General features: G+C 41.7%; 1 long non-coding RNA gene across 3 annotated transcripts; it reads right to left on the bottom strand.

Moving 5' to 3' along the window:
• Positions 1–10,749: 10,749 nt before the first annotated feature.
• On the bottom strand, positions 10,750–55,950 carry LOC140915235 (uncharacterized). 3 transcript variants are annotated; one of them, XR_012160106.2, is made up of 3 exons: positions 55,779–55,950; positions 54,079–54,182; positions 10,750–11,408 (listed from the first exon to the last, which is right to left on the bottom strand). It is a non-coding gene; the product is annotated as an uncharacterized LOC140915235 (long non-coding RNA). The 3 variants fall into 3 exon arrangements; XR_012160105.2 differs by lacking the exon at positions 10,750–11,408 and adding an exon at positions 23,677–24,046; XR_012160107.2 differs by lacking the exon at positions 10,750–11,408 and adding an exon at positions 42,963–43,056.
• Between the last annotated feature and the right edge of the window lie 51,359 nt (positions 55,951–107,309).

The raw sequence follows: 107,309 nt of genomic DNA, 5'->3' as shown, positions 1-107,309 counted from the left end.
TCACACTGCGCCCCCCCTCCCCACTTTGCAATAACCAAGGTATTGATTTAAACCAGACTATTATCTTCCAAGCCAAGCTAATATTTTCTTGCACTGGGGTGTGTTTGATGGAAGGGGGACAGAACTGTGAGCTCTGAAAGGGTTGTAGGGTGATATATGATTTGTTAGAACCACAGTGCAAAGGCAAGTCATTAAAATATTTGACAGTGAATAGGCATCCTTCAAACAAAGACTTTTTTTTTTTTAAAGCTGCCAGTGCCATAGGCTTTAGCACTGGGAAATGCTAGAGAGGTGGGGTCTCATAGGTCTTGAATCAGGCAGAAATGTGTTGGGTCAGTTTATCACAGTGGACAGAGATCAAATATATTAGAAGGGCAAGGGTCTAAAAACATGATTCCCTTGTAATTGTTTTGTTGGAGGGTGGGGGAAGCCCCAGTGCAAGATAGTAGAATAAACATGACATTTTGACATGAAACTGCAGGATCTTCCTTAACACCCTCAACAAGGAGTTCATTCCTGCTCTTTCTTTTGCAGCGATTTAAACACAAAAGCCCCTTTGTCCAGATGAAAGTCAAAGTGGATTTCATACACCTGTGTTTTCAGTTTCCTCACTTCACCCTTTTGCCCTGCTGTTTCCCATTTCCTAATTGGGGTCTAGCTCTAAGCTGCTGAAAAACACAGACAAAATGGGAAGTCCAGTCAAAGAGCAGGATCTAGTTACCTTGTTGTGTTTGGAAATAAAACAGGCATTTCAGCAGTGAAGAAAAATAACTGATCAGGGCTGAATGGTCTCCCTATTACATGTTCAAATGTATCTCCTGAAAAGTTTAAAAACAGCTAACTGATGGCTTGTGGGCAGCTGTTTCTAAACTTTTCACGAGATACATCTGAACATTTTTAAATTCATCTGGAATAGAAAAGGTATGGGAGAAAATCTGGACACACCTAAAAATCCTGTTACTTATAAAGCCCCCTCAAAGAGGCATTTTCAGACTAGAATGGCATAAGGATATTGTGTTTCAAGCTCATATGATGAAGGGTGGGCACACACACAGAGTCTGGGAAATGAGTTTACAAAGGCACTTTTCAAATCCATATGCAGGGAGCTTCCACCACAGGATCAGGAAATGGTGGGGCACTTTTAATGTTTCAGGGCTAAATTGACTTTGCAACATGGCTTGCGCATGGGGCGGCATGTAGCTGTGTCACCGCATAAGCGGCACAGAGAGATACAGCTCCCTCCCTGCTTCCCCCTTGCTGTAGAGGACTTGAGAGGTGGCTTGATGTGACAGTTCCCAGCAGCAGCCATGGTTGTGAGGCACCTCGCTATGACCTGCACTTAGTGTGAGGAAGCCTTGTCTGTGCCTGCCATGGGCCAGCTCCCTGACTCTACCTGCACCAGGTAACACAAGCACTCCCTCTAGGCATTACAGGCCCCACTGTTACTCTGCAGGTTCGCAATAGGCACGCTCCAGCTCTCAAGCCCTCCGAGTGTCTCCCTGGAGGGTCCAGTCCCTCTTCCACTGGACACAATATTCACAGATTCGGTGTTGCCACAGACACAGGACCGAATCCCAGCTTACCAGTTATACCTCAGACTACTGCTCCGTTTAACATACAGCCCTCAGATAGTGAAAATAAGTAAAAGTTTATTTAACAACGTACAGAGTCAAGTGATAGCAAGTAGACGTGTTGCAAACAAATGATTCCTTATCAAACAAAATAACACATAACACACATTCTAGAACCTAGACTTACTTTCACATCTTACAGAGCAATGCTTACCCAAGTGTTTTCAGCATTTTACAGCCAGGCTTGGCTGTGGTCTTCCATTCATGAGCCAAATCACCCTGCCAACTTGCCTCCTCGGTGAAGATCCAGGGTGTCTGCTTGCACCCACAGAAAGATCAGAACAATTGTTGTCCTTATTCATGAACAGGAAGTCCCTTGCTGGTTGTTTTTTCCTGTATACTCCTTTCTTGTAGATTTCACAATCTCCTAATCAGCATCTGGCTCAGTGTGCAAATAGACATACATTGTGAGACACACAATATACAATGACCAGACAGAGATAGGTATGTGTTATTCCCAGCCTGAAAGAAACTTGTCTGAGACCTCTCCTCCTGGTTACCTGCTGTAAGAACATTATTTTCAGTATAGATATGTAACCTTTCTGCCCATCAGAGTTGGCAGCAACAAGGGCTGGGTTCAGTATCTAGGGGTTCCATTCCAATAACACAATGCAAAACCGGCAAGAGCTCCCACCCAGTGACTGGGACAAATACACACCACCCTTGCTGGGCACCTTTAAGAGGCAATACTTCCCCTCTCGCAAGCACAGAGTCTGAGTGTAGCAAAAGCCTTTTAATAACAGAAAGAAACAATGTGGCATTATGTTGGGGAAACACCACCAACAGGATTCATAACACAACCCATGAGCCAAAGCCCACCCCAAGCAAATTGGGCCATGTCCCTTCCCTTTGGCTCTTGAGACCAGTAACCCAAAAGTCCTCCAAAGTCCCAAAAGTCCAACAACCCAAAAGTCTCTGTCCTTGGTCAGTGCCAGAGCTTGGCCAGAGTTTGAAAGTTTATTTACAGAGTTCTACCTCCCAACCTGGGTGGAAAGGGGGGGGGGTTAAAGGGGCACCTTACATGGTCCAAAGCCGACTGCCCAACCTCTCCGTGGGGCTCTGCTCTGCCAGTGATCCCACGAGCTGCTCCCGCCATCCCACGAACTGCTCCGCAATATATCTTCAGCCCCCCCCCCACTACTTAACACAACACTCAGTGATTTTAGCTCTTTAGTGATTTCAGCTTGTAGTAAGGAAGCCCCAGTGCTTATACACAATATTCAGGGGTATACCACTGGCCCAAAGTGAATTCAGCTCAATACCCTGTAACTAGACTCATAGTAGAATCAAAACTATCTCTGATATTCCACCACGGAGAGAGGATGAGAAGGTACAATTGGCATGTAATGCCCTCATCAGGGCCCATACCACCAAATATTAATACCCATCCCCAGCATCTCTCAATTCACTGGCTTTTGGAACCCATGACCCTTTCCTAGCGAGTGCTGCTTAGTTGATGGTGAGTCCCTCCATCATAACGAAAGGCCAAATACAGTTCCACTGTCCTTGATTCACATAATCAGGATAATAACAGTTTATTCTTCCTGCCCCAGTAACAGAGAAACTGGGGCTCCTATAGCAGCCAAAGTGACGATCTAGGCGGGGTGGATGTGCCTATGCAAATGAGATCAGCCCCTGAAGTTCTTTTCCATAACCCACCATGACTCGCCACTAGATGTCAGGGTAGAGCTCATCCTGATTCTGCTTACAGACATATAACTGCTTAAATGTCAGCTGGATGTACATTTCACAATTATGATGACCAGTGGGATACTGCATGGATGGCAGGTGAACCCCCCTTTTTGGGGATGTTAGCCCCGTGGCCCGGCCCCTTACATCCAAGCCCCCCCTCCACCCGCCCACCAGAGTCCCAAGGTCCACCCTGCCCGCTGGAGCTGAGCCCCCGCTGGTTTCAGGGAAGAAGGTGAGCAAGGGTAGGGCCTCAGGATGTATCGTGGGTGAGGCCACAGCCTGGGTTAGGGGAGGCTTAGCCTCCCCTGGCCTATGATACCCACTGCCAATGGACCACTGGCTCAGAGACTTCACATGCCAACCTTTAGTGAATTACTATACATATATCTGACCAAGAGTAAAATTTTATGCACCCACTGTGTCCTCTGCCAGTTGACACTGAGAGGTTTATGGGTCACACTTGATCACTGTGGATAGATGCATACACATGACAAAGATATCTGAGAGGGAGGGGCTTTTCAGTCTTGTTGACAAAAACCATTTCAAAATCCACCAGCTGGAAGGTGAAGTTAGGCAAATTCAACCTTAAAATAAGATGCAATTTCCTAGCAGTGAGGTTAATCAAACACGGGGACAGTTTACCAGGGGAGTTGGTGGACTCACCACCACTTGGAGTCTTTAAAGTGAAATTAGATATTTTTCTAAAACAGTGGTTCTCAAACTTTTCCAGTCACACCCTCTGCCCCCTTCCCAGTAACAATCTGTCCATGCCCTTCCCCCTTCGACCCATTACTGCACAGCCAAGGCTTCCTTGGCAGTGGAGCTTGAGCTGAAGGTAGAGCTGGGGGTGGAATTGGGGGTGGCGGGATGAGTTGCAAGCTGGGGGTGGAGCTGGTCTGGGCGCAGAGAGGGAATGAAGGAAGAGCTGGTCTGGGGGTGGAGAGGGGGTGAGAGCGGAGCTGGCCCTGGAGGCAGAGCAGGACTGGGGGGCTGCATGGGATCGGAGGTGGAGCTGGTTTGAGGGAGGAGCAGAGCTGGAAGCTTGTCGCTACCTCCCTGCCTACAGGGGAGGCTGGCTGTGCCCTCACCGACTGCCCCCCAAATGTTCCATGTTATTGGGCTCAGTATAGGGGTACTGGGTAAAATTTAATGGCGTATGGTATACAGGACGTCACATTAGATCTAATGATCCCTTCTGCCCTTAGCCTCTCTCAAACTATGAAAAGGACAGAGGTAATAATTTGCTGCTAACCTACACCAGCAGCATGTTACAGCATCCCTCATGCTAGTTCAATTGCATTGGCCAGTGCAATGGTAGAGACAGACCCAAAGTGCCACTCAATTCCCTGCACGTCCCCAGTCACCTGTTCTGAGGGGGGAAAAGGCAAATGGGCATGCAGTACTCACTAACTCTTGGGCACTTGGGGCCAAAGGCTAGGAAGTTTGCACAGGAATGTAAGGAGGTGTTCTTACTTTCCTTTGCCACCTGCACAGACACACAGCTTAAATTAAAATATAACCTCTAATGAATATATTAGATGAGGTCAGAGGCCATATAGCTAAAGGCCACCACTTTTATGGTATCATTCAACTATCTGCAACATGAATTCCGACCAGGAAGTTAGTGTTTATTATAGCTAAGCACCATTCAGCATAAACTCCCACACATTTTATGTTATTCAGAGATTCCAAGGCCAGAAGTGACCACTGTGATCCTCTAATCTGCCGGCTATAGGACTTCCCCAGAATAATTCCTAGAGCAGTCATACTGCCAGTTTAGGTACCTGTGTTATCTTGTACACTCATCAAATAGGCACGACAGCTGAAAGGAAAAAAAATTAGAAAGATGGTGGTGTTAATGTTTTTAATTTGCATATCAATAAAAAGAGCATGTTGCAAATATGTTTAAAATTACTTTTTTCTTACAGCTATGTTGTTTTTATGATTTATTTACTATTTTTTTCTTTCTGTAGATTTAAACCATAATCAGGACACCCATATAGAAACCTAAGGTTTATTCCAATCTCTAACACTTTTGGTTAGCAACATGGGAAAGGAAAATAAAATCAGTTCTGAGGAACGTGTGGACACTCAAACTATGTCAGGGAAGGATTCCAAAGTAAGTTATCACTGGCTGCTTCTGAATAATAAGTCTGTGTGCTGTACTTGGTTATATGCTATGAAGAGACAAAATCTTTCTATGACTAAAGAGTGTTAAATCTTTGTGGCAATCATTTTCTGGAAATTGATGACAAATTGATGAAAGAGAATGGTGCTCAATTATCAGAAACAGAACAGCAAGAGATCCTGAGTTTCCTGTTGATTCACCTGCAGTTTTTATTGGAACAAAAGTATCCCTGCAGAGATGTCATCAAACTGCTGCTTCCTGAAGTGCATTCAGAGGTCAACTGAATTACAAAGACAGGAGCATGCAGTACACAGGGAAACCAGTTGCCAGCTGATAAATCAACAGTAAAAGGTTGAAATCGTCATAACTTTGTAATCAAACAGGATTCCTTTTTTCTTCTGACAAGATGCTGACGATTTAAGCTCTATTTCCTGTCTCCTTTAAGTACTTTTTCGGAAGGGTTTGAAGTTTATTTTAAGCTCTGAAGTTAAAGGGATAGAAAAGACGTATTAAGTTATCTAATCCATCCTTCTGGAGTGGGGGTCATGGTAGGATTTTTTTTTTCTTTTCATCACTCCGATGGTTTAAAATGTCTCAGGCAATATGCCTGTCTTGGGCCTGATTTTGCACTCTCTGGTAGGAGTATTGCAGGGTGTCATTCAATGGACTTTAACAGGTTTATTCCTGACTTCTGTTGCTTGCAGTAGTGGAACCAGCAGAGCCTGGTGAAAAAGAAAACAGGAATGCTGCCAGAGGGAATGTGGCATTTCTGATAGCCTTAATGCTTCAGGTGAGAATGCTATGTTATCACCGCACCTTCCTTCAACTCTGTACACCTCCTCCTGGGGTTTACCTCAACTAGCTATATTGAGGTATAAAACTACAGTGCCTTGTCTCCGCTTGGATTTTACTTCCAGATAACCATCTTGACGGAGCAATCTCAATACAAAACACCTTTTTTATGCAATACAGACATACCCACATCAAGCAGATAGAATGAGAGAAAGAGGACTGTGGGGGTGGGGCTCAGCTGCACCCTGTACTAGGCTCAGCCCTTCTTCTCAGGTGAAGGGAAAAAGGCCATGTCTACACTGCATACCTTACAGTGGCACAGCTGTAAGGTCTCCCATAAAGCCGCCCTTTGCCAGCAGGAGAGAGCTCTCCTGTTGACAAAATAAAACCACCTGCAATGAGCGGCGGTAGCTTCGTTGGCGAAAGAGCATCTCCCACTGACAAAGCGCTGTTCACATCTTTTCGTCGGTAAAACTTTTGTCGGTCAGTGGGGTGGGGTGTTTTTTCACACCCCGATGGACAAAAGTTTTACTGATAAAAGTGCAGTGTAGACATAGCCTTGGTCTGGGGTCTTGTAATAGACGACTGTGACTGAGAGTCAGGCTTGCTGCAAGGTAAAGCAGCCTGAGTTCAGGGAGCAGGCTAGAGAGAAGAAGGCAACAAAGAGGCCCTCAGGTAGATGTCCTGCAGGGAGCAGGCTTGGAAGGCTGGAATCCAGTCTGTTGGAGAACGGCATCAGCAGAAGTGACCAGAAAGACTCTCCCTGGCTTCCAGGCAGAGAGCATGGGGAATGAAACCAGGCAGGAGTGAGACTTGCAGAAGATCCTGGGTTCATATGTGAAAATTATGTTGAACTGTTTTATTTGAAGAAACCAAAACTCAAAATGCCCGAAGAAAAGGCATTGAAATCCTGAAGCTTTTAGGAGTGTAGTTTGATACACTAGTGAGTGAGCGGATCCACTGGCTCACAGAGATAGCCTTATCATCAATGGGCAGCTAATATGCTACTGGCATCCCAGATTGTTCATCCATGTTTGCCTGAGGTGTAATGGAGCTCCACAAATCTTTCCCTTCTTTGGAAAATAAGAGTGAGAATTTAGCCCAGAGACAGAGATTTTCATGTACAAGGGCTATACATAGTCACAAAGGCTACACATGTAATTACAAATGTGCTCTTATAACATGTGGGTGAGAATTCCATTACTTTTTCAGTGATATGGCTCTGTCTGTACAACCTGTACTGTCCTTTGTCCCAGTAAAAATAAAGTTTATGAGCTGCAAATCAAGGAGATGACACTGTGGTGAAAGGGCTTACTTCACACCATGCTTGTGTCTTGAGCAAGAGAATTTTATATTACCACATTCTTGGGCAATTTTATTCATTTGTATGAACACAAAGGACTCACTGGAGTAGAAAATACCTCTCCAGAGCTGTTTTTGCTTTTACTCCCTGAACATGGTATTGAAAATATAAAGAAATTCTGATTTTGGTTGAAATACTTTCGAGAATGCTCTAATTTCACAGATTCTGAATCAGAGCAAAGCAACCAAATAAAAACGAGCTTGAAAAATGGTGGGAAGAAAAGAATGTGAAACAAGAACAACAATTAAACCAGGTAGCTCCTCTCCTGTCGATTACCAGTTAAACAAAACCAGCCCAGAGTGCTTGTCAATATTCCCTGTATTTATCTGTGAAGAGATATATTACTGCAACAAGAAGAGAAAAATGCTGCAGCTGCTTCTCTGAGAGATATTTTGTGGCAGCATATTTTGACTTTTTTTCAATGGCCACCGTCTAGTGAGTCATAGAGTTTATGGACAAAAATAGAGCCGATAATTTGGATTAAAAATAAAACAGTAATGCATGTTATAGACATAGCTTTTGTGTTACAGAGTTTCCTAATTTGGCTATTTTTGAATATGGGGATCTTTTTTCCAGAGCCTTACACAAGTGAGCAGCCTCACTGAAGGATTTCTCACTAGAACAAGGCTTTTTCCTTCAAAATCATATATTAGCTCTCTAGGGGTATGTCTACACTACGAAATTAGGTCGAATTTATAGAAGACGGTTTTGTAGAAAGCGGTTTTATACAGTCGATTGTGTGTGTCCCCACACAAATGCTCTAAGTGCATGTAGTCGGTGGAGTGTGTCCACAGTACCGAGGCAACCATCGACTTCCGGAGCGTTGCACTGTGGGTGGCTATCCCACAGTTCCCGCAGTCTCCGCCGCCCATTTGAATTCTGGGTAGAAATCCCAGTGCCTGATGGGGCTAAAACATTGTTGCGGGTGGTTCTGGGTACATATCGTCAGGCCCCCGTTCCCTCCTTCCCTCCGTGAAAGCAAGGGCAGACAATCGTTTTGCACCTTTTTTCTTGAGTTACCTGTGCAGACACCATACCACAGCAAGCATGGAGCCCGCTCAGCTAACCATCACCGTATGTCTCCTGGGTGTTGGCAGATGTGGTACTGCATTGCTACACAGCAGCAAATTGCCTTTTGGCAGCAGACAGTGCAGTATGACTGGTAGCCGTCATTGACGTAGTCCTGGGTGCTCTTTTAATCGGATGCCTGGGCAAACATGGGAGTGACTCAGCCAGGTCATTTCCCTTGTTTTGTCTCGTGGCAATTCAGTCCTACCGGCAGTGCGCTGTCTTTTAACCTCCAGCCAGCAGAAGATGATGGCCAGCAGTCATACTGCATCGTCTTCTGCCGAGCACCCAGGAGATGATGATGGCTAGCGGTCGTACTGCACAGTCTGCTGCCAGCAAGATGTATAAAGATAGATGAAGTGGCTCAAAACAAGAAATAGACCAGATTTGTTTTGTATTCATTTTCTCCTCCCTCCCTCCTTCCCTCTTTGAAATCAACGGCCTGCTAAACCAAGTTTTGAGTTCTATCCTTGAGGTTTTGAGTTCTATCCTTGAGGGGGCCATTCAGTTTCTCGCAAAGCCACCCCCTTTGTTGATTTTAATTCCCTGTAAGCCAACCCTGTAAGCCATGTTGTCAGTCGCCCCTCCCTCTGTCAGGGCAACGGCAGACAATCGTTCTGCGCCTTTTTTCTGCGCAGAGGCCATACCACGGCAAGCATGGAGCCCGCTCAGATCACTTTGGCAATTAGGAGCACATTAAACACCACACGCATTATCCAGCAGTATATGCAGCACCAGAACCTGGCAACGCGATACTGGGCGAGTAGGCGACGTCAGCATGGTGACGTGAGTGATGAGGACATGGACACAGACTTCTCTCAAAGTACGGGCCCTGGCAATGTGGGCATCATGGTGCTAATGGGGCAGGTTCATGCGGTAGAACACGTTTCTGGGCTCGGGAAACAAGCACAGACTGGTGGGACCGCATAGTGTTGCAGGTCTGGGACGATTCCCAGTGGTTGTGAAACTTTCGCATGCGTAAGGGCACTTTCATGGAACTTTGTGACTTGCTTTCCCCTGCCCTGAAGCGCATGAATATCAAGATGAGAGCAGCCCTCACAGTTGAGAAGTGAGTGGCAATAGCCCTGTGGAAGCTTGCAACACCAGACAGCTACTGGTCAGTTGGGAATCAATTTGGAGTGGGCAAATCTACTGTGGGGGCTGCTGTGATGCAAGTAGCCAACGCAATCAAAGATCTGCTGCTATCAAGGGTAGTGACCCTGGGAAATGTGCAGGTCATAGTGGATGGCTTTGCCGCAATGGGATTCCCTAACTGTGGTGGGGCCATAGACGGAACCTATATCCCTATCTTGGCACCGGAGCACCAAGCCAGCGAGTACATAAACCGCAAGGGATACTTTTCAATAGTGCTGCAAGCTCTGGTGGATCACAAGGGACGTTTCACCAACATCAACGTGGGATGGTTGGAAAAGGTGCATGATGCTCGCATCTTCAGGAACTCTGGTCTGTTTCAAAAGCTGCAAGAAGGGACTTTATTCCCAGACCAGAAAATAACCGTTGGGGACGTTGAAATGCTAGTAGTTATCCTTGGGGACCCAGCCTACCCCTTAATGCCATGGCTCATGAAGCCGTACACAAGCAGCCTGGACAGTAGTCAGGAGCTGTTCAACTACAGGCTGAGCAAGTGCAGAATGGTGATAGAATGTGCATTTGGACGTTTAAAGGCGCGCTGGCGCAGTTTACTAACTCGCTTAGACCTCAGCGAAACCAATATTCCCACTGTTATTACTGCTTGCTGTGCGCTCCACAATATCTGTGAGAGTAAGGGGAAGACGTTTATGGCGGGGTGGGAGGTTGAGGCAAATCGCCTGGCCGCTGGTTACGCGCAGCCATACACCAGGGCGATTAGAAGAGCACAGGAGGTCACGGTGCGCATCAGAGAAGCTTTGAAAACCAGTTTCATGACTGGACAGGCTACGGTGTGAAAGTTCTGTTTGTTTCTCCTTGATGAAACCCACCGCCCCTTGGTTCACTCTACTTCCCTGTAAGCTAACCACCCTCCCCTCCTCCCTTCGATGACCGCTTGCAGAGGAATAAAGTCATTGTTGCTTCACATTCATGCATTCTTTATTCATTCATCACACAACTAGGGGGATAACTACCAGAGTAGAGCAGGAGGGGTGGTGGAGGAGAGAAGCACCAGGAAGGGTGGTGGAGGAGGGAAGGACAAGGCCACACAGCACTTTAAAAGTTTAAAACTTTAAAACTTATTGATTGCCAGACTTCTGTTGCTTGGGCAATCCTCTGGGGTGGAGTGGCCGGAGGCCCCCCCACCGCGTTCTTGGGCATCTGGGTGAGGAGGCTATGGAACTTGGGGAGGAGGGCGGTTGGTTACACAGGGGCTGCAGCAGCGGTCTGTGCTCCTGCTGCCTTTTCTGCAGCTCAACCATACGCTGGAGCATATTGGTTTGATCCTCCAGCAGCCTCGGCATTGAATCCTGCCTCCTCTCATCGTGCTGCTGCCACCTTTCAGCTTCAGCCCTCTCTTCAGCTCGCCATTTACTCTCTTCAGCCCACCACCTCTCTTCCCGGTCATATTGTGCTTTCCTGCACTCTGACATTGTCTGCCTCCACGCATTCGTCTGTGCTTTGTCAGTGTGGGAGGATAGCATGAGCTCAGAGAACATTTAATCACGAGTGTGTTTTTTTTGCCTTCTAATCTTCACTAGCCTCTGGGAAGGAGAAGATCCTGTGATCATTGAAACACATGCAGCTGGTGGAGAAAAAAAAAGAGGCAGTGGTATTTAAAAAGACATTTTCAAGAACAATGGCTACACTACAATGGTTTCACGGTAAACCTTGCTGTTAACATTACATACACAGCACAAGTGCTTTCGTTTCAAGGTCGCATTTTGCCTCCCCCCACCACGTGGCTAGCCCCCCCCATGGCTAACAGAGGGGAACATTTCTGTTCAGCCACAGGCAAACAGCCCAGCTGGAATGGGCACCTCTGAATGTCCCCTTAAGAAAAGCACCCTATTTCAATCAGGTGACCATGAATGATATCACTCTCCTGAGGATAACACAGAGAGATAAAGAACCGATGTTGTTTGAATGCCAGCAAACATACACTGCAATGCTTTGTTGTACAATGATTCCCGAGTACGTGCTACTAGCCTGGTGTGGTAAAGTGGGTGGAATAAGGCTGGTACCTGGTGTGGTACCATGGTGGGTGGAATAAGGCTGCCCTCCCCAGAAACCTTTTGCAAAGGCTTTGGGAGTGCATCCAGGAGAGCTGCAAATGCCAGGGCAAATTAATCATTAAACATGCTTGCTTTTAAACCATGTATAGTATTTTAAAAGGTACACTCACCAGAGGTCCCTTCTCTGCCTGGCAGATCCGGGAGGCAGCCTTGGGTGGGTTCGGGGGGGACTGCCTCCAGGTCCAGGATGAGAAACAGTTCCTGGCTGTCGGGAAAACCAATTTCTCTGCTTGCTTACTGTGAGCTATCTACAACCTCATCAGCATCATCTTTGTCCCCAAAACCTGCTTCCGTGTTGCCTCCATCTCCATTGAAGGAGTCAAACAACACGGCTGGGGTAGTGGTGACGGAACCCCCTAAAATTGCATGGAGCTCATCATAGAAGCGGCATGTTTGGGGCTCTGACCCGGAGCGGCCATTTGCCTCTCTGGTTTTCTGGTAGGCTTGCCTCAGCTCCTTAAGTTTCACGTGGCACTGCTTCGGGTCCCTGTTATGGCCTTTGTCCTTCATGCCCTGGGAGATTTTGACAAAGGTTTTGGCATTTTGAAAACTGGAACGGAGTTCTGATAGCACGGATTCCTCTCCCCATACAGCGATCAGATCCCGTACCTCCCATTTGGTCCATGCTGGAGCTCTTTTGCAATTCTGGGACTCCATCATGGTCACCTCTGCTGATGAGCTCTGGACAGCGTGGCAAGCTGCAGGTGACCATGCAAACAGGAAATTGAAATTCAAAAGTTTGCGGGCCTTTTCCTGTCTACCTGGCCAGTGCTCCTGGAGGCCAATACTGTCTAGTTGCATCCACAGTACCCAAATTCGACCTGGCAAGGCCAATTTAAGCGCTAATCCACTTGTCAAAGGTGGATTAAGGAAATCGATTTTAAGAGCCCTTTAAGTCGAAAAAAAAGGGCTTCATCGTGTGGACAGGTGCAGGTTTACATCGATTTAACGCTGCTAAATTTGACCTAAACTCCTACTGTAGACCAGGGCTAGGTCTCAGGATTCTGTAACTATTTTATCTTTGCACTCAAAATAGCCACCTCGCAGCTATGAAAAAAAATGACCTTTTTTCCATTTTAGCCATATAGAAGATTGTGCCCTCTTTCTGTGAGCACAGATCCACACATGCTGCTTGAGAGCTCCAGACTAGATTACTGCAATGTATTCTCACCTGCTTCAGACCACAAGCTTCAGTTGGCTCAACACAAAGCAGTACACCTTCAGGGTAAGAGAAATCACCTAGACCACATCATCCTGGTGCTCTAGTCTCTGCACTAGCTGCTTATCCCATTCTGGATCTGCTCCACAGTCATGGTTCTAATCCTACAGTCCTCAACAGGCTAGGACTCAGTTCCCTCACAAACTGCATTTCTCTCGGCAACACCTATGATTGACTCATATGCTGTGTCCAATTGCCCCCATGGGAAATTGTTAGTAGGCAGAAGCAGGATGTTCACTGTTTTACTGTGAAATTCTCTACCCCGTCAGATCAAGATGAGCCCAAGTCTTGTCACCTTCTTAATGCAGTGTATACTCATGTATTCCTTCAGCAGAGAGTGGTGCGAGCAGAATAGTCTGCCACTATATCGCCTGACATTCAATCTCCGAGAATGGAACCCCTGACAAAGTAGTATGACCTGGGAGAGAATCTAGTTTTTTTGCAGATTGAAAGGTTGCTACCGTACATTATATACATGGCACTGAAATACCAGGGTGAGATGTGCATGGTAGAAATGCATGGATACAGAGGTAACAATAAACACTTTTAAAGAACATCATAATTTACATAACGATAAGTAAACTAGGGACAACCTTAACTAACAGCTACTCGTAACCTCAGGTGTGTTCATTTGGTTAACTTTGTGTTTGCAAAGATGTGCAGTTTAGAAATCAATAGTTGTCTTTTGACTTTCCTAAAATCCAAGCTAAAAACCAGTGAAAAATCTTGGAGGAATACATATTTGACCTCAACATTTCTACTCACAGATTGTATCCTTAATTGAAAAACAGAGGAACTCACAAAAAGGCATCCTTCAAAATACCCTAGAAACACACAATAAAAAAAAAGAAAAGAAAAAAAGAGGCAGGAACTCATTAACTCACCCCCTGATATAAGCAAAATATGAAATGCATCTCACTGTCAGTTATTTATGGAGACAATTCTAATTTTAATGAACAGGTAAATGTTTTCCCAGTGATTTTGTTTTTGCTACTTAGAGCAGATAACTTCAGACACCTCTTTTATTGATTACACCGTATGTAATCATACATAATGTTTGGAATTCTTCCCTTCTTGATGAGGAAGAGGTTCCATTTCAGTTGGTATTATTGTACTCCGATAATTCCTTTTTAAAATGGTTGTCATATTGCCCCAATTATTCATGTGTTCAGGTCCATTGTTTGTTGACAGTAGGTGTCCTGCTTTTTTCTTAAAATTAATGATGCATTGAATAAGCACTAGTATTTATTTAAACCGTCATTTACTGTAGCAATAAATATCAATCAACTTCTAAAAGAAGAAATGTGCCGTTGTTAGAAATATAAGCAAATTCTGTGTTATCTTCAGCTGTCTTACCTCTGCATGGACATGAGAAAAATATTGTTTACATGTTGTGATATTTCAGTAGGCATACAGTCCAGGGTCTCATGAGAGCTGTCTAGCTTAACAGCTTGCAGAAAAGATCAAGAAAACAATTATGGATTTTAAAATAAGTATTTGTATCCTCAGAGTTTAGCATTAGCTCATAAAATAATCTTGAAAGTTTTAAACATGGATCACTTAAAAATGAAAAGCATCTGGTTGATATAAAATTCATTTCTGTCCAGTGGCAAATAAGATTACAAATGTAATCTGTAAAATGTAATGTTTCAGTTATTTGCTGACATGGGAATCGGAGTAAAACCCCAATTTAAAAGGGTGTCTATTCAAGGCTGAGATTTTGCACAGCTGAAACTTTTGTTGGCATAACATCACTGGTTAGGGATGCGATTTTTTAAATAACATTTTTGTATCGTCAAAAGCCATAGTGTAGATGTAATTACATTTGTAAAAAAGTGCATTTGCCAGTATAGCTTATTTCATTTAGGGAACGGTAAAACTATGTCTACACTAGGAGGGCTTGCTGGAATATCTAAACTGATTTCTGAGTTCTCTTAGCTAATTGCTATGTTCATTCCACTGGTGTGAGCTCAAAAAGCTCACTTAATGAGCAAAGTCTCAGACACAGCTGAGAACACCTTTTCATACTTTTGTTCTACCTCAGGGCTGTTTTGAGCCTGTGCAAACATCTCCCCTTTTATTGTCTTTTAGGTGTGGATACAAGTTTACTTCAGAGAAGCCAATAGAAACTTTAGAGTAAATTATATGTGTTTGAGAAGTATAGAACTGTGACGTGTAGTGACATCATCTCCTTCAATAGCTCTAAAGGAACACATAAATAATGAGCACTCTAAACTTTATGTAATTGTGTTCTCTTTATGCATAAGTTTACATGTGGATTTGGACAGAAAAGCAACTGCACAGAAAAAATAACTTGGTATTTAACTTCATATTTATTTCCCAGTAATGTCTTCCCAAGCCACTTTGTGAGTCAAAATAATATAAAAATAAATATTAATTAATAATACTTTGCACTTAGCACTTTATCTTAAAACCATTTGCAAGCTGAAATAAATTAAGCCTCACAACACCCATTTGATGTATGTAAATATCATTATCCTCACTTTGCATATGGGGAAGTTGAGGCACAGAGAGGTGAAGGGACTTAACCATGGTAGCAAAGGAAGTATGTGTCAAAGCTAGGAGTAGAACACAGATCTCTGGGCTCCCAACTAAGTGTTGTAGTCACAAGATCATCTTGCTCACTTGGAAGATTTTTGTAACTCCCAGCACTGCAAGCTCAACGTAATAACTATTAAATAAGCCCATGTGTTGTACCAATAAAATAAAAACCAGCAGGATCTTATTAAAGGGAAAAAGGCAAAATACCACATTTATTGTGAATACAGAAAGAATCATAGTAAGCAGTTAGTTATAGCTATAACATTCCATTCAATCTCATATTTATTCACACATTCATTCATACAAACACACACCCACACACATACACACCCACACACACAGGTTCTGCAAGGTTGTTATCATAGTTACCAGCCTTAGAGTTGCTCATGCCAAGTCACTGGCCAGGTGGCCTGGACATGAGGAGGGAGCAGGGCCTTGTCAGATGCTCATCTGATGCTCCTGGAAGTTGGTTTGCAGAATCAGACCCCCAAAGTTCTCACTTTTTAGAGTCTATTTTTATAGGAATTTCTTCCTATGCCAGTCTATGGGAATTGCTTCATCATGCTGTTGCTGAATCAATCAGCAGATAGCACATTCCTGACGGCTCCAAGATGTTATCTTGTTCTTTGGTTCTCCCATTCTTGAGGCTGTTGGGTGGATTCCAGTCTGCCCTCCGGGGGGTCCTCTGGTTATTTCTACTTGACGCCTTCTTCAGCCGATGGACACTGGATTCTTAGGCTGGCACCTCCCTGATCATTCAGTTATTATCCACACCAAGCATCCATCCACATACATCCTCTATCTCTATTTTAATCACAATTGTTAATACAACAAAAGGGTGGGGAGTCTCTGGGTGCTGTTTCTGTTGTTAGAGTATTGCTTTGAGTCTCTCTCTGTGTGAACTGCTTTGAGAACAGACTCTGTCTTAGAATGTACTAACACAATTAGCAGCTTGCAAGTTTCACACATAGAGGGAGAGAAACAGTACCAAAAACCAAGAGACCTCTTAATTAGTAATACCCTGGAATTTAAACTCTGGGGAATCAAACTCATTTGTGATTTTAATACAGAACTTCTTTAATATGATCCAACATATGTACCAAAAATGCAGTCTAGCAAAATGTAGCTGGAGATTCCATGATGCAGACTGGAACACAGAGCACTTTTCTGTAACTTTCTGTTTCCTCTTTAAATTTAACATTGGTGAAAATTTGGGGTTTCTTGGCTATCTAAGCAGTTTTAACTCAGAGTACCTACGTTTGGGGCCCAATCCTCAACACCCCTGCGTTGCTTGCTGCAAACTGCATCACAACAGAATGATGCAGAGAAGAAGAATCCTCTGAGCCTATGCATGCTGCAGAACCAGGGCATCCATATAGCCAGTGCATAGCTTGCTTCTGCTGAGTCAGAAGAAATAGAAATAAATGACCTACTGGTACGGTTTGGTCGTGCAGAACCACACTGCATATGTGATGAGGAACCCATTTGACCTATGCTAATTGGTGGGTAACAAGCCTTTTTTCCCTCTCTTCCCTTTCTGTGACGGCCCACTATGAAAATCACTTCTGTGGGCCCTGGAGAACGTCAAGTTCCTGTGTGAGGGTCTTCTGCATATTCACCCTCCCCCTTTATAGTGATAAGCTGTTGTTTCAGGATTTGGCCATAGGGAATAGCAGATAAGTGCAGGAGTAACAAAGTGTCACATTCACAATTTATTTTTTTTATCTAGCACAATCACTTTGCACCACGGTTATGGAGATGATATTATTCAGAGTCTCAGCACTGAAGAGCTTACATATAAATTAGGTAAGTACAGACAATGAACATAAAAAAAAACAAAGAAGGGGCCAGGGTTAAAATAAATGTGAGTCCTGGTAGGTTGTGAGTGAATCTTGCATGCTCTGAGATTTTTGAGTGGGTTCTGAGGTAGGGCTAGGGAGGAAAAGAAAGTAGAACACAGGGAAACAATGGAGAGCAAGGCAAAAAGAAGAAGGTATTGAATAGGAAACTGAAGGAGAGGAGTAGAGGATATCGGTACAGAGGAAATGAGGTTTTGTTCTAACCATTTGGAGCAATGTGAAAAATGAAGGAAACGAGAGTGGGAGAAGGCAACAAAATGCGGAACTAGAAGGGTAGGCAGACTGTCATTAATGAGTTAAAGTCCTTACCATTGGCTCATCTCAAGGGATTGGAAGGGCCACTTTACAAAAACATTTATTTGAACATTTTGATATTTTCCAGTGAAAACCTTCACATTTTTTTTCATGTTTTTGTTGTTGTTTTTCCAACCAGCTCTGCTTATAAACTTATAAACTGCTTGTGTTGTTGTTGTGCCTCCAAAAGCCAGTGAAATAGCAAAAAGATGTTAAATTCACTTTTGGAACCCACCTTCAACATTGAGGAGCAAGGAGAAAAACCTCAGATGGACATCCTCAATTCACACCATAACAGCTTGCCCTCTTGCTCCCCTATTTATTCAGAGCTAGACTTGTAAGGATATTTAGGCACCTACAGATGCATACAGGTGCCTGGTGGGATTTTCAGAAGCTCTACCTGCATCTGTAGGTATCTACATATCTTTTCAAATCTGGGGATAGATTAAAGAGTGAAATTAAGGACTGTGTTTCAGCCCGGATTTTTATCTGTAATGCTGAGTTTCCTTGCTTTTGTCATTTCAAAGTAGATCCTTCATGTTCCTTTGACATAGCTTAGGATTTTTGCTAGTGATTTAGTAGGTATGTGTCACCTAGCTCTATACCAAACTCTTTGCCAGAAATCTGCCATACAAACCTCTCTGTTGTTAATGGATATTCTGTGCATTTATCTCTATTCATCCATTAGTTTCACATTAATCTTGTTTATTACCTTGTTGTTACTTGTTGCCAGCTCATTCATCTAGCAGAGGCTCCCACTCAGAGGTTGTCTGCTCATTTGATTTAGAGTGCTGGAACTCTTTACCCCAGTCACTTGAAAATATGCCCTTCTCTTGGCTCGGTGCAGCGCTGAGAAGCTCATAGTATGGATCCACATCAGGGTGGAGGGATTATTAGAGCATAGCCTTGTTAACAGAGAGTCAGAATGGGAGGTAGGCATATTTGAAAGTGACACTTCATAACAAAAGCCTTAATGTTCTTAATCAAGCTATCAATCTACAGCAATATGGAGATACTGAACACCAGGGTCTGATTTTCTCAATATACTCTCCCTAGTCTCAAACCTGTTCCCCAGAGAGGCGAGAATCTTGAATGAAGGCAGAATTGGCACATGGCTTTTCCTGAACAAGCGGCGGACTGGCTTTGAGAACCACTCATAGTACTGAAATGGCATTGTCTCAATCAGTCTAAATGCAGGGATGCTGTGAAACTGTTAATTGTCAATAGCACACATTTAACAGATATGTGATTCCCTTCATCCTGATTGTTTCATGCTGAATTATTTGTATAATTATTTCTAAGTAGCCATAGAGTATGTTGATACCTGTGCTCTGATTGGCAGAGGGCAAATATTAGTCAGACAGCCAGCATTTCATATATTTTTAGGAAACTTAAAGTAATTTTATGAATATTTTCTGCTCCTCTTCCTGAAGAACACCTCATCCACATGGCCACAACAAGAACATAAGACCATAGGATTAGAAGGGACCTCCTCGGTCATCGAGTCTAGTCTAGTCTGCTCTCAGAGGCAACCCTGTCACATTAGCAAACATGTATGAGGATCAGGGTGATGGTGGTCATGCCTCGTGGTCAGAGTCAGAAACTGGAGCCAGGGGTCAGAGCTGGAGACAGAATCCGGAGTCAAGTTTAGCATTGAACTGGAGTGAGGGGTAGAATGGTGGAGCAGGCACCTGGAGAGAGGCAAGAAAGCAGAATCTGGGCTAAGGAGATGTTACAGGGCACTATTAGTAGCACCCTGGTTACTGATGTTGATGAAGAAGGCTGCAGGCTCAGCTATTAAACACTCTCTGTTGGGAGATTATGGGGCCCTGGGTGGGCCCTGGGTGGTAATCCCTGGGCTAACAGTGTAACTGGGAGGATATAAGTGGAAAGAACAGGAAGTAAGGGGTTCTCAGAAAGTGAGTTCAGAGGATGAGCCTTGGCTGAGGAGTGAAGACTGCAGGGAAGCCTCTCTTTGCTGTAAGCCTGCATTACACTGGGATAATTTGTAAGAAAATAATAATTTCACACCTTGGTGAAAGGATAACAGCCTGATGTGTGTTTGTGACCATGAGACCCACTGAACTGGTCCGGCAGTGATGTACACTGGGTAGCAGGGGAGCTGTCTTGTGATTGGAGGCAGGAACCGGCTGGGGGGCAGAGCTCACGAGTCAGCCAAGTACACAAGGTCCAAAGTAGCAGCTAGCCAGGGAATCACTTAGTTACTCAGATAACTTCCTGTGCCTCCTTCTGGCTTGAGTGGTGTGTCTGAGCCAATTGGTAGGGACAGAGTCTCCCCTAGTCAGGAGCTTTGTGGTAAGAGCTTTTTGTGAGCTAGGGCTCTGTTAGCCCCCTTCTCCATGGTTTCCTGTAATCTGGTGACTGAGGCTGTGGTACAAGTACTGTCTAGGGATTCCCAGGCCTGTGTTCAAGGCCTGCAATCCCTCATAACATGGTAAATGAACATTCTGCCTCAGTTAACCCCAGATGTTTAATGATCTTTAGTTGAAGAAAGGGCTTCTTTTTAGCCAGAGTAGATAGATCCAGGACCAAGGAAGTGCAGCGGTTAGATATTAACAAGACTAGGATTAGTGGTTACAGGGTTTGGAGGGGATCAGAAATTGTAGTGACCATATATTTTTTGGACCTATGGTTGGTGAGTTCTGAGGAAAGTAGTCAAAGCCACAAACAGAGGAAGTTAACAGGAGAGTTTTGGAGGCAGTAGTGCAGATTCTGTGCTTGGAGGTAGCGGGACTAGGTGAATGGTGTGTTTGGTCTGTCTGAGTTGTTTGGTTGACTGTTTGTGTGTTCTCTGTGTCCAGGCTGTGTGGCTGGGTCACAGGCCCCTGAGTAAGCAGGGTGCCTTGCTAAAGGCCATGAGGCTCTAACCGTAGGAGCATTGGTCAGCTCAGCTTTTCAAAGTCTCTGAATGGTTACTCACTCCCTGAGGTGAGGTGCAGAACTGAGCTAAGCTATGCAGGGAAGGCTTAGTATAAAAAGTCACTTGTTATGTGAACTTGAGAGCCACAAACAGGTGGCTAGCAGGAGCATTTCAGAGGGAGTTCAGACAGGGAGTGTGAGAAGCTTTCCTTCTAGGTTCAGCACTATGTGTGATACCAAGATGGCTGGCAATGGAACAATGTTGGTGACCTGGGATGAATGTGCCATGTTCTATTTTTCTGCCTGAAGACTCAAGGGATTTTGTGTGCATGAAGTGCAAGGTGGTGGCCGAGTGAGAGGAAGAGATTCTTAGTAGACATGCTACTGAGAATCAGAAATACTGAGGAGTTCCTACTTTGGGAAACACCAGATTCAAGGAAGAATGGAAAAGGAGTACTTGTGGCACCTTAGAGAAGTACTCCTTTTCTTTTTGCGAATACAGACTAACACGGCTGTTACTCTGAAAGGAAGAATGGGGAACTAGCCACTAAGGAGCTGGAGAGAGAGGAAGTCAGAAAGGAGATCTGGTAGTTCAGAACCACCAGAGACAATAGGTCAAGGAGGCATTCTACTCAGCGGGAGACAGACGGTGGTGGGCAGGCTGTGGCCAACAGAGAGAAGAAGAACAGAAGGAATTCCACACATCTAGAAGTTTAAAATCAATACCAGATCCTTACCTTGGAAACTTTGGCAGATACCTCTCAAAATCCAGCAGGTTCAAGGGAACAGAGAGATGTATGAGGCACACATCTGGATGGCAGCATGTAAGAAACAAGTAAGAAAATCAAATTTGCCTTCCAAGAGTTGTCCAACCAGCCAAGAAAGACAGATGTTGGAGATTCAATACTCAGAAGAATCAAAAAGAACATTCTGCAAGGGATAGGCAGACAACAGGGCAGCGTGCTGCCTTTCTGGAAGCAAGACACAAGATGTCACATTAAGTTTGGATAGGCTTCTGAAGTCGATGAGCAAGGATCCATTGGTGATGGGTCAAATGGGCAATACTGAGACAGCATTGTAGGCTATCTCCCAGATAGTAGATGACTTCAGGGAACTTGGAAGTGTGCTGAAAAAGAAGAATGTCCAAGTGATCTTATCAGAGGTCCTACCTGTCCATGAGCAATGGAAGACAGAAGATTCTGGAAGTGAATTGTTGGATACATATGTAGTGTTTTAGAGTAGAGGGTTTGGGTTTTGTGGAAAATTGGTCCACCTTCTATGGAGAGATAGAGCTGTATAGTTTGGATGGCCTCCATCTAAGCAGAAGAAGGACCAATCTTCTCAGGGACAGGCTTGCTAGAGCAGCTGGGAGGGGTTAAACCAATAGCAAAAGTGGAGGGTAAAAAGAGGGAAGATATGAGCACTCAGCACAAAATCAATATGTTGAGAATAAAATTAAACAACCAAAGGTTATGAAGAGAAGACATTCTTGAATTGCGTATACAGCAATGTTAGGAGTCTGGGAAACAAACAAGAGGAATTAGAATTGCTCATTTATGGGCTAAATTCAGTCTAGCTGGCATTACTGAAATGTGGTGGGATGATTCACATAAAATCAATGGTTATAATCTATTTAGGAAGGCTCAAGTGGGCAAAAGTGGAGTGGGAATGGGTCTCTGTCAAAAAATGGCATTACCTGTTTCTGAATCACTGATACCACAGAAGAAAATGATCTTGAATGCTTATGGATCAGTGTCCTAACAGATAAAGCACAAGATGGGGTATTAGTTGGAATCTGCTACAGACCATCAGATCACACTGGGAAACAGGTTGACTGTCCTCTTACACACCTGTCTATAATGTGTAGGGGAAAAACATGCATGTGATCATGGGGGACTTCAATTTGAGTGACATGTGCTGGAGGTCTCATGCTGCCAGTCTGAAAATATCCTTAGAATTTCTAAGCATTATAGATTACAATTTCCTAACTAACTCAAAAAGTTTTGCAGCCAATACAGGGAAATTCTTTATTAGTCCTTGTCCTCACAGATAAAGAGGAACTGATCACAGAACTAAAAAATAATGGTTGCTTAGATACAAGTGACCATGACTTTATCAGATTTATAATGTGCAAACAGAATAAAGTCCAGACCAGTAGTACATATGCTTCATTCTTCGACAGGGCCAATTTCACAAAGCTGAAAAAAATTAATGAGCCAAATGAGCTGAGAGAAAGAAATCAATCAGAAAAATGCGAATGATAATTGGAAATCATTAAAGAATAACTCACAAGATGCCCCAAAAGCCACAATTGAGGAAGAGGCAGTGCTGGTTAAAAAACCAACCTGGTTTAGAGGGGAATTGAGGGCAACTATCTATCTAAAACAAGTGGAAGAAAGGGAAAGTTGATAGTAATGAATATAAATCAGAAGCTAGAAATTGAATAAAATTGATAAGGGAGGCAAAGGGACAGAAGGAAAGATTTGTGGCTAGCAGAGTTAAGGACAATACGAAGGAGTTTGTTAAATATATTAGGAACAAAAAGAATCCTTACAATGGTATTGGTCCATTAGTACATGGAAATGGTAGAATTATCAGTAATAATGCAGAAAAGGCAGCCATGTTCAATAAATATTTTTTATTCTGTGTTTGGGGGGAAAACAGATGATATAGTCTCATCAGCTGACAATAACTCTCTTTCCATTCTATTAATATCTCTGAAGGCTACTAATCAGAAGCTACTAAAGTTAGACATTTTTTAAACCAGCTGGTTTAAATAACTTGCATCCAAGAGTTTTAAAAGAGCTGTCTGAAGAATTCAGTGGGCCACTAATAATGTTGATTTTGAATAAGTCTTGGAGCACTTCAGAAGTTCCAGAAGACTGGAAGAAAGCTAATGTGCCAATTTAAAAAAAGGGTAAATGGAATGACGCAGGTAATTATAGGACTGTCAGCCTCACACTGATCCCAGGAAAGATAATGGAACAACTAATACGGGATACAATTAATAAAGAATTAAAGGATGAAAATAGAGCCTGCCAAATTAACTTGATATTTTTTTTTAATGAGATTAGAAACTTAGTTGATAAAGATAACTGTGTAGTTGTAATACACTTAGACTTCTGTAAGGTATTTGACTTGGTACCTTTTGATTAAAAAACTAGAACAATATAAAATTAACACGGTATACATTAAATGAATTAAAAACTGGCTAATTTTTAGGTCTCAAATGTAATAGTAAGCAGGGAATCATCATCCAATGGGTGTGTTTCTCGTGGTGTCCTGCAGAGATCAGTTCTTGACCCAACGTGATTTAACATTTTCAGTCAATGACCTGGAATAAAATATGAAATGATCACTGATATAGTTTGCAGGGGACACAAAAATTGGGTGAGTGGTAAATAATGAAGAGGACAGGTCACTGAATCAGAGCAATCTGGATTGCTTGGTAATCTGGATATAAGCAAACAATATGTGTTTTAATACAGTTCAATGTAAATGTATACATCCAGGAACAAAGAATGTAGGCCTTACTTACAGACTCTATCCTGGGAAGCAGTGACTCTGAAAAAGATTTGGGAGTCCAGTGTGATGGTGTCCAAAAGAGCATATATGATCCCTGGATGCATAAACAGGAGTGACTGGCTAGAAGCACTCCTATAACTCAGCTGGGAGTAATTTACATGCTAGAGGCTGTGTGTGTGAATAAGGCCAGGAGTGGTTGCTCTCACAGTGAAGCAGTGTGAAAGGCACCCCGGTTTGGAGAGTTGAGAGGACACAGCTGTTCAACCATCCTGATTGTACCCTGGGGAATGTCACACATAGTGCACGTGGAAATCAAATCTAGGCAAAGGAATTACCTTATACTTATTACCAAATATATGCTGTATATAGTTACAATCCACACAAATCTTGTTTATTGCCCCCTTAGTGAATTAGACATCAAAACCACTGTAACAACTGGGGAAACAAAATTATTCACAAAGTACTGTGAAAATTAACCTAGTGTTTAATATTCACGTTAGTAGGTATGTAGTATACACAGCTCCAAACCATTCACTGGCATACACTGAAGTAAAGGGACATCTGTTTACTGTACTTTGAAGTGTTATTAAAACCTATAATGCAGTCTCAAGCAATGTGAAACCATCAAACAGAGAAGTGCCTGCATTCAGGTGCTTATTGTCTGAAGGAAAGATTTTGAAGGATTCTTAAATTAAGGAACAGATATTTCTGGGTACTTAAGGGTAATGGGTGGCCCTGTGTATAATTATCACTCTAGGAATTGTATAAGAAAAATTACTCAGCCTTTAAATGAATTTTAGTTGTTTTCATTAAGTTCATTGGGTTTGGATCAGAATTCCAAGGAGCGAAACAAATCCGGAAAGTGACATCTAATCTTCAGGAAATTCTTGGGTTAGTAAATGAAATAAAGTGTGATGGGGAAGAGGGTAACATTTCAAACCAAGAAATATGTGCTCTGAAAGAAATGTCCAGATCTAAAACTGGAATTGACTACTGGCAGTCTATGCCATGCTCAAATATGGAAGCCGGTAGTGGGAAAAGAGAAGATGTGATGCTTTGTATTAATGTGACTATGTGCGTAAATACATAAAATGTCATGGGACATCAGATAAAGATGAGTAGGGTCTGACGCCATTGCAGAACGGATACTAAAAGAATACATGGTTTGTTCTGACACAACAACCTCTAGGATTGTATCATACTACCCATATAGTAACTAAATTGTAAGCAATACTCCAAATCTTGACATCATTGACTCACTCTTATTTGAAAAAATAATTTTAAATAACAGAAATAATAAGTTTAAAAGGTGAATTAATTGTGTTACATCTGTGAAAGTCAGAAAATTTTTTTGAGGTTCCACCACCTCAAACTTAGCTAAAGTTCCCTCAGACCTCCTACCCAAACCTCACTCCTGCCAACTAGCTTTGAAATTTTAAATCTGGGCGTGAAAACTTATTCCATCCAAAGCTGAAATAAAAATTTGCCTAAACACCTGCAAACCAAAACCACAGAGTTTTGCATAGCTCTGTTATTGAACTATTTAAAGGATTAATAAGAATAACACCTAGATCTTAAATAGTGCTTTTTTCATTCCTAGATCTTAAAGTACTTTACAGATGGGGAAACCGAGGCACAGGGCAGTGATGTGACGTGACCATAGCGACAAAGATGGTCAGTAGCAGATCCAGGAATAAAAACTTAAGTCTCTTGATATGTAGTCTAGTATTTTATCCATTGGATCAGGCTTCTTTCCGATATTAAAAAAATAGGTCATTTATTTCCATTGGAACAGATCCTGAGGTGCTTTTTCTCTTTACAGACTTCAATGAGGGTTAAAGACAAAGCAAGATCCAGGAGGATCTCAGGAATTGTCCCTGATCTCGGTAGCTCATGGAAAGATGCAGTCATTCTCCTCATCCTTGGAGAATATTGTAACAGGTCTGTGAGATCTGTCATATTTCTAATTGCTATCTTATGAGACCTATAAAACTTTGCAGACTAGGGGGGAAAAAGTTGGTGTGTATATTAGAAAAATCCCTAGGCAGCTCTAACTTGTGTTCTGGCCTGATCTGCAGTTTTATGTGACTATGTCCTCTAAGCAGTCAATAAAAACAATGTTTGCTATGGTAACTGCTCCCTTCCTCACTTAGAGAGACATAATACACAATTTTAAAGGACACTCGTGCCAATTAATACTGTCAACTTTTACAGATGCAGTTAATTTAACCCCTTTAAAATACTGCATGTTCCATTAGCCCTGATGTTCTTCATCACAGAAAAGATGCATGAATGGTCTTATCCTTCTAACTGTCTTTGGCTACAATAAACAGTGGACGTTTTTCAGAGAGGGTACTTCCTGAAGTGATATAATCCAGGGGACAGCTTCCTGGACTTTGATGTCAGTAACCAGATAAAGTCAGTAACCACTCATGTTCAGAAGTAGCTACAACTCATAATCCTGAATCAAAAGACAAAAATGTTTCTTTCCCTCAGCTGCGACATGGAACATACCGTATCTGCTGACTAGAGCTCTGTGTGTCTGCATAACTCATTGCTGTGGAGAGAGTCATCAGGATGATGTACTGAAATACAGCCATCTCTATTATGGTATACCATGCATGTTTTTAAAAGCTATTTTTAAAATTAATACTGCCCTATAATGCTGATAAAGTGGAAGGTATTTATAATTTGCTTCACTCTCTCCCTGTTTTCTAAATCCACATTAAGTGGCTTTTCATTTGAATAAAATACATTTTTAAAAAGATCTGATGCTTGGAAATGTATTAATATTGTATTCACACTACAAAACTGTAATTATTTAACATGTACATCATTTTAAATGTTACACAAAGGCTATTGTACTTTATCCCATTAATTCATACCTAAATATTTCATGTTAAATCTTCCTTTGCTTACCACAGGATGAACACTAAAGCTTGTCTTATTGGTGGTTTTCTTTCTTGCTGGAGGGCAAGACTTTGTTAATTGTAAGCATATGGTTTAAAACAACCAGATTTCTTGGAACCAGATCTCAGGAGGAATAATTCAGTCCTTCATTTTGTGAGATAGGTAAACTGAGTTCCATATATTACCAGGTGGGGTTGTCTTAAAACCAGATTCCAATCTGCTCTGCATGGACATTAAAATCTAAAATTGAACAATTACACATTTTAAACAACCCAAAACTCAGGTTTGTGCACAGCAACAGCATTTACACATGCAAATCAAGTGTGTAGCTCCATATATTGGGTGCACAGACGTCTAAGAATGCTTTCTGTGAACAAAGATCATTTGGTACACACAAATTTTGAGTTTCTGTGTATGAAACTTGGGTACCCAAAGGTATGAACCTATTTGCACAGATGTGCAAATTTAAGGACCACCATAAAAATTAGGCACTCTAGATCCTATGATGCTTTTGTAATAGTCGGGGTCTGCCTTTTGCCAAAATGTCCCACTCCCATGTTGTGAACCAGTTGTCTGTATTGACTTTACCTTTTTGGTTATTTTTTAAGTTTGGATTTGTCGGTATTGATCTGGCCCCAAGAGTGTCAATAGTTTTCTGGTAATAATTGCTTCTCTTTTTGTAATCTGTTTTATGGTGCATCTCCCAATTTGTATAATTCTGTCTTGTGTCTCCACGTCTGTACTCTAGACTCTGCAGTGAGAACTATTGAACAGTGAGAATTATTAAGGTTATTACTTGGCACCAGTGAAGACAAGCTGCTATAGCAGCAAGGTAGTAGCAAATACCACTCAGTAGTAAGAAGCAGATACAAAACAGTGTGAAGCTGATAACTAATAGTAAGGGATTGGGCTGCACTACAAAAAATAATTTGGTGAAGACCAATATCCACTAGGTATTGGATAGGGAATGACTTCTAGCCATTTTCCAATATATACAGAAAAGCAGAGACCTTAATTACTTTGGGCCCAATTCTACAATGGCTACGTATTGAATAACACTGTCAGCACTCGGTGGAGTAGACCCATTGACCTTAGTTGGACTCTGCGTTAGTACATGCCACTCAGCATAAAGGTTACAGATCCAGACCCTGGAATTTACAGAGATGTATGTATGAGACATTTGATGTTTGATGTCATTCCTCATCAGAATGAATGGGTGTTAATTTTTTTTCAATAAAAGTATAACGTATAAAAATCTTTGTGGTGTGTTACTCAATGAGATGGGTTTGGACAAAATAAATCAACCCAAATCTTTGCTCCAAATGTTCTGTTATAAAGCTAAAAATATCAGTTTGCTTTTTTCCACATTTCCTGGTACTGGTAGGATGGGAAACAGACGCTCAAAAATACCAGCTGACATAGATACATATGCTGCCGGCATCAATTCAGCGTTGGCAGGGAGACGGACTGGATGATCTAATAGGCTTTTTCCATCTATTACTTCTATGTTTCTATGAAGCAGGAAATACCACAAAACTTGACATAAGAGGGCTGCTCTCAAGAGAATTTCAGCGCAATTTTTTGGTTCCATGAAGTTCTCCAGATATGTCTTCTAATTTTTGGATGGGTCTCTAGACAGAATCTCCATACCTTGGGCTCAGCTGTGCCTTTAAAGTGCTGGCCCACATTGGAGACATGCGCTATTTTTGGAGCTTCAAGATATGTGGGTACTGCTACATGCCTAAGAAGATGCAGCTGGCTGTCCCCTTTGAGGCCCAGATAGGAAAGGGCAAGTATCTTTTCCCATTCCATCCCCACTAGTGTGAAAGGATTGCAACTATGTTGGCTCATTGGCCAAGGTCCACAAAGGTGTTTAGGCTTCTAACTTCCATTGATTAAATACCTTTGTGGCTCTGGGCCTTTATGCTAGTCTCCATCTTAAAGTTCTGTGCAGGAACCAACCACATTCTAGCCCCTTTTGACTTTCACCTCGCAACTCCTTAGACTAATCTTCAACTGGTGAGAGAAATCTAATGATTATTTTCTCAATTGAGAATATTCCTAATTTGTCAGAGAAGGCTGGGGGACAAAAAACCCAAACCAAAAAAACAAGAAACAAAATACCCACCTCCAGACTGCTCACAGCTGAAAGGACAAAAATTGGTTGGTACAAAGGAAATAGTCAGACTCAAACATTGATTTTTTTCTGCTGTCAGAAACATATAATATATGCTACTTTATGCAGTCAGACAAAGACTGACATAAATATCTCTGAGAGAAACTATCAAAATTATTAATAGTGTTTTCCTAACCTCTTTAATGAGGATATATTCACTTTCAACTGGCGTGCCAGCGTGGGCATCCTTGACGGGTTTTTTTCTTCTTCCAAAGAGGTTTAATTGCGCTAGGTATAAATAGCCTATCAGTAAACATGGCTCTGTGAATCATGTCTAAAATATTTGCAAGCCCTCCACAATCACTGTGCTGGTGAAGAATGCACTCATTAGGCAGGTCCAGATGTATTCAGTGGTCCACTGAGAGTCTAATTCCTCCAGCAGATAAATCATTGGAATATTAATGCTGTTGTTTGCTGACAACTAGCATAAAAAGACTGAAGCAGCAGCTCCATGCACCATGGAGTGTGTGTCTATGTTAGAGCTGCGCAAATTCAGAAGGTTCCACCTGAGGAGGTCTTAGACAAGGGAATACAAGGAGTTTACATATTTATTTCATTCCTTTTATTTGTGGCTTATCTTTTAGGATCCCAGAAAGAAAAGGCTTTATAAAAGCTCTGCAAATAAAGCTTATGGAAAATAGGAGCAAATAGTGATTTTATTTTGGATTTTGTGCTTACTGGCAAAAGTTCTCAGCTAAGCATTTATATGGCAAATGTGCCTGTTCTTTAATCCTTTAAAAAAGGCTGCTCTACACCTGAAAACTCTTGTTCAGGAAAGTCACATTTCTCATGGGACCCAATGGACCACTCGGAGTATGCTTAGGCACATGTGGATATGCTTGCAGGAGTGGGCCCTGCAACAAGCTAGTCATGTATAGACAGATAAATAGATGCATATATCTATCTATCTATGAGAAAAGAAAAGGAGTACTTGTGGCACCTTAGAGACTAACCAATTTATTTGAGCATGAGCTTTCGTGAGCTACAGCTCACTTCATCAGATGTTTACCGTGGAAACTGCAGCAGACTTTATATACACACAGAAATCATGAAACAATACCTCCTCCCACCCCACTGTCCTGCTGGTAATAGCTTATCTAAAGTGATCAACAGGTGGGCCATTTCCAGCACAAATCCAGGTTTTCTCACCCTCCACCCCCCCACACAAATTCACTCTCCTGCTGGTGCTAGCCCATCCAAAGTGACAACTCTTTACATAATCAAGTCGGGCTATTTCCTGCATAGATCAAGGTTTTCTCACATCCCCCCCACCCCCATACACACACAAACTCACTCTCCTGCTGGTAATAGCTCATCTAAACTGACCATTCTCCAGGTTTAAATCCAAGTTAAACCAGAACATCTGGGGGGGGGGGGGGTAGGAAAAAGCAAGAGGAAACAGGCTACCTTGCATAATGACTTAGCCACTCCCAGTCTCTATTTAAGCCTAAATTAATAGTATCCAATTTGCAAATGAATTCCAATTCAGCAGTTTCTCGCTGGAGTCTGGATTTGAAGTTTTTTTGTTTTAAGATAGCGACCTTCATGTCTGTGATTGCGTGACCAGAGAGATTGAAGTGTTCTCCGACTGGTTTATGAATGTTATAATTCTTGACATCTGATTTGTGTCCATTTATTCTTTTACGTAGAGACTGTCCAGTTTGACCAATGTACATGGCAGAGGGGCATTGCTGGCACATGATGGCATAGATCACATTGGTGGATGTGCAGGTGAACGAGCCTCTGATAGTGTGGCTGATGTTATTAGGCCCTGTGATGGTGTCCCCTGAATAGATATGTGGGCACAATTGGCAACGGGCTTTGTTGCAAGGATAAGTTCCTGGGTTAGTGGTTCTGTTGTGTGGTATGTGGTTGTTGGTGAGTATTTGCTTCAGGTTGCGGGGCTGTCTGTAGGCAAGGACTGGCCTGTCTCCCAAGACTTGTGAGAGTGTTGGGTCATCCTTTAGGATAGGTTGTAGATCCTTAATAATGCGTTGGAGGGGTTTTAGTTGGGGGCTGAAGGTGACGGCTAGTGGCGTTCTGTTATTTTCTTTGTTAGGCCTGTCCTGTAGTAGGTAACTTCTGGGAACTCTTCTGGCTCTATCAATCTGTTTCTTTACTTCTGCAGGTGGGTATTGTAGTTGTAAGAAAGCTTGACAGAGATCTTGTAGGTGTTTGTCTCTGTCTGAGGGGTTGGAGCAAATGCGGTTGTATCGCAGAGCTTGGCTGTAGACGATGGATCGTGTGGTGTGGTCAGGGTGAAAGCTGGAGGCATGCAGGTAGGAATAGCGGTCAGTAGGTTTACGGTATCCCACTGAGAGTTACCAAAAGCAACTACAGCATTTGCTCAAGAAACTTCCTGAAAAAGCACAAGATCAAATCCGCACAGACACACCCCTGGAACCCCGACCTGGGATATTCTATCTACTACCCAAGATCCATAAACCTGGAAATCCTGGGCGCCCCATCATCTCAGGCATTGGCACCCTGACAGCAGGATTGTCTGGCTATGTAGACTCCCTCCTCAGGCCCTACGCTACCAGCACTCCCAGCTACCTTCGAGACACCACTGACTTCCTGAGGAAACTTCAATCCATCGGTGATCTTCCTGATAACACCATCCTGGCTACTATGGATGTAGAAGCCCTCTACACCAACATTCCACACAAAGATGGACTACAAGCCGTCAAGAACACTATCCCCGATAATGTCACGGCTAACCTGGTGGCTGAACTTTGTGACTTTGTCCTTACCCATAACTATTTCACATTTGGGGACAATGTATACCTTCAGATCAGCGGCACTGCTATGGGTACCCGCATGGCCCCACAGTATGCCAACATTTTTATGGCTGATTTAGAACAACGCTTCCTCAGCTCTCGTCCCCTAAAGCCCCTACTCTACTTGCGCTATATTGATGACATCTTCATCATCTGGACCCATGGAAAAGAAGCCCTTGAGGAATTCCACCATGATTTCAACAATTTCCATCCCACCACCAACCTCAGCCTGGTCCAGTCCACACAAGAGATCCACTTCCTGGACACTACAGTGCTAATAAACAATGGCCACATAAACACCACCCTATACCGTAAACCTACTGACCGCTATTCCTACCTGCATGCCTCCAGCTTTCACCCTGACCACACCACACGATCCATCGTCTACAGCCAAGCTCTGCGATACAACCACATTTGCTCCAACCCCTCAGACAGAGACAAACACCTACAAGATCTCTGTCAAGCTTTCTTACAACTACAATACCCACCTGCAGAAGTAAAGAAACAGATTGATAGAGCCAGAAGAGTTCCCAGAAGTTACCTACTACAGGACAGGCCTAACAAAGAAAATAACAGAACGCCACTAGCCGTCACCTTCAGCCCCCAACTAAAACCCCTCCAACGCATTATTAAGGATCTACAACCTATCCTAAAGGATGACCCAACACTCTCACAAGTCTTGGGAGACAGGCCAGTCCTTGCCTACAGACAGCCCCGCAACCTGAAGCAAATACTCACCAACAACCACATACCACACAACAGAACCACTAACCCAGGAACTTATCCTTGCAACAAAGCCCGTTGCCAATTGTGCCCACATATCTATTCAGGGGACACCATCACAGGGCCTAATAACATCAGCCACACTATCAGAGGCTCGTTCACCTGCACATCCACCAATGTGATCTATGCCATCATGTGCCAGCAATGCCCCTCTGCCATGTACATTGGTCAAACTGGACAGTCTCTACGTAAAAGAATAAATGGACACAAATCAGATGTCAAGAATTATAACATTCATAAACCAGTCGGAGAACACTTCAATCTCTCTGGTCACGCAATCACAGACATGAAGGTCGCTATCTTAAAACAAAAAAACTTCAAATCCAGACTCCAGCGAGAAACTGCTGAATTGGAATTCATTTGCAAATTGGATACTATTAATTTAGGCTTAAATAGAGACTGGGAGTGGCTAAGTCATTATGCAAGGTAGCCTGTTTCCTCTTGCTTTTTCCTACCCCCCCCCCCCCCAGATGTTCTGGTTTAACTTGGATTTAAACCTGGAGAATGGTCAGTTTAGATGAGCTATTACCAGCAGGAGAGTGAGTTTGTGTGTGTATGGGGGTGGGGGGGATGTGAGAAAACCTTGATCTATGCAGGAAATAGCCCGACTTGATTATGTAAAGAGTTGTCACTTTGGATGGGCTAGCACCAGCAGGAGAGTGAATTTGTGTGGGGGGGTGGAGGGTGAGAAAACCTGGATTTGTGCTGGAAATGGCCCACCTGTTGATCACTTTAGATAAGCTATTACCAGCAGGACAGTGGGGTGGGAGGAGGTATTGTTTCATGATTTCTGTGTGTATATAAAGTCTGCTGCAGTTTCCACGGTAAACATCTGATGAAGTGAGCTGTAGCTCACGAAAGCTCATGCTCAAATAAATTGGTTAGTCTCTAAGGTGCCACAAGTACTCCTTTTCTTTTTGCGAATACAGACTAACACGGCTGTTCCTCTGAAACCTATCTATGAGAAGTGATACAGAGTTAAAAGGTTTAGACTCAGAAGTAGACACTGAAATTAAAGGGTGTTCTGATGAGGGCATTTGTTTTGACTCTGAATAAAGATAGTGCCTAGCTACAAAGTGTGGATCAGATCTAGGTTTACATTCTATTCGGCATTCGTGAGGCCTCATCTGGAGTACTGTGTCCAGTTTTGGGCCCCACACTACAAGAAGGATGTGGAAAAATTGGAAAGAGTCCAGCAAAGGGCAACAAAAATAATTAGGGGTCTGGAGCACATGATTTATGAGGAGAGGCTGAGGGAACTGGGATTATTTAGTCTGCAGAAGAGAAGAATGAGGGGGGATTTGATAGCTGTTTTCAACTATCTGAAAGGGGGTTCTAAAGAGGAGGGATCTAGGCTGTTCTCAGTAGTAGCAGATGACAGAACAAGGAGTAATGGTCTTAGTTGCAGTGTTGGAGGTTTAAGTTAGATATTAGGAAAAACTTTTTCACCAGGAGAGTGGTGAAGCACTGGAATGGGTTACCTAGGGAGGTGGTGGAATGCCCTTCCTTAGAAGTTTTTAAAGGTCAGGCTTGACAAAGCCCTGGCTGGGATGATTTAGTTGGGGATTGGTCCTGCTTTGATCAGGGGGTTGGACTAGATGACCTCCTGAGGTCCCTTCCAACCCTGATATTCTAGGATTCTAAGATTCTACATGCTCCAGATTTGGGGTGTTGAGATTCAGGGTTTTGGTTTGGATCATCTCTAGTGATCTTAACTTAGAATTCACTGAGTAATAATTAATGTGCTTTGCATTCATAGATTATCTTTCATCTGAGGATCTCAAAGTGCGCAGTTGGTCTGTATTAAGCTGAATAGTGATCTTTTTAGATAGGTGGCATTATAACTATTTTTCAAAGGTTTGTAGAGTTTAAACGACTTGCCCAAGATCACACATCAATTCAATATAAAAAGATGGTAGAGCCCAGGAGTCATGACTCTTAGTCACTAGACTATATTTTCTTCTCCACATCAACAAAATGTAACAACATTTATTTTGTTCAGTGCCACCTGGAACATGAAAAGAACAATAAAAAAGAATAAGAATAAAAAAGAAAATACCATATGAGTTTAACTGACTTGTTCTGACCCTCTCACCATAATATCCTCTGCAATCTGAGATGAGATTCACTAGCCATTATTTTTAAAACTTCCAACCCATGGCAATGATGTGCATTATCACAACAGTGATAAATATATTTTATAAGGCTTTCCAACTGTGTTTCAGTGCAGTTCCACTAATACACCTGCCATTTCTAGCGCATTTGGTGAGGGACTGAATAGATTAAAGTTTCAAACCCATAATGTGAAATATGGCTGAGTTGCCTGTAAAGAATAGGTGTTTGGGGGGAGGGGGCGGATCATTTGATTGTGAGTATTTATTACTTGCACATCCCTATGCCATTGGTGGCACAGGAATTGTTCTGCTTTTTCATAGAACGCCAGAGGTATTTTGCTTGCAGTGGAAGCAAATAAGCATGGACGGTGTTTTTGACTATACATCTTCACAGTGTGAGCACTGTCACATTCAAGAAACTGCACAGTGGCATAAGAAGGGACTCTCAGGCTACAGATGTTTTCAGTTATCTCCACGGTGCTTCTCCAGTCGGTTTTATTTTGAAATCTGAAAGTGGGAGAGTTCTGTTGCGCAAGTCAAACAATGGACCTGTGAGTTCCTATTGAGCGCACTCATCAGCCCAATGGTGCTCTACGAACTTTCACATCCGATTGGTTGAGGTGCTTTACCATCTCTTTGCCAGCTCATGGACACATATTACAATAGGACACAATACAAAGAAGTGACATATTGGATAGCTTTATTTTGATAGGGTTACTGCTAAGTAAACTCTGAGAAGCCAGATATGAAGACAGTCCGTAATCTGAAGCAACATCTTAAATATTTATTTTTCACGTTTGATAGGTGAGGGTGGGGAACAGCAGTTACCCCTGAATCATAACTGTGGACCTGATAGAAAGTGATAGGATAAGTTGTAACTGAAACTGTGTGAAATATTCACACTGAAGCTCAAACTCATGTGAACTTGGCCTTGGATTTGAACATTGATCATTTACCAATCTCAGATTGCATTTGCAAAAGTTTGATGAATGTAGGCTGTGCTTGTTTGCACATCTGGGAAGCCAGAAACAACTCTCTCACCTTAGCAGGCTTCTCATGCTGCCCACAGTATTCACCCCCTTTCTCCAATATCCCCCAGGCATTCCCCTTCTTTTACCAGATGTCTTCAGGGGAGCTGGGACTTGCTGGAGGGGATACAGTGACTTGTTGGGAGCATAGAGTGGGAAGGCACTGGCAGAAGTGAAGCAACCTCAGGAAATTCTGGATCGAGGATCAAATCCTCAGTTAATGTAAATTGGTGTAGCTCCATTGAAATCAACAGAGTCATGTTGATCTGCACCATTTGCATCTGACCCTGAATCTCCAAGTGAAACTGCAAGGGTTGGTTTGCTTCCTGGTCATGTAAACCAGGGTTGGTTTCCTAATCCCTTTTTAAAATTGAACCCTAAAGAGCTTTGTACAGACCTAGTTATATGTGATATATGACTAACAACGAGCCCTAGGTATTATGAAATATTAGAGAAACAATGAGCTCATTGAACCTAGCAGGTATGATTTTGTTACTATTGCCACTAATTGGGTGCATCTGTTTGGACAGTCTCACATGTATATGGGATCTCCTGGGCTACTATTAATAATAATCAATAATATGTTATCCCAAAGACAAAACAACTCCTTTACATGGTACTCCACTGAAGGGCAGACAAAGCTGGGGAGGAGGGGAGGCAGTTAGTGAAACTGGGAAATTTTGGCCGAAGACATTACAACAAATCCTTACTGTTACGGAAACTGCCTCGGGATCATTAGGACTTGATTTGCACACTAAGTGTGCACTATTACACATGCAAAAATGTGCACACATCTATTCACTTAGAATGAAAATGCTTTCTAAACCATAAGAGTGGTATCACTTGTCTGACACTATAATAACACAATTGATTTAATCTCTTTCTGGTTATAGGGCCCGATCTTCAGTGCATGTAAATCTACATAGCTCCATTGACTTTGGTGGAGTTATGCTGATTTACATCAGCTAGGCATCTGGTCTGTTTTTCAACGTGAATTTTAAATAGACAGAGCTAGTGTGGGCAGCTTTGCGGACAACTCCAAACTGCATCATCTGTATACATCCATCTTAACCTGAAGGGACCACCTCCGAGTTTGAAAGAGTCCATTCCACCTACATGGCGCATTCGTCCCTTGTCCTTTCTGCTTAGACCGCCAACAAGGATTAGTGCAAATTGTAATAATGCCATCTGTGGTGTGCTCAAGTGTCCACTAAGAACCATTTAACAAATTTTTATCCTTTTAGCTAAGCTATTACAAGTCAGTATTTATGAAGTTTTCTATAAAACTGAGAAACTTGGGACCAGATTTGACAAGCTTCCTCAGACTGAGAACTCTCTTACTGCACAATGACTAATCCCGAAATCAGTGGAGCTGCTTGTGAAGTAATGTACACTTCAGCATGCGAGCAGGTGACAGAGCAGGACCCTTGGTCATCATCACTAGATCTCTTCCTCATTTTGCCTATTTAACGAACAGTTATCTTCCATTACAGTTTAAAGATGAAAACCACCTCCCACTTTGATGAATCTGACAATGATAGGCATCTAGGAGTACATTGTGCAGAGATGAGCAGTAATTCCTTAGCAGGACTCTGACTGAATGTAGAGATCTGAACCCGCACACAGTGCTTAGACAGTGTAGGAAGGTCAGTCATTGGATAGAAATATCAAAGAATGCACAAAGAATGCTTTAGAAAGCCCACATTCTCCGACACTGCATATGGGCCTGATTTTTGGGTTGTGAGGAGTAACTTACTCCACAGTTAGGACCACTGAAGTAAATGGAACTACTTGGTCCATAATGTACTCTTTATCTTGAGTAAAATGGTAAAATCTGGTCCTGAATCAGGATCAGGACATGCACATAGAGCTACTAAGAAAATATCATAGACTTAACAAAACCTGCGTCAAGTAAGGTAGCATCTGCCACCTAGAGAGTCCTGTGAGAAATGCAAGGAAACATATAAAATGGAAAAAGAATGAGGAGGACTTGTGGCACCTTAGAGACTAACAAATTTATTTGAGCATAAGCTTTCGTGAGCTACAGCTCACTGCATCGGATGCATGCGTTCTCTTTGCTGATACAGACTAACACGGCTACCACTCTGAAACATATAAAATGGACCAATTCACCCTTAGGCAAAGTTCTCCAAAATTCACACAGCAGGTCTCCATTCTGACACTCCCTGCCTGTGTATAACTGCAACTGACGTTTGCTGGCATTCGGCACAGAATAGTGATGAGATGCAGACCTGGGGTTGGGAGTATTTTGCCTTTAAAATGCGTAATCTCCTCTGCTCCATTAAAAATACACCAAAGAGTAGTTAGCTTTTGATATCCAAGGGAAGATACAAGGTTAAGATTGTAGGCAGAAAGCATTGGAATTAACCAGAGGAAAATCTTTCACTGCTGGTTCGATTCCCTGATGGAGCTGTGATAAGTAGAATTTATCTCCATTTATGGATCCATGGTTTAAAGAGTGTGCATTGTTTGTCTTTAAATAGTGTAATTCTTCATCAAAGGAATAGGTTTGCTTAGAGATTGTGCTCAAGGTCAGTAGGTTTTGATGAAATAATCTTTTAATTGTAGCATATTTGATTTGATTTGTCTATTCATTCATAGTATATGTGACCACACCACAGAGATTAAGTGATATGTAACCTCTGACTTCCCTCCAAGAGCTTTGGCATCAATAATATATCCAACTTTCATGCCGTGTTCTGACCTTGAGTCCATAACATTATATCTATCTGGTAGACACAATTTACCAATGGTTGCAGTACATTCACCATCACTGGAAATTTTAAAATCTAGACTGGACGTTTTAAAAATAATACGGTCTAGTTTAAACAGGAATTAATTCAGGGAAGCCCTATGACCAGTGGTATGCTGGAGGTCAGACTAGATGATCACCGTGATCCCTTCTGGCCTTAGAATCTATAAGGGATTAGGTGCATACTTTGCATTACAATACTATCTTCTTACTTTTGGACATACCAATACCATAAGCACTTCCTCTCTCTCCCTCCCCCCCCCCAGAGATGTATATATATTGAGTTCCACCACAAAAAGACCACCAGACCTATAGTACAAAGTTCATATCCACTGGTAAACGCTTTATTACTTTATGCGTGTAGATAGGTGTGAAGGGAGGGGGCGAAGGGATGAGGGCATGAGCTTGAAATATGTAGCAGTGCTTCAGATGATTAGGAGTGTAGTAGAAATTTAGTTACAAGTTCTCTTTCTCCAAAGGCAGTTCAGGTTTTACAGTGAACTTCCCCATTCTGCCATAAGAATAGTACTCTGACCTTAACCTCTGGACATGCCACTCACTCACTTGAGATCACATTAGCTCCATTCATTTTCGTGTTAGCTAGTGTCTGTACTACTAGTGTCTGGAACAAAAGCTGACAGCGTTGCAGCATAGCATTATGTGACTGAACTGAGAAATGCACTTTTGTCTACTGAGATGTGACCATCAGATTCATCTTAACTTCAGTGTAACTGATTCCCTTTCCCTCCAGAGATGCCATTCACGCAACGTGTACCCCTTCTCTGCCATCACTTCTAAATGCTGCCTTGGGTTTTCAGTAGTTTTAGATCTGGTGTTAGAAAAGTGATTCTGATTTAGTTTGTACCTCATTACTTTCTACCCTCTTGGACACAGCGGCTCTTTGTACCTTCTGCTGTCTGAATAAACTTGTGATTGGAAACCTACCTGTGGATCTGGCCCTAAAGCAACTCTGTGAGCTGGACAACAAAGGAAGGAGTTATACAGTTATGAGAACTGCACTGTGAACCTAAGTGCTATTGGTGAAATTCTGGCTCTCTTGAAGTCAATGGCAAAACTGCCAGTGATGTCAGTGGGGCCAGGATTTCACCCTGTGACTCAGGTTTGATATGTTGATAGAGAGAGAGCATCTGCCCAAAAAACAGTAATACCTGTTCTGAAGGGAAAAGGTTTGAAAAAAAGTTGGGTGATTTAATCACATCTTACAGTGATAATTTCTACTCCAGCAGTAGCTAGGGGGGCTATTAAAGTACAAGTGCTAAAATTAAACATTTTTAGATCTGTAGGGCCAGATAACTTGCACCCAGGAGTTTTAAAAGAATTGGCCAATGGTCTTTCAGATCCACTGATGTTGATTTTTAATAACTTTTGGGGAAGTTCAGAGGCCTGGGAAAAAAGCTAATGTTGTGCATTTAAAAAGCTTGGAAAGCCCTGATATGGGATGTGATCAAGTAAAGAGTTAAAGGACGGTAGCATAAATGTTACCAATCAGAATTGTTGTGGAAAATAAGTCTTCTCAAACAAACCTGATATTGCTATTTGATGAGATTGAAGTTTGATAAAGTCCACTGTGTAGACACAATAGATTTCTGTAAGGCATTTGACTCAGTACTATATGAAATTCTGATTAAAAATGTAGCAGTATACAAAATCAAATGTAGCACATATTAAATGGCTTTAAAACCGGATCTCATCATAGGGCGTGTTTCTAGTGGGGCCCCATAGGGCTTTGTTCTTGGGCCAGTGCTAATCAATATTTTATCAATGATTTAGAAGAAAATATAAAATAATTGATGGTAAAGTTTGCCAATGACACAAAAATTGGCGGAGTGGTAAGTAATGATTAGGATAGGTCAGCCAATTCAATCTGGCTGACCTAATCAACATTAATCATTTGGTAACCTGGGCTGTGGTGATTTGGGGAATCTGTCCTTGCACTGTTTATGAATTCTATCTGATAATGGGGGTTGTTTATGTGTGTCTGTGTCTGATTGGGGTTCTATTTTGAATGTCGGGTTTGTTTGCCTTCTCTGTTGTCCTTTTACCTCCTGGTTGGACTGGAATTCCCAAGGGTAGTTGCACAATAGACGGTATAGAAGCATCCTAGACAAAAGTCTGGCTCCTAACCCAGAGTATTGATTTATTAGGGAAGACATTGGTTTGGGAAGAAGTCACTTGGTAGGGTCTGTGCTCAGCTGTTGAGATCGACCAGGTAGCCACATGACAGAGCAGGTTACAAAAGGGCAGGAGCTGCTCTAGTCTTGGTCTTTGGCTATTTTCACCAGCTCAAGCTGAGGGAAGGAGGTAAGGGGATATACCCGAGACCAGAGGTATATCACTTGCAGTCCAAGGAAAGGGTGAGCTAAAGTGAGGGTCATTCCATTCAGGGGGGTTGTTGTTTTCTAAATGAATTGTGCTCTCTTGTGCTCATGTCTTATGTGAAAAGTGATCGGGTTAAAAACCTTTGGATAAACCTGTGTCTATTTGATTCTGCTCCCATGTGCGCATGAAGAGCGAAATTGTAAACCCAGAGTGCCCACATGACTGGAGTTCGGAGTTCTGGGGTGTTTAAGCTATGGGGATGTCAATGCTAATCTCAGTGGCTAGGCAGTTGGACTGTGGGGGCTCAACTCTCAGGAGGGGGTGTGAGTCAGAGGATCTGCACCCTGCAAGTGTGTGTTCCTAGAGACCCCAAGCTCAGGGAAGTGCCTGGACTTTGCTCAGGGTCAAGAGGTGTAAAGGACACTTGGGGCTCAGGGAAGTGGGCTGCAGCCACAATAGCCTGGGGAGCGTTTAGCCAGAGGGGGAGCTCTCTCAGGCCTATGTGTGTGGCATGAGCTCATTTGAATGGAATGTGTGGCAATGCAATGTCATACATCTGGGAATTAAGAATGTCAGTCACTCTTACAGAATGGGAGACAGTATCCCGGAAAGCAGTGACTCTGAAAAGGACTTAGTGGTCATGATAGACAATCAGCTGAACATGATCTCCCAGTGCAAACTGGTGGTTAATTCGGCTCCTGCTATTTTTGGATGTATAAACAGGGGAATATCAAGTAGGAGCAGGGAGGTGGTTTTACCTCTGCATACAGCATCGGTGAGCCTATTACTGAAAGACGGTGTCAACACGTCAAAACAAAAAAACAAAAACAAACAAACAAACAACAAAGGAAAGGGATCAGAAAATGATATGAGGTCTAGAACAGGGGCTCTCAACCTTTTTCTTTCTGAGCCCCTCCTCCCTGCAACATGCTATAAAAAGTCCATGGCCCACCCGTGCCACAACAACTGGTTTTCTGCATATAAAAGCCAGAACCGGTGTTGGGGGTAGCAAGCGGGGCTATTGCCTGGGACTCCACACCACAGGGGTCCCCGCAAAGCTAAGTTGCTCAGGCTTCAGCTTCAGCTCAGGTGGCAGGGCTTAAGACCCTGGGCTTCAGCCCTACACAGTGGGGCTTAGGCTTTCTGCCTTGGGCCCCAGCAAGGCTAACACTGGCCCTGCTTGGTGGACCCCCTGAAACCTGCTTGCAGCCCCCCAGGGAGCTCCAGACCCCTGGTTGAGAACCACTGGTGTAGAAAACCTGCCTTTCAGTGAAAGACTTAGATATTTCCTCTCCTTGTGACTCACTGTCTCCCTTCTGTGCCCCAGAGCAGAGTGGAATATATGGGCCACAATAATTTTTTGTTTTAGAAATTGAATATCTTATTTTGGTTTTTAACTAATTGGCTATATATAATTCTATAGATTTCATTATGAAAGGAGCCAAGGCTTACCCTAGGGATAAATCAATTCCAAACAACATGAATCAGAACCAGAACTCTCAAGTCTTCCCTTCTTCTCAGATCATCAGCATGACCCATATGGCACATGAAAATATTTATGCAATCCCATACTAAATTGCATGCATCTTTCCTTTGTTTGCCTCTGTCCAGGCTGGGTAAAGCTGCCAATAATTAAATTGTCACTTCTTAACAAATTACACCAGTTATGCTTGCATTTCATTTCACTGCAGATGTAACAATCAGCCCTTATTAACAATATCCCAAATGCTTCCTTTCTAATTGGAGTAAGGAATATCTTTACAAATGAGGTCATTCTGATCTGTTATATTTCATTAATTTTAATTAATTATACTTTGGCTGGGTTTGGCCCTCTGGATTGTGGAGATTGTGGAGGGTTGTTGCTCTGAAAAAATGTCAGAAAATGCTGATCTTCTGAGTTGTTTGTAGGATCTTTCTGAAAAAAATATATAAAAAGCCTGAGTAGCCAATGCTGGCAATTCCTCCACAGTGTGGTTCTGCAACCCTGGTCATGTACCTTAAGACCGTGTTTCTCAGCCTCTCCAGGCTGGTGATCCCTTATACAAGGGGGAAAAAAGCAACCCCCCCCTTCACATTTACTATACAAGTAGGAGTAAAAATATCTATCAATGCTAACAATGGAAAACATATATAATTTGCGTTTTGAGAGGTTGACAGAGAATACTTGATATTAAAGGGTAAGGGTGGAAGTGGAGAAGCGAGATTTTCTTTGTTTTACATTTTAATAAAATTTTCAATGCCTTGTGATGCCCCTTTTGCGAGCACCCCTGGATGGTTGTGACTCACCAGTAGAGAAACACTGGTCTAAGACACTCATGGGACATAAATGCAGGATAAAGGACGATTGCATTTTTCAAAGAAAAAAAGTGCTGGCTGAAAAATTTTGCCCAGTTCTCGTTGTATTTGATCCTTTATTCTGGGCTTGTTGCTATGAAAAAATTGTCAAATACCAAACTTTTCTCTTTGAGTATGAGATATGATTTACTTCCAGTTATTGACATAAAGCAGGAAGCATATATGGATGCATTAATTCTTTCAGTCCTTCCAGGAATGTAATGTTCTGCAGAGGCGCCATTTACAACCGTTAAGTGATAATGAGCAGTCTTTATCGGATTTCATTATACAGATCATCCAATGGCAGATGACTCATTTTACTTCTAAGCAATAACACCATGTTAGGAGCAGAGTTTTCAGGAACTTTTTAAAGCTCTGATTAAACTGAGGCACATTTGGGGTATTTCTCCGCAATGAATCCTACTATGTTAATCTTGGTTCATAAAGTTGTTCCCTTGGATCAGAAATGAACTAAAGATTATTTCGGATTTGAATCCCTGTGTGACAAAGTAAACAATAGCATGAAGGAGCATTTTAAGGGATGCGCAGCTGGGTGGGCACCAGAATTTAACTCCAAGGAGTACTTACTTCAGAGGTTGCAATTTATGTCTTAAGGTTTATCTACACAGTGCTGCAATGCACACTAATGGGATTTCTAAAGCACACCAACATATTGTGCCCTAACTGTCCCATGCAGATCCTATCAGCGTGCATTAGAAGTTCCCAAGTGCATGTTAAGGTAGTGCTGTGTGAAAGAGACAGTTTAGAAGCTTAATTTATTTATCAAGGTCTGAATGTTTCTTGAGGAATTGATAATTTACTACCCTGGTCAAAGCATTTATTGGCCTAAAGAGTTTGCTCCAGAGCAATTTTGATGGGAATCATGGACAGCAATATAACGCTGTACGTATTTCAGGTAAGAATATTGCAAATACAATGGTGATGTTTAAGGCCTTGCCAAATTCGTGGTCCATTTTGATCAATTTCATGGCCAGAAGGTTTTTAAATTAGTCAGTTGCACAACTGAAATTTTGTTTACAACTGAAATTTCACTGTGTTGTAACTGTGGGAGTCCCAACCCAAAAAGTACCCAGAAGTGGGTCTGATCTCCCCTCCCCCCTCAGAGCTGCCATGCAGGGGAAGGACAAGTTCTGTCTCTCCCCAGCACAGCAAGGACTCACAGCTAAGAGTTCCTGGCTGGGGTGCTCCCAGGAGCAGAAGGATATCCGACCCACCTCCACAAGTCTCCACCAGCTACAGGAACCTCCAGTGCTGGGCAGAGAGCTTTCTGCAGCAGCGGGGAGGCAGGCTCTCGGAGGTGGGTCTGATCTGCCCCTGAGAACGAGAGCCGCTGTGCAGAGTCAGGACTTGCATCTAGGAGCCCCCTGACTGGCATGCTCCCAGCAGCAAGGAGGAGATCAGATTTCATGGGGAAGGCTTATTTCATGTTCCATGACACGTTTTTCACAGCCAAAAAATTATTACAGCCCTAGTGATGTTATTTACCTGCCAGAGCAAGATTATAAAGATTTGAATGGTGATTGCTGTCCACAATTACCATCACCATTCATTGGAATTATGCATTAAATTCCAAGCTATCATTATGAATGGTTTGACTTGTAATTTCCTGGGACCATTTTCAGTATGAACTGTAATGCGCTGTAGATTGTAAAATGTATGGGCTGTATCATCAGCTTGTGTAAACTGGAATAGCTCCATTAAAGCCAAGGAATCTATTCCAATTTATATAAACTGAGTATCTACCCATCCTCATTACTCTTTCCAATTATTTTTATAACAAATAGATCTTCAGGCCTGGTCTTCACTAGAAAGTTAGGCTGACGTAATTTGCCTTGCATTGACTTAGTTGTGCATGTGTTTACACTCAAATTTGTCTCTGGCTGATGTAAACACCCTGTTACAGTGATACTGTAACTCCACATCCCCCAATGGCAGGCTCAAAATTAGTTGCCAGCCTATCTGCCTCCATGCCCCAGCTCTGCAGAAACTTCTCTCCCTTTGCCTCACAGATGTTATGGAACACATAGAAGTCAATGATAACAACGGGGTGTGACAAAGTTCCTGCTTTACCTTGATGGGTCTTGCGCTTATTAGTGGATTTGCTCACCTCGGAGTTTCATGGCAGCCCTCAGTTTGGCCGTTTTCATGAACCTACAGTCCAGGTCAACTCCTGTGTCTGATCAGGAGTTGGGAGGTTTGGGGGGAACCCGGGCCCGCCCTCTACTCCAGGTTCCAGCCCAGGGCCCTGTGGAATGCAGTTGTCTAGAGTGCCTCCTGGAACAGCTGTGAGACAGCTACAACTCCCTGGGCTACTTCCCCATGGCCTCCTCCCAACACCTTCTTTATCCTCACCATAGGAACTTCCTCCTGGTGTCTGATAATGCTTGTACCCCTCAGTCCTCTAACAGTATGCCTTCTCACTCTCAGCTCCTAGTGCCTCTTGCTCCCAGCTCCTCACACATGTGCCACAAGTCCTTTTTAAACTCAGGTGCCCTGATTAGCCAGCCTTAATTGATTCTAGCAGCTTCTTGATTGGCTGCAGGTGTTCTAATCAGCCTGTCTGCCTTAATTGTTTCCAGAAAGTTCCTGATTGTTCTGGAACCATTCCTGTTACCTTACCCAGGGAAAAGGGACCTACTCAACCTGGGGCTAATATATCTGCCTTCTATCACTCTCCTGTAGCTATCTGACCCGACCCTGTCACAGGGGATATTGCTTTCACGGAGGTCTAATCTAGTAAGTAAACTGCATGAGCAATGCTTTAAATGTCCAAAGGCAAATTCCACCACCATTCCGCACTTGCTCAGCCTACTGTTGAACCACTCCTTATTGCTGTCCAGGTAGCTGGTGTATGGCTTCATGAGCCATAGGAGCAAGGGGTAGGCTGGGACTCCCAGGATCACTACTGGCATTTCAACGTCATCAATGGTTATTTTGCGATCCGTAAAGAAAGTCCCTGATTGCAACTTCCTGAACAGACCTGTGTTCCTAAAGATGTGCTTGCCATGCACCTTTCCTGACCTCCCACGCTGATGTCGGTGAAACACTCCTTGTAATCCACCAGCATTTGCAACACCATTGAAAAAAAATCTCCTTTGGTGTATGTGCTCTTTGGCAAGGTGGTCTGGTGCCAAGATAGGGATATGTGTGCCATCTATTGCCCCCCTCCAGTTAGGGAACCCCATCATGGCAAAACCATCCACTATGTCCTGTACATTGCTACCCTTCTTAGCAGAAGTTGATTCATGGCGCTGGACGCTTGGATCACAACAGCTCCCACAGTGGATTTACCAACTCCAAATTGATTTTGCCCACTGACCAGAAGCAGTCTGGTGATGCGAGTTGTGATCGCTCTCTGGAAGCTTGCTTGTCCAGGGTCAGAGCAAGTCTCATTTTAGTGTTGCTGCACGTGAGGGCTGGAGAAAGCTCTGCACAAAGTGCCTGGAAAGTGGTGTTCCGCATTCAAAAGTTCTGCAGCCACTGCTTGTCGTCCTATAACTATATAACAATGCACTCCCACCAGTCAGTGCTTGTTCCCTGGGAGTGAGGGAAAAAACTGCATCCTGGGAGGTCAAAGCCATGTTCCCATTCCAGCCTGCAATGATGTTTTGGTCCCAAAAAGCATTGCAAGCCCTTCCCAAAACCCCTGCTGCTAGTTGCCCTATCGGATAGCAACCCACAGTGCACTGCTCTCTGCATTGATGCAAGTGCTGCGAGTGAAGACGCACTCTAACACAATGAGTGTGGTGTGGACATGCTCAACCAACTTAATTACTGCTGTGGCTAGATGTTGACTTAAATTAAGTCAACTTAACTTTGTAGTGTAGACATTAGTCTTCTGGAAGAGAGACCATTTAAGGGAGTTTATACTGTTGTAAGTTTCTAAAAGCATCAGAAAATATGGAGATACTTTGTAAAGGCTAGAAATCTTCCAAAGGGACACTTCAGTATTAGAGTAAACAAGGAATCTTAAAAAGTTATCTAAAGTGGTTACACAACTGAAAGCTCTGGAAACACAGCATAGGAACTTTGAAAAGACCACAAAGCTATGCCTGGCAAAGCAAGAGATCCAGAAAAATGATCAGATGTCCACCACTTGCTTAAATCACTGAAATTCTGAAAATAGTATCCCGTTGTCCCAAGCACAAAGGAAAATATTTCTTGGGTAAACCCTATGACACAAGAACGCTTTTCTCATAATAATCCATTCTTCAAAGAGCATTTTCCTCAAAACATGTTTTAAACTCCATAAAATATAATTCTCTATATATTAAACCTGTGGTCCTTTCCAAGTCAAAACTCCTATTGGAGCAACAATGGGAATTTTGACTGCGTAAGGACTGAAGGTGGCTCAGGAGATGGAAAAATATGAGCAACATTAGCTGAATACCGAAACCTATCCCTGCATATTTCTAGTCCACTCTTTAGAGAAAAATCTCCATCCTTTAAAAATAAGACCGCGTGAGAAATGTTCTTAGCTGTAATGTTTCAGCTGGAAACATGGATGGCTACTTATATTCTGATTTATGTCTTGCTCATCAGACTTAAGACATGTTCAGAGTTTCAGAAACCACTATAGATGCTTACAAATTTTATTAAATACAAGAAATTACTTGAATAAAGAGATATGTTTGAAATTTTACCCATCTACAAATGTTGGGAAATTCAGCTTTATTGTTTTCACCTAACTTGGACTCCTGTGTACCTGTCGTAATTTGCATTAGTCTGTAGTGTTACCTTTAATGCTATACATCCATGCACCCACCAACAATATATATGACAAATATGTGCAATGTGGCTATGGAGACCAGGACTTGAATAGAATGACTTTTGTGTTTATGTGACCTTCAAAAGATCATTTATGTCGCTGATATTTTTTCTGTGCACTCAGTTTCATTTTTTGTTTTTTCTTTTAAAGAAAAACAAGAATGTTCAGCTGTTGTAACTTGCTCCTAATGGCAGTCCACTAATTACAGCCGGCATCTCATGACCCAGGCTGAATACATCAGCTGGCTGGATTGGGAGCAGGACTTTTCTTGCCCTGGTGACATAGACTGGTATTGGATAGACCACTCACCAGGAGTCAGGCCATTGCCCCCATTCACAAGGGAAATCATGGGAAGAAATTTATGGACAAGGTGCAGTTATTAACCTGATGACATGTTGTTTCAGTCTGCAATACTCCAGATATATATGTTGGAGCATCTTATCTCTGTGCATTGTTATAAACTTAGGATCTGATCTTTCACATACAGAATGGAATAATAACACTCCACCTTCAGTGGGAGCAACATCAAACAAGTGCATGTGTAGTATTAATGTTAGAGGCTAATACTGTAACTTGGCAGCATTTTATACAACCTAGCAATACTATAATTATCTGTAACCAAGGTCTGCTCCTAAAGAGTCAACAAAATAAATGAAGTGTCTTAATAGGTCAGTAACTCATGCTCTTAATGATGAAATCCATGACATCTTTCAAGTTTTAAAAGCAAAAAAAAAAGAAGAGGCTATGTTTGTATTATAGAACACAAGAAGATACCCGGCATTTTGTTCACAATTCTGTTGCTTCAGAGAATTTTAACACACGTCCTAAAATATTTACGTTTGGGTTTAATGAAGCAGGGGATGTGTCAGCCTAAGGTTAGTTTTGTGATGGGGAAAATGATAAACACCTAAACAACTTGTTGCTAATATAAAACTGTCTTCTCAACACTAAGTATTGAACCATTAATGAAATTATATTTTGCTCTTCTATACTAATTCCATCCAAGGATATTACTCTGTTTTACAAACATCAGCGTATTTGGACTCTCAGGTAAGGTAGCTATTGGCATCATCATTTTGCAAATGGAGAAAGTGAGGCACAGAAGTATTAAGTGGAATCTCCTTCCTTAGAGGTTTTTAAGGTCAGGCTTGACAAAGCCCTGGCTGGGGTGATTTAGTTGGGGATTGGTCCTGCTTTGAGCAGGGAGCTGGACTAGATGACCTTCTGAGATCCCTTCCAACTCTGATATTCTATGATTCTAAGTAATTTAATCCCAAGATCTGTGGCAGAACCAGGAATAGAATATAAGACTTCTAGTGTCTTTGCCACCAGGCCATTCTTTTTCCATAGTATTAGATTATAATTAGGGCTGTCTGGAAAACAAGAATTCCATTTCACGAAACATTTTGAGGATTTAATATTTTTTAGTCGGCATCACAAAAAAAAAAACAAAACAAAATTATTCATGAAAAAACATAGAATCATAGAACTGGGGACCTCTCAAGGTCATCTAGTCCAGTCCCCTGCATTCAAGTCAGGACTAAGTATTATCTAGACCATCCCTGACAGATGTTTGTCTAACCTGCTCTTAAAAATCCCCAATGATGGAGACTCCATAATCTCTCTAGGCACTTTATTCCAGTGCTTAACCACTCTGACAGTTAGAAAGTTTTTCCTAATGTCCAACCTAAACCACCCTTGCTGCAATTTAAGCTCATTGCTTCTTGTCCTATCCTCAGAGGTTAAGAAGAACAACTTTTCTCCCTCCTCCTTGTAACAACCTTTTATGTACTTGAAAACTGTTATGTCCCCTCTCAGTCTTCTCTTCTCCAGACTAAACAAACCCAGTTTTTTCAATCTTCCCTCATAGGTCATGTTTTCTAGACTTTAATCATTTTTGTTGGTCTTCTCTGGACTTTCTCCAATTTGTCCACATCTTTCCCGAAATCTGGTGCCCAGAACTGGACACAATACTCCAGTTGAAGCCTAATCAGCACGGAGTAGAACGGAAGAATTACTTTTAGTTTCTTGCTTACACTACTCCTGGTAATACATCCCAGAATTATGTGTGCTTTTTTTGCAACAGCATTACACCATTGACTCATATTTAGCCTGTGATCCACTATGACCTCCAGATCCCTTTCCGCAGTACTCCTTCCTAGGCAGTCCTTTCCCATTTTGTATGTGTGCAACTGGTTGCTCCCTCCTAAGTGGAGTACTTTGCATTGGTCCTTATTGAATTTTATCCTATTTATTTCAGACCATTTCTCCAGTTTGTCCAGATCATTTTGAATTTTAATCCTATCCTCCAAAGCACTTGCAATCCCTCCCAGTGTGGTATCGTCCGCAAACTTTATAAGTGTACTCTCGATGCCATTATCTAAATCATTGATGAAAATATTGAACAGAACCAGAACCAGAACCGACCCCTGCAGGATCCCACTCGTTATGCCCTTCCAGCATGACTGTGAACCACTGATAACTACTTTCTGGGAATGATTTTCCAGCTAGTTATGTACCCATCTTATAGTAGCTCCACCTAGGCTCTATTTCCCTAGTTTATGAGAAGGTCATGAGAGATGAGACATGAGAGATCCCCCTGAGAACAGTTCACTGATTAGCCTACTCAGTGGGGATATGGGAGGTCTAGGTTCAAGTCCCTGCTCTGAATCAGGGCTATAGAGTCACGCTTTCTTGCTAGAGAGAGCGATTGACTGACTCTGTAGCCTGGTTGCTAGGGCACTCATCTGGGATGTGGGAGACCCAGGTTTAAGTCCCTACTCTAAATCAACCAGAGCCATGACTTGAACCAGGCTCTCTCACATACATGCACCAACCTCTGCCCTATTGGCTGTTCTGAAGTGAATCCATCTCTCTCCAGAAACTGAACCCTGGACCTGGGAGAACCTCCCAATGAAAATTTAATCAAAACTAATAGGTTTCCACAAAAACCATGTTTCAATTAATCAGCATTTTTCAATGAAAAAACACTTAATGGAAAAATTCCCGACCAGCTCTAGTCATAGAATTATCCATACCATGACATTTCTGGGGCTCTGTGCTGAGGACAGTTATAATCTATCAGTAATTAGATAGGAGATGTTGTCAGAAAAAAAAATCCATTAGGAGATGATAGTTATGGTATTTTGGGGAGGAGGGAACTGGAGTGAAATACCAGGGGGTTGATTTGTTGGAAAGTTGGCTTGTGAGCAAGAGCTATAAGTGCAGTTGAAATCTTTGTTCTCTCCTTGGAAAAAATGATCCATGGGGCCCATAAAGTCTTGTTCAAACTGCAGACTCAGCTTAGTTCTTCAGTGATGCAGAACATATACACTGGTGTGAAGATACCAAAAGCCAATATAAATAATACACTGCCCACATGTGATCTGTCAGAGTGCTGAACAAGACTAAGTGATGTCAGACTAAGGAGCTGAAAAACACCAGCAAACCATGAATATAGGATTGCAGGAACAGTCTTGGGCTACAAACAATCAGTTCTGGAGTAAAGTGCAAACCCAGACTTTTACAAATTGCAAGTTTGGGTTCAGTCCATTCTAGAGAAAGGGAGTTGTCATGATGTCAACAGATTGTTGACTTGTTCAGATCTGGATTTCTGGTGTGGGATTTCTAGCTATTCTCCTTTCCTTGCACATGCATAATGGATAAAAGGAGCTGCACACAAGCATGAAAGGCAGAATAGCCCCAATAAATACTGAAAAAGCGAAAGTCCATTTGTGAGAAATCATGCTGATAATATTTATTGTAAATGTCTATTTCCAGATGTTTCTGCTGTACTATACCTCTGGGACAAAAACATTCTCATTTCCATTCAACAGGTTCATTAATATATTCAAATAAATTTCTCTTATGCTCCAAAAGGCCAACATCTAAGTAGACAGCTCCATGGTTGAAGATATTTCCTCGTGATATACCTCAGTCTACATCATCAGGCTAAGTGTTATTGCATGAAGAACTTATTGTTAGAAGTGCAAGAGATGGTCTGATGGGCACCAGAGTCTTAAGACCATCAAAGGTTTTCTTGTGAGAATCAGTTTCAGATAGGGGCCAAGATTGGCTGATGGATGAGGCAGGAAAATAAAAAGAAAGAGGCTGAAGATGACTAAGTATTTATTGGTGTAAAATATTCTTTTAAAAGATGGAGAGGAGGAGGACAGTCTTGTAGTCAAAGCTATGGCCTTAGACCCAGGATTTCTGGATTCAATTCCTAGCTCTACCACAGGTTTCTAGTGTGACCTTGGGGAAGTCACTTAATCTCTGCATCCCAGTTCTCCATCTGTAAAGTGCAGGCCATAATATTTATTTCCTTCCACCTTTCATCAATCCTGTCTATTTAGATTGCAAGCTCTTCAGGGCAGTGGACTCTATTTACTAGTTCAGTGGTTCCCAAACTTGGAACGCCGCTTGTTCAGGGAAAGCCCCTGGCAGGCTGGGCTGGTTTGTTTACCTGCCGCTTCCACAGGCTCGGCCGAATGCGGCTCCCACTGGCTGTGGTTCGTTTCAAGTTTGGGAAACACTGTACTAGGGCACTGCAGCAATTAGCACAATGGGGTCCTGATTTGAGTGGGGCCTTTGATTATACTGAAATAAGCATAATGTAAGAAGTGGAGCTGATGAAAAGGAAACACTCAAATAATTGCTTGCTGCTTGTCCCCTGCCAGGCTTCTGGCTCTTCAAACTGATCCCTCTGAAGATAGCTGTTGGATCTTCACTGCCCCTTCAAGAGACATGTTCTGCTTCTCTCTCTTTTTATTTTGGTTTGAATGGAGAAGCTGATTGAGTGTAGGTATTGGAGCTTCCCAAATGGTCTATCTTTCTTTTCAGCTAGAGTGATGTAACACAGAGGGACAGACCTGGTGAAATGCAAAGCATGAGAGCATGAAGCATTGGCTGGAAAAAAGTAAAAGGAAGTTGCTATTCCTGACACTAAGCATATGTAAATGATAAAAGCTCCTACTTGTAAAGAGCATTTCCTAGTTGCTGAGGAAATTTAGAACTTGAAACATTTTTAAAAAACAAACAGTGCAAAGATACCAGTGTTGGAACAGTTTTACTAACAATCTTTGAAATGCAGAGATTTACTGTAGACTTTTTATATGTCACACACAAAAGTTAAATCCTATTGCTTAGTACCAGCCCATTCTAACTTTGTGCTTTTTTTTGCTCTTTAATTGCAAATTAATTATGATGGCTGTTTATTTCTTTGTGTTATTTTCTTTTGTCTTTCTTTTCTTTCCTCTTTTTGCTTTCTTGAAATGTGATTTTGCAGATAACGAACAAAATCAGCCAATAAAACACTCTGCAAACAAAATTAGCTTTCCAGAACAGCAATAGAAATGCTAACAGTACACACTGTAAAGAAAATGACTACCAAAAAAACCCCCAGTGACTGCAAAATCTCTCTCATCCTCTTTTACGCATTGAACTGTGAACTCTTCTGGATTGTCTTTGAAAAGTTGTTATAGATACAAGCAGTGGTTAGGCAGATAAGCAAAGGTATAACAAGTGATAATGTCTGGTCTGGCATTATAAGCCAAAGAAGGGTCAAATTTCAGTTCTGGTGTAACACCATTGATTTCAGTGGAGCTAAACCCAATTAGTTAGTTTGTAAGGCCTAAATCCAAAGGCCTTTAGGTGACTGACTACAATGTGGCGCTCAGATGCTATGGTGATGAGCACAGTAGAGATGCTTAGAGATGGACAGATTACCGCAGCTATGCTATCCAGGGGTATATTTGCTATGCTATCCATGGTTCAGTTCATCTTTTAGTAATGCTTTATATTGAATTTAAATACCTTTGTGGATCTGGCCTTAAGGTATTTTCAGCAGGGAACATCTTTTTGGTCTGTGTTTGTACAGTGCCTAGCACAGTGGTTCGTGGCTGGGGCTGTTGACACTACTGAAATACAAACAATAATTAATAATTATTCAATAATTGCTGCTTGATCTCGTAGCATTGACATAATTACAAGCTATTCCATTGACTCTGAGAGGAGCAGCCTTTCACCAGTGCTTAATTTGGCCAGCTGTCTTTGACCCTGATCATGAGAGGACCAAATAGTACCTTACGGTGCTGGGTTTTTGAGGGCTTGACCTTGCACCCATTAATGTCAATAGCAAAATTCTCAGTCATTCAGCATTAGTTCCTGACATAGTACGTAAGTTATATTAGAACAGAGCCTGATCCTGCACCTGCAACTTGGATTGTCCTCATTCATAAAAGTAATGCAAAATTGCAAAAGAAGATATTTCATGTGGTGATCCCAGTGGGAAGGCTTTCCAAAGATGATAATGACAAAACAATATGTTGAAAAAAAATTGGCAAAGATACAATGGGGCGTTCAGACATTATGGTGATGAGTGTAGTAGAAAAGCTCAGAGTCAGACCGATTACTATAGCTATATTATCCAGGGGTGTGTTTGAAATATCTGAATCTGGTTATGCTCATCCTTTTAGCAAAGCCCTGTATTAAGTTTATTATTAATAATAATTGTTATAATTAATTAGTAATAATGATAATCTATTAATAATTAATTCCGACAAAGACACATCTTCATGAAAACTGAAAAACAAACAAACAGGGTGTGAATAGGAATGTTACTGCCCAATCTTGCAAAGTATTGTGCAGTATCTATCTATCTATCTATCTATCTAACCCAGCAGTTCTCAAACTGTGGATCAGGACCCAAAGTGGGTCCCAACCACATTTTAATGGGGCCACCAGGGCTGGTGTTAGACTTGCTGGGGCCCAGGGCTGAAGGCTGAGCCCCACCACCCTGGTCCAAAGCTGAAGCCCGAGGGCTTCAACCTGGGTGGTGGGGCTCAGATTACTGGCCTCCCACCTGATGCTGAAGCCCTTGGATGGGGGGCCTTGGGTGGGCTCTGGCTTTGGTCCCCCCACCCTGGTATCACGTAGTAATTTCTGTTGTCAGAACGGGGGTGGCGGTGCAATGAAGTTTGAGAACCCCTGATTATCTATCTACTCTTATGAATATGGAACACTCACATAAATAAAGGTTTGCAGTATTGGGCCTACAACCTTTTTACTACATTGTTTATACAGTCCTCCTTTCGGCACGAGTGGCTCCCATTGACGTAAATGGGGTTCCAGCATGTCTATCCAAGAGCAGAATTTGATCCTTATTTTATTTGCTGTGAAAAATTAATTAAGGAAAACATTATACAGGTATTTAGATACACTCCCAGGTGTCTGAATGATTAGGCAGGTTTTTTAAATACATTAATGAATAGAAGAGGAGTCCTGGCACAGATGTCAGAAGAGCTCAACTGAAATGAAACAGAATTGAAATTTATCCACAAAATCAGGAGGAAGACATTTAACTTTAAAGCAGGTACATCACTTTTTTGATTTCATTCTTTTCACCTCCAGGGGAGGCGAAAAATCATCTTCTAAATCCACTGCTTAGGCATTGACACAGGCTATATCACCAGAGCATATGAACATCTCATAATCATTAGTGCATTTAGACTTACCCCTATGAGGTAGGGAACTATTATCTCCACTCGACAGTGAACTGAGGCACAGAGAGACCAAATTACTTGGGCAAAGTCAAATGAGAAATCTGTGGCAAAGCTGAGAATCATCCCTCCAATTTCCAAATATTAGGCTAGTGTCATAGCTGCAAGATCAGCATCCCACAGTAAGGCTGCTACAGAAAGGAATAGTAGCAAATGGAAAAATCCTCTATGAATTGAATTTTTAATTGGGTGATCCAATGCTGCATGACAGAACCCGATGAGTAATTCTTTGTGATGGATGATTTCCCACAGAGAGGATGAGAGGCTAAAGAACACCATGTAGGCTGAAGCAAGTACAAGGAGTTTCCTTTATTGAATATGTGTCAAAGCAAACTTTTGCTCAACTACCAAGAACAATGTGAGGAGAGAGAAGCCTGGAGATGTTGCTAGTGGAGAAATTCAAGTTATTTAAGTATACTTTTGTGATGCATAAGAACAACAGCATGTGACCAGCTTTATAGTGATGTCTTGATATGACAGTTCTGGAGAGAAGGAAAAAAGAATAGGAAATGTTATACAGAATGTAGAAATGACCTTGGGAGCAGAGACTGTTCTTGGAAATCAATGGAGCTGAAGTGATGACCAGCTGAAGATCTGGCCCAGAGGTCTTAAAGCTGAAATATAAAACCAGATCTTAATCAATTATTATTATTATTTATTATTTGTATTGTGGCAGCAACTAGGAGCCCCAGTTATGGATTAGAATCCCACTGTGCCAGACGCTGTACAAACACAGAACAAAAGAACTGTTCCTGCTCCAAACAACTTTGATCCCATTGCATCTGTACTAATGGACAGTCTCTTTAATCACACTGGAAGAATTTTCCCTGACCCTTCAATGTATTCTCCTTTACTGTTTTTTTTCCCATGCCTGTTCTACATTTCAGGTATTCCCTTTAATTATGTTGCACTGTACTATTTGCATAATATATTTGCTTTCCCCAACTGTTGGACTGCAAACTGAAAGATAAAGACAGCAAAACCTCTTCAAAACTTTCCTGACTATCTAGGCACAAAGATCCCTAGAGATTGTGCTTCTATTTTCTCTGATATCTCCTTTAACTGCCATTAATCTACTCACTTTTGGAATTGTGTATCATTTCTGGTCACCCACCAGGTGGCAGTGTGGTAAAACATTTAATTTAAAACATCTGTTTATATATTAACTAACTGTCAGCATAAGTGTACATGCTAAACTTAAGGGACCTTCAGGGTTAGGAAAATAGATTGGATTAATGGGAAGAGCATTGATCTGTAATGGAACTGAGTCAGTTTTAAATGATATTTTATACTCAGAATATTTATCTATTACTGCAGCTCTGAAAAGGACTCTTTAGGGCTAATTAAACCATATATTTTTGGATTATTTTAACTACAGGAGCTAATGAAGAACATAACTAGGGTAAACGTAGTACTTATTAATAAAATTATACCAATTGTCCATCCATAGTTAGGTTTGGGCCAACATTTTTAGTAGAAACTCTTACTATTCTGGATGATATAGCTAGGGTTGTGCAAACCTTGCATATTTATGGTCACAAGGCAGCGATGTAAGTGTGTGAGTAGTTAATACAAATCTTGCCTTTGGCTTTGATTTCTTGGGGTTCACACCATGGCATGAGTCCCTTTGAGCTCCAGATCAGCAGGAATTGCAGCTTTCCCAGAACTTTTAAGGATCAGGCCCATATTAAGTTGCTTTTTTATCATAAACATACTTTAAAAAACTCAGCACCATGAATAGTCACAAGAAGGATTAATTGTGAAATTCTTACGACGTCGTAACAGCATCATACTAAATAAATGGCAACGTGTTACATTTATGCAGTCCATCTCATGCCACATGATCCCTAAAGACTTTGCAGATGATATACCATGGCAGCTACTTGGTAGCTATAATACAAAACAGCATCCAATGCACGGCGTCAGTTACAAGCTACTTTTCATTTAAAAATGTAGTTTAACTTTATTTAAAAAAAAATAAAATAAAAAAATGGTTTAAAAATGCTCCAAATCAGAACATTTTATTTAGAAAATGTTGAAATGAAACTTTTCATTCAGCCTGAAACTATTTTTTTTCTCCTTTTCAGTTCACAAAAATTTCCAAATAACTGTTTTGCATTCAAACTGAAAGTCCGTTAATTGCACCGTTCTAACTGGGAGTGGAATTTGTTTTGGCTGTTGGGTCAATAAATTATGATGGAAAAAGTCTTCCTAATGACATATTCCCTCATTGACAACATTGTCTCCATCAGTGAGAGATGGATGCGGGTTCGGGGTGCTGGGCATGGGATGCACAATAGGCCACTGACCCATTTCTATTTTTGAAGCTGTCACTGTGATGTGGAACATATACTCAGAATATTTTTACCTGTGCACCTTATCTTAGTTTTTTTCTTTACTGGAGGAAGAAGGGCCAGGATGCTATTGATTTTTATTACATATTATTAATAGCTTTCTCAGATCGGTCTAGTGATCATCCCCCTAGAATCTGACCAGGTATTCTTAGGAGAGGTTCTTACAATAAACACGATCCCCATGGAGCTGGCTGGGACAGCGGTAGCAGGGTTGACACATTCTTCTTTAATTTGAATGTAGTTGATGAGGTGCCCGCAGAACCTATGAGGGGGGCTGGAGAGCTGCAGTGCCTATGACCGCCAACTGTCTGTTTCATGATTACACCACTTTTCATTGTGTTTGAGCTTGACAAGGCTTTGAGAACATTTTGTCCCAACCTGTATATGGCTAGGCTGGGGAGAGGAGAGTTCATCAAGATATCAAATGCACACAGGGGAGCATGGAAAATTGAAATAGAAAAGCTACGGGGGCAACCTAGGTGCAGTGGTTCAAAGCCACAAATACTGACTGGCTGGAGACCGGCTGATAAAGGTTTTCTCTTTTTACTGCCTGTGTCTTCTCTGCCTCTCCCTGTCTGAACACTTAACAAGAAGCATTTGACAGGTAATAAGATGGCTAGGCAGACAATTACCTATTCTATTCCAAGTATTGCCTGCCTGTTTGGTATAGCAAACCATTTGTTTGAGATTATTAGTCAGATTGTTTTCTGAGATAACTGTGCAGCATTACAACCCTGAGTAAATCATATAGTTCCCTAAAATAGGAATACCTTTGTAAATTAATTCCCCATCATCACTACAGGATGCTTGAGTCTTATTTGGATGCACGTGGTTTAACAGCATTTTGGTATTTTCCCATAACGTGCAAGATCAATCCTTTTTTCACCTCTTCCTAGAATCTGAGACACTGGAGCAGTTTTGACACATCCCCTAGGTTCAGGTATGAAAGAATCTCTGCCTATTCTTCTCTGATCCCTGTATCCTGTTTGAAAGTCCTGCCTTCCACTTCTGCATAAGAGAATGTCTCTAAAACTAGAGAGCCCTTCTGTGCTGCTCATTCCCCTGGACAAGATGGGACTGGCAGCTAGAGGCAGGATCATGTGCACACCAGACCACAGAGATCTGGAGGAAAAGAGAGTGAAGTGGATAAGTGGAGACCTCAGGGATCTCTACCCAGCTGCTGAGAACCCCTCTTTCTACACAAGTAACCCCCCCAAAACCAGCAGAATGGCCTCAGTTGCCCAGCTGACTTTAGCTATTCCCTGCAATCCTTTTGTGCAGGTCAAGTATGTAGAGAACAAATAATGCTGTTCTATAGCTTATAATTGACAGTTTAGACTAGGAAACATGCCATGTAGAATAGCTGTCCCCTGCCTCTAGCTTGTGGGTAGTGGGACTATATGCTGAAGGGGAGGGAGGTGATCCTATATAACTGTGAACAGGCTGTGCTGAGTCACGACTGGACTCACTGCCCTGTTACTCAAATCCCCACCAGTATACACTAATTGGGACCTGATTGAAAGACAGACAGTTGGCAGAGGGTGCCAATTAACTGAGTTGTGGTACAGCTGAGGAGCTAATTTGGTTGCAAGTGTGCCCCCAGTTGCTGGGACTATATAAACAGAAAGGAGGTTAGTGTTAGGGGGAGATTAGGGAGGTTGAAAGAAGCAGGGCTATCCAGTGCTGCACCATTTTCCATGAGCAAGTAAGAGAAGCTAGTTACTGATGGTAAACAACACCCTAGGTAGTGGCTTGCTGAAGGGCTGTAATAAAGTATAGTGATGGTTAAAAGCCCCTGGAGTTGTGGTGGTCAGGTACTGAGATTAGAAAAGACTCTCACCACCTGGTGACAAACTGGATCAACTATTTTTACCTTGCGTGGGGGTGATTTTTATCCTCTCTGAAACTGTAGCAAAAGTGTCCTAGTAAAGCAGGTAGGATGTGAAAGTTGAGGAAAAGAATAGTACTTGGTAGAGCTGAGCTAAGCAAGCAGCAGGCAAACCATTCAGAAATGTGATGGAGAACTTACCAAGTACTTTCTGTTTGAGAGTGGTGTGGTTGAGAGATTGATTCCAGAAAATAGAGATGACTAGGAGGGACAACGGAAAGACCACCTGAAGCTTGACTAGGAAGAGGTGGTGAGGAAACAAGAGGTGCATAAAGGTGTCAGAAAATGAAAAATAATGAACTATGAAACCATAACTGACCTTTTTCAGAACACTAACTTCTGTACCTCATCCAAAAGTCAAACTGGATTCAAACCAACACATTTTAGAGTTGAAAACACTTATTAAGTCATTCAGTCCTTCTCTTGTGATACTTTTGTATGAAGTACTATCCAAAGCCAATGGTTCTAGGCTGCTTGAAACCAGGTGAGGATCTGATTCATTAATGCGACCTCTTCAGCCTAGCATAATGTTTGTTTTTGAGACTTGAAATTCTAAATGGGTAACATGGAAAGTGAAGCAGATGACTTCCTTAACCACCCCCACAGTATTACCAGTTTATTAACCATTTCCAGGATCCTCTAACACTTTTCAATTGTTTTTCATACTTCCCACAGAAGAGCCATATCCTTGTACCAGAGCTGTGCATAGTATAAAATGTAAAGATATTATGCATGGACTGAATTTAGCTTTGACACTATTCCCCCTTTTTCTTATTTCAGAATGTTAGAGACCTTTCAGGAATCCTCTGAACGCAAATGCTGCTTCAATTACTTTGCCTTTGCTACTGACACATTCAAGACAAAAATAAAATTAATCTTCCTTGTGCCCTTTTACATCTTCTAGATTACAAATCTCCACAGTGCACTGATTTGGAGCGTGGGTAAGGAAAGCAGTATATTCTTTGTGTTGTCAGTGAAGAGGTACCTCATTACCCTTTTGGGGATTTTGCTGTGTGACTTTCCGGGGGGATATTTCCATTCTTGCTCATGCAGACTGTTCCAGCAGTAGCCTGAGAACATAAGCCTTAAATCCTGAAGAGTCCACTTCCCTAGTAAAAACATACAGTTCTGCTGTATTACTAATGATGTCACTTAGAGGGTGGGGCTTCATTTATTTTTTTCTCAACTCATAGCAGTTACCACTTGAGCATGCTCAAAAGCGGTTTTCCAATTACTTACAGCTGTATGTCCAAACGGTATACCCCTTCACTCACCAGCACAACCTAATCCAGGTCACATGTCAGGTTTCAACATTATTTCTGTATGTTATTTTATGTCACTGGTAAGCAAAATTAAATACAAAAAAATCTTACGGTCAAGTTCTGTGCAGATGTACATTGACGCAGCCCCTCTAAAGTCAACAGAGCTTATTCAAGGAGCATTTGGCCACTATAGTGTGTATATGTGTGCTCTATATGAGAAAGTGTGTATATGTGTGCTCTATATAATTCTTCCATATCTCAAAATGATTGAAAAGATTTTATTTAAACTTTCATATGAAATTCACCTATCGGTTGACTCCAAACATGAGAAGTCTGACCCCAAGGATAATTTTCTAGAAAGTTTACACCAACTGAAAAATCAGGATGATAATGGAATTCTGGACATCCTGCAAAATAATAAATAATACTATTTTATATTAATAATAAATATTATTTTATAATAATAAAACAGAGGTACAGGGAGAACTAAAAGAGCAGGGTGAAATCTAGCCTCAAAGAAATCCATGGCAAAATAGGGCCAGGGTTTCACCCCTGGTCTGTAGTTCATCTGCAAGAAATAAGAGGGTTTTACTTCCTCTTACAGGAATTATGTGGGCTCTTGAACTACCAGGACACTCTTACAATTTTATTTGTCTCCCCATCATGAATGACACTAGGAACCTTCTTGAACATCTAAGGCTCAGCTATCATTCTAATAATGCTTGAAATAAGCCCTAGCTGCTACTCCTCTCTCCTCACCCAGCTACATAGCATTTGTTACTGTTGCTCAAAGAGAGGAGGTTGAGATTATACAAATGCATGGGAAAAAACTGCATACATTAAGAAGTGTTTGAAAAATTCAAGGACAGCCCCTTGAACTGGCTAACACATTGAGTCCCTGACTCTGAGGGGCCTCACTGGTATAAACTAGGATTAAAATCTAGGCTCTGATGCCTCTCCTACTGCATAATATAGAGGGAAACTGATATAAATAAAGCTTAGTTGGGTGGTGATAAGACATAAGGCTAGTTAGAACAGTGCAGGAAACAGAGTCCACCCTTCTGTGAAGAGTGACAAGTTGTCAAGCATGGGTTACTGTAGACACTCTTCCAACTTGAATAAAAGGAGGAAAAGGGGAAGAAGATGCAGAGGTTAAGAATGCAGAGAAACCGGGAGGAAGGAGGAGAAGACATCTGGAAAAAAAAAAACCTGTTTGATGTGGAGGGTCGTTTATTTAAGGCTTCCATTGAACAAAGAAACTTTGCTGAGCAGGAAAAGGAAGAGGGAATACGAATCAATGTGTAGTGCACTGCAAGGCTATGACTACTGGAACATAGCAACCAGTGCAGCACAGCATCTTATTTATGCAGATTAGGGTTTCTCTCCAGGAGGGAAAAAAGGCTGAAGAAAGCTCATAGACTCATAGATATTAAGGTCAGAAGGGACCATTATGATCATCTAGTCTCACCTCCTGCACAATGCAGGCTACAGAATCTCACCCACCCACTCCTGCAATAAACCTCCCACCTATGCCTGAGCTATTGAAGTCCTCAGATTGTGGTTTAAAGACTTCAAGGTGCAGAGAATCCTCCAGCAAGTGACCCGTGCCCCATGCTACAGAGGAAGGTGAAAACCCCCCAGGGCCTCTTCCAATCTGCCCTGGATGAAAATTCCTTCCCAACCCCAAACATGGCGATCAGCTGAACCCTGAGCATGTGGGCAAGATTCACCAGCCAGATACCCAGGAAAGAATTCTCTGTGGTAACTCAGATCCCACCCCATCTAACATCCCATCACAGGCCATTTGGCCTATTTACCATGAATATTTAAAGATCAATTAATTGCCAAAACCATGTTATCCCATCATACCATCTCCTCCATAAAATTATCAAGTTTAATCTTGAAGCCAGATAGGTCTTTTGCCCCCACTGCTTCCCTTGGAAGGCTATTTCAGAACTTCACTCCTCTGATGATTAGAAACCTTCATCTAATTTCAAGTCTAAACTTCCAGATGGCCAGTTTATATCCATTTGTTCTTGTGTCCACATTGGTACTGAGCTTAAATAATTCCTCTCCTTCTCTGGTGTTTATCCCTCTGATATATTTATAGAGAGCAATCATATCTCCCCTCAACCTTCTTTTGGTTAGGCTAAACAAGCCAAGCTCCTTGAGTCTCCTTTCATAAGACAGGTTTTCCGTTCCTCGAATCATCCTAGTAGCCCTTCTCTGTACCAGTTCCAGTTTGAATTCATCATTCTTAAACATGGGAGACAAGAACTGCACACAGTATTCCAGATGAGGTCTCACCAGTGCCTTGTATAATGGTACTAACACCTCCTTATCTCTACTGGAAATACCTTGCCTGATGTATCCCAAGACCGCATTAGCTTTTTTCATGGCCATATCACATTGGCGGCTCATAGTCATCCTGTGGTCAACCAATATTCCAAGGTCCTTCTCCTTGTCCGTTACTTCTAATTGATGCGTCCCCAGCTTATAACTAAAATTCTTGTTATTAATCCCTAAATGCATAACCTTACACTTCTCACTATTAAATTTCATCCTATTACTATTACTCCAGTTTACAAGGTCATCCAGATCCTCAAGTATGATATCCCGGGCCTTCTCTAAATTGGCAATACCTCCCAGCTTTGTATCATCTGCAAACTTTATTAGCATACTCCCACTTTTTGTGCCGAGGTCAATCATAAAAAGATTAAATAAGATTGGTCCCAAAACCGATCCCTGAGGAACTTCATTGGTAACCTCCCTCCAGTCTGACAGTTCGCCTTTCAGTATGACCCGCTGTAGTCTCCCCTTTAACCAATTCCTTATCCACCTTTCCATTTTCATACTGATCCCCATCTTTTCCAATGTAACTAATAATTCTTCATGTGGCACAGTATCAAACGCCTTACTGAAATCTAGGTAAATTAGATCCACTGCGTTTCCTTTGTCTAAAAAATCTGTTACTTTCTCAAAGAAGGAGATCAGGTTGATTTGGCACGAGCTACCTTTTGTAAAACCATGTTGTATTTTGTCCCATTTACCATTGACCTCAATGTTCTTAACTATTTTCTCCTTCAAAATTTTTTCCAAGACCTTGCATACTATAGATGTCAAACTAACAGGCCTCTAGTTACCCGGATCACTTTTTTTCCCCTTTCTTAAAAATAAAGGAACTATGTTAGCAATTCTCCAGTCATACGGTACAACCCCTGAATTTACAGATTCATTAAAAAATTCTTGCTTATGGGCTTACAATTTCATGTGCCAATTCCCTTAATATTCTTGGATGAAGATTATCTGGGCCCCGCGATTTAGTCCCATTAAGCTGTTTGAGTTTCGCTTCTACCTCAGATATGGTAATATCTACCTCCATAGCCTCATTCCCATTTGTCATGCTACCATTATCCCTCAGATCCTCATTAGTCTCATTAAAGATGGAGGCAAAGTATTTGTTTAGATATTGGGCCATGCCTAGATTATCCTTAACCTCCACTCCATCCTCAGTGTTTAGCGGTCCCACTTCTTCTTTCTTTGTTTTCTTCTTATTTATATGACTATAGAGCCTTTTACTATTGGTTTTAATTCCCTTTGCAAGGTCCAACTCTACATGACTTTTAGCCTTTCTCACTTTATCCCTACATGTTCTGACCTCAATAAGGTAGCTTTCCTTGATGATCCATCCCATCTTCCACTCCCTGTATGCTTTCTGCTTTCTCTTAATCACCTCTCTGAGATGTTTGTTCATCCAGCTTGGTCTACAACTCCTGCCTATGAATTTTTCCCCTTTCTTGGGATGCAGGCTTCCGATAGCTTCTGCAGCTTTGACTTGAAGTAATCCCAGGCCTCCTCTGCCTTTAGATCCATAAGTTCTTCAGTCCAATCCACTTCCCTAACTAATTTCCTTAATTTTTGAAAAGCAGCCCTAGTTGCAGATTTATTTTTGTTAATCCTTCCGTTCAGTTTGAACTGAATTAGCTCATGATCACTTGAACCAAGGTTGCCCCCTACAACCATTTCTTCTATGAGGTCCTCACGACTCTCCAAAACCAAATCTAAAATGGCATCCCCTCTTGTCGGTTCAGCAACTACTTGATGAAGGAATCCATCAGCTATCGCATCTAGGAAAATCTGAACCCTATTATTATTACTAGCACTTGTCTTCCAGTCTCTATCTGGGAAGTTAAAGTCTCCTATGATCACGCAGTTTCCATTAGTATTTACTTCATTAAAAACATTAAAGAGGGCTCTATCCATATCCAAATTAGATCCCGTCAGTCTATATCACACCCCAAGCACTATCAGAGGGGAGGCTCTAGTAGTTTTCTTCCTCAATGTGATTTTTGCCCAGACGGACTCTGTCTTATCCAGTCCATCGCTTCTTATTTCTTTACCCCTCTGCCATGTACATTGGTCAAACTGGACAGTCTCTACGTAAAAGAATAAATGGACACAAATCAGATGTCAAGAATTATAACATTCATAAACCAGTCGGAGAACACTTCAATCTCTCTGGTCACGCGATTACAGACATGAAAGTTGCAATTCTTCAACAAAAAAACTTCAAATCCAGACTCCAGCGAGAAACTGCTGAATTGGAATTCATTTGCAAATTGGATACAATTAACTTAGGCTTGAATAGAGACTGGGAGTGGCTAACTCATTATGCAAGGTAACCTATTTCCCCTTGTTTTTTCCTAACCCCCACCCCCTCCTCAGACGTTCTTGTTAGACCCTGGATTTGTGCTGGAAATGGCCCAACTTGATTATCATACACATTGTTAGGAGAGTGATCACTTTAGATAAGCTATTGCCAGCAGGAGAGTGGGGTGGGAGGAGGTATTTCTTCATGCTTTGTGTGTATAAAAGATCTTCTACACTTTCCACAGTATGCAACCGATGCAGTGAGCTGTAGCTCACGAAAGCTTAGGCTCAAATAAATTGGTTAGTCTCTAAGGTGCCACAAGTCCTCCTTTTCTTTTTGAGAATACAGACTAACACGGCTGTTACTCTGAAACCTACCTCATCATTGATATACAATGCTACTCCACCACCTTTACCTTTATTTATTTCGGTCTTTCCTAAACAGCACATACCCCTCAATCCCTGTAGTCCAGTCATGGCTGCTATTCCACCATGTTTCTGTTCTCCCTAGAATATCTGGTTTCACTTCCTGCACCAGTAGCTCTAGTTCCTCCATTTTGTTACCCAGGCTCCTCACGTTGGTGAACAAACATCTTAATTTTTGCTTAATTTTTAAAATTTGGCCTCGCTCACATTCTTTACCCGATTAGGCACGGACATTCTACAGCCAGTATGACCTATTAGACTGGTATCCACACTGCTCTTACTCCTTATGTCCATTCTCCTACCCATGGCTGTATCCTGTCTTACTTTGTTTTCTTCCCTCTCAATGCTAAAATCCGGCGTAGAGATTACCTGGACATCTCCCAACCATCTCCCCCAGATTCCTAGTTTAAAACTCTCTTAATCAGCTGTGCCAGCCTCCATCCTAGAAGTCTATTTCCTTCCCTACTCAGATGAAGTCCATCCCGAGAGAACTGTCCTCTGTGCATGAATGCCTCCCAGTGGCCATATATCCCAAAGCCCTCCTTATAGCACCACTGCCTGAGCCATCTGTTGAGCATCATAATCTTGACACCTTTGTTGCCCTTCTCTAGGAACAGGCAGAATCCCACTGAAGATCACCTGAACCTCGATTTGCTTAAGCGTCTTCCCCAGCCTGGCATAGTCTCCCTTGATACGTTCCAGCGAGAATCTACTGGTATCAGTTGTTCTCACATGAAGGACAATCAGTGGATTCTTTCCTGATCCCTTTAGGATCCTTTTCAACCTCAGGTCCACATCCCGTGTCTTAGCACCTGGAAGACAGCACATCCTTCTATTCTCTGGATGAGCTCTGTTTACAGGCCTGTCTATTCTTCTCAGTAAGGAGTCCCCGAACACATAGACCTGCCTTTTCCTGGTGATGGTGCAATTCTCCGGTCTATCCCCTGTTCCCTCTGGCTACAAGTTCTTTCCATTCCTATTCTCCCTTGTAATCCTGTTCAACCCATCCTGTATACTCCTGGGGCTCATATTTGGTGTTGTCTCCATTGACTCTTCCCCTTTTCCTATAGGACTAGCCACTCTTCTCTTCAAGAAACATCCATCTTTGAATATCACAAGCACACAGAAAAGAACTACTGTGTCCCCAGTGTTACCTTCTCAACAGGGTCAAATTCTATGCCAGTTATGAGTCCACCCGTTAGAGCTAGCATATCTGTCAGAACTGCCATTGCAGGGGAACATGCTAGAGGCCTAAGAAAGAATTTAAAATGATTTGCCAGTACTGAGCTGCAGAGACAATGTGGACAGAGCCAATTTGGCAGCCTGCGGATGGATTCCTGACATTGTCATTGCAGGTGGGAGACAAACTATTCAGCATAAATGAAGGCGCAAGCCAGTCAGAACACATGACAGAAAAGTATTTTTCCAATGAACCTGTCATCTGCTCGAAGATGCTTATAGTAGTGCTTTTAAGTTCAAAGGAGGAAGAGCCATGGAAAGGGGGCACTGAAGAGTCTTAGTGTTTGCATTTGTTTTGTTCTATGGCTTCTAATATTTTGTTTAGCTCATAGCACTGGAAAAGGAGTGAGAGTTTATTCTACGCTTAGTCAACAGACCTGAGGGTTCTGGGATTCCAACCTTATCTGAACGGGTAATTAAAGCTGTACTCATATTTTGAATGTGCATGCCTTTAAAGAAAAAGCTAAAGGGATATTTTGGTAAACTGTAAGCAAAATGTCCATGGCCGAGAATTATACAGTTTCTGAAGGAGGAATATCTGTATTACTTCACTTCTGATATCATTTGTGTTCTGAAACATATGCTGGGAAATCTGCTCTGGGCTGTACATTCAGAGCAGGATTTGCTTCAGAGTATTTACTGGTGCAGTCCATCTGGAACGCCTTTCCTGGGGATATGATGGCACTCCTTATGGATATCTGGATTCATGAATTTCAAAGGAGCCTAAGGGTGCTAGTCAGACAAATAGTATTGAAATTCAGTAGGTGCCGGATGCCTCAAAGTCTGAATTCAAATACAGTTTGAACTTCCCTTTTCCTTTTATCTGCTTCTTTATTTAAAATATACCTGCTGCATTTGACCCAGAGGTTCGTGAAACCCTCTTGGGTCAGGGGGAATTTGTGACACTTCCATCTGTAACTGCTGTCACCTGAATTTGGTCTTGTCTGCTAGACTTTGGTTGGTTTGTATCCAGGGATATTTTTCATCTCCTGTCCCAGACTGACTTGTGCCATCCGCCAGAGGGACGCCTTTTGTTTTGGGCCTTGTCTCTGAGTTACCTGATGTGACCAGCGGATCTCAATTGTCAGCACATTGTGAATTTTAACATGCACACATCGATGATACATAGCTAGATTTTGCTTTAAAACCTTCTGTCCTGGAGGTGCTGTCTGACTGCCTGTCAGATATTTACAGCTGGATGAGCAGCACTTTTCAGCAGCTCAGTGTAGCAAAAGATGGAGGAAATTTTCATTGGCTTCATGGAAGCAATTAGTTGCATAAGCTCTTGATGCTAGGGGAGATTTTATGCATAAGCTCTTGATGCCAGTTGATTTTTGGACCCAGAAATGAATCAGGTTTATTCTGTCACCCAGATGAAATTTAGTTCATTAGCTCTTTCATCCACACGTAACTGCTGCTGCAGAGAAGGAACAATAGTGTAAGGCACACGCTGAGACTGGCCCCCTTTTAATTCGCTACTGGCTGAGTTTCCTGACTCAGAATAACATCATTATGGACAAGTGGCTGCATTATGAAAAAATGCACAATCCAAAAACACACAAGGTTTGTCTGCCCAACCATCTACCCATCTAGCTAAGATAGTTATAAGTATTCTGAATTTTTGTATCAAAAACAAGCATGACATTTTCTTTCTTCACCTTGCCCCATAAAATGACAGTGGTTCTCACGTATGTCAGGCCAGATTTGTTGGTATAAATCAGCATAGCTCTGCTGTCTTCAATTTACTCCTGCTGAAGGATCTTACACTTTGTTTAAATATTTTATTGTATATTATAGCACTACACTACAGCCAACCACTGGACATAAAAGAATAGCAACTAAACTGAATAATAAATATAATAAACATAATAAAAAGATGAACAGATGTGTCGGATGGATTACATCAATGAGAGCAATTGTGTGCGACGTCCATGTACCAGAGAATCTACGTAACTAAAGTCTTTGCTTGAATCGTCTCAGGAAAGGAAAGAGTTCATTCAAATGTTCAGGCAGCATCACTTGAGAAAGAAGATGAGACCATAAGAGACTGTTCTTCGAAGATGATTTGAACTATAGATGCACCCAAAGTTTGATGAAAGAAAGCCCTTGGATATTTTTCTCAGCAAAGATCTTCTCAGATGTGCAGAAGATTTATTAATTGATACTCAGCTGAGAAATAACTTTCGAGCATTTTCAAGAAAATTATTAAAAGAACATCAATTTCTGATTTGAATTGCTGATTAATATCATTTTGACAAAACCTATATTTTTAAAAACCAGCAGAAAAGAATTTAAGAACAACTGTTTACCTGCTATTTTCTGTTTAGTCAGTACATTTCGCAACTTTGGAAATTGGATTCTGATGTCCATTACGCCTGTATAAATCCACAGATGCTTGAGTTTTGCTAATTTATTATATAATATATTCAAAGACTGAGTTCCAGGTTAAAATCTGTGTTCTGAACATAACCAGACACTGGATCAAGGGCGTTCAGACTCTAAATCTGAATCCAGATCTATCCGTGTTGAACCAAAACCGGGGATCTAAACACAATCTCTTTTGGGGTGGGGGAAGTGGGTGAAAATTTTCATCTGAATAAAAAAGTTGTGGCTCAGATCCATATCTGGTATAGAAGCTATTCTACCTTCTTGGTCTTGGAAAAGTTTCACATATGTTATTAATAAAACAAACCATATACCATTCATTTACATTGTATTATAGAGCCTGATTCAAAGCCATTGCATTACAGGGCCTATTACCTATCACAGTTGGTAATAAAGAAAAACCTATGAATATACTTGGGCCCTGATACTGCAATGAGCTCCACACAGATAGACTCCTGCATCTACTTGGAAGTCACTGCAGGCTTGGACCCTTAGCTGCTAATGTTTTATTCAAGATAAAATGAACAGTAGAAATCATTTCCTTCTATAAGCAATAAAAAAAAGAAGATGTCAGATACAGAAGATTAGGGGAAGCAGCAGATTTAAGTAATGGATTAATGTAAATACATATACTGTTTGGATACAAGTTATAGCAATGATTTATTAATAATCAGCTCCTCCCACTTCATCTCTCTTTCATCAATAGTTCAGGCAGTAAGTATTTTCTTACTACTTTTTCATTTGTGAGTAACACAGTCCCTCAGTGTGGAGGGCCACTTACAAGGCTTAGGCACCGGAATGTCTTAACTAAACCCTCACAATGGAGCTGAAGCAGGACTTAAGTGGTACATTGGCTTCATGCTGGCCCTTTGCACAGGAGTGAATTTCACCACATATTGAAGATAAAAGAGAGGAACCCTCTAAGAATGCTCATTAAACTTTTTGTTCCTCCCTCCCAGGTGTCGTCTCTGTCACCACAATGACCCATTCTTCCTGGGTAAGGAAGAATGCCACTCTAGTGTCAGTTGCCAGGGAGTGACTGCAGAGCAATGCGGGGTATTCCCATCCCCCCTACTCTGCTTCCACAACTAGGGTCTTCAATTACAAGGTAGCATATCTGGGATTGGGGGCAGGGTGGAACTACTTGGCAGCTAAGTGGAACTCAGGTCTGCTGATTGTTATTTCCACCAGACTGCTACTGGAAATGGGGCCTCCTAATGTCTTTCAGAGCCACAGCAGCTGGTCAGCTGTCACTAATGGATCTAATTACAAAGTTTAGCAGCAGTAGGGAGGGGAAGAAAGCAGAAAGTGAGGAAGCAAGGCAAAATATGGTTGGGTTAAATGAAAAAAAAAAGGAATATGTGAACCCATTGCAAACACTTTAGGTATTTTTGTTTCTAATTGGTTCCCATGAGAGTGTTTTGCCACTGCGGTTCGGCCCTTACAGTGACAGCAAATATCTGACCTTGTCAGAAGCACTGTGGCTGGCTTCAGTTCTTTCTGCACTGACTGTGGAGCTGGGCAGTTTCTGTGAGTTCTCTCTATGAGACTAGGAATTTGGGAGTAGTTCCTACTAATTGGTACATTGTCCATGTGCCATCAGTTGAATTCCACAGGAGAAGCTTTTAAAATGTTTTGAAGAGAGAAAAAATAGACAGTGGTTTAGAGACTTGAACTGTGCTTATTTTCTAAATTAAATTTCCCTTTTCCTTTCCTTGATATGACAGCCCACAGAAACCTACCTAGCAAAACTTCCAGTCTTCTACTTAGACATATGCACACCTAAAAAGTACAAAAACTCTATTCTGTGTGAAGTGGAAAGAAAGGAGATATACCAGAGTATGCTGCCCGCTAATGATGGGCAGTGAGATGATACACAGTTACTATCTGGTTCCTGGTAGATAAGTGTTTAACCTCACCTGAGCTTTCTCTTCCACTTTACACAGGTGATCAGGAAAAGGGCTATTGACTGCATTTGTAGGAGGGACAGAGTAGGTAGGAAGTTTTTGTGGAGGAAGATTACTAGTTAAATGCAGCATCATATTATTGGGGTGGAACCTAAACTGGAGAATGAGTTTATTTTCTATTTCTTTGATTATGGAAGGATATTTTGCTTCCTTGTTATAAACATTATTCCTAGAGAAGAATACGTTGCTGAATGTTTCTATAATTTTTCTGTTGAGTTATTCCACCGGTTCCTGTGTTCTCCTGTTACAAAATTCATTTCAAACTCCTCAAGATTCAGGGGTACTTAGATTTGGCTTTTCTATGTGTTCCATTTCAGAGATAAACCCTATTTACAAACTTTGGATCTGGAGTCAGTTTCAGATACACCGTAAGCTTGGAGGTATTTGGCTCAGGGATTTGGTTTAGGGGCTCTTTCTAAATTATATATTCAAGCTTGCTTCTTGAGATGATGCACAGTCAGGCTAACATTTATTCCGTTCATGAGCTATTAAGTGGCCAGAAATTATAGAAAGATTGGCTATTGAAATATGCTTGATGAGGAATAACATTTCAAAACTATTCAAAAAATTCAGCAACTGCAGAGAACAATTGCTTGCTTACTAAATGTTTCTCATGTAGACCACCTTATTTCTCTTCTCTGCAATCTGTGCTGGGTGCTAATTGATTTCAGGGTGAATGTTAAAGTCATGGTTTGACCTAAAAAAATGTCCTAAATAGTTTAGACTCTGCCTCCTTCTATGGCATTCTCTGTGTCATATCATAGGAGCTGTGATGGACTCCTGAATTTACTTAGTGTATTAGACTTTAACACTGATGCTTCCACACTATAAAAAAGTAGTTTTCAGCTCCCTGAGGGCACTCATTGTCCATGTATGGTAAAATAGCATTATGGTCTCAGCGTGCAGAAGCTGTCACAAAGAGGCATTGAGAGAACAGCTGTGGTGTCACATCCTGGTCTGCAGGAGTGGGATTCCTCCCCTGAATACAAGTAGACCTTTTGAGTTGGCACTGCATGTTGTTTTCTGTCTGAAAATGGGGCATCAGTCAAATGGAGATGTAATAGGTTGATTTAATCTTTCATAGCTCTCCAAGCAAAGTTTGCAGTAATGGTATCTCATCAAAGCTCTGACAGAACAATGTGCAGTGGTACATACAAACTGGAGGCTGGTGTATAATTCAAGCAGCCTCTAATAATACAAGGGCCTGAAAATCTGTTATGCTATTGTAGAAATGTTATTAATGGGACTTGCCTCTCTCAGCTTTACTAACTACTATGGAAAGTTTCTGGAATATAAATGGACAGACTCACTAACTATCTCAGTTACTTAGACTTACTTGGAGAACCAGCTGATGCTGTAGGGATTTGGGCTTGGTCAAAGGGAGGTTTGGTGTGTAAAACAATGTTTGAGGTGGAAGATAGGGAAAATATTCCAGAGAATACTCAGAAGTCGGGAGATCAGAACCTGACAAATATAGGGAGTCTGAACCTGGTGAAACTACTCTAGAGCTATTTGAGAAGTTCCAGTTGTTTGGAAGTATAAAGTAACCAGGTGCATTATTAGGTAACAGTAATAAGGTTGCATCATCCTCTGAATGATCAAGTAGAAGTCTCCATCAGACAGAGCATTCAGACTTCATGGAACCCTGTGCTGTATCTCTGGTATGTTGTCACTCCAGGGAGGTAAAATACATGATGGGGTGAGGGTGGCAGTCTTCTCAGCATATTAGACATTTTACACTGAGGAGTTCTGACTGTGCACAACCCAAAGGAGCTGTGTTTGTGGATTATGGAACTTCAGGTGATGTGAAAAAGAAATATTGAACATATGGCATATGCTTATATTCAAAATGTAATTGAACATGTTTCCATTCCCTAGTTTAAGCATGCCTCATGGTTTATCTTGCTGAGAGAAGGAAAGGGTTTTGAACAATGCAGTTGGTCATAGTATTCATTAGATTAGTCATAACAATAATTACAGTAGATGACTAATAGCTACTAATCAGCTATGGCACAAATTATCTAAGTATTCACTGAAATACATTTTAATATATTTGTAATACAATGTAAAAATTCAAAATAGGATTGAAAATTCTTCTAGCTTGCATATTTTTAGAGCTATTCAAAGCTTCTTAGGGCATATGGAAATGACAAACATTCTTCAGAATACAAGAGTCTAATCAAGTATTTTAAGTTACTAAATGTAGGATGATGATTTTTTTCTGAATACAACACATTTTAACAACACAATCCAAGAAGAAGAGGTCCTTGTCTTGAGAATAAACATTCTGTCACAAAAAGTATTAGCAGCAGGTAATTCTGAGAAGATGAGGGGGCATATTATGGTTACAATGACAACCAAATAATTAATCAGCAATAATTATTATTCTTTTTATATTTAAACTAGGGATTTGGGAAATCCTAGTTTGCTATGAATGCTATATAAAGTTTTGAATGTGATCATATAAACATTATTTGAAAGACTCGGACTAGAAGCACATCTGCCTGGCTGAACCTCATAAGTTTGAGCCTTTTATCTGTCTGTGTCCCTAATTCACCTCTCTTCCTGTCCACTTCCATTATTCTGTCCTCTTCTTACCCTCAGCTTGTGGATATATTTAGATTCCATTCCAGTTCTTTCTCCTGAAGTCAAAACTAGCAAATTGTCATCTGGCTTTCAGTGGAATCTTGTGAGGTTTAGTTAGAAGTTCAGAGAGTGACAGGATCTCAAAGTCAAGGAGAGCCAACTGCAATTCATCCAGATGTCAGGACTCCCAAAAACTAAAGTCCAGTTCTTTTAATGATACAGGACCAACTAGTTTAGGGCCAAAGGTACAAGATACTGAGCACATCAATGCTTGGCACCTTTCAAGTGGTGCTCAGCATATCTAGAGTTGGGCTGCAATTTTGTACTTCTTTGTAATTTGCTTTAAAAAAATCACTCTGGAAAGTGACTGGATTCTGAAGTGCTCTGTTTGGAGAACGGGTAGAATATTGCACAACATGGATAAGGGCAGACAAAGTATTATCCACACTGTGACCTCAATATAACTCAACTCTGAGCTGGACAAGCATTTCTATAGGTGAAAGAGGCAGCCTTTCCAAGTCTTTAGGTCTTTCTGCTTAGACTGCCAGTAAGGGTCACAATTAGTGTTGAATGTGCACCAATTTCTCAGCTTAAAGCTTTATTCAAGGCTAATGTAAGTGATTGGAAAGACTCCCTTTGACCTCAACAGACTCGGGACAAGGCCCTTATTTTCAATAAGCCACCAAATGGTGACCACCTTCAGTTGCTACCAACTGAGACCTATCTAAACCAGGGATACAGATGGGATAGGGTGGGCATTCCATTGCCTGTCCCCTGGATCAGGCAGTCTGGAAAACAATAATTCTGTTTTATGAAGAACTTAGAAGTTTCAGAATTTGTTTTTTTCTGCATCAGAATGAAACAGAGTCCCTTTGAAATTTTTATGAAAAAAGCTGAGAGACAGAGAGAGAGAGAGAGAGAGAGAGAGCTTAGAATAGCTGATAGTCCAGTGGTTAGAATACTTTGTCACAATTTTTGACCCAAAATTCCATCCTGGACCTGATAAACTTTTCCCAATTAAAGTTTTGTCAAAATCAGTGTTTCCATGAAAAGTTTAATTTTCACTGAACTGGTATTTTCTGATAAAATTGTCGAAAAATTTCTGAGCTCTACCCCTGCACCATGCCAAGTTTATAATTTCAGCCCTTATTTTGTGCAGTATGATGATTGGCATCATAACTCAGTTTAATTACAGCTAATTTGCTTATGTAGTTCAACTACTAAAGATGGTTAAGTCCCAGGCAAACTGCAAAGAGCTACAAAAGAATCTCTCAGAACTGGGTGACTGGGAAACAAAATTGCAGATGAAATTCAATGTTGATAAATGCAAAGCAGTACACATTGGAAAACATAAACCCAAGTAAAATGATGGGGTCTAAATTGGCTGTTACCACTCAAGAAAGAGATCTTGGAGTCAATGTGGATAGTTCTCCGAAAACATCCACTCAATGTGCAGCAGCAGTCAAAAAAGAGAACAGGATGTTAGGAATCATTAAGAAAAGGATAGAGAATAACAGGATCCTGGGCTAGATGGACCTTTGGCCTGACCCAGTATGGCCGTTCTTATGTTCTTAACTTTTTTTTGAAAGACTTACACTTTTTCCCCATCAAGGACTTTGAAAGTAGAGCTTGTGGCCCTGCCAGTCTGGAAGTTCACATCTGTTCGGGAAAAATAAATAAATCTGAAAATCTGTGCTGGGGAAATGATTTTCAGAGAGACTTTAGTAAGTAATGGTCTTTATATGTCATACATGCAGTCATTTTTACATGGAAACATGGAACAATTTTTTTACTACTAAAGACTGTTTGCTTCAAATACAAAATTTTAGATTTACTTTAAAAATTGATGCTTCTTTCTGCCTTTATGTAAGAAACACCATTGCAATTAGAGAGATACTATCATAGGGGATCCTGCTAAAAAGAACAGACCTGTCTAATTTTTGCAACCATGAATTTGCTTTAAGAGAACCAGATTTCTGTCATCCTTAGGGTATTTTCTTTTCCCAGTATTTGCATAGATTTAATCTGATGAAGGCAGATCAATCAATTTTTCCTTGCCTTTGTAGTCATGTTACTTTGGTTGACGGGGCAGCCTTGCTAGTGATATTACTTATGTTGCTAGCTGAATTTCATTGTAGGAAGTTCCCCAAGCACTTCTAAAAAGGTGAAGAACTTTACTGATTCCTATCATTTATTTACTTTTTCTTTCCAGTATTGAAAGTTATTTCTAATGGCTTGAAAATGCAAATAGGCCAAGCTACACTGGAAAAAAGATGTGGCCTCATATAATGAGGCTACTAGAATAATTATTTATTTAATGTTTGCATTAAAGTAGTGCCAAGAAGCTCTAATCAAGAGCAGGACCCCATAGACCTAGGAACTGTACAAACACATAGACACAATGCCAGCCTCTCAAAAAGCTTACATTCTAACGAGACAAATGGGGGAGGGGAAATGGACGGACAGAGAAGGGATATGGTACGTGGCAGGTCAGTCGCCAAACTTGGAATAGAACCCACATTCCCAATTCCCAGTCCAGTGCCTATCATACAGTCATGGAGTTTAAAGCCAGAGGGGACCACTAGATCATCTACTCTGCTCTCCTGTATATCACAGGCCACCAACACCACCCAGCACCATTGGACCATACTGCCTATCCCATGGACTTCATCTCTGTCCATGTTATCAATTACCACCCTTTTTATTCATTTTTATTAGCATCTCTCACACACAGAGTAATTTTTAAAAGTTCAGTGTGAATACTTTATATATTTTAAAATTAAAAGCCCAGGGGACAAGACCCAACTTCGCCGTTAGTAGACACAAGTTCATTGACACTAGGAGTGAAATCTTGACCCATTTAAAGTCAATGGCAACATTCTTATGACTTCAACAGGGACTGTATTTCACCCCAGGGCTGAATATGTCCTGGGATACATTGTGAAAAACAGACCACTAGACATCCTCCACCACATGAGCTATAACACCAGGGCAAAGCAAACCAATCTGGTTAAAATGACACTCTGCACAGTTTGATTACTGGATTCACAGAGCACTTCCTCTCAGACTGGGGTAGCTATCGACATCATTGACATATTTTAGCCATTTGAATCACTCAGAATTACAGCTAGGATTTTCAAAGGTACATGCAGGAGTTAGGCACCCCACTCTTTTCAATGTTTTACATGATCCAACTGATTCAGAAGCTCCTAGAAAACAAACCCTCATCCCTCTACGAAGCAAGAATATTAGCCATAGACCTCTGCTAAAGAATGACTGCTGGCAACTTTCAATAAACTCCACATACAGCATCTATTTTTGTTTATTAATATTTTAAAACCTCCTAAATCCATAATCTATTTGGAATACAGCAACCAGCAAGCCATACAATTCTCCCATTATTTGTATAATTCAGCATTACTCATGTATCTTTATTTTAGTCTAGAATGCCCAGATGGTCTCTATGTATCTCAATAACATTGGTTAACATTTGTATCTTTTTTACATGGAAGACATATAAATATATCCCACATGGTATCCCAGCCATCTGGAAAAATACTGAACTAAGTGTATTTTAAATTCTTATAATTGTCAGGTTTTGCATTTAGAAAACTGTATCAATGTTCTCCTCTTAGTGCTGCATATGGTGTTTTATTGGATGAGGACTGTATGCTAAGCAAAAATACACTTAACTTATTAAATTCATTTCACCATAATCACATTATAAGTTTCCCCAGTCATTTCCCATCCCCCGTTCACAGTTTTTGCTGTTTGTAAGTTGGAACCGGGTGGGAAATACCCATCTCACATTGAATTCAGTACTGGTTAGAACTAGTGCCAGATATATTTCAATGGTAGAACTTGTTTCTCATGAAGATTGACTTTCTGCATCCAAATAAATTTATTCTGCTTATTCCATTATTTCTTCAGTAAAACTCTGGAGTCTTGTCACTGTGCAGTTCTTTAACTCCTATTCAGGAGTCCCTCTGGTGTTGCATCCTGTAAGAGTGCTCAAGTTGTCTGTTTCTAAAAACCACACAAAATAATATTTGCTGCATTTAATTTGGAGTTTCTTTTTGCTTTACAGCTTTTGGGATGATCCCCTAAAGCCTTTTCCAAAGGGAGGCAGATGATTCTAGAGGTTATTAAAAACAGCAATATCCTCTCTCTGTGACACATTCTGCATGTTAGTAATAAAATGTAGAGCTCTTTATCTCCAGGTCATTGTTTTAAATCTGGTCCAGGTCAGTATTGACTGAAATCAATATCACCTGTCTTCTGCTGGACAGCCTATGTAAAATAATGAATGGGTGATGTTGGTATAGTTCCTAGAAGACAGTTTCTACATTACAAATGTCACCATCACAATTGCACCAATTAACTCATATTGCCAGTCTGAATATGGAAGACAAGAATTGGATTGGCATAGAAACTGAACTGCTCCTACACAATTAGCGCTTTCGTTCCTTCACGTAAGGGCTGAATCACACTGACCATCTTGGAACCGAGGTCTGAACTTTTCATTTCTGATAACCTCATTTTATCTGCAAGCATATGTTCACTTTAAATTAAAACTAAATGCTTTCTGACCCAGATCTGAGTTTTCCTACCCTTGAACTCAGAGAAGCACATTGATTCACCTGGAATTCCAATTGACATAGATGCACACAATATAGATTTGTTGGTTCAGTAACATTTTTTGATCTTATTCAATTAAGGGGAAGAAAGACCCAGTGATCTTTTGGAGCTGCATCATGTAGAAACTCTTGTTTTCCTCTGGCTGGTGACCACTAGCATATAATAGTGTCTGAATGTAGCTGGGTCAATGCAATTTCAGGATTTGCTTCAGTTTGATTACTGTTCTGTTGTGAAAGCCGCATGTAGCCTTGAGCATACCTTCTGTGAAACAGTTAGAAAAATCCTGCAGAACACATACCTTTCTGGAGAATACGCTGCCAGATGCAAAGGGCCCCAGTGATGGTGCTCTATAATAGTCTAACTGTTCTCATGTTTTTTCTTCAGGAGATATTTTGCTGGACAGGTCCCTATTGACAAAGGACATAACAGAAATGGTGACAATGAAATGTCCCTTCAAATCAGCTGCAGAAACCAGAAATGATTGCCCAAGGCTGTTTCTCTTTTATCATTTTGTCATCTTCATTACATTTCAATTTCATGTTTGACAGCAGCTCTGGCTACAGTTTTAGGGAAGCACAGATTCAGAAACTGATGTAAACAGTGGTCATATGATATAAACATATGATCATATGCCCCTATGAAGGTTGGCCCTAGTGACTACTAATATCCTTCTTTTTAGTGACGTGTAATGAGATTATATGGTTAGTTCAAGTGGATAAAGGCTTGTGTGTCTGATACTGGAGATTCCCAGTTCAATCCCTGTAGATGACTATTGTACCCAACTTGTCACATACCGGGAAATAAATAAATCTCCAATAAAAGAATTTTTTAAAGTGTGGTTTTGTGTAAAACAATGTGGCTTCTCTGGCAATAATTGACAGTTTAGGCAGCAGTCAAAATTAGGCTCCAAAAAGAACCTCCCCCAAACCTTTGAGTTTCTTATTTCATTTCTGACTTCTCCATTTTAGAACACATACAAAAATAAATCACAAACAAGAAACCATTATCCTCTGTCTTCTTTTGGGTAGTCTGCATGAAACAACAAATAGGTGCTCTTAATATAATTCTTAGGGGTCACTTGTCTGTGTTACAAAAGCCACCATCATCATTCGTACAAAAAAAAAAGGAGATCTTGAAATACTTTCAGGCCCTTTCCCTCTTTCTTCTTTCTCTAAATCCCCTTCATATTTTTTGAGAATGATACATTTAGGGGACATTTCTCTCTTTAAACTGCACAGTGAATGTGGATCTCAAATAAACATTCTGGACCTATTCTTCATGTACAGTCCCCACTGATACCATCAACATGAAGATTTTTTTGTTGAGCTTCAAGTTCCATGCCACCCTTCTTGTGGGAAAACACACACTCTCACTTCCCAAATCTCAAGGCACTTTTTGGGAAAATATACTCTGGCCTTGGGTTTCAATCCAAGAATCCCCTTCTAATTCTTAGACCTATTTTTTTCAATGCCTGATGTGCACAATGCCTGATGTACACGTTCAACTCAGGTATTTGCATGTGTACAAGATGTGTGCTTGCCAAGCTTCTCTACGCACATCAGAGATGTTTTGCAAGCATAATTTGTGCATTCACAGAAGGCCATGTGCACTTTTGCATGCACACTTTTAAATCTTTGATCCTTATGCTCTGTCCTTTACACATAGCCATAGATTTGCTCAAAATACACACACACACACAATATTATTCTGCTCAAAATGAGATCATCAGGGAATGATCATCTCATTCTGAAGACTACCTAAAAACAGCACTATTAGCTTGCTTGCATGCCAGAGTTTTAATATTCTGCTGGCTCTGTGATACAGTTTACAAGATTATTTTATTAATCTTATTTAGAATCACTCCTTACCTCAGGCTTAATGAGCTTATTCAAGTTCATGATGACAAATCATCCTCCATGTGCAAGCAGTAAGTAAAGTGAAACTTGCTTGACTTTTAGAGGATTGCTCTGAAAGAGAACTTCTGGTGTTTTTAGTATTGAATCTCCACCATTGTTACCCAGTTCCTTCATTTCCACTTGCTCTTCTTTGATATTTCACTCAAACAGTTATGATTGAGGTTTAAGGCTTTTCCTGAAGATAACTGACCATCTGAGAAGACTTGATAGCCCAAGGAATAGGCAGGGGCAATCAGCACCTCCCATCCCATCATAAGTCCCGAGGAAATTGCCACTGCTGTATTATAAGATGGAAAAAATACACATATTTTATTATTTATGGATGATGCAGTTTCCAAATATTATGTGCCAGGCATTTTAGAGGAATGAATGCCCTATCCATTAGCAAGTCAAATTTATTGAATAAGCTCTTCACATGTTATTCAATATTTGTAGCAAGAGTAGCTGATTTTCAATTGTTTGTGTCTTTAAAGTTTCATTTTTCCTGTGCTTCACAACATCTACTTCAATTAAACTGTTCCAACATCCTATTTCCCCCCGCACCACCACCACTCTAAGTATTTTTCACATAAAAACATGAACAGAAAAGTCTGTTTGTTCTTTTTTTTTCAGAGAGCATTACATTTTCGAGTATAAAACAACAAATGATGATTTAACTGAATCTGCCTTTTTCCAATGAGACACCTACACTTGTTTTTCTCTTATCTGTCAGTGTCTCATGCGATTCTAAAGAATCAAAAGTGCTTTTATGAAATGTTTGAAGGTAAAATGAAATTGTATAGGAGCATAAAAATTAAAGCTTTCTAGTACATTTAAGAAAGGGAGAAGTTAGCTGTGTCTCTTAAAAACAGCTCAAATGTGCACTATTGTATTATGTAGGAAAATATGCCTCTATTTTCTTAAGGGTCAGGGCATAGAAAATATTAAATACATTTCAGGTATTCATCAGGTACATGGATGCCTGTCTGAATTTCTTTCCTTACCATGCAGCACTGAGCCGAGGTTAGGACATTATGTAGGCTTGTAGTGGAGTAGTCACCCTGCTCCAGCCCTAAAATGGTTAAAAGCCAGCCCTTGGAGAGGGCTGGGGTGGAGAGCCAATAGGAAAAGGCTGGGAGGCAGCCAGTCAGGGGCAGGTTGGGCCCTATAAAAGAGCTGCTGGTCCAGCAGGCAAATGGTTTCTCTCTAGCTTTGGAGAGAGATGGAGCTAGCTGCCCGAGGAGCAAGGGTACCTGAAGCTGAGAAGTGCTGGGGAAGGGAAAAGGGAGCTCCAGCCTGGCAACTCCCCAGGCTGAGGCCTTTGTTTAAGGGCTAAGGAGGTACTGGGGATGCAGAGGTGTAGCCTGGGGATAGATAGAGGCAGATGGTCCAACCCCCTTGCCAGCATATTTTAATTATGACCATCACAGACTGCAGTTTGCCCCAGGGAAAGGGGGCTAGATGATGACAGACAGACGGAGACCCTTTGTTTCTCTTCCTCCTCCCAGCTTTTGAAAGTATCTTGTCTCCTCATTGGTCATTTTGGTCAGGTGCCAGCGAGGTTACCTTTAGCTTCTTAACCCTTTACAGGTGAGAGGATTTTTCCTCTGGCCAGGAGGGATTTTAAAGGGGTTTACCCTTCCCTTTATATTTATGACACCATGCGTTAAACAAGAGCTGGCAGGAGCCATCCCTTACATGGTACGTATTTGCCCTTTAATAAGATGCCCAGCTCAACTTTACTCACTCAATATTTATTATTATTTAACATGCCTTGAAATTAGAACTGCAAGCTCTTTGATAAATGGATTGCCAGGTGTCTAATTTCACTTCAACATTTATAGCAGCAAAGAAGTCACTGCAGCTTCTCACAGTAATAACCAATAACTCAGAGCAGCAAGGACCCCAAATTTGAATCTGTTCCAAATGTTTCAGATTTGCTCATGGCATGCCTTAACTGAAGTCATTTCAACTACAGTTCCCATCACGTTATTGTAATTGATGTGCCTGCGGGCCTGTGTGAGCAGTTGGAGGGCACAATATGGACTTGAATGTTCTAATCCGTCACTCTTTTGTCAGATTAGTGGATGAGACTTTGTGAGGCCACTCCTACGGATAATGACTTTTCTAATGACTGTTCAGTGTATGCTGGGCATGGTGGCGCATGCCTTGAATCCCCGCTGCTTGGGAGGCTGAGGCTGGTGGCTTGCTCAGGGGTTCTGAGCTGTGGTATGCTATGCTGATTGGGTGTCCAGTGCCACTGACAGCCTGGCCAGCTGGTGGCTAAAAGACTGTCTAGAACAACACAACGGATGTGTTGGGATCAGCGCTCTCTCTGTGAGGGCTGATGGACTGATCAATCAAGTTGATTCAGTGTACACCCATCCACTATAAGGTGGCAATTGTGGAGTTTAAGATGGAGAATTAATATCCCCTGGGACACAACTGCAATGGATTTGGCCAAAGTGGTGAAAGTCATAAATGCCTACGGTGGAAGGAACGATATTATCCATTGTATGTATGTGGGTGAAAACGTAATCACTGTTGTGCAAAGAGCCTGTTGAAAGCCTTCCACACGACCTAAGCACATCTCTGGAAGACCTTGCATGGGCCTTCCTCACTCTGTGTAAATGTCCTTTCTCAAATTACGATATCATGCAGACTAAAACAATAACTTAAATCGCTATGCATTCAACTATATGATCACTAAAACTTTATTGGCCCTGCTCCTATATCTGAACTATTCATGTATTTTTTTCTTAAAAGGCTAAAAGAGGTCAGGGGCTACAAGGTAAGCGATCTAGAAGATTTAGGGTAGCTGCAGAATTTTTGCAGTCTGGGCCTATGGTGAATCAGTTTAACTTGTTTCAACAGAGAAGGAAAAGAGAATATAGGTACCAACTCTATCTCTCTCTGTATTGCCCTAAAGACCAGTGAATGGAATCAACTGTTTGGAGGTGTGCTGTTTATTGCATGTTCCCATCAGGAGGGTTAGAGGATAATAATGACAAACTACAAAGGTCCTGACCCAAAGCCCACTGAAGTCAGTGGGAATATTTCCACTAACTTTAGTGGCCTTTGGATCAGACCCAAAGAGAGGAAAAGGGGGCAGGGATGGGGGAATTGTATGAAGAGATGTTGGATTTCTCATCTCAAATGCCCAGGAGGTCCCAAAGGCAGAAATAAAAAAAATAAAACCCATAGATCATTTATTATTGTTAGGTTTAAGAGTAACAGCCGTGTTAGTCTGTATTCGCAAAAAGAAAAGGAGTACTTGTGGCACCTTAGAGACTAACCAATTTATTTGAGCATGAGCTTTCGTGAGCTGCAGCTCACTTCATCGGATGCATACCGTGGAAACTGCAGCAGATATTATATACACACAGAGATCATGAAACAATACCTCTTCCCACCCCACTGGTGAGAAAACCTAGATTTGTGCTGGAAATGGCCCAACTTGATGATCACTTTAGATAAGCTATTACCAGCAGGACAGTGGGGTGGGAAGAGGTATTGTTTCATGATCTCTGTGTGTATATAATATCTGCTGCAGTTTCCACGGTATGCATCCGCTGAAGTGAGCTGTAGCTCACGAAAGCTCATGCTCAAATAAATTGGTTAGTCTCTAAGGTGCCGCAAGTACTCCTTTTCTTATTATTGTTACTTATCGTTATGAGATAGTTGTATGCACTTTGTTTTAAAATTATAGTGCAATAATCTGCTTTAGTGATCAGAAGAAGCATGGCAAATTAAAAAAAATACTAACAAAGGGAAGTTAGAAATTGTCCCATTCTCAGCCAAAATAACCATTTTTAGTCTTATTAGGTATTATATTATAAACATTATAGAACGCTGCTGCTGTGATTTCATTGCATGGTGATGAACATTAAAAAACATTTTTTTCCAGCAGAGAAAAAGGGCTTTAAAGTTAACTATCATAATGTTCACATCATTACCAAGAGGAATTTTTCATCAATCACAAGAAAACTGAGTTATTCAATGAGAAAGAAGATGGAGCCAGGAGCAAGTTGTCATATTAGGAAGAGGTTACAAAAGTGAGCTAAATCGATCTAAAAATTACATTTGTGATCAAAGTGAGAAAAATATAATGAGGCATGTTTGGTTTTGCGAGTTGGATTTACTTGAAGTAGCAGGAATTGGGCTCAATTCTCAATTGCATAATGGCTAAGGAATGTGTGTATAGGCAAAGGTGGGTCTAAGTCATGTCTATGCTTCTGTTCATATTGGGGCTGCCTAGGTGCCAGCACAAGTTAGCCTGAACATCTTGAACTGGTCTCCTAAGTATCATTGTGCTGGTGAGGATCACTGAGATGCAGTACACTCCACCCTGGCCTCACTCCAACCCAACAGTCCCTGTCAGACCTCCAACACGGTCCCCAACATCCTGCATCACACAAGTTCATCCTGTTGCGAATTTCTGCTAAGAGTCTCTAACACTTGTCTGTAATGCTGTACAGTTCCGAAGGCCACATAGAGTGGCTCTTCTTAAGCCTGGAAGGAAAGTGGATGACCTGAAGAATTATCACCCAATTGCTCTAATCAGCGTTGCTTTTAAGCTGCTTGAGAGACCTACTGCTATCTCAGCACCAGGCAGGGATCTGACAGGGCCACAGTGCTGAGGGTCAAGTGATTAGACTGAGGATGTCTTTGAGGCAGGACAGAAGGTTTGCACTGGTTTTTTTGTTTTGTTTTGGTTTGGTTTGGTTTTTTTTGACTTTTCATCAGCATATGACACAGTTTGTCAGCATGGACTAGTCCTAAAATTATACTCCATGGTCCCAGACAAGAAACGTTTAGCATTTTTTATGCTGATGCTGTTCTGTTAGAAATCAATCATCAAATGTGGAGATGGTTCAAGTCTCCCATGTCACATGAACTACACATTTCCCCAGGGATCTGCACTCGCTCCAGAGCTCTTTAAAATATATACAGTTAACCTGCCACTCAGCTCAGCAACTAAGTTCGTGTGTGCTGATGTGATCTGCTCGGCTATAGCCAGAAGGCGCTTTAAGGAGCTGACATCCCACCCAGTCATCTGACCTTGCCTAAGTACCTTTTGAAGTGTTGATTTAAACTAAACTCACTAAAGACAATGTGATCATGTTTCCACCTCACCAGCTGGTTAACTCTATGACAGCTGCAGGTCCTTCTGAAGAGCCAGAACAATCATGTTGGAACTGTTGCCCTACTTATTTGGGAATGGAGCTTGACCACGCTCTGTCCTTTCAACAACACATCAAGAAGACTTGCTAAAATCCAGTCAAGAATTGCACTCCTCTACAGGCTTGTTGGCAACTTAGGGGGTGCTAGTGCTGAAACCCTATGGACACCTATCAATGCCCTAATTATTGCATTTGCCAAATACAGTGTGGCAGCATGGGGCTCAATTTGACACTGTGACAAGTTGGACTCACTGATCATCTCTGCTCTTTGTGTCATTACTGGCCAACTCCAGGCTCCAACCTTCTGGTCCTGGCTGGCATTGGTTCCCTGGCCATTAGGAATGAAGGCAGTACCCTGGCTGCATCACTTGGCACAGCCAACTATCAAGACCGCTTGTTTCACAATTTCATATCAAAGCCACATCAAAAACTCTGGAAAAAGTCAAGACACACCTTTTCTGAAATTGTTGAACCTCTGAGACAGTACATCAGATATGACCTTTCTAAGGAACAGCAGCAAAGTGGGACTATCTTTTGGATTGATAGTACATTTCTTGTCAGATAGACAACTCAGATCTGCTCCCCTCGTCTTTCCAGATCAGCTCTCACATGCCCTTCAGAACAACCATATGAACTGAAAGCTGCTTCTTCACAGGAACAGGATACATTGTGGTCACAGGCCACATAACTTTACTACCGAGGCTTCTCAAGGTCCCCATTCTGTCCCTGGGAGCTCAAGAACAAACAACATGTCATCTGATTATGGACTGCTTTCTTTATCAACTTGATGGCGGACAGATGCTATTGATGTCTCCTGATGACGCTGCCATGTTAGGATGGCTACATCACTTACACAACAACTAATTCACTGTTTGTGCCACCGCAAGCTATACGCCAGAAGACTTTATGCACTGAGGTTGGGGTGGAACAAAGAGGCCCGTGTAGAACCATTTTACCAATCTTATGCCAGGCAAACAATTCTCACCAAAGGTGGAATCCTCATTAACCTTTGGGTTCACTTTACACTGCTTCAGAGGCACAATATGGACTTTAATGTAGGGCAGAATTTGTCCTTCTGAGTAAAAATTCCCTACTGTAGTCTCAAGAATATTTCAAGAAACACACACAAGGCAACAGATATTCCATTTTATAGCCATGTTGGATCTTGTCAACTTTGCAAAATACAGTTCCTATTTAAATATATAGGCAGCTCTCTATAATGATGTATGGACATATTCTGCCTCCATGTATGCTGTGTGTCTCTTGCTGGAATGTATCATGGAAGGCAGAGAAGGAGAGAATTTGGTGGTCTGTACAATCTTCTGAATGTTAAACTGAGCCACCACTGATGGATATTTAACCAGAGTAAGGACTTCTGAAGCGCCCCCATCACCGGTATCATAAAATTGCATGATATATATATATATATGGAAAGTCCCCTATTTAAAGTTCACACTGAGTGGAATTCTCTGGAGCAAAATGACAATTTATACTTTAAGTAGTGGTGTTGTAGCCATATCAGTCCCAGGATGCTAGAGAGACAAGGCGGGTGAGATAATTTCTTTTATTGGACCAGCTTCTGTTGGTGAGAAAGAAAAGCTCAAAAGCTTATCTCCTGCACCAACGGAAGTTGGTCCAATAAAATATACTACCTCGCCCACCTTGTCTCTCTAACTTATACTTTGTCATTTAAATGTTCCTTTTATTTATGGTGCAAGCACTGGGCTAAAATTGGGCTTCATCATTCATAATCATAGGAAGTATGGCTGGCATCCATTGTGAAACATAGAGTTGATTGAAGGTCTTGATTAAAAACGCTTGTGTCTTTTAGGAAAGTAACAGCTACATTTACAAATCACTTTGTTGACTCAAGGCACTTGTCTAAATGCTTTTCCACTGTGGCCACAGAAGGTCCAAAATGCAGCAGAACCATGAGTGTAGCAGTGAGCTGCAGGGGCAGATTTCAAAGTGTCTAAAACATTTATGACCATGAGTCCCATTAACTTTCTGTGGGACTTTTGCTCTTAAATTCCTTACAACCCTTTGGAAAACCTCCCCTGTAGAAGCTACCCATGAGTATTGAGCTGTTCCCTGGAACTGTGCATCAACTGTCTCCATGGGAATAAGAGGACCTTTGCAGATCCAGTGGCTACAAAGTCTACATGGCTGGGAGTATGGGACCCAACTAGCTATGGCCTCTTTCTGTCCAGTTGCTCTTTCTCCACGCTAGTGTTGTTGTTTATAGGTATGGTACTAGTGCCTTGAAGCTCCATTGTGCTAGACACTGTACAAACACGGACTGAGATGCTCCCTGCCCCTAAAAGCTTACAGTTTAAATACCTAAGACCAACAAAAGGTGGGAGAAAGGATGTATTTGGCCCATTTTATAGCTGGAGCACAGAGGTAGGCAGAGATTAAGTGATTTGCCTGTAGTCACAGAGGAATACAATAGCACATCCAGAGTCGACATTTCTGGAGTCCCAGTCCAGTGCCTGGCCCATAAAACCACATTCCTTTTGGGAGCTTAGCACAAAGGATTTCACCCACTCCAAACCCTGTATTGTTTCTTTGCATATACCTGGTGCAGATCATTAAATGCACATACCTGGTAAATTCCTGCAGATCATTAAATGCAACAGTTATGAACTGTGAATGGATAAGTGAAGACATTTACTAAGAAACAAATATTTCATTTATGTTTAAAAAAACCCTACACTGTAGACCTATATAATTTGACAACTAAAATATGCATCTGAGTATCTGAATGATAAATTGTCATTCCCTGTAATCACATATTGAAACAAACCTTATTTTCAATTAATCTGCACATTATATTTCAACAGAACCTGTAGGTCATTAGTGAAGTGACATTCTGTGGGGGTAGGGGAAATCAAATGACAATGATACCTGACATTAACGAAACGCCAGAATTTCTGATGGAAGCATCAAAATTAATCTGAAAATGTTACACCAGTTTTAGTAATTTTCCTAAGAGACTGAAAATACAAGAGGCAGTCTGATGACATTTTGATTATAATCTCAACTGGCAAAGACCTTTCAGAACTTCCCTTCTCCTCTCACACAATTAAAACCTGCTGTCACCTTGATCTTTATTACGTTTCTCCAGGTCCTGCCTGGTCTGTTAAGTTCCTCATGTTATTGATCCTTCCTCAAGACAGGGTGTTTTGAGCAAACCGCTATTTTACATGTCAATGTTGCTAAGAGGGACAAACAGCTGTTTCATTTCATATATAAGGAAGATGAAAAAAATATACAGGGATCAGCCGAAATCAGCACTATGTGATTTATCGAGTCACTCACTGTTGCTTGAACAAGAGCAGCAAAAAGCCCTGACTCAGCAAGAGACTTAAGCATGTGCCTAACTTTAAAACACGTGAGTTTAGTCCCATTGACTCAAGTGGGGCAACTCAAATACTTAAAATTAGGCATGTGCTCAAGTCACTTGTGGCATCAGGGCTTAAGTACCGATGTTGGCTTGGGAAGTGTCTCTGACTTTCTCTATGCTTGGGAACTACACAATCTCTTTATTTAGATTTAGTCTACAGTAAGAATATGAGGGCATGTCTGCTCAGCAAAACACCCTCCAGCAGCAGCGAGTCTCAGAGCCTGGGACAATTGACTCGGGCTTGCGGGGTTAAAATAGCAATGTAGATGTTCAGGCTCAGGCTGGAGCCGGACTCTGAGACATAGCGAGGGGGAAGGTTTTCAGAGCCCAGGCTACAGCTCCAGCAGAAAAACCTACATTGCTATTTTTAGCTGCATAGCACGAGGCACTTGAGGCTGAGTCAGTTGACCCATGGGCCATATAGACTCATAGACTATAGATTTTGAGGCCAGAATGGACCATCTACCCTAAGAGTGCCCATCCAAAGCTCTGGGTGCCCTTAGCAACCATTTAAAATACAGTCCTAAGTAAAAAGGCCTATCAATTACCCCACCTGGCTACACCATAGATAGAACAAAAGTTAATTGAACCCCTGCCACAGGGTCCAAGCCCTCACCCCCAACTGCTACCAATGGCTTGTCTCCACTTTCCAGTGGATCAATGCATGGCGATCGATCCACCAGGGGTCAATTTAGCGGGTCTAGTGAAGATCACCTAAATCGACTGCCAGTCGCTCTCCTGTGACTCCCATACTGCATCGGAACAAGAAGCATAAGGTAAGTCAATGGGAGAGTTTCTCCCATCGATGCAGTGCGGTGTAGATGCTGCAAAAGTTGACCTAAGCCACGTCGACTCCAGCTACATTATTCACGTAGCTGGAGTTGGGTAACTTAGTTTGACTGAATTCCCTAGTGTAGACCTGCCCTAGTCCTATCCAACTCCCTTAGCCTAATGGGAGGCAATATGGCCTAGACAGACACTCAGGAGACCTGGGTTCTATGCCTGTCGGGTGACTTTAGGCAAGTCTTTTCACCTCTGTAAGCCTCAGTTTCCCCATTGGTAAAATGGGTATCATGATGCTGACTTCCTCTGTAAAGCACTTTGAGATCTACTGATGTAGTTGAATTAGTTATTAATATGCTCCAGGGAGAATAGATCCATTGACAGTGTGTCCTTAAGGTTAGTAAACGCCGGTTGTTATGGACCAGAGATGAAAGCCAGTTCCAAAGGTGCACAGCCCCAGGGCCATCCTTAGGCATATGCAGCTGTGTAAGGCACCCAAAAATTTGGGGCACCATTCCCCTCATGGCTGGACACCTCTCTTCTCTGGCCCCCTGCCGCGCTGTGCCGGCGGGCTTCTTCCCCCACCCCAAGTCCCCACTTGTTCCTCAGCCAGCTGAGGGCTCCAGCCTCCTGCTCTGCCGCCCCAGCCCCTGGGAATCCAGAGCGGCCTGGCGGCCTGGCCCACCGCTGCCTGGAGCAGAGTTCCTCCCTGGACCCTGACTGCCAGCGCTGCTCAGTCTCCGGTGGGGACTGGGCTGGGGCCAGGACAGGAGGAGCAAAACTTCCATATGAGTCAGCTTGAGGGGGGGGAGCCGGGCCGATTGGGGGAGGAAGGGAGGGAGGAGGGGACTTAAAGTGACAGTGCTCTCACTGTCTCTCACACTTCCCCAACACACACCCACACCGTCTCTCTCACACACAGACTGGTTCTCCCACCCACATATACTCTGCCTCTCACGAGTCACAGCCCTCCAATACAGATTGTCTCTCCCACACACAGTCCCCCAGCACACAGTCACACACATGCTGGTTCTCTCTCTGTCTCTCTCACATGTACTGGCTCTCCCTCACATACACATACACACTCTGTCACGCACACACACACTTGTATTCTTGTTGTTGTTGTTACTGCTTGGTACTTCCTGTCAAAATGCTCGTGGTGAGCCAGCAGTGGCGAGGGGCTGCAGGAAGGCCTTGGGCTCTGGCAAGCTGCAACCCCCATGTGACAGTGCAAAGCCTGCCTCGAGCCACTGCTGCAGCATCTGCTGTGTATGAAGCACGGTGTGTGTCAGCAATGGGGGTGGGGGGTGCGAGGGCAGGGGTGGTGGATGTGCCCCCTTGACACACTGGGATCAGTGGTGCCAGCTGGGGACCACCTTCAATGGAGCTTAGGGGCACCAGTTTAATAATACTGTGTAGGGCCCCATAAATCCTAAGGATGGCCCTGCACAGCCCTAATGAAAAATGCCCTAAAGGAACTCCTTTTTCTTATATGAAGCGGGGACCACACTGGTGGCAGTCTGTGGATCTACTAACTGATTATGACAACCTCAGTGGTAACACTATCAAAGGATGTCTTCTAAAGTGATGCAAAACACTGCAAGAAAGGCTAACATTTCAACAGCTGCCTTATTGTACTGCTGCTCCTCCTGCTGCCGCCCTGGCTGCACACTTACCAGGAGCAATGAATTGTATAGTGGCCAGAGAAAGGACGATTTTTTCCCTATTAAAATTATGTTAAAAAGCATTCAGTTTCACCATCTGTTGCAGAACACCCTGCCTTAGTGGATTATAAAGCACCATTTTTATGGCGAAGGAAACTGTAATGGGGCCTGAATTTATCTGGAGCATACTGTGTACCACTGTATTGATGAAAGAGTGTAGTTGCATGAGTGATCCAGGGAGAGCGCTCTGAAACCAGGGCTCTAAGAGATGCATGAGATCAGACACTTAGGAAACAAATAGGATAGTTGGAGATGTTTTGTTGGGGAGAAGGTAAAAGTTTATAGTTAGAGAGTGAAATCCTGGGTCCAATGAAGTTAAGGGAGTTTTAGAATTGACTTCAATGGGGCCAGGATTTCACCTAGAGTCTTAAAATGAATAGCCTTGAGGAGAAGAGACTTTTCCTCCCTTCTTCTCTTAAAAAACTCACACATAGAACGTATAGGAGCTGCTCCAGCCAGCATACCTGCTGGGTGCTTGGGATACCAATGGGCAGGGAAGGCACTCACTGGGAAAGAGGGAAAGCACATCGTAGAATCATAGAATATCAGGGTTGGAAGGGACCTCAGGAGGTCATCTAGTCCAACCCCCTGCTCAAAGCAGGACCAATCCCCAACTAAATCATCCCAGCCAGGGCTTTGTCAAGCCTGACCTTAAAAACCTCTAAAGAAGGAGATTCCACCATCTCCCTAGATAACCCATTCCAGTGCTTCACCACCCTCCTAGTGAAATTTTTTTCCTAATATCCAACCTAAACCTCCCCCACTGCAACTTGAGACCTTGTTGTGTCATCTGGTACTCCTTGTTCTGTCATCTGGTACCACTGAGAACAGTCTAGATCCATCTTCTTTGGAACCCCCTTTCAGGTAGTTGAAAGCAGCTATCAAATCTCCCCTCCTTCTGCTCTTCTGCAGACTAAATAATCTCAGTTCCCTCAGCCTTGCCTCATAAATCATCCTGTACTTTCTTAATGGGTGGAGCTGTGGGGACCCTTATGGCCAAAAATGATTCTGGACAGTTTTCTTTCAATTAATTTCAAAATGAGCTGGACCTTTCAACATCTCATCTGCACTCTGTCCACTAATTCATCTCCCCTAGACTTATTTTACTATTCCGAATTCCTAAGCAGCTTCAGATTGTCACTATTTCTTAAAAATCAACTTGCCACTTTCTCCCAAATCTGAATTTTCCACACCAGAAAAGCCACTGACCTGAGGCAGTGTTAAGTCCTATACTAGTGACAGTACCCCACAGTCCTACAGTGGTAGAAATGGGAGTTTTATAATATTGGATTCTCAGTACCAAACAACACTTCCTTCTATCAGCTCATGGACCTGAAATTCTGGAGTTTAATTAAAGTTATTTTCAAATTATTTGTATGTTTTTCAAAATCATTGCCTTATACCTTTTTCTTCCTCTGCATCCTGTACAATTGGACTCATGGTAACTAAAGCATCTGGTTCTAAAAGTGGAAGGATACAAAAATAGTCCCAATGACATTTTAATAAACTCCCTACTAAAACATGTCCAAGATTTCCTGCAACACACGCAGCTTATACGGAACACATTATGTTGGTATTAAAGGTATTAGTGATTTAACACACAAGCTAGTGTACCTGGGCCAAAGTGGGGACAGAGAGTGTGTGTGGGGGGGTGAAGGGGGGGAAGTGGGCAGAGGCAGAAGGAGTGTGTGCTGTGCCCTTTCATAGATAGCTGGGGTAGCTTCTGAAGATATTTGGCCATTGAAGTCAATGAAGAATCTGACCCATTGTGACTAAGCCTCCACACCTCTCTTCTAACTCATTCATGGACTTCGTCACAGTCAAGTCCATATGACATATATATTTATTGTGCCACACGGCATCAGAGCCCTTTCCCAACACAACAGGGCATTTCCACTTTGCAGAGCAGTATGGCCATAAATATGCACCCTAGTCAGAGTTTACTTTTGTCCTTTGCACAAGACTATATAGTATTGTAGAAATCACTTTTTGATCGAGGACTGCTAATTGGCTGACTCTTTTGTTTGTGTTGATTAGTTAACACTGGAGGATATGTGTATTCACCACATATTGAACTTTAAAGTATTTTTGTTTTGTTAAATCATTAAAAGGAAAACAAAAGGAGACCTGGTGTAGGGAAAATTACCTTGGGTGATAAATGAGAGTCATCATTTGTTGGATAAGTGTAGCACTTCTAATGCACTAGCCTTGCCTATAACAAAATTAACATCAGGTGCTATTGATGGAGTCCATTTTTCTCCTGTATTTAAGCAAAACGCCAGGCACACTAGCTGCTGTTTCCAATAAGCTTGTCAGGCCTCCATCCACTGCTTACCTGAAAGTACTGATACTGCATCTTTTTTGTAGGTGTTTTGCATGTTTTTGTAGCTGTGTTCAGAATGTTTTCCATTGTGAAGATGCAAGAGAGCAGAAGGTTTTTTAAAAAAGGAGTCTTGAGGGTAATATGGCTAATTTGCAGACTCCGAACAGAAATATTCGCTTCCAGGCTCAGATATTCAAAAGCATCAACACCCACAACTAGGGCACTGGTATGGAAGACCTCAGCTCCCATTAGGTGCCAAAATAAGTGGCCAGATTTCCAATAGAGCTTAGCATGGTGGGCACTGTAGGATCTGAGATCTGGCCCCGAGAGTTGAGTACTTGGAACTTGACTTCAAGCCTTTTGAAAATCTGACCCCTAAAGAATAATATATGTTCAGTTGTTAAAGTAGATTGAACCAAGAGGGGACACTCTCACTGCACTAGACAAAGAGGAGGGAAAGCTCTAGGGGAATGTGGTCTACCTAAGCCAAGGAGGTTAACGGGGGAGCTGAGCTTCTCCTGCTGCTCCTTACTTTAACCCCTGAAAACATATGTTGCATGTAAAAGCAGCTTCTAATTCCAGACTTGGACTGGACATGCAATATTCAACCAGATAGAAAAGGTTGATTGCAATGGTTCCACTGGGTAGAGCTTAGCCCTAGGTCAGTAACCAAGAGCAGGGATCATTTATAGTTTCCAGTTAGATCACAAGGATACATGTCTTTATATATAGCTGATAGAGGAGACTAGAAATTGAAAGGATTGTTGGTCTAATCCAAAGCCCACTGAAGTAATGGGAGTTCTTATCTGAACTACTCAACATGAGCAAGGATTTCAAAATAAAGCTCTGTTTCAGTTATAAAATGAAGCATGAGTCATATAACAGTGAATATTTATGTCAGAGATGGGGATGATATTTTTAAGGATTATTAGGCCAAAGACTGAGTCCTTCAAATATGGTGGTTGAGTCAGTCTCTCATTCAATAACAAATTAACTCAAATGCTGCAATGAGTAACTGACAGAACTTCTTGTCCCAAGAGGTCTTCCTGGAGTTCATTTCCACGGAGATCTTGTTGAAACCTTCTCATTATCAATTCTTTATTTAGTGAATTGCTCTTGAAGGCCAGTTCTTTAAAGGGATGCTGTCATGGGGTGCACGCACTGCTAATGGCACCGCCTCCTGATTGCTCGGGGGATTAGCTCTTTCCAGGTGCTGCACCCTCCTCTGGAGGTGCCTTCACCTGTCATGTCTTGCCTTACAGCCTCTCTCTCTCCAGGAACTTCAGCCTGAGGTTAATTTGCCTAATTTACCCCTTCAGGTCTTGTGTGGGGAGGACACCCCATCACATACCCTCCCCCTCAAGCCTGTAACCCTCAGGGGGATGGTTGTCTCCTACCGTGTATCTGCTGAAGTTGGGCTTGCCGGTCATCCCTCTCTTTTTCTTCATTAACCCTCATCTCTGGGTTTCCCATTGTGCATGGTCACTCATTCTCCCCTTGTGTCAGGGCAACTGTCATGCCCACATTCTCCACCAAATTGTCATGGAATGCACTCATTGCTAGTGACGCCTCCTCCTGATCGCTTTGGGGATTAGCTCTTTCCAGGAGCTTCACCCTTTTCTGGCCACACAGGCACTGACTTTCTGATTTTCCCGGGGGTGCTCGACGCCTGGCCCACCCCGCCCACCTCTTCATGCCCCTGCTCTGCTCCCACCCTGTCTTTTCCTGCCCTGTTCCGCCCCTCCCCTGAGAGCACCCCACCCTCATGCCTCCTCTTTCTCCTCCCCCAGCATCTCCTGCCCGCTGCTGAACAGCTGATCAGCGGCAGGCAGGAGGTGCTGGGGGAGAAGGGGGAGGAGCTGATTGGTGGGGCCTGCCGGTGGGCCAGAGGCACTGGGGAATAGGATACAGCTCTGAAGCACCCATGGAGTTGGTGCTTATGTTTGGCAATGTCTTCATCCATCCTGTCTTGCTCGGTAGCCCCTCTCACTCCAGGAACTTCAACCTAAGGTTAATTGGTCTAATGTACCCATTCAGGCCTTGTGTTGCGTGGACACCCTAACACAGATGCTTAATTCATTTGTGATCTGATTTGCGTTTCCTTCATGTGTGCATTGATGTCACCAATGACAAAGAGTTAAGCTCAGTTACAAAACTGCATGGTTATTGAAAATGGTATGGAAAGAACCCTCTACTGTCCTAAAGCAATTACTGAAAAATAATACAAATATTTGGACATTACATTTTAATGAGACACTGTTGGAAAGCTAATTCAATTTGTTTTTCCTCTTTTTGTAGCTGTACAGCTGGGAAAAGACAATGACCATAGAAGAATATCTTTGCATTTAATGTGGATGAAGAAAGGCATTCTGTTAAATATTAAATTCCTTCACAAATATCCTAAGCATACAGAAAATAAGAAGTAACAGGTTTAAAAAAACACTGTAAAATTTAACTTTATAGGGTTACTTCTTTATGGCATATGCAGTAGCTGCCACATAGCATAAATGTATGTTTTTCATTATATTTTTATTACACATTTAAGGCACATTAAGGAGCAAACAACCATCAAAGAAAAGGAATAAGAAAAGTATTAGATTTAGAAAGTAATCACATCAGTTTTATGTATGATTATATTTCATGAAAACAGAGAAAAATGCATGTCAGATGTCCTTTCAGCCTCTTTAGTAAGCCATTCTTTCTTGGAAGAACAATATTAATAGATGTTTTGCTATGTTTTTCTGCTATTGCATACACATTGTCTTTTTTATTATAGTTCCTTGTGAGTGTGCCCATTCCAGTTTGAGCAATCCAATACAGCATCTGGAAAAATATATTACTTCTATATTGTCTCTAAAATGAATGTTACTTGGTTTCCTCTAAAGTTGTTAGGGTCAAACATTCAGGGTTATGCAGATGCAGTTTAAAGAGTCTTTTCATAATCCACAGATTAAATGTATGTAGCTACAGAAGACATTCTATTTCTATTTTGGTTTTGCCACTGGAATACTTAGTCATATAGTATTACCTAGCTAGTACATAGTAATTTTTTGTAATTGTTCTCACAGCACTTCACAATGTGTTCATGTTTTTGTCCTTGTGAGATAGAGAAATATTATCTCAATTTTACAGATGAGGTTGTTTCCTTCTATCAGCTGTTCCCTTCTGGTTTGCCATGTATCTCTATTTCATCAACAGAAGTTTATCCAATAAAAGATATTACCTTATCTACCTTGTCTCTCTGTTCCCTTCTGGGGCATTCCTTCATTGATGCTAGTACACGTTTCAGTCTGGTGCATTGATGAGCATGGCCTTTGAAAATAGTGATGGATGTTGTCCTAAAAGATCCGTGGTGAAAACTTGGTTCCACTGAAGTCAATGGCAAAATTCCCATTGATTTCCATAGGGCCAGGATTTCACCATTGGAGTTAAGTTCACAGCACCAGATCCTCAACTGAAGTAAAATCAGCCTATGGAACTTCCTGGGTTTTCATTAGCTGAGTTTACACCCACAAAATGCGGATGTCCTGTCTGAATCATCTCTTCTCCTGCAAAACTGCGAAGAAAATCAACTGAGAGCAGAAAATCTCATGAGATGTTTCAAAACATCTTGGGACAGAAATTCCCCAGGAACAGTCTTTAATAATATTGTGGTACTTTTGTCGCCAATCCCTGCTGGAAGTCAGAAGTATAGTGGGACAGACAAAATGTAGCCTGAATAATAATAGCGTACTGAGGTTCCTCAAATATTGCACAGGGGCTTGTCAGAAGATTCCAAGGTGCTAAGAGCTGAGAATGCAATGCTTTTTTTTGCTTGCCTAATTACTATGGTAAATTTAACAATGAAACTTGACATTCTCTGGCTAAATAAATGCAATTTTATGCTCAGACTCTATTTTATATAGAAAAAAATCATGGTGAGCTCAAGTTTGTAGCCTTATCAGCTTTACACTTTCTGTGAGGGCTATCAAATGATTAAAAAAATTAATTGTGATTAATCGTGAGATTAAAAAAACAGTCATGATTAATCACAGGTTTAATCACACTGTTTAACAATAATAGAATATCATTTATTTAAATATTTGTGGATATCTTCTACATTTTCAAATAAATTGATTTCTATTAGAATGCAGAATACAAAGTGGACAGTGCTCACTTATATTATTTTTTATTACAAATATTTTCATTTGTGTGTGTGTGCGTGTGTGTGTGTTTGGGGGAGTGTGTGTGTTGAGGGAGCACTGTCTTTTTAAGCAGAGCACACAGGAGCCTGAATGCTTTCTCAGCCAGCAGCAGCTGCTGTCAGCAGCACTCACTCCTGAGCCAGAAGCACCAGCAGACAGGCTCCCCCTCTTCCCTGACCTCAGCTCAGTGGCAACCGGATACACAGGTGGGAAAAGAGGACACCCAGACATCAGCTGCCCTGTCCCCCTGTACCTGGGCAGTGCCCCCCCTTGCCAACCCCTAAGGCCACCGCTGTCCACCGGGGAGGGGATGGTGCAGGCGACAGGGGCCGGGCTCCTCTTTCCCACTCAGAAGGTGTTTAACTAGCTCTTCCGAATTGCCCACAGCCTCTTGTCCCCAGCCCCCTCCTGCTCTCTGCCACAGCCTGTACCTCCCTCCCCACCAGGCCGCCACGGTGTCCCATCTCCAGATGGCATAAGATTAACGGTCGTTAAAAAAAGCATTAATTTGCTTTGAGTTAATCGCATGCGTTAACTGCAATGAATTGACAGCCCTTCTTTCTATAAATGTCAAGATATTTATTCATTTGGACAAATGTCACCTCAAAGGCTAATTACTTTGTCTTATTAATTGATTGAATTTGTATTTATGTAAGATTAACACAAGACATTTTCTGAAGTAATGAATTATTATTTTAAAAGCATCACTAGTTTAGGATCCATCTTACTTTTCAAAAATGTAGTGTGGGATTCCACATTTGAAGCCAATTCATCATACAGAAATAGGGTTGTATTATTTTTCAGAGTTAGAATAGTCATCTTCACTGAAACGCTCAAAAAAAAAAAAAAGTATGCCACCATATGCTGTAAATTACTTGTAAGATAATTTAGTTAGTACTTTGGTACTTTGAGGTGCCAACCAAGATTAGGACCCCCTTGTATTAGGTGCTGGACGTATACGTTAACAAGAGGAAGTCTACAGTCTAAATGGACAAGAAGACAAAGGGTGGGAGAAAGAAAGCAGTATTACCCCAATTGTACAGATGGGAACTGAGGCAGGGAAGACTGGCTTCTGCCACCCTTATTCACCGTGACGTACTTACCTATTCCACAAGTAGTCCCAGTCGAGTCAAATCTGATTTTATTAGGGTTTGGCGTAAAGATCCGTCTGCGCATATCCAGTTGCAGGACTCGAGTCTTTGACTAGATACGTGCTGCGGCATGGATTGTGTATTGTTGTGTAACTGTACAGCATGTAGCACAATGGAACCCGGAACCCTGGTTCACATCAAGTGATCACTAAATAATTACAAATATCAAACACGTCTGAAAAATCAAAGTCCATTCGTGGACAAGGTGCAGAAGAAAAAAGGCCAAAATTGACCACGTAAACCACTTATAATGAATATATCAACTGATGCTAGGGCACAACTTGTTGTTTTCCTTTTGGGTTTACCTTCATTTTAATTAGCATGCTGCTAGAATGTTACAAGATTCTTGACTTGTGTGTAATTTTCTGCCTTCAACTTATTCTTTCTAAAGGACTTCTTGAACCTATTGTATCCATCTTGAGCATGAAAACAAAATCAAAATCCATTTCCAGTTGCATAATACTTTATTTAGGTAACAGCACAAGGAAGAATGACCAGCAATTGTACAGTATGTGAATACTTTCACTAAGCTATAATAACATTTCTTCAAGTCATAGAAATATACTGCTTGACAGTTAAAACAAAGGTATGGATTTCTTCTGAACTTAAATTAACATCTAATGCAGACCAGGAAAGGAAAGAGGATTAATCAGAAAGATCTCAGAAATATTCATGTATTACTGTTAGTCATAAAACATTAACTCATATTACTTTTACATTTTTGTGAAATATTAGGTGAGTTCCCACTTGACTGAATGAAACAACCAATGAATAACAATAACCACTGTGGGTGGGGGGGCAGGGGAATGATGTGTTCATACAGTGATAAAAAGGCTACTTCACTTCAGTAACATTAATAAAATTCTGGGAGCAAAGAGAATTGAGTTTCACTTGCCTTTAAGAAAAACACACTGAGCAAACAATATTTACCATCTATAGCAGTGTTGACTCTCAGAGTGAGTTATTTATTTTGCTGAAGAGCCTATTGAAAAGCAACAATAGGGCGATCTGTTGTTTTCCTAGGGACTTTTGAATTGATGCACAATGGGAAGAGTATTCTCCTGAGATCTCTTTGGAGTGAGTCACTGGCAACAATGAAGAATTGTGTTTTCACTTTCAAATCGATATGGAGCTCTTATAGTTACTATAAGTTTATAGTAACACAATTTCACTTTATACAGCAGTCATGTACTCCTCAGGAGATCTCAGTCCTCAGGTAAAGGAGGGAAAATAAGACAATTAACTTATTGTAGAAATAGAGTTAGTATTTATTTTTCTGTTCCAAAAAGACAGAGTGATATATGTGGTTGTCTTTTCAGAGGAACTAAAAAATTTACTGAATGGATCATAGGCTAATGGCTTTAGAACTTGATCTCTATCATCCAATATTTGAAAAGGTTCTATACATTAATGAGAGGGATTCTTTTCATTGCCACTGCCCAGGGAGAAAATATAATCAACCCGCTGGTAAGGTAAATATATATATTGGGAACAGAATAGATGTGTAAAGTGTATTGGAGTTCACAAGTTATTGAAATACACAAAGGATCAAATTCTGGGTTTCCTCCTCTGAGCCATTCTGGACCTGGAGGGGAGGATGGAGCTCTAGTGGTTAGGAGATGGTTCCCGCAGATATTCTGCCTGCACAGCCCAGAATATCTCAGCAGTCAGAAGAGGTGGAATGCCCTAAAGCACTGCTTACTGATGCTACAGAAAACAGCCTGCTTTCAGGCACAAGGCAGGTGAACAATAAGGGCCACTGGCCCCACCCTCTATCTATATTACTCCCTCTTGGCAGCAGAGCTCTGCTAGACATGTTAGCCAAACCTCCGGTTAGTGGTTCTAGGTCAGCATTTTGTCTGTCTACGTGAGTTCACTGGGTGCAAAGACATTCCCTGCACCCCCTTCCCAACTGCTGTTGTGTAAGACAAGCTAGAATTTATCCCTGTAGGAAGAAATGAACTTGCTGAAGCTTTAAAATAATTATCCTAGGTTATATATTTTGCTATATTTTCAGTGCAGTGTTAAGAGACACTGGGCAAAATTTTGTTCCCTGTCATATCGGTGCACCTCACTGACTGACTTGTTGCATGCTTAGGCTGATCCAAAGCACACAGAAGACATTGGAATGTTAGTGGACTTTGGATTAAGTTCTTAGTCAATAACTGAACTTGCTTTTAATAAGCTTGTTTTGGATCCATACCATTACTTTCCCACAATAATCTTCGTTCTGGTTTTGTATTTAATTTCCTTGATTAATTTAAACTAATTTGTAGCCAATTTTCATGCACTTCATATAATTAGAGTAAATGTGTAATCATGTCATTAGGACAGTTAATTGCACTATTTAATGATATTATATAATTTTCCTTATTAAACCTAATGAATAAAATGAAACACACATGCACAGCAGACAATTTGAAAGACCAGTTCCCAGCAGATGGCTTCCACAGCACTAGGGAAAAGAGCAAAACAAGCTTTTAATCCATATTATTAGGTGCCTGCAAACTGGGTTCAAACAAACAAGCAACCAATGGTTTTGAGGAAGAGTATAAAAATATATCTCAAATATGCTAATTTTGCTTCAGACTCCTGATTGCAAAGAAATGGTGCCATAGATTAAGTAAATAAAGTAGAGGGAAAAAACAATTCCCCCTGTGAGACTTTCGGCCACACTTCAGCTCTGATCAAATTTTTGACACTAAGTTCTAGATCCATGAAACACTGTCTGAAAAACAGTACTGCAGAGAGGCACTGTTATAATAAGCTACTGCAGAAGATAATTCTCTGCATTCTTGCTATCATTACCTTACACTGCAAATTCTTTCCATTATTAGAAGCCTTTGAAAGGTTAGCACACACAAAACAGTATTCAGTTCATTAATGATTCTGGTAGCCAGTCCTTCAAAGTGCAGTTATAGGGCCAAACTCTGATCTCACTAACACTCCTGTAAATCCGGAGTTACTCTAATTTAATTAACAGGTGTGGTGTAAAACTAGTGTGAGATGGGAACCACATGCATAATGTTTAGCAACATGGTAAATTGCTCTGGGGTCTTCTTCCTGAGCTAATAGGTTGGTACGTATGGTAAGTCTAATGACTCCCAGGGAAAATGGGCTGGCAGAAGAAAAGGGCCCATTAAAAGAAATGCCAAAGTAATGCACAAGAAACCAAGATAAGATCATATGTGAAAGCCAAGGGAAGACAAGATGTCAGTGGTATCCATGGCATTAGAAAGGCCAAAGAGGATGGGGAAGGAGCAGAGGGCCTGAGATTTGTGCTGGAAGAGATCAGAAAACAGTGGGCCTCAGCAGTCCTTTTGTGGTTACTGATAGTATTCATGTAACAAGACCTATAATTTGGATAATCTGGAGGACAAACACAAACTGGTTTGTCCAGGAGATCTCTGCCCTCAGGTATCAAGGCCGTTAAAGAGGCTCAGAATGGGGCTGACCTAAGAGGTGCCTGAGATGGTGGACAGTGATCCATATAGGCATAAAAAAACTCTCTGATCTTTTGGGACATGGAGCACAGTGACCTGCTCTTATGGTGATATTCCATTATAAAGCTACTCTGAAACTAAGACCATTTCTGATCCTTTGGGCCCTGAGTCTACATGCACTGAAGTCAGCAACCCAATGTGGTAATTTCATGGTGGTGGGTTTTTTTATTATTATTATTTGTATTGCAATAGCAGCAGTAGGCCCCATTGTGCTGGGCACTGTGCAAACACATAGTAAGAGAGTCCCTGGCCTGAAGACCTTACTGTCTAAATAGACAAGACAGACAAAGGCTGGGAGAACAGGAATATTATTACCCCACATTGTTCCTTGATGATTCTTACCCTTACCATTTCCAGATGGGGAATCAAGGCACAGAGAGAGCAAGTCAGTTGATCAAGGACCTCTGTGGCAGAGCTGAGAAGTAAACCTGGATTTTCTGAGTGCAATCCAGTCCCTTAACCATAAGGGCATCCTTCCAGAACAGATAAAAATCCTGAATTTTTCAGCTGTATTAGTAGACTAGACATTTAAACATCAAGAAATGCTAAGAGAAATCTTTGCAATCATCCTCTCCTTGCTTAGTCCTGCTCAAAGGAAGAATGCATGTAGCATTTCTCTTTGTTTGGTGTTTTCATACACATGATGCATTCTGTAATACTTATGAATGCTCAAATATTTTATAATTCTGTTATAACCAGCAAGAGAATGTCTTTTCTGCGGAGATGATAACATTTAGTTGTTTCCCCCCACGCTCCCCAATATGAATTTTAGCTCAATTATAGTCATTTCCCAATGCACATAAATGAGAACAATGTAATGACTCTGGAAGCTGTTGAGGACATTTCAATCAGCCAGAGATGTCTGAGTCGGTGAGGGAATGACTCAGTGAGGGAAGCTCTGGTAGTGGGAAGACTTATAAGCCAGATAGGTCAGAGGCTTGCAGCTGATTCACTAGGGCTTGTTTATGATTCTGATGCTAGTAAATGTAATGGAGAGTGGGCCATTTCGGGGGAGTGTTGTGCCACCACCCAGCCCATCAAGTATAACTCTCCTGTAGCTCCCCTCCACACAGGAGGAGTGCGCAGCCTGCTGCCCCAGTCAGTTCTACTGAAGTGAAATGAGAGGGGATAAAAGCCATGAACCTTCATTTTCCTCAGCTGTTTTCCAGTGATTTGCACCCTGGAGACTGTGTAGAGGGAGCACTCCCCATGATCTTTTGACTTTAGAAACCACTTTTGTTTTTTGTCCCATAAGCAAGGAGTGCAAGATAAGGGAGGATGCATGCTATATTGGTCTGCTATTGTATACGACTTGACAGCTTGAGGTAGGGCAGATTGTTGATACTTAGCAGTGTTTCTCAAATGTAGTTTACCACAATGGCACTCCATTGACTGTTCTGGCTTTCCTTTTGTTTTTAGGTACAATTCAAGGAGTGGATTTTCATATATTAAGCTATTCATGCCACAGAGTCTGCTTTGTCCTAGTAAGTAAGACCAGTTTGGATGCTCTCACTAATGTTTCCTAGGTTGGAATATGGGTGAAATGGAGACAGGTCATTCTCAGTTGAGAGCTGTTGACTCTCAAACTCGCTTCTATCGGTTGGTCTGTTAGGGCAGCACTTAAGCACTTGACGTCAATGGGACTTAAGCACATGCTCAAATGCTTTCCTGACTTGGGGCTAGAGTAGCCAGATCCTCAGAGCAAAGCTTATTATTTATTCAGGCTTTTTGCCTAAGAGGGCTTACTTGAGAAGGGTCAAGTTTCTTGTGTTCCCTTGGCAGATTTTTTTTCCCTTGACTTGCTCCTTTGAGTTGGTGTGTTGACAGGATTAGGGATGTTTTATGATGTGTTTGGTTAATGTAATTGATGTACCTGATCCTTTAGCCACTTTTGAAGTGAACAGGTCAATGAGAGAAACATGAAACCAACAATCGATCAGCTACAAATTCTGTCCTCATTTACTCTCAGTGCAACCCCACTGAAACCATACTTTCCACTCAGAAACACTAGTTTTACAATCACATTATTCCATTGACATCAGTAACTTCCCACAAGTGTAGCAGAGTGGTGAATAAGGCGTAGTACTTTTAAAGCTGTACTACAAACTGTGGACAACATTCTAAGGTTAGCATTTTCAAGTAATTCCTATGTTCGATAATGGTATTTGTGATTATGACATTTCCCCCCGAATTTAGATTAGGAGACACCTGGGTTAATTCTATGATGACTGTATTTGGATTCCAGCTTTGCAGAACATCTTAAAACAAACTGCTTGGTCAGTTTGTTTTAAACCGTAATGGCAAGCCCAGGTGACGCCTCAATGACATGTCAAGGAATAGGAAGTACGTTGGTGTAGCCAAAGAGTGTCTCACATATTTGCCATCTCAAAGCATCCTTATGTCATGATACTTTAAGCACAGGCATAATTTGACTTCTATATCTGGGGGGGGGGGGGGAGGGGAGGCAGCGCCAGTCAGGCCAATGAGGTAGCAAATTCCATGCCTGCCCAAGGTTTGCAGTTTTGAGGGGGGACAAACCTTCCCATCTCCCCTCAAACTATGCCCAGGACTTTAAGCTATTAAAAAGAAATGTTATAGAATGCCATAGAGAGGCAAACTTTGTTAGATAAGATCCTCCTGCTTGGTTTAATTATTTTTAGCGAAAAGTTCACAGCTTGGACTAGCGGTTGTCTTTTCAATTGAGTTAAGAGAGTAGTAAAAGAAATAAAAGAAAAATGTAAGTATATAATTTTTCTCTGCATTCACATAAACTGAACATCACAAAACTGAATTTCAAAAATTCACCTCTAGAATCATAGAATCATAGAATATCAGGGTTGGAAGGGACCCCAGAAGGTCATCTAGTCCAACCCCCTGCTCAAAGCAGGACCAATTCCCAGTTAAATCATCCCAGCCAGGGCTTTGTCAAGCCTGACCTTAAAAACCTCTAAGGAAGGAGATTCTACCACCTCCCTAGGTAACTCATTCCAGTGTTTCACCACCCTCTTAGTGAAAAAGTTTTTCCTGATATCCAATCTAAACCTCCCCCACTGCAACTTGAGACCATTACTCCTCGTTCTGTCATCTGCTACCATTGAGAACAGTCTAGAGCCATCCTCTTTGGAACCCCCTTTCAGGTAGTTGAAAGCAGCTATCAAATCCCCCCTCATTCTTCTCTTCTGCAGGCTAAACAATCCCAGCTCCCTCAGCCTCTCCTCATAACTCATGTGTTCCAGTCCCCTAATCATTTTTGTTGCCCTTCGCTGGACTCTCTCCAATTTATCCACATCCTTCTTGAAGTGTGGGGCCCAAAACTGGACACAGTACTCCAGATGAGGCCTCACCAATGTCGAATAGAGGGGAACGATCACGTCCCTCGATCTGCTCGCTATGCCCCTACTTATACATCCCAAAATGCCATTGGCCTTCTTGGCAACAAGGGCACACTGCTGACTCATATCCAGCTTCTCGTCCACTGTCACCCCTAGGTCCTTTTCCGCAGAACTGCTGCCTAGCCATTCGGTCCCTAGTCTGTAGCTGTGCATTGGGTTCTTCCGTCCTAAGTGCAGGACCCTGCACTTATCCTTATTGAACCTCATCAGATTCCTTTTGGCCCAATCTTCCAATTGGTCTAGGTCCTTCTGTATCCTATCCCTCCCCTCCAGCGTATCTACCACTCCTCCCAGTTTAGTATCATCCGCAAATTTGCTGAGAGTGCAATCCACACCATCCTCCAGATCATTTATGAAGATATTGAACAAAACCGGCCCCAGGACCGACCCTTGGGGCACTCCACTTGATATTGGCTGCCAACTAGACATGGCGCCATTGATCACTACCCGTTGAGCCCGACAATCTAGCCAGCTTTCTACCCACCTTATAGTGCATTCATCCAGCCCATACTTCCTTAACTTGCTGACAAGAATACTATGGGAGACC

The sequence above is a fragment of the Lepidochelys kempii genome, chromosome 7 (assembly GCF_965140285.1).
Source record: "Lepidochelys kempii isolate rLepKem1 chromosome 7, rLepKem1.hap1, whole genome shotgun sequence".
NCBI classification, from domain to species: domain Eukaryota; kingdom Metazoa; phylum Chordata; order Testudines; family Cheloniidae; genus Lepidochelys; species Lepidochelys kempii.
This window is presented reverse-complemented; position numbering and strand designations above follow the sequence as displayed.